The sequence below is a fragment of the Lutra lutra genome, chromosome 4 (assembly GCF_902655055.1).
Source record: "Lutra lutra chromosome 4, mLutLut1.2, whole genome shotgun sequence".
NCBI lineage: Eukaryota > Metazoa > Chordata > Mammalia > Carnivora > Mustelidae > Lutra > Lutra lutra.
Window position 1 is genome coordinate 119014993 of NC_062281.1, and position 144179 is coordinate 119159171.

Consider the following 144179-nt stretch of genomic DNA (forward strand, 5'->3'; position numbering starts at 1 on the left):
GTTCTTTCCATAGTTTGGCTATTGTAGACATTGCTGCTATAAACATTCGGGTGCACGTGCCCCTTCGGATCACTACGTTTGTATCTTTAGGGTAAATACCCAGTAGTGCAATTGCTGGGTCATAGGGTAGTTCTATTTTCAACTTTTTGAGGCACCTCCATGCTGTTTTCCAGAGTGGTTGCACCAGCTTGCATTCCCACCACAGTGTAGGAGGGATCACCTTTCTCTGCATCCTCGCCAGCATCTGTCATTTCCTGACTTGTTCATTTTAGCCATTCTGACTGGTGTGAGGTGGTATCTCATTGTGGTTTTGATTTGTATTTCCCTGATGCCGAGTGATGTGGAGCATTTTTTTCATGTGTCTGCTGGCCATCTGGATGTCTTCTTTGCAGAAATATCTGTTCATGTCCTCTGCCCATTACTTGATTGGATTATTTGTTCTTTGGGTGTTGAGTTTGCTACGCTCTTTATAGATTTTGGATACTAGCCCTTTATCTGATATGTCATTTGCAAATATCTTCTCCCATTCTGTCAGTTGTCTTTTGGTTTTGTTAACTGTTTCCTTTGCTGTGCAAAAGCTTTTGATCTTGATGAAATCCCAATAGTTCATTTTTGCCCTTGCTTCCCCTGCCTTTGGCAATATTCCTAGGAAGAAGTTGCTGCGGCTGAGGTCAAAGAGGTTGCTGCCTGTGTTCTCCTCAAGGATTTTGATGGATTCCTTTCTTACATTGAGGTCCTTCATCCATTTTGAGTCTATTTTCATGTGTGGTATAAGGAAATGGTCCAATTTCATTTTTCTGCATGTGGCTGTCCAATTTTCCCAACACCATTTGTTGAAGAGGCTGTCTTTTTTCCATTGGACATTCTTTCCTGCTTTGTCGAAGATGAGTTGACCATAGAGTTGAGGGTCTATTTCTGGGCTCTCTATTCTGTTCCATTGATCTATGTGTCTGTTTTTGTGCCAGTACCATGCTGTCTTGATGATGACAGCTTTGTAATAGAGCTTGAAGTCTGGAATTGTGATGCCACCAACTTTGGCTTTCTTTTTCAATATTCCTTTGGCTATTCGAGGTCTTTTCTGGTTCCATACAAATTTTAGAATTATTTGTTCCATTTCTTTGGAAAAAAATGGATGGGATTTTGATAGGGATTGCATTAAATGTGTAGGTTGCTTTAGGTAGCATAGACATTTTCACAATATTTGTTCTTCCAATCCAGGAGCATGGAACATTTTTCCATTTTTTTGTGTCTTCCTCAATTTCTTTCATGAGTGCTTTATAGTTTTCTGAGTATAGATTCTTTGCCTCTTTCGTTAGGTTTATTCCTAGGTATCTTATGGTTTTGGGTGCAATCGTAAATGGGTTGGACTCCTTAATTTCTCTTTCTTCTGTCTTGTTGTTGGTGTAGAGAAATGCAACTGATTTCTGTGCATTGATTTTACATTCTGACACTTTACTGAATTCCTGTACAAGTCCTAGCAGTTTTGTAGTGAGGTCTTTTGGGTTTTCCACATATAGTATCATATCATCTGCAAAGAGTGATAGTTTGACTTCTTCTTTGCCGATATGGATGCCTTTAATTTCCTTTTGTTGTCTGATTGCTGAGGCTGGCACTTCTAGTACTATGTTGAATAGCAGTGGTGATAATGGACATCCCTGCCATGTTCCTGACCTTAGCGGAAAAGCTTTCAGTTTTTCTCCATTGAGAATGATATTTGCGGTGGGTTTTTCATAGATGGCTTTGATAATATTGAGGTATGTGCCCTCTATCCCTACACTTTGAAGAGTTTTGATCAGGAAGGGATGCTGTACTTTGTCAAATGCTTTTTCACCATCTATGGAGAGTATCATATGGTTCTTGTTCTTTCTTTTATTAATGGGTTGTATCACATTGATTGATTTGCGGATGTTGAACCAAACTTGCAGCCCTGGAATAAATCCCACTTGGTCGTGGTGAATAATCCTTTTAATGTACTGTTGGGTCCTATTGGCTAGTATTTTGGTGAGAATTTTTGCATCTGTGTTCATCAAGGATATTGGTCTGTAGTTCTCTTTTTTGATGGGATCCTTGTCTGGTTTTGGGATCAAGGTGATGCTGGCCTCATAAAATGAGTTTGGAAGTTTTCCTTCCATTTCTATTTTTTGGAACAGTTTCAGGAGACTAGGAATGAGTTCTTCTTTAAATGTTTGGTAAAATTCCCCCGGGAAGCCATCTGGCCCTGGGCTTGTGTTTGTTTGGAGATTTTTGATGACTGTTTCAATCTCCTTACTGGTTATGGGTCTGTTCAGGCTTTCTATTTCTTCCTGGTTCAGTTGTGGTAGTTTATATGTCTCTAGGAATGCATCCATTTCTTCCAGATTGTCCAATTTATTGGCGTAGAGTTGCTCATAGTATGTTCTTATAATTGTCTGTATTTCTTTGGTGTTCATTGTGATCTCTCCTCTTTCATTCATGATTTTATTGATTTGGGTCCTTTCTCTTTTCTTTTTGATAAGTCTGGCCAGGGGTTTATCAATCTTATTAATTCTTTCAAAGAACCAGCTCCTAGTTTCGTTGATTTGTTCTATTGTTTTTTTGGTTTCTATTTCATTGATTTCTGCTCTGATCTTTATGATTTCTCTTCTCCTGCTGGGTTTAGGGTTTCTTTCTTGTCCTTTCTCCAGCTCCTTTAGGTGTAGGGTTAGGTTGTGTACCTGAGACCTTTCTTATTTCTTGAGAAAGGCTTGCACCGCTATATATTTTCCTCTCAGGACTGCCTTTGTTGTGTCCCACAGATTTTGAACCGTTGTGTTTTCATTATCATTTGTTTCCATGAATTTTTTCAACTCTTCTTTAATTTCCTGGTTGACCCATTCATTCTTTAGAAGGATGCTGTTTAGTCTCCATGTATTTGGGTTCTTTCCAAATTTCCTCTTGTGATTGAGTTCTAGCTTCAGGGCAGTGTGGCCTGAAAATATGCAGGGAATGATCCCAATCTTTTGATACTGGTTGAGACCTGATTTAGGACCGAGGATGTGATCTATTCTGGAGAATGTTCCATGTGCACTAGAGAAGAATGTGTATTCTGTTGTTTTGGGACGGATTGTTCTGAATATATCTGTGGTGTCCATCTGGTCCAGTGTGTCATTTAAGGCCTTTATTTCCTTGTTGATCTTTTGCTTGGATGATCTGTCCATTTCAGTGAGGGGAGTGTTTAAGTCCCCTACTATTATTGTATTATTGTCGATGTGTTTCTTTGATTTTGTTATTAATTGGTTTATATAGTTGGTTGCTGCCATGTTAGGGGCATAGATATTTAAAATGGTTAGATCTTCTTGTTGGACAGACACTTTGAGTATGATATAGTGTCCTTCCTCATCTCTTATTATAGTCTTTGGCTTAAAATCTAATTGATCTGAAAGAAGGATTGCCACCCCAGCTTCCTTTTGATGTCCATTAGCATGGTAAATTGTTTTCCACCCCCCTCACTTTAAATCTGGAGGTGTCTTCAGGTCTAAAATGAATTTCTTGTAGGCAGCATATTGATGGGTTTTGTTTTTTTATCCATTCTGATACCCTGTGTCTTTTGATTGGGGCATTTAGCCCATTAACATTCAGGGTAAGTATTGAGAGATATGAATTTAGTGCCATTGTATTGCCTGTAAGGTGACTGTTACTGTCTATTGTCTCTGTTCCTTTCTGATCTACTACTTTTAGGCTCTCTCTTTGCTTAAAGGACCCCTTTCAATATTTCCTGTAGAGCTGGTTTGGTGTTTGCCAATTCTTTCAGCTTTTGTTTGTCCTGGAAACTTTTTATCTCTCCTTCTTTTTTCAATGATAGCCTAGCAGGATATAGTATTTTTGGCTGCATGTTTTTCGAATTTAGTGCTCTGAATATATCATGCAGTTCTTTCTGGCCTGCCAGGTCTCTGTGGATAAGTCTGCTGCCAATCTAATATTTTTACCATTGTATGTTACAGACTTCTCTTCCCGGGCTGCTTTCAGGATTTTCTCTTTGTCGCTAAGACTTGTAAATTCTACTATTAGGTGACGGGGTGTGGACCTATTCTTGTTGATTTTGAGGGGGGTTCTCTGCACCTCCTGGATTTTGATGCTTGTTCCCTTTGCCATATTAGGGAAATTCTCTACAATAATCTCTCCAATATACCTTCTGCTACCCTCTCTCTTTCTTCTTCTTCTGGAATCCCAATTATTCTAATGTTGTTTCATCTTACGGTGTCACTTATCTCTCAAATTCTCCCCTCGCGGTCCAGTATTTGTTTGTCTCTCTTGCTCAGCTTCTTTAGTCTGTCATTTGGTCTTCTATATCACTAATTCTTTCTTCTGCCTCATTTATCCTAGCAGTGAGAGCCCCCATTTTTTATTGCACCTCATTAATAGCTTTTTTAATTTCAACTTGATTAGATTTTAGTTCTTTTATTTCTCCAGAAAGGGCTTTTATATCTCCCGAGAGGGTTTCTCTAATATCTTCCATGCCTTTTTCGTGCCGGGCTAGAACCTTGAGAATCGTCATTCTGAACTCTAGATCTGACATATTACCAATGTCCATATTGATTAGGTCCCTAGCCTTTGGTCCTGCCTCTTGTTCTCTTTTTTTTTTTTTTTTTTTTTTTTTTTTTGTGGTGAGTTTTTCTGCCTTGTCATTTTGTCCAGATAAGAATATATGAAGGAGTGGGGCACCTGGGTGGCTCAGTGGTTAAGCCTCTGCCTTCAGCTCAGGTCATGATCTCAGGGTCCTGGGATCGAGTCCCACATCGGGCTCTCTGCTCTGCAGGGAGCCTGCTTCCTCCTCTCTCTCTCTCTGCTTGCCTGTCTGCCCACTTGTGATCTCTCTCTGACAGATAAATAAAATCTTAAAAAAAAAAAAAAAGAATATATGAAGGAGCAAATAAAATAGTAAAAGGGTGGCAAGGACCCCAGGAAATTGTGCTTTAACCAAATCAGAAGAGACCCCAAATCATGGAGGGGAGAAAAGAGATAAAAAGAAGTTCAGAAAAAAAAATTTTTTTTTTAAGAAAACAAATAAAGAAAAAATATAAAAAAGAAAAAATATATATATTAGACTGGTGACTAGAACAGGGTCACCCACTTAATTTGGGGAGTATTTTGGTCTCTTAGAAGAAACTACCTCCCAAAATTTTAAAGAACGAAAAGCATATATAAGGGTAAACACAATGAAGGGATGGAATATGCCTATAAAGATGAAAAAAATTTTTTTTTAATTTCTAAAAAAGGAGTTGATAAAGTAAGTTGGTTGGGAGAATAAAGAGAAAGAAAGTGGAGAGAATTTGCTCGGGCTGGAAACTAGAACAAGCCTCGAGCTAGATTTAGGGTATATTTTGATCTATTAGAAGAAGTTGTACCGCCAAATTTTTTAGAAGAAAAAACCCTATGTATATACAAAAAATAAAGTTAGATACAATGAAGGATAAAATATGACTATAATAATGAAGGTTCAAAAAACATTATTTTTTTTAATGAAGGGTATTGTTAAGATAAACTAGTAAAGAAATGTTAAAAGAGGAAAGGGTAAAAGTTTTAAAAATTAGCAGAAGAAGAAAAAATAAAATAAAAAAAATTTAATTAAACTGCAAGACTGAAGAATCATGGGGAGAAAGCCATGAATTCCATGCTTTTCTTTCTCCTACTCTGGAATTCTGCTGTTCTCCTTGGTAAGTGAACTTGGTCTTGGCTGGATTTCTTGTTGATCTTCTGGGGAAGGGGCCTGTTGTAGTCATTCTCAAGTGTCTTTGCCCAAGGTGGAATTGCATCGCCCTTACCAGGGGCCAGGCTAAGTAATGCACTCGGGTTCGCTTTCGGGAGCTTTTGTTCCCTGAATGTTTTCCGTAGAATTCCAGAGGTTGGGAATGAAAATGGCGGCCTCCCAATCTCCAGCCCAGAGGAGCCAAGAGCTCAGGGCCCCACTCCTCAGTGCACCCTCAGAGAAAAGTGCTCATTCACTCCTGTCTCCCTGGCCTCCGGCCGCACTCCGAGCTCACCCAGCCTGTGACAGGTTCAAGATAATCCCGGTTTGAGAGCTCACTCTTCAGCTCTGTCTCTGTAGCCGGCTTCCCCACTCTAATACCTGCGAGCTCTGCGACACTCAGACACTCCCGATCCTTCTGTGACCCTGCAGGACCTGGGGCCACGTTGACCCCGTGTGGGCTTCACCCTAGTTTAGCCTCTGGAGCGATGTCCCTCAGTGGAGCAGACTTTTGAAAGTCCTGATTTTGTGCTCCATTGTTCTGCCGCTTGCCGGGAGCCGGCCTCTCCCCCCGCGGTCTATCTTCCTGTCGCTTTGGATTCACTTCTCTGCAGGTCCTATCTTTCAGAAAGTGGTTAATTTTCTGTTTCTAGAATTATTTCTCTTCTTCTCTTCAATCTCCTCTTGGATTTGTAGGTGTTCACAGTGGTCTGATAAGCTATCTAGCTGATCTCCTGCTACCTGATGTCTCATCCTGCTACTTCCCTGCCATCTTGACTCCGACCTTTTCCTTTTATTTCTTTTTCTTGCTGTATTGCACTGGTTAGGACCTCCAGTAAAACAATGAATAGGAGTAGTGAGAATGGACATCTTTACCTTATTCCTGATCTTCAGGGGAAGGCATTCAGTCTTTCAACATTAAGCATAATATTAGCTAAAGATGCCATTTATCATGTTGAGGAAGTTCTTTTCTATTTCTAGTTTCTGAGATTTTTTTTTCATAAATTGAGGTTGAATTTTGTCAAACGTCACTTGCTTTTCTTGAGATAATCAGTTTTTCCTCTTTAACCTTTTAATATAGTTAATTACATATAAACTGTTCAAATTTTTTATTTAAATTCAATTTAATTAACATACAGTGTATTATTATTTAGAGGTAGAATTTAGTGATTCATCAGTTGCATATAATACCCAGTGCTCATTACGTCAAGTGCCCTCCTTAATGTCCACCACCCAGTTACCCCATCACCCCACCAACCTCCCCTCCAGCAACCTTCAATTTGTTTCCTATATTTAAGAGTCTCTACATATAAAGTTTTTTGGATGTTGAACCAACATTTCATTCCCAGATTAAACCTTACTTGGTCATGAAGTACTATATATTTTTTTAAAAGATTTTATTTTATTTATTTGACAGAGAGAGAGATCACAAGTAGGCAGAGAGGCAGGCAGAGAGAGAGGGGGAAGCAGGCTCCCTGCTGAGCAGAGAGCCCAATGCGGGGCTCGATCCCAGGACCCTGAGATCATGACCTGAGCTGAAGGCAGAGGCTTTAACCCACTAAGCCACCCAGGTGCCCCATGAAGTACTATATTTTTTTATATATTGCTGAAATCAAATTGTTAATATTTGGTTGATGATTTTTGCATCTGTATTTCTTATCTTCTTATATATTTTGGAGGAATTTATATAAAATTGATATTATTTCTTCCTTAAATGTTTGGTACAATTCTTAAAAAAAAAAAAAAAAAAAGAGCCATTTAGATCTCAAGTTGTTTTTTTTAATTCTTTTTTTTTTAAGGTTTTAAAATATAATTCAATCAGGGACACCTGGGTGGCTCAGCAGGTTACATGGCTGCCTTTAGCTCAGGTGATGATCCCATGGTCCTGGGATCAAGTCAGTATTGGGCTCCTTGCTCAGCGGGAAGCCTCTTTTCCCTCTGCCTGCTTCTTCCCCTGCTTGTGCATACTCTCTTTCTCTCTCTGACAAATAATAAATAAAATCTTTAAAAAAATAAGATGTAATATAATTCAATCTATTTACAAGTTATAGGACTATCCAGGTGATCTTTTGCCAGTTTGTGTCTCTTAAGAATTTTAAGCATTTCATTTAAGTCCTTGAATTTATGGCTTAATTTCCAAATATTTTGGACAATTTTACATGTACATTTTTCTTGTTAATTTCTAGCTTAAATATGATATGTTCCAAGAGTTTACCTTTAAAATTACCTGTTCTTTTAAATTTATCAAGATTTGCTCTATGTCTCTGAATATGATCTATTTTGGTGAATGTTCCGACTACATTTGAAAAGTTGTTATCTGGAGTGCAGTATAAACGTTAATTAATAAATTTGTTGGCAATGCTGTTCAGGACTGTTAGGAACCTTATGGATTTTCTGTCTACTTGTTCTATCAACTGCTGAGAGAAGAATGTTAAAATCTGTCTGTAATGATGGATTTCTCTTTCGTTTTCTTTCTTTGTCTTTCTGTCTTTCTTTTAGATCTATCAATGCTATTTTTGCTTTAGACAGTTATATTTTGAGGCATTTATAAATAAGATAAAATGAATTTGATATTACCTCCAGTTATGCCATTCTCAGCATTCTTCATTCATTACATAGGTACACGTCTCTGTCTGGTGTCATATTTCTTCTACCAGAGAACTTCCTTTAAGCTTCTTTTAGAATAGGTCTGCTGACAAATTCTTTCCAGCTTTTGTTTGTTTTCCTACATGCTCATCTTTAAGTCTTCATTTATGCTTAGTGATAAGTAATACAGAGATGGTCTCTCTCCAAGCTTTTGCTATTCTGATAGAAGTAGACTGCTTTCATTACTGAATGCTTATTACCCTGGAGGTAGGAAGGGCAGGGGGTAGAGGGGCATTCTCTGGTGTCCTGATTCACCCTCGCAGACAGGCACTAAGGATATCAGGATATTGGGGTATCTTGGATATCAGGGTGGGATCTTCCCAATGATCTTTTCCTGTACCCAGTGACAGGGACTCTCTAATGGTCTGGATCCATGATGTATTTCCTGCCCCTGTCCTAGATTAGAGGGTTTATTTCTGTTTCCTCTGCCCACCCACTCTCCCCTCCACCCACCAGCTGCAATAGGTCTTCATCAGTGCCCTAGATAGGTGACAGAGTTTGCTCTTGCTCAACCAGAAAGCTTCAGGCTTATATTCCTTAAGGAAGACAGGGAAGAAGGATCTGGAGAAGCCTTTATGCTTTTCCTATATCTGGTGCTATTCTCTTCCAGGCCTGCATCAGGCGGCTAGCTTTCTCAGAACCTCATCTTCTTTTAAGTCCTAATGAGCTCGGCAGAGAAGAAGAATCTGTATGTTGCGACAAATTGCTCTTGTGCTGTCAGGGGTTCCATATTCTCAACTAGCCCATAGCCGGTCTTTAGGAATTTGTTACTTTTAGATAATTTTGTTTGATTGTGTTTTTGTTACTGGATTATATAGCATTTGGAGACATCTGCCTAGGGTAAGCCAGTACTTATGTCCTGTCTCTCCTTTGATGCATTCGTCTTACCTTAAATTTCAGGTTTTGGTTACCCTGCAATCTCAGGCTTCAGATTAATTTAAGAAATATTATGAATTTAAAGACTTTCTGGCTTTTGTGTTTGTTGTAGTGGTGGGAGAAATGCTTTTCCAGCTTTCTAAATCCCAAGTGGAAGCCCAAATTTCCTGATTTTTAAAAACTGGATGTAGGGCGCCTGAGTGGCTCAACGGGTTAAGCCTCTGCCTTCTACTCGGGTCACGATCTCAGGGTCCTGCGATCGAGTCACGCATCGGACTCTCTGCTCAGCGGGAAGCCTGCTTCCCCCTCTCTCTCTGCTTGCCTCTCTGCCTTACTTGTGATCTGTCAAATAAGTAATAAAAAATAAATAAAAATAAAAACTGGATGTAATTGACATATATCATTGTATTAGTTTTAGCTGTATGACATAATGATTTGATATATGTATATATACTGTGGAATGATTACCAAAATAAATTTTGTGCATTTAAAAAAAATTTTTGAGTATTCCCATTTTCAAATTGAAATTTTAAATGAGATGATCAGAAATTTATATGCAGGCATGAGAAATAGAGAAACTGTATATACTTTAAACAGTGTCCATCACACTTTATAATTTTGTTATATATGGAGCTTTGTGTACCCACCACCAAAGTCAAGTATACAGAACAGTTCCATAACTACAGGGATGTCTTATGTTGTCCTTTTATAACCATAGTGTCAGCTTGTCCCTCACCCCTGGTACCACTAATTTGTTCTTCATTTCCAAAATTTTGTCACTTCAAAAATGTTATGTGAGACCATAAAGTAGGTAACGTTTTGGACTTAGTTTTTTTTCACACAACATAATTCCCTAGAAATTCAAGTTATTGCAAGTATCAACAGTTCGTTCATTTTTGCTGATTAGTATTTCAAATTATGTATATACTACAATTTGTTAACCACTCACCTATTGAATGACATCTAGGTTGTTCCCAGTTTTTGGCTAGTAAAAATAAAGTTGCTATGAACAATTGTGTACAGGTTTTTGTGTAATTGTAAGTTTTCATTTATCTGGGATAAATGTCCAGTAGTACAATTACTGGGTCATATGGCTTCGTTTTTTTTTTTTTTAATTTTAATTTTTTAAAATATTTTATTTACTTATTTGAGAGAGAGCAAGAGCAAGTGAGAGAGAGCACGAGTGGAGGGGGAGTAGCAGAGGCAGAAGGAGAAGCAGACTCCTTGCTAAGCAAGGAGCCCGATTCAAGGCTTGATCCCAAGACCCCAGGATCATGACCTAAGCCAAAGGCAGACATTTAATCAACTGAGCCACCCAGGCACACCTGGGTCATATGGCTTTGTACGTTTTGTTTATAAGAAGTGACAACTGATTTCTTATGTGGCTGAATACCATTTCACATTCTCACCGGAAATGTATGAATGATCCAGTTTCTCTGCACCCTTGCCAGCATTTTGTGGAGTCACTATTTTTTACTTTAAACCTCCCTGATAGGTCTGTACTGATATCTCATTGTGATTTAAATTTATATGTTACTGATGGCTACTAGCAATGGTGAACATGTTTCTATATGTGTGTTTGCCATGTATATATCCTCTTTGGTAAATTTTGTTCATATTTTTGCCCATCTAATTAAATTGTTTCTTTGTTGAGTTTTGAGAGGTTTTTTTTTTTAAAGATTTTATTTATTTGACAGAGAGAGATCACAAGTAGACAGAGAGGCAGGCAGAGAGAGAGAGAGAGGGAAGCAGGCTCCCTGCTGAGCAGAGAGCCTGACGCGGGACTCAATCCCAGGACCCTGAGATCATGACCTGAGCCGAAGGCAGTGGCTTAACCCACTGAGCCACCCAGGCGCCCGAGAGTTTTTAATATATTCTCATATGCTCTTTCTTGTCAGATATGTGGTTGGCAAGTATTTTCCTAATCTGTGGCTTACCTTTTCACAGAGCAAAAGTCTTAATTTTGATGAGGTCCAACTTATGTCTTTTCATTTTTGGATCAAACTTTTGGTATCAAGTCTAAAGCCTTTCTGCCTAATCACACAACCTAAAGATTTTTCTCTTTTTTTTTTCCAGAACTTTTATAGTTTTATATGTTACTTCTAAACCCATGACCCTTTAAAAAATAAATAAATAAACCCATGACCCATTTTGAGTTAATTTTTGGATAAGATGTAAGATTTGAGATTTTTTTTTTTTTTTTTTTGCTTATGGATGCTCCAGCACCATTTGTCCTTTCTCCACCGAACTGCACCTTTGTCAAAAATCGCATCAGCTATTTGTGGGGGTCTTTTTCTGAGTTCTTTATTCCGGGGTCTACTGCTTCACGAATACATTTTCTTGATTATTGTAGCTTTATAATAAGTCTTATTATCATACAGAATGATTCTTCTCGCTTTGTTTTTTGTCAGTATTGTTTATTCTAATGCCTTTGCCATTCAGTCTAAGTTTTAGAATAAGCCTATGTTTGTGAAAATTTTTGCTGGGATTTTGATAGGATGTGCGTTAAACCAGATCAGTTTGAGGAGAACTGAATCTTTCCTATGTTGAGTCCTCCAATCTATGCATGCAATATGTCTATGTCAGTCTTTCTTCTCTACCTCTTCCATAAGCATTTTATAATTTTCAGCATATGGATCCTGTATATATGAACATATGTTCAACATATACCTAAGTATTTCATATTCTTTGAAATGATTATATAGGTAATCTTCTAAGTTGCCATATGCTCATTAGTAATAGAGATCAGAATAGAGATCAGGTTGATTTTTGTTTGTTGATACTGTATCCTGTGACCTTGCCTAAATCATTTATTAATTGTAAGGTGTTTTTTTTTTTTGTAGATTTCTTGGGATTTTCTATGTAGAAAATCATGTGCAAAAATTCAGCAGCTATTCCTTAAAGCTAAATTGATTCAGAAACTGCTTAAAAATTAGTTTAAAAAAGAAGGCCATAGCTATGGTGAAATCCTGTTGCCATTTACTTACTTATTTAATATTTTATTAATTTATTTGACAGAACACGTGCAAGAGAGCACAAGTGAGGTGAGTGGCAGAGGGAGAGGGAAAAGAGTTTCCTTGTTGATCTGGGAGCCCCATGCAGGACTCCATCCCAGGACTGTGGGATTATGATCTGAGTGGAAGACAGATGCTTAACTGACTGAGCCACCCAGGCGCCCAATTTTATTATTTTTTTTTTTTAGAGAGGGAGAGAGAGAGGTAGGGGAAAGAGTGGGCAGAGAATCTAAAGCAGGTTCCGTGCCCAGAACAGAGCCCAACGCAGGGCTTGATCTCACAATCCTGAAATCATGACCTGATTCAAAATCAAGAGTCAGATACTTAACCCACTGAGCCACACAGGGGCATTGGGTGGAACTTCTAGTATTATGTTGAGTAAGAATGGTGAGAGTGGATATCCTTGCCATGTTCCTAAATGTAGGATGCTCCATATCAAACTGAAGTAATTTCCCTGAAAAACTTACTGAGGTGTTTTGTTTTTTATCATGAATGTGAGTTGGATTTTGAATTACACTGATTAATTTTCCAATGTTGAGACAGCTTTGGATACTTGGAATAAATCACTTAGTCATGGTATATAATTAATTTCATACATTGTGGGATTTAGTTTGCTACTATTTGTTGAAGATTTTTGTGTCTAAATTCATTAGAAGATACTGGCCTGCAGTTTTGTTTTGTTTTGTTTTGTTTTGTTTTCTTTGGTTCTATTTATCAGGGTAATACTGGCCTTATAAAATGAGTTGGGAAATGTTCCTTCTTCCTACTGATAAAATTTGTCCTGTTGTAGGGTGGCTGGCCAGCTCAGTCAGTAGAGCTTGTAACTCTTGATCTTGAAGTTGCAAGTTCAAGCTCACATTGGGTGTAGAGATTACTTGAAAATAAAATCTTTAAAAAAAAAATGTTCTGTTGACAAAAATTACAGGATAGACCAATTTCTGGAAGACAGAATAGATTTTCTGGAAGAGACTGTCTTAAATTAGTGTTAATCCTTTGAATGTTTGGTATTATCCTCCAGTGAAATCATATGGGCTTGGATTTCTTTTTCAGGAGCTTCTAAATTATGAATTATAATTTTTTAACATATAATTTATTATTTGTTTCAGGGGTACAAGTCTGTGATTCATCAGTCTTACACAATTCACAGTGCTCACCGAAGCACACACCCTCCCCAGTATCCATCACCAGGTCACCTGTCCCTCCCAACCCCACCCTTTCCAGCAACCCCGTTTCCTGAAATTAAGAGTCTTTTATGGTTTGTCTCCCTTGAATTACAATTTATAATTTAAATTATTTAAATTTATAAATAAAACTTAAAAGCAAAAAAAGAAAAAAAACTCAACTACTACGTTTCCTCCCTCAACCACCAGCTTTTCGTTTCATCGATTTTCTCTTTTTCAATTTGATTAATCTCTGCTCTTGTCCTGTTTTGGATGTGCTTTTTTAGGTTGTTTAGTTAGGAACTAAGATTATTGATTTGACTTTTTGTTGTTTCTTATGCAAGCACTTGACACTTCTGAATTTCTCTTTCAGTATTCTTTTAGCAGCATTCCACACATCTCAGTATGTTGTATGTTGATAAGTCATTCGTTTGTGTTTAGTTTTCTTATATGATTTCCTATTGATACATCAATTATTAAGTATATTAATTTTGTTTAGTGACTTTCCTATTATCTATTATTTATTTGTGATCTGATACTACTAATGACTAAAAAACGTACTCTATATAATCTCAATTCTTTTAAATTAGTTTCATGACCCAGGATATATGGTATTTTGGTGAATGTTCCATAGGTACTTAAAAAAAAAAAAAGTGCATTCTATTATTAGTTATAAACTGGTAGTATCTACTTACACTCCCCCATAGCAGGATATGAGTTCCCATTGATCCTCTCCAATAATGGATAATGCGACATCATTTGTGCTAATTTGTTGGGTAAAAATTGGTATTTTCTATGGCCTCATATTTTCATCTGTTGCACAAGGTTGAGCATCTTTTTATATTTATTAGCTATATGAATTTCCTCTTTAGTGAAATGCCTGTGTATGGCGGAGAATTACCAATATTCATGTGCTGCTCTGAATTTTTCCAGACCTGCAGTCAGGCATATGACCAAGTGGGTTCTGGCCAGAGGGATACGAGTATGAGAAGTTTAAGTCTCGCCCCAAGTCTGGCCCTTAACAGCATCCAGTGTCATCCTATCTTCTGTGTTCCATCAGTTTTAGAGACTGTGTTCCAGGTGGCATAATTACTAGAAGGAATAGGGTCTCTCAAATTACCATATTACCAAATGGAATACCCCTTATACATTTCCTTTAGGGGAGAACATTTTGTGGTAAACTTGCATTTATTTCATCTTCATTTTAATAATTTTATAATATATTTTAATTATTAACACTAATTAATAATTAGTCTTATAATAATTTAATAATTCTGAGTACAGAATTCCAATCTGATAATTTTATTTAATCAAAGACTAGTGATAAACATAAGTTCAGCACAATTACCTCAGATCACTCTTCATATTGTATACATACAAGCCAATGATTGTAATCTGAAAGAAATCTGCAACCAGCAGTGAAATGTATAGCTTTTCCTTCCCTCGCAAAAGAAAAATTTAACCACATTTAGAATTTCATCAACACATGCTCTCCCATGACAAATGAGTCAGACATAGAGAATACAAAAAACTAGATGCTAACATTATGAACATTTTTTTGTTAAAAAAAAAAAAAAAGAAGCAGCCATACATTGTTATTGACAACTATGCCCAAAAGGGCATTATCAAAAGAGATATTATGCTGCAGGAAAAAGCTATATAGCCCTCCAAAATCTCTCCACATTTCAAGCCAACAGTTATTTTTCTGTCAAAATTTTGAAGATTTAATTCCACTCTTTCTGGTGGTCACTGCTGCTGGTTAACTCTTTTAAATTTATTTGGTGATTAACTCCATTTCTCTGACTACAAAATCTTCTTTGCTTATGGTATTGTTCAGGCCACTGAAAAATGTCTTAGGTATGGATTTCTTTTTATTTTACTTAATAAGTTGTACTTAAGGACAAAAGGATTCATTTTACATAATTTTAAGAAAACCACAATCATGGTCTCCTCTTTGTTGTTTCCAAGGACTATGATTAGATTTCATTTCATCCTAGGTCAGGTAGGTCAGGGATTGACACACTTTGTAAGAGATCACAGAGTAGATATTTTAGGCTTTGAGGGCCACACAGACTGTTATACCTACTGAACTATGCCATTATAGCACCTAAACAGCCATACACAGTATATAAGACCACACATCTGTCTTCCAATAAATAATTTAAAAACAAGCAAGCTGGATTTGACCTGTGGGGTATATTCTGCAAATCCCTGCTCTCAATCTCTTTTCCTTCTCCTTGTCTGTGCAATGTCCTGATAGTTATTTGTAAATGTTATATAGCTCATTGATTTTCTCTTTGTGTTTTTTTAATCCATTGAGTTTTTTAGTGTAACACTTTCCCTCCTGAAGTCTCACTTTTTCCAAATCTGCTCATTTTCCTCCAAAAGTCTTATTTAAACATTTTACAAATAGCTAGTCTACTTCAGTCCTGGGAAGAGGGTGATAAAAGAGTAATTTCTATGTGTTGTTCATTGTTTATGCTAATCTCCCTCACTGCAGCTTTTTTCCTATCATTCATCTTTGATAGCTGATTTCTTGACCTTAATTTGTGGTGATCCTGCGTATGCCTCTAGCCAACCTGGGGCCACTTCAGCCTCTTGAAGACCTTCTTCAACACTGGTCCATGGCACAATTAGCATAACACTGGTCCTAGCATCTGAGCTCAAGAAAGCTCCAATATCTGTTGCTTACTGCTCTTCTCCCAACTAATGTGTGTGCATGTGTGTGGAGGGGGCATGGGAGAGATGTTCCCAAGAGAGCTTCCTCTGCCTCCAAGCATGGCAATGCCTTAAAAAATGGGTCCCATGCAGGTTTTACTTGTAATACTAGAAATAAAATTGACAGGTCTCTAAATTTAATTCTAATCTAATCCCAATCAAAATTCTAATGTTTAATTTCACCCAATTTTTAAAAATTGAATAAAGTGATTATGAATTTCTCATAGAATGACAACTACTGCAATTCAGAGGAGCAGTAAGTAAATTGTAGCAGCATAACTGAAGAGTTCATTTATTTAAAAAAGCAGTTCCTTATCTCTTACTGTATATAAAAATGTCTTTAATCCATCTGGAATCTTAGTGTAAAAATTAATTCACTGGATCTTAAGTGCAAAATAAAGACTGTTTTATCATCTTGACATGGGGGATACAATCCAAAACAAGGTAGAATAGCCAGATACTATAAAGAAAAATCCAGACAGACAACTACATAAAATTCAAAATTTTAATGGAAAAAAGGCAATAAATCTCAAAAGACAAACAGTAGATTGTGAAAAAATGTTTCCAAACCATCTAAAAAAGGGGATTTGTACAAACATATAAACCAAAAGAATTTCTAAAGGATATTGGTTATTAGGCAAGTTACATGGCTAACAGATAAAAGATCAACCCCACTTGAAGTCCAGTAGATAAAAAGCAAAAAAACTAATTATAATCTTTTCATTTAGATTAACAAAGAAAATGAAGGCAGTAATAGCCAATGCTGGTGAGGATAATGGGAAAGTGGTGCTTTCAGACTCCTAGGAATGTGACCTGCTCTAATGTTTTTTTGAAAAGTCATTTGGTACCTCCTATTAAAATAAAAACGACTCCTTTTGACTGTAACTTCTAACCCAGCAACCCCATTTGAGGAGCTCTACTCTTTAGAAATAGCACAATTATGTAAGGCTATATACACGGCATATTTACTGCAGCATTGTTCAGTAGAGGAAAGACTGGAATTAACTGAATCAACAGGGGATTATATAAATCATGATATATGTCTGTTCTAAGGAATGTTGTTTAGCCTTTTAAAAAAGAACGAATCATGTAATGAGCACTGGGTATTACATAAAACTGATGAATCACTGACCTCTACCTCCGAAACCAATAATACACTATATATTAGTTAACTGAATTTAAATTTTAAAAAACGCAAAAAAAAAATGAATGAATCCATCTATATCCATCTAAAGACCTAGACAGATGCTCCTGATGCATTAAGAAAAACTCAATTGCCAAGTAACATGTATAAAGGATCATGTTTTTGTAAAAACAACCTCCTCAGTCCTGACATGTCAATATTTGGATGAGCATGAAAAGATGAAAAATAGGGGCACCTGGGTGGCTCAGTTGGTTAAGAGTCTGCCTTCAGCTCAGGTCATGATCCCAGGGTCCTGGGATGGAGCCCTGTGTCAGGCTCCAACGCTAAGCGGGGAGCCTGCTTCTCCCTCTGTCTCTCATGAATAAGTAAATAAAATCCTTTTAAAAGGAGACTGAAAATTATACAAGTTTTGATATCTCAATAGTTGGGATAGGAAGGAGAGAAACTCTTTCCTACTATCTCTACCTTGGTAGGTAAGCTTTCTGGGCAACATTATGGCTAACTTGAGTTTATGCTCATGAATTTGAAGTGAGGCTGGTTATCATGGTTGCATGTGTTTCTGTAACCACAAACAGCTTCATGGGTGCAGAGCAGGCAGGCAGATTTAATAAGGATTTGAGTTTTGCCAAGTGAATACAACAAAGAAAGGAACAATGGAATTGAGGGTCTATGTAAGGGAATGGTTATGAATAATAACGCACAACAAACCTGCGTAAGGAAAGAAGTAAAACCATGAAGGGGAGAGGTACTGTGAAAAGTACTAGGATTGATGGACTGTAAGGTCACAGCGAAGTCTAATGACTGTTGGAGTCAAAGCCCTATCTGGAGAAAGCTAGAAAAAAATAGGTAGTAGTAAAAGCTTGCCTGAAATCGAGACTAAAGAAAAATTTAAATTATTGGAATGACAAAGGAATGGCTAAAGTTGATTAGCTATTAAGATCATTAGGAGAGTTCAAGGGACTGAGGTGTCAATTAGAAACACTGAGAGACTAAAATCTTTGGGGAATAAGGAGTGAACCAGGGATGGTAAATGACTAAGGGTGGTATGGTCTTATGATCATGAAAAACCCTAAGCTGGGGTTTATTAGGAAGAAGGTAGGGGGTAGAGGAGAGGATAGTCTGCAAGTGGCACCCCAAAGGTTAAGAGATACACTAGTCAGAAGAAACAGGCACTAAATGAGAGCCTACAGCAGAGAGCCCAGGTTCCGTCAGAGTAGTGGTTCTCAAATTTTAGTGTGTATTAGAATCACCTGGAAGGAGTATTCGACTAAAAAGACTGCTGAACCCTACACCAGAATTTCTGATTAAGTAATTCTGAAGTTTGAGAATTTGCATTTCTAAACATTCTCAGAGGATGCTGAGGAAGCTGCTCTAGGGACCACACTTCCAGAACAACTCAAGTTAAAAAAAAAAAAAAAAAGGGAGGGGGAAACAAACAGTAAGTTTGGTCATATAGGGAATGTTTCTGATGACTGATCAAGAAACCAAGAAAACACCATGAAAAAGTTTTAGAAGTTGGAGAGTAGTGAGAGATGTGGACAGAAAAGGGGTCCTCACAAAACCAGGCTTGAGTTGAAGGCAAATAAGTTACGTGCAGTATTTCATGCATAAAATTAACAGAAGTAAACTCCATAAGAAGTTCTGAAAAGCCAAAAAACAAAACAAAAAACACAACCCTTGATATAAGGAACAAAAGCATTTATAGGAAGGATGAGTTATGTAAACAGATATTTTCTCTGCTAAACTGACTTCAACCAACCTATCAAAAGTCTGTTGACCAAGTGAAGGTTAAAGCATTAAGCTGGTTAAACAAAACAGCGACCATAACACAGCTCTCTATCAGGGCTCCTCCAATGTTACTAGGTAAACCTTAAGTAAGCCGTTATTCTTTAATATAAGAAGATGTTAATAAAACTGAATTTTCTTTTTTCAGATGTAGCCAAAGCTCATTGATTCATCAGTTTTATTAGTTGTTTAAAGGCAGCTATCGAAAGATTTAATGTGTACTTGACAGAAGTAAATCCTTACTATTTTCATTCTCTCTTTCTTCAAAATGCAAAATTTCCCGCAGATCTTAAAGTATTACCTAATATTAAAAACAACCAGAAAACACTGAAATGTCTTAAATGAAAAACACAAACACCCTGTAATTCCATCACCTAGAGCTAACCACTATGTACATTTGATGTTCATCCTAAAAAAGAAAAAAATATATATATATGTATGCTAGAATATACAGAGATAGATCTAATCTATGATGATCTTTTAGAAAAATAACAATGCAAACTACTTAGTATATGCATACTAATTCCTTGCTTAAAAATATCTACAGGCAAAGGGTGGCTGGATGGCTCAGTCTATTATCATCTGCCTTCAGGTCAGGTCATGCTCCCAGGATCCTGGGATCGAGCCCCATATAGGGCTTCCTGCTCAGTGGGAGCCTACTTCTCCCTCTGTCTCACCCCCTGGCTTGTGTTCTCCCTCCCTCTCTCAAATAAATAAAATCTTTTTAAAAAAATTAGCTATACTTGAATGGGTCTGATTACCACTTTAATTCTAGCTATATTTCATGAAGGTGTCCCCACCATTTTAGCCACAAGTGATGATATTTTTTAAATGGCTGTAGTTTAGATATTTCAAAAAATTATACTGATTGTAAAAACAAATGAGGTCAAGGAAACTTTTTCTCTTTCTCTCTATAATACACACTCATTCTGAATTTTTACTTTAGATGGTTTCATAATGGGGCCTGAATCATGTTATACTTCAAGAGTCTAAAACGTTAAAATATATGAAGTGGATACACATGACTTATACATAATTGCAACTGGAGAATGATGAAACAAAAATAATTTACACATTTAAAGACTACATAGTTGGGGCGCCTGGGTGGCTCAGTGGGTTAAGCCGCTGCCTTCGGCTCAGGTCATGATCTCAGAGTCCTGGGATCGAGCCCCGCATCGGGCTCTCTGCTCAGCAGGGAGCCTGCTTCCTCCTCTCTCTCTGCCTGCCTCTCTGCCTGCTTGTGATCTCTCTGTCAAATAAATAAATAAAATCTTTAAAAAAAATAAAAATAAAAAAATAAAGACTACATAGTTAAGTAAAAATGTAAACATTCATTGATATCACATATGCATATAAGAATTGTATAAGTTCCTATAGAAACTTACATCATAATATTGCTATTATTTTGCTCAAATTTAACATTATCCAAACCATAGGTAACATTCCCTTTAAACCAAATTTCAATATAACTTTTGGATACAGAATCAGCAGAGAATTTTATGTAGCCTAATGGTCAAAAAAACCAAGTATTATTTGTTAGAGGTCCTAAATATTTTAAGGCAGAGAGGCATTTGTTTTAAAAGTTAAAAACTCAACAGGGGCTGTTTTTGTTACACTCTTATATATTTTTCATTTTTAAACAAGAAGGGGCTATCTCTTTTAGATCTTCACTGCTTACAAAGGGCCTATAATACATAGCAGACAATTATTTATAAAATGAATAACATCTGGGAATTTATTCAATTTTTAGGGATCCAAAATATAATTCCCTGCAAATTATACCATTTAGAAAATGAACATATAGCTATTAAAAATATATGTGAAAACTGTTTAATCATTTTAGAGCAGTCAAAATACAATATAAGATTGGTATCTTGGTGTTTGAAATCAATCATTTACCATATGCATTTTAATCTTTTATATCATTCATTTTAAGTTGATGGTTAAATAAATTTTAATCAAAGTTGTTTTCAAACATTGTCATAATGTCACTTTGAAGAGTCATATCAATGGTACCAGCCATCTGTAGAAAGAAGGAAGAAAATTCATTATTACTTTAAAAAAACTTATGCCTTTGTTAGAACTATATAAAAATGATTACACAACATTTAGAACAGATTATACAACATGAACACTATTTAATATAATGAGTTTATGTAATTTTCTATTTCTGTTCAAATACTGACTTTTGTTAAACTCTTGTTCATGTGATAAATAAAACTTACAAGAACACTAAGAACAAGTTTAACTTCTCCATGTAAGAGATAAAACTCTCAGTGTTGACAGAATATTAACAAGGACATGAACTGAGATTATATTGTTTCATTTATCTCTACAACCAACATAGCTCTAGACATATAAAATTATTTTCTGAATGGACCAGTATCTCTAACTATTTGAGGAAACTATAATATGTAACATTAAAATAACAGGCTTTCCTGGATTCTGCCACTTACTGTGTAACCCAGAGCAAATTATTTAACCAAGTTTATTTTATATATAGATATTTATGAAAATCAAACCAAAATGCATGTATAACAGTACAATGGTGTTCATTAAATGCTAAAAAGCCATTAAAAATAAGCTAAAGTAATAAAAGTCTAAGACAAAGGAAATAGGGGTGCCTGGGTGGTTCAGTTGGTTAAGCATCTGCCTTTGGCTCAGGTCATGATCTCAGGGTCCTGGGACTGAGCCCCATCTCAGGCACCCTGCTCAGTGAGGTGTCTGCTTCTCCCTTTCTGCCCTTCTTGCTCCCCTGCTCACTCTCTCTTATTCTCTCAGGTAAATAAATAAAATCTAAAATAAATAAGGCAAAGGAAATAAATGTTTCTTATATTCTCAAGTCTTCTCTCAAAGGTTCATGTGATGGCATCCAAAATGACACCAACTATTAAATTTTTAAAAATGTTTTTTGGGGCACCTGAGTGGTGCATAGTTGGTTAAGCATCTGACTCTTGGTTTAGCCTCAGGTCATGATCTCAGGGTTATGAGACTGAGCCCCTGCTTTTGGGTTCCATGCTGAATGTGGAGTTGGCTTGGAATTCTCTCTCCATCTCCTCTCTGCCCACTCCCTCCCCCAATTAAGCAAGTAAATTAAAAAAAAATGATTCTTTCTTGGGGAACCTGGGTGGCTGTCAGTTAAGCCTCTGTTTTTGGCACAGGTCATGATCTCAGGGTCTTAAGATCCAGCCCTGTATCAGACTCTCTGCTCAGCAGAGAGTCTGCCTCTCCCTCTCTGATCTCTCTTGCTCTCACTCTCTCTCAAATAAATAAAATCTTAAAAAAAATGTTCTTTTTTTTCATCAGTAAATAGTAACAGCCTAGAGTGTAGGTAAATGTCTCAGTCTGCAACTAACTGGTTGACTTCCTGGATGAGAAGTATTCCCAATTGGCTATGTGGGAGATGATTTGAAATATGGCTTATATACCAAAAGGATATTAAAAAGTTACATGTGACTCTTATAAACTATAAATATTGCTTTTAAAATAATAGAAACAAAAGGATAAACTATTAAATCATAACCCAGGCTACTTTCCTAATGCCAACTAATGCCTAGGATGACTAGCCTAGGATGCCATATGTCTGTCCCAGAGAGTTCCCCAAAGTTCTATTTTAACCCTCCAATATGAGAGTTGGATACACTGTCCTCATCTAAATATCATGTGATATTCCTGTTAAGTATCCAGACATACTGCAAAATTATAAAAATATGTAATGAAACTTGTTTTTACTTTAAAAGTACCTTATTTCAGACTGTCTTCCATCTTGACTAAAATCTGCAGTGTGAAATACTGATATGGAACTATTATTCTCTACACCAGCTAACCTCTGATACCATGATTTACCTAACTAACACTCTGCAGCTATCATTATAACCTAACATATACACCTCAACCATTCAGATTTAAGATCAAATACTTGGTCAAGGGAACTGGGATGAGGTGAATTCATGGAAACTCTGCTAGGTGTCAAGTTATTATATCTTTTTTTGAGTACATATCTGTAAATTAACAGCAACATAAGAGTTTGGGTTGTCAAAAATTATAGTAGGTAGATCCAAGATCTGGTTGTTAGTTATCAACTCTGTCAGATGTGGTGTTAGTTACATTTTGGTGGCTTCCAGGTCCAGACAAGTTCCAGAAAAGTGCTTAGGATATTAGAAATTATATTAGGTTACCTCACTGGGTTGTTAGGTAGCAAGTAAGTTGCTGAGAAATCACATATAGGTACCTGAAGTTTGGCCCTCATGAGAACCAACAGGAAAAATTCATAAGTCATTAGAGAAAACAGTCCTAGCTAAGTACTAATGAAAAATTATGTGCTCCTAAAAAAAAAAAAAGGTTAAATGTTTAAATTAAGTTACTTAAACCTTTAATTCATTTAAATTAAATAAAACTTAAAATTTAGTTTTTAAGTGGGATTGGCCACATTTCAAGTGCTCAAGAGCCCTATGTGGCTAGCTGCTATTATATTTGATTTCATAGATAAAGAATATTTCATAGTGGAAAGTTCTGGAAGACCACATTGTTGTAAACACCACATGTTACAACACCGCCAAATACAGTTTATTTCTACCTTAGTATTATAAAATAAGAAGCTGACAAAACTTTTGTACATTATTCCTTAGTAAATTCATTTGTATGATAATCAACATACAGCCAAAGTCGATGGCTTTTTTCTTCTCAAACTACGTTCCTGAATGTCCTATGAATACCTGCGTCTTTCCCAGGATCACAAAAATATCCAGCACCCAACAAGTTAAAATTCAACATCTGGCATCAATGATTACCATATAAAGAAGCAGAAAAACATTTCCATAAAGAGACCAATCAATCAACTGAAACCAACCTGGAGCTGACACTCAGAATTATCAGAGAAGCCCACTGAAATAGATTATGATAATTGTATTTCATTTGTTCAAAAGCTTAATAAAAATACAAAAAATATTTTTAAAAGACTCAAATTCAACTTTTAGAGATGACAGTTACAAGGTCTTAGATGAAAAATACACTGGATAGAATTAACAGCAGATAGACATTCAAGATTAGTGAACTGAAGCAAAATGAAATGCAGAAAAAAATTGTTTTATTGTTTTATTTAGTTATTTGAGAGAGAAAGCAAGCACGAGTGAGAAGAGGGAAGGGGAGAAGGAGAGAGAGAATCCCAAGCAGACTCCTTGCCCATTGCAGGGCTTAATCCTACAACCCGTGAGATCATGACCTGAGCCGAAATCATGAGCTGGACACCAAACCGACTGAGTCACCCAGGCACCCCGAAGGAAAAGAAAAAAACTGGTTTAAATCAAAAGAGCATCAGTGTGGGACAACTTCAAGTGGCCTAGTAAGTGCTCAAATGAGGAAAAGAGGAAAAAGAAAAAAATATAAAGAAATAATGGCCAAAATTTTCCAAGCTTGACGGACACTATAAACACACATTTCTAATAAGCCCAACAAAGTATAAAAGCAATAGAAAAAAACCCCAGTGATGAATAAAACTGTTAAAAGCAGCCAGAGGAAAGGCATGTTATACAAATATACCAAATTTCTCACTGGAAACAAAGCAAGCAAGAAGCTAGTGAAGGAACATCTGTAAAGTAAAAAAATATTTTAAAATATTTTAAAAAATAAAGGCAAGTTTAAAACACAAAAGCCTGCACATGTGTGTTTATAGCAGTTCACTGTAATTGCTGTAAGCTATAAGCAACCAAGATGTCTATCAATAGGTGAATGGATAAACGGTCATACAGCCACATACTGGGAGTATTTATTCAGCCAAAAAGAAATGAACTATCAAACTACAAAAAGACACAGAGGACCTTAAATGCGTATTACTAAAGTGAAAGAAGCCAGTCTGAAACAGCTATACATTGTATGATTCTAACTATATGACATTCTGGAAAAGGCAAAACTATGGAGATAATAAACAGATGAGTGTTTGGAAGGGATTAGTAGGAGATATACAGGGGACTTTTTAAAAAGGATAATTATTCTGATGGTACTGTAATGATTGATCTATGTCATTACATATTTATCAAACCCATAAAAAGCACAACACAAAGAGTGAACCCTAAAGTAAGCTATGGATTTTTCTTGATAGAAACTAAGGTTGACAGTGATGTGTCAATGTAGTGCAATACTGGTTCACAGATCATGGGCTGCTGATAGTGTGGAAGGTTATGTGTTGATAGGTAGGGGGCAGGGGAGGAATAAGTGGGAATAAGTGGGAACTGTATTTTGGGCTCAATTTTGCTTTGAATCTAAAATGTTCTAAAAGATAAAGTTTATTACTGATATAAAAGGGCCAAATAGAGGTATTTTCAGATATATAAAACTTGAAAGAATTTATCATCAACTGACCCACACTACTAGAAATGTTAAGTCCTTTAGGAGAAAGGAAAATTAATACAGTTTGGGAATCTGGATCTAAATGAATGAAGAGCACTGGAAATGATCAACTACATAGGTAAATCTACAATTTTAAGTTATTTAAAACTTCTTTAAAAAGATTTTATTTATTTGGGAGCGTGAGAGCACAGTAGGGGGGAAGGGCAGAGGAAGAGAGAAAAGCAGATTTCCCACTGAGTAGGGTGCCTAACGCAGGGCTCAAACCCAAGACCCTGTGATCATGATCTGAAGGCAGATGCTTAACCAACTGAGCCACCCAGGCATCCCTAAAAATTTTTAAAAAGATAATATGACGTGATTATCTGGTTTTTTTTTGAGTGTTGAATTTGAGGAGTTCTTTATAGATCTTGGATATCTGCCCATTGTCTGTAGTGTCATTTACGAGTATCTTCTCCCATTCCGTGGGTTGCTTCTTTGTTTTGTTGACTGTTTCCTTTGCTGTGCAGAAGCTTTTGATCTTGATCAAGTCCCAAGAGTTCATTTTTGCTTTTGTTTCTTTTGCCTTTGGAGACATCTCTTGAAAAGAAGTTGCTGTGGCTGATGTTGTAGAAGTTACTGCCAATGTTCTCCTCTAGGATTTTGATGGATTCCTGCCTCACGTTGAGGTGTTTTATCCATTTCAAGTTTATCTTTGTGTATGGTATAAGAGCATGGTCAAGCTTCATTCTTCTATACATAGCTGTCCAATTTTCCCAGAACCATTTATTGAAGAGACTGTCTTTTTACCACTCTATATTTTTTTCCTGCTTTGTCAAAGATTATTTGACCATAGAGTTGTAGGTCCATATCTGGGCTCTCTACTCTGTTCCACTGGTCTATGTTTTTGTGCCAGCACCATGCTGTCTTGGTGATCACAGCTCTGTAGTAAAGCCTGAAATCAGGCAATGTGATGCCCCCAGTTTTTTTTTTTTTCTTTTTTAACATTTCCTTAGCATGAACATGAACAGACACTTCTCCAAAGAAGACATACAAACGGCTAACAGACACATGAAAAAATGTTCATCATCACTAGCCATCAGGGAGATTCAAATAAAAACCACCTTGAGATACCACCTTACACCAGTTAGAATGGCCAAAATCAACAAGACCGTTTACAAGTGTTGGAGAGGATGTGGAGACAGGGGAACCCTCTTACACTATTGGTGGGAATGCAAGTTGGTGCAGCCACTTTGGAAAACAGTGTGGAGATTCCTTAAGAAATTAAAAATAGAGCTACCCTATGACCCTGAAATTGCACTACTGGGTATTTACCCCAAATATACAGATGTAGTGAGAAGAAGGGCCATCTGTACCCCAATATTCATAGCAGTAATGGCCACGGTCGCCCAACTGTGGAAACAGCCAAGATGCCCTTCAACAGACAAGTGGATAAAGATGATGTGATACTATGGAGTATTATGCCTCCATCAGAAAGGATGAATACCCAACTTCTGTATAAACATTGATGGGACTGAAGGAGATTATACTGACTGAACTAAGTCAAGCAGAAAAGGTCAATTATCATATGGTTTCACTTACTTGTGGAGCATAAGGAATAACGTGGAGGACATTGGGAGAAGAAGAGGAGAAGTGAGTTGGGGGAAATCGGAGGGGGAGACAAACCATAAGAAACTGTGGACTCTGAGAAACAAACTGAGGGTTTTGGAGGGGAGGGGAATGGGTGGTTGGGTGAGCCTGGTGGTGGGTATTAAGGAGGGCACGTATTGCATGGAGCACTGGGTGTGATGCACAAACAATGAATCTTAGAATACAGAAAAAATAAAGTAAAAAAAAAGATAATTTGACTACTTAAACATTAGCATATAATCTGGGAGAGGAGAAATGGAAGTACATCGCTGTAAGGTTATTCTACCAAATGCGAAGTGGTGTAGCATTACTCATAGGAACACTGTGTTAAGCTAAAGTATATACTAAAGACACTAGAGCAACCATCAAATAACAGAGTGTTGCTGATAATAAGCCAAGGAAGCAAATAACACAGAACCATAAAAACATGATCAGAAGAATGTAGGGGGGAAAAGAGCTAACAAGAACAGACAAACAAAAGAAATAACAAGACATTGCACTCAAACTTAACCTTATCAATAATCATATTGAATGTGGTCTATCTAAACACTTGTATAAAAGGCAGAGGTTGGATTAAAAAAAAAAAAAGCAAGACCTCACTACATGTTGCCTATATGAAATTCACTTTTTTTTAAAAGATTTTATTTATTCATTTGACAGATGGAGATCACAAGTAGGCAGAGAAGCAGGCAGAGAGAGAGGAAGAAGCAAGCTCCCTGCTGAGCAGAGAGCCCCACGCGGGGCTTGATCCTAGAACCCTGGCATCATGACCTGAGCCAAAGGCAGAGGCTTTAACCCACGGAGCCACCCAGGCACCCCTGAAATTCACTTTAAATATTAAAATAGGGGTGCCTGGGTGGCTCTGTGGGTTAAGCCTCTACCTTCGGCTCAGGTCATGATCTCAAGATCCTGGGATCGAGCCTGCATCAGGCGCTCTGCTCAGCGGGGAGCCTGCTTCTCCCTCTCTCTTTCTGCCTGCCTCTCTGCCTACTTGTGGTCTCTCTCTCTCATTCTCTCACTCTCTGTCAAATAAATAAATAAATAAATCTTTAAACATATATACATATTAAAACACAGGTTAAAAGTAAAAGGACAAAAACATTTTTTTATACCATACCAACATAAGTCATACAAAAGGTGAAGTGGATATGTTTCCAAGTAAATTTCTGAGTAAATAGTATCATCACGAATCAAGATCATTTCGTAATGAAAAGGGGATTAATTAATCAAGAGGACGTAAAAATCCTAAATGTTCAGGTATCTAACAACACAGCTTCAAAATACATGAAATAAAACAGAGTTACGAGGATAAAAAGACAATTCTACAACTATTTAATCATAGATGGCAATGCCCCCCTTTCAGTACTTGATAGAATAAGCCGGCAGAACATCAGCAAGAATATAGGCAGGAGTCTTGAACAACACTATCAACCAACTTAGTCTGTTTAATACTTTACTCAACAGCAGAATTCACATTCTCCTCATGTGCACAGAAAATATTCACCAAGGTAGACCATAATGTGGACCGTTAAAAAAGTATTAATGAATTTAAGATGTTACATATTCTCGGACTACAGTGGAATTGAAATCACTAACAAAAATTACTAGCCAGAAAATTCCCAAATATTTGGAAACTATATACTTCTAAATAATCCATGGCTGAAAGAAGGAATTAATTCTAGTTTTTAAACATTATTTTCTATATATTAAGACTCTTAAACATGTCAGTTTTTTTTTCCTTTCCAATTTTATTAAGGTATAACAGACTTAGGGGCACCTGGGTAGCTCAGTTGGTTAAGTGTCTGCCTTCGGCTCAGGTCATGATCCCAGGGTCCTGGGATCGAGCCCCACATTGGGCTCCCTGCTCAGCTGGAAGACTACTTCTTTCTCTGCCCCTCTCCATAACTCATACTCTTTCTCTCTGTCTGAACTAAATAAATAAAATTCTTAAAAAGAGAGAGATATAATTAACTTACAATGCAAGTCAACTTCTTCATTTAGTGTTCATTCAACTAGAACACTGACCTGGGATATATGGCATAACTTTTGGCCAAAATTTATCAATAGTTTATGGATTTTTCAAGAATTAATAACAGTAAGTGATAAACCACTCTATCTCTACACCACGAAATGTTCCTATGTGTTTATTACTACATGTAAATTCATTCTGTCTTCACAACAGGTATTATTCCCACTTTACAGACAAGGAAATTGAGGCACAGAGAGGTTAAATAAATTGCCAAAGCCCACAAGTCTAGGAATGGCAGAACTAGTAGCTGAACCTACATAGTCTAGTAGCTTCATGACCATACTCTATGATTACACTCTCTCTGACTATAAATTTTTATTTTAGGCTCTGATTTTAGAACTTGATCCTCACCAAAGATGTAAATTCACTGTCTATGAAAACCACTCTGAATTTGTCTTTGAATCTGTATAAGATACTGCTCTGTTAAATCGTTCCTTAGTTAGATTTAGTAAACTAATATTTACTTACTGCTTCTCTCCTCCTCCGCTCTTGCTCTTTCTCCCTTGCTAAATTACGGTCTTTGAGGAGCCAGAGTTTGTATTTATCTTGAGCTTCAGAAGACTGCTGATGTTCCTTCTGTTCTTCCCCGAGGTACTGGTTTTGTGTCTTATTTGAAAAAGATTCTTGAGTGAAGCCAAGGTCCCTTAAAGAAAAGTATAGCTCAAAGTAGGTTTCAAGTTCCTTAAAAGTTTTCATTACAAAAGATATATTAATTAAATTATAAATATAAAGCAGTGTTTTAGATCCCCTTTTCATATGTTATGATGTCATTTTAAAGTTTGACTTTTGATGTCAAATTTTGCAAAGGCAATCTGTAGCAAGAGAAAGTTATGGAAACTAACCAAGGTGTACTACTATGTTCTTTCACACAGAATGGAAGTAAGATATTTCTGGAAAGTAGTATCATTATGATTTAGCTATATTAGTATCTTGTTATAAACAGCTTAATCACTTGATAATTTCTATCCTCCTCAAAGTAGATACTACTTGTCAGTTAAAGAAATCAATAAAATTGTACTTTCTGCAATTATAATTTGCTTTGTGTTCTACTAAACAGATAAATCATGATCACTTGACAAAAAAGAAATATATTTAAAATTACATATCTACCATAAGAGATGGATGGATGGATGTCTGCAAGCAGACATGAACGAATATTTGAATAAATAAAAGGAAATAGATAAATGAAAAAAAAAGACTATCTCTGAGTCTCCTTTAATATAGTAAATTACAGACCTCTGATTTTCTTGAAGTATTTTTGTTTCCTTGGTATTCTGTTCCAGATGTTTCCGTATTAGTTCCTGTGTTCGAGCTTTTACTTCTTTTTCTATTGCTGCTTTTCTAAACTGGTTGAAGAGCTCATCTGAGGATTTCAGTACACCGGATGTTTTGACTGGTTTGCCTAAACTTTTCCAAGAGTCTGCATTCTTGATCTTTATATCCTAAAACAAATATTTGATTTAGTTTGCGCCTACAGATGTCATCCACATTATGGAAGGAAAACAGTATTCTTTGATATCGTAATAGGTCAAATTAAGATTCCAAAGGCCTTCATGTAATTTTATCAAATTATGAAAAATACTGAAAATGTATCAGATAAGCTAAACTCATTAATCTAAGACCAAATTAAAATAGCATGCTTACCAATTATTTCAATTTAATGTACATACACAGTTGACTGTTGAACAACATGGGGATTTGCGGTTGCTGGCACTTACATAGTCAAAAGTCCGTGTATAACTTCTGACTCTCTGAAAAAACTACTAATAGCCTCCTGTTGACTGGAGGGCTTAACCAATAACATCAGCAGTCAATTAACACATATTTTCTATATTGTAAGTATTAATATACTGTATACTTACAATAAATTAAGCCAGAGAAGAGAAAATGTTACTGAGAAAATCGTAGTGAAGAGAAAATACATTTACAGTACTGAACTGTATTGGAAAAGCTAGCTTACTATAAGTGGACCCAACAGTTCAAACAAGAATCTAAAAGGAATATAAAACTAAGTAAACACTAAGTCAGTCATGTAAAAAAAAGATATTTATGGTCCCATACAAAAAATAAACCAAATATACAAATCATTAATAAGATGCAAAGAAAGATGATGCCATAAGAGTGGCATGGTATTTGCTGGGAACCCTCTGATATACTTTTTTCTTTCCTTTCTTAAAAAATTAGCTGACTGTGACTACTGTTCTTAAATGAGTTCTATCATGCTCTAGATCCATGCAACCCAAGAGAAGTGTAGTTTAAAATTTTCCAGTACAGGGGTGCCTGGGTGGCTTGGTTGGCTGAGTGTCCGGCTCTTGATTTCAGCTCAGGTCATGATCTCAGGGTTGTGGGATTGAGTCCTGAGCTGGGCTCCATGCTCAGCAGGGAGTCTGCTTGAGGGAGTCTCTCTCCCTGGGCCCCACACCCCCTGCTCATGTGCACACTGCTCTCTCTCTCTCTCAAGTAAATAGACAAATCTAAAAAAATAAAATAAAATTAAGAAAAAATGAAATTTTCCAGTACAGGGATTATATCTGGAAGAAGGCAGAGTAGGAGAATCCTAAACTCACCTTGCCCCATGGATACAAATAGATAACACACATATGGGTATAAATGACCCAAGATAGGCAGAACAGAATCTACACAGCTAAATATAGAGAAGAGGCAGGGTAGGAAGGGCCAAGAGGTGGTGGGAAGCTAGAGACCCACTGCACTTTCTGTAGGTCTGTCTATGGGAGGGAGGGATACTAAGCATGGGCATGAGAATGAGACAGACGCCCGACGCACCACAAGATGAACCACCATAATATGTGGCTTTCGAACCAGAGAAGCAGAATCTCCTAAGTTCTTAGAATCAGCAGGTCTTTAACACTTGGAACATTAAAACTCAGAGGGCTCTGTGGGAGAACTGGGAGGGTAGAGTCTAAGTCCTTACAGAGAGCACAACAAACAGCACTGTGGAGAACAGCAATAGAAACACCAATATGAAAACCTCTGGGGTGTGTGCATATATATATAAAAGAAGGAGATTTGTTTACTTATCTCAGAGTGTACAGTGGACATGAATTATAGGGGCAGAAATCAATGATAGACTTCTCCAGGAACAAAGGAGTTGGTCAGTACCATTTCCCTCCCCTCACCCCCAGCTTAGACACCTGGAACCAGCATGATCACAACACTCTCCACATAACTTGCTAACACCACTTGCTCTGCCCCCATGCTTCTGCAAACCTGGACCCTAAAACCCAGCTTGCCTTGATGCCAGTCCAGTGAACTGAGGTGGCTCTTGCTGGCACCATGCCCTACCCTGCATTCTCCTGTGTACTTACACCATCCAATATGCCCTTAAGACCATCCAAAGTGATGCCACAAGCCTGGCAGTGTGCAAGCAGCCCTGACAGAGACTAGTACCACTCCAAAGTGACCACTACTCTGGGGAGAGGGGAAGATAAACATACACAGCAGTCCAACTGCAGCCCCAGCCATGGGTTGGGGCCAGACATCTAGTCTAGCTGTAGGACCCAACCACCAATGAAAGCTTGTCAGGACAAAACACAGGGAAAGCACTCAGCAGTTCTGTGCTACTGCCTCTGTGGCAAATGCCTGGTCTGACTCAACTTAAACCCAAAGCAACTGAAGACTGGCTCACTAACAAAACTGGAACCAAATCTTGCCTACAACAGGCAATGAGCCATTGCACATAAGTACGCTGAAGGCAAAAGTGGCTTAGCGACAACAGTAAGGCACATGTGACATACACAGAAGACATGCCTGAAGTGCCAGGTTCTGTTAAACAGGGAACACTGCACTGCAGGAAGGGTACTACATGACCTCTTTTTCAAAAGCCGATTACTTTCAAGTGTAGATGTAGCTGACTTTTGTAACACAAAGAAACAGACACAGAGAATTAGACAAAATGAGAAGAGGAATATGTTCCAAATGAAAGAACAGGACAAAGTCATAGCCAGAGACCTGAAATGAAACAGTTAAGTAGTATGACTAGAAGAGAATTTTAACTGTTGGTCATAAAGATACTCACTGGATTTCAGACAAGAGTGAAAGACCTCAGTGAAACCATTAAAAAAGAGATAGAAACACACACACACACACACACACACACACACACAGGAACAAACCAGAGAACAGGAACTCAGTAAGTGAAATTAAAAATAACCAGATGGAATAAATAGTAGGCTAGGGGAAGCACAAGAACAGATCAGCAACCTGGAGGGTACAGTAATGGAAAACAATCAAGCCGAAAAGGAGAGAAACTAGTAATAATAGTAGTAGTAGTAGTAGTAGTAGTAACAAAAGATGAAACAAGACTTAAGGAACTCAGCAACGCCATCAAGCATAATAACATTCACATTATAGGAATCCTAGAAAGAAGAGAGACAGAAAAGGGGAGAGAAAGTTTATTTGAAGAAGTAATAACTGTAAACTTCCCAATCTGGGAAAAGAACCAGAAATCCAGATCCAGGAGGCACAGAGAAGCCCCAGCAAAATCGATCCAAGGAGGTCCATACCAAGACACATAGTAATTATTTTATTTTTGAGAAGAATTTATTTATTATTTATTTATTTTTTCTTCAGAGACAGAGAGAGAGAGAGAGAGTGTGTGACAGAGTGAGAGAGGGAACACAAGCAGGGGGAATGGGAGAGGGAGAAGCAAGCTTCCATGGAGCAGGGAGCCTGATGCCAGGCTTGATCCCAGGACCCTAGGATCATGACCTGAGCTGAAGGCAGATGCTTAACGACTGAGCCATTCAGGCACCCTGACACATAGTCATTAAAATTGCAAACTATAGTTTTAAAAGCTTCAGAAGAAAAGAAAACATTTAAGGGAAAGCCCCATAAGGCTATCAGCTAATTTTTCAGCAGAAACTGTACAGTCAAGGAAAAAGTGGCATGATACATTCAACATCCTGAAAGAAAAAAAAGAATCTGTAATCAAGAATACTCTATCAAGAAAGTCTATCATTCAGAAAAGGAGACAGAGGGGCGCCTGGGTGGCTCAGTGGGTTGGGCCGCTGCCTTCGGCTCAGGTCATGATCCCAGGTCCTGGGTTCAAGCCCCACATCGGGCTTTCTGCTCAGCAGGGAGCCTGCTTCCTCCTCTCTCTCTGCCTGCCTCTCTGCCTGCTTGTGATTTCTCTCTGTCAAATAAATAAATAAAATCTTTAAAAAAAAAAAAAAAAGAAAAGGAAGACAGAGAGTTTCCCAAAGTTAAAAGAATTCATTACCACTAAACCAGCCCTGTGAGAAATAATAAAGAGGACTCTTTGAGTGGAAGAAAGACCGTAATTAGGAGTAAGAAAAATAGGAAACAAAAAAGCAGTAAAATTAAGTATAGTTATAAAAATTAGTCAAGGGATTCACAAAATAAAAGAATGTAAGGTATGATACCACATATCTAAAACTTAGTGGGGGTAGGGTGGACAGTAGTAAGGAATAGGTCCAACCTAAAGGACCATCAAGTTAATATAGACTGCTATATGCATAAGATGTTACATACAAACCTAACAGTAACCAAAAACTAAAAACCAGTAATAGATATGCCAAAAAAAAAAAAAAAGAGAGAGAGAGAAGAGAAGAGAATCCAAGTCTATCACTAAATAAAGCCAACAAACTCTATGAGAAGAGAACAAGAAAAAAAAAATCAGGAACAGGGAAGACCTACAAAAATAACCATAAAACAATCAACAAAATGGCAGTAACTCCATACCTATCAATAATTACTTTGAACGAAAATGGACTAAACACTCCAATCAAAAGACAAATGGTGATGGAATGGATAAAGGAGCAAGGCTCACCAATATGCTGTCTCCAAGAGACTCATTTCATACTAACGACACATGCAGATTCAAAGTGAATGGATGGAAAAACATTTACCATGTGAGTGGAAAAGAAAGGAAAACCATGAGAGCAATACTTGTATTGGACAAAACAGACTTTATTCTTTTTATTTTTTTTAATTTAGTGTGGTATATTTATTTCAATAGATTCCTATACAGAAGTGGTTCTCAAAATGTGATCCATGGATCTTTGAAGGTCCTCATATATTTGTAGGGAGTCCACAAGATCAAAACACTTTCCATAATAATACTGAAACATTATTCACATCATTTTCCTTGTGTTGACATTTGCCCTCACGGTACAAAAGTAATGGTTGGTAAAACTGTTGGGCAGGGGCACCTGGGTGGCTCAGTGGGTTAAAGCCTCTGCTTTAGGCTCAGGTCATGATCTCAGGGTCCTGGGACCAAGCCCCGCATTGGGCTCTCTGCTCTTTAGAGAGAGCCTGCTTCCTCCTCTCTCTCTCTGCCTGCCTCTCTGCCTACTTGTGATCTCTGTCTGTCAAATAAATAAATAAAAACTAAAAAAAAAAAAAAAAAAAAAAAAAAAAAAACAAACACCTGTTGGTCATGAAAACATAGCAATTAGTGACCTCAAACTATATAAATAGTCAGTAGTCATTGTGTTCTTTACTGCCACATTTTCAGTGTGAAAAAAATCCATTATACTAAAGAATATTCCTGTTAAAGCTACAATTATTTCATTAAATGTCTACCCTGTAATGCCCCTCTTTTTTAGTTTTTATTTTTTTTTTAAATTAACGTACAATGTATTCTTTGTTTCAGGGGTACATGTCTGTGATTCTTAAGTCCTTCATAATACACAGCACTCACCAACAGATACTGCTCCCTCAACATACATCATTCAACCACCCCAACCCTCCCACCCCACTCCACTCCAGTAGCCCTCAGTTTGTTTCCGGAGACCAAGCATCCTTACAGGTTTGTCTCCTTCTCTGGTTTCGTCTTATTTCATTTTTCCCTCTCTTCTCCTCTCTTCCCCTATGCTCCCCTGACTTGTTTCTCAAATTTCAAACATCAGTGATATCCTATGATAACAGTCTTTCTCTGATTGAATTATTTTGCTTAGTTAGCATAATACCCTCTAATTCCAACCATGTTGTTGCAAATGGTAAGATTTCATTTTTTGATGGCTATGTAATATTCCTCTGTGTGTGTGTGTGTGTTTACCACATCTTCTTCATCTATTTCTCTGTTGATGGATCTATTTTCTGTCCATAGTTTGGCTATTGTGGACATTGCTGCTATAAACATTCGTGGCCATTTGCCCCTTTCGATCACTACATTTGTATTTTTAGGGTAAATATCCTGTAGAGTGATTGCTGGGTTGTCAGGTAGTTCTATTTTCAAATTTTGAGGAACCTCCATACTGTTTTCCAGAGTGGCTGCACCAGCCTGCATACCCACCAACAGTGTAGGAGGGTTCCCCTTTCTCTGCATCCTTGCCAACATCTGTCATTTCCTGACTGGTTAATTTTAGCCATTCTGACTGGTGTGAGGTGGTATCTCGTTGTGGTTTTGATTTGTATTTCCCTGATGCCAAGTGATATTGAACACTTTTTTATGTGTCTGTTGGCCATCTGGATGTCTTCTTTGCAGAAATGTCTGTTCATGTCCTCTGCCCATTTCTTGATTAGATTATTTGTTCTTTGGGTGTTGAGTTTGATAAGTTCTTCACAGATTTTTGATACTAGCCCTTTATTTGATAAGTCATTTGCAAGTATCTTCTCCCATTCTGTCAGTTGTCTTTTGGTTTTGTTGACTGTTTCCTTTGCTGTGCAGAAGCTTTTGATCTTGATGAAGTCCCAATAGTTCATTTTCGTTTTTGCTTCCCTTGCCTTTGGAGATGTGTCTAGCAAGAAATTGCTATAGCTGAAGTCCAAGAGGTTGCTGCCTGTGTTCTCCTCTAGGATTTGGATTTCTGTCTCACACTGAGGTCTTTCATCCATTTTGAGTCTATTTTTGTGTATGGTGTCAGGAAATGGTCCAGCTTCATTCTTATGAATGTTGCTGTCTAATTTTCCCAACACCATTTGTTGAAGAGACGGTCTTTTTTCCATTGGATATTCTTTCCTGCTTTGTCGAAGGGGAGTTGACTATGGAGTTGAGGGTCCTTTTCTGAGTTCTCTATTCTGTCCACTGATGAATGTGTCTGTTTTGGGCCAGTACCATACTGTCTTAATGATTACAGCTTTGTAATAGAGCTTGAAGCCTAGAATTGTGATGCCACCAGCTTTGTTTTTTTTTTTTTTTTTTTTTTTTTCCCCCAATGTTCCTTTAGCTATTCAGGGTCTTTTCTGGTTCCATACAAATTTTAGGATTATTTTCCCCAGTTCTATGAAGAAAGTTAATGGTATTTTGACAGTGATTGTTTTGAATGAATAGATTGCTCTAGGTAGCATAGACATTTTTTGTGTATGTGATTTTTGTAATATTTTTTATTATAATCTTGTTTTATGTTCATTTAGCCAACATATTATTCATCATTAGTACTATGTTGAACAGCAGTGGTGATAGTGGAGATCCCTGCCATGTTCTTGACCTTAGGGAAAAAGCTGTCAGTTCTTCCTCACTGACAATGATATTCGCTGGAAGTTTTTCATAGACGGCTATTATGATATTGAGGTATGTACCCTCTATCCTTACAATGAGGAGTTTTAATCAAGAAAGGATGTGTTGTACTTTGTCAAATGTTTTTTCTCCATCTTCTGAGAGTATCATATAGCTCTTATCCTTTCTTTTATTAAGTAGTATTATCACATTGATTGATTTGCAGTTATTGAACCAACCTTGCAGCCCAGGAATAAATCCCACTTGGTCATGGTGAATAATCCTTTTATTTTTTTAAAGATTTTATTTATTTATTTGACAGAGTTTACAAGTAGGCAGAGAGAGAGAGGGAAGCAGGCTCCCTGCTAAGCAGAGAGCCCGATGAGGGGCTCGATCCCAGGACCCTGAGATCATGACCTAAGCCGAAGGCAGAGGCTTTAATCCACTGAGCCACCCAGGTGCCCTGAATAATCCTTTTAATGTGCTGTTGGATCCTACTGGCTAGTATTTTGGTAAGAATTTTGGCATCCATGTTCATCAGGGATATTGGTCTGTAATTTTCCTTTTTGGTGAGGTCTTTGGTTTTGGGATCAAGATAATGCTGGCCTCAGAGAATGAGTCTGGAAGTTTTCCTTCCATTTCTGTTTTTTGGAACAGTTTCATAAGAATATGCATTAATTCTTCTTTAAGTATTGGTAGAGGGTTGCCTGGGTGGCTCAGTCATTGAGCATCTGCCTTCAGGTTGGGTCATGATCCCAGGGTCCTGGGATTAGCCCCATGTCAGGCTCCCAACTCCGTGGGAATTCTGCTTCTCCCTCACCCATTTCTCCTATTTGTGTCCCCTCTCTCAATGTCTCTCTCTGTCAAATAAATAAATAAATAAAATCTTAAAAACAAACAAACATGATATTAAGATTTATTTATTTATTTGACAGACAGAGATCACAAGTAGGCAGAGAGGCAGGTAGAGAGAGAGGAGGAAGCAGGATCCCTGCTGAGCAGAGAGCCCGATGCGGGGCTCAATCCCAGGACCCTGGGATCATGACCTGAGCTGAAGGCAGAGGCTTTAACCCACTGAGCCACCCAGGTGCTCCACAAACACGACTTTAAATGTTTGGTAGATTTCCCCTGGGAAGCCATCTAGTCCTGGGCTCTTGTTTGTTGGGAGATTTTTGATTACTGCTTCAATTTCCTTCCTGGTTATGGGTGGATAAAACAGACCTTAAAACAAAGACTGAAACAAGAGACATAAAAAGAAGATCTAACAGTTGTACCTATCTATGCACCCAAGATAGGAGCACCCAAATATATAAAGCAGCTAATAACAAACATCAAGGAAGCAATTAATAGCAATATAATATAGTAAAGGACTTTAACACCTGACTTACATTGATGATATATTATCAAGATGGAAAATCAAGAGGAAACAGTGGCTTTGAATGACACACTGGATCAGATGGAGCCAAAAGATACAGTCAGAACATGCTATCCTAAACCAGCAGAATACATTCTTTTCAAGTGGAAACACAGCACTCTCCAGTATGGATCACATGTTAGGCCACAGAATAAATCTCGACAAATTCAAAAAGATAAAGTCATGTCACCCATCTTTCCCAACCACAACATTATGAAACTAGCAGTCAACCACAAGAATAAATCTGGAAAGAACACAAATATATGGAGGTTAAATATCATGCTACTGAACAATGAATTTTTCAACCATGAGATCAAAGAGGAAACAAAAACATGTGTAGGGACAAATGAAAATAAAAACACAATGGTCCAAAATCTTTGGGATGCTAAGAGGGAAGTTTTTAACAATACTGGCCTACTTCAAGATGCACGAGAAACCTCAAATTGACAACCTAACCTTACACCTAAAGAAGCTAGAAGGATAACTACAAACAAAGCCTAAAGTCAGCAGAAGGAAGGAAATGATAAAGATTGAAGCAGAAATAAGTGAGATAGAAACTTTTCCCCTAAGATCAGGAAAAAGACAAGGATGCCCATTCTCATCATTTTTATTCAACATAGTTGGAAAGTCCTAGTTTTAACAACCAGACAAGAGAGGGTGTCTGGGTGGCTCAGTTGGTTAAGTAACTGCCTTTAGCTCAGGTCATGATCCTGGAGTCCCAGGATCAAGTCCAGCATTGGGCTTCCTGCTCAGAGGGAAGTCTACTTCACCCTTTGACCCTCCCCATTCTCATGCTATCTCTCTCTCTCATTTTCTCTTTCAAATAAATAAATAAAATCTTTTTTTTTAATTTATTTTCAGTGTAACAGTATTCATTGTTTTTGCACCACACCTAGTGCTCCATGCAATCCGTGCCCTCTCCAATAAATAAAATCTTAAAAAAAAAAAAAACAGACAAAAAGAAATAAAAGGCATTGCCATTGGTAAGGAAGTAAAACTTGCACTATTTGCAGATGACATGATACTATATTTAGAAAACCCCAAGTACTTCACCAAAAAAACTACTAGAACTGATAAATGAATTCAGTAAAGTCACAGGGTACAATAAAATCAGTATATCAGAAAAAAAAATAATCAATATACAGAATTCCATTGCATTTCTATACACTAATAATGCAGTAGCAGAAAGAGAAACTAAGAAAACAATCCCATTTACAATTGCACCAAAAATAGTAGACATCTTAGGAATAAACTTAACCAAGGAGGTGAAAGACCTCTACTCTGAGAAGTATAAAATACTGATAAAAGAAACTGATGATGACACAAACAAATAGAAGGTATTTCATGCTCATGGATTGGAAGGACAAATATTGTTAAAATGTCCACACTACCCAAGACAATCTATAGATTTAATGCAATCAATATCAAATATAAATATAATTTTTCACAAAGCTAGAACAAATAATCCTAAAATTTGTATGGAACCATGGGTGCCTAGGTGGCTCAGTCAGTTAAGTATCTGACTTCAGTTTAGGTCATGATCCTGGAGTCCCAGTATCAAGCCCCACATTGAGCTTCCTGCTCAGCAGGAATTCAGCTTCTCTCTCCACCTCTCACCCCACTCGTGTTCTCTCTCTCCCTCTCAAATAAATGAATAAAATCTTTATTTAAAAAATCTGTATGAAACCAGAAAGACCTCAAATAACCAAAGCAATCTTGGAAAAGAAGAATCAAACTGGGAGTATCACAATCCCAGGTTTTAAGATATGCTATTAAGCTACAGCAATCAAACCAGTATGGTACTGGCACAAAAACAGACACATCAATCAATGAACAGAATACAGAGCAGAAAAAGAAACCAATGATTAATCTTTGACAAAGATTTACAATCCCATTTCATAAAATGTATAGTTGAAAAAGTAGATATGCACAATCAAACTATTATTCCAAACATACTTATGTTTTCCAAAAACTGAACTATCAGTTTTAAATTTTAAATTAATTAAAGAATAAGGCTTAAATCTCAGTTCCTCAGTTGCAGTAGCAACATTTCAAGGGCTCAATAACCATATGTGGTTAGTGGCTACCATACTGGACACTATACAATGCAAGTCTAGAAGGCCCTTCTAAGAGTTAAACTGCCACATTCTCCAGTACGGATCATGCGTTAAACCGCAAAACAAGTCTGAATAAATGTAAGAAGACTGAAATTATATCAAGCATTATTGCTGACCACAATAATATGAAACTAGAAATCAATTACAAGAATAAAACTGGAAAATTCACAAATATGGAGATTAAACAACATGCTACTACTGAAAAACCAGTGGCTCAAAGAAGAAACTTAAAAAATAATAAATATCTTGAAACAAATGAAAATGAAATACTACTAGCAAAATGTATGGGATATAGCAAAAGCCATTCAATAGGGAAGTTTACAGTGATAAAAACATGAATCAAGAAAGATCTCACATAACCTAATTTTGTACCTCAAGGAACTAGAAATAGAAGAACAAAGCCCAAAGTTATTAAAAGGAAGGAAATAATAAAGATCGGGGCAGAAATAGTTTTAAAACACAAGAGAAAAGATTAATTAAACTAAAAGCTGATTTTTTGAAAAGACAAAAAAAATAGATAAAACTTGAGTTAGATTCACCAAGAGAAAGAAGATTCAAATAATTAGAATCAAATGAAAAAATATTATAACTGATACCACAGAAATACAAACATAAGAGACTAAATGAACCATTATAAGTCAATGAAATGAACCTGGAAGAAATGGATAAATTCCCAGAAACATATATATCTTTCAAGACTTAATGGTAATGAAACAGAAAGTTTTAACAAACTGATTTCTAGTGAGGACAAAAAGTCAGCAATCAAAAGCCTCTAAACAAAAATCCAAGAACAGATGGCTTCACATTTAAAGAATACCAGTCCTTCCCATACTCTTCTCCCCCAAAATAGGAGAGGGACTCTTCCAAATTCATTTTATTATTTTTTCTTCTTTTTCAAAGATTTTATTTATTTATTTGACAGCCAGAGATCACAGGTAGGCAGAGAGGCAGGCAGAGAGAGAGGAGGAAGCAGGCTCACTGCTGAGCAGGGAGCCGATGTGGGGCTTGATCCCAGAGCCCTGAGATCATGACCTGAGCCGAAGGCAGAGGCTTTAACCCACTGAGCCACCCAGGCACCCCCCAAATTCATTTTAAAGCCAGGATTACCCTGATACCAAAACCAGTAAGGACACAAGAAAATTATATAGACCAATATCCTTGATGAACACAGATATAAAAGTCCTCAAAAAAAATTAGTAAACCCAATTCAACAATACATTAAAGGGATCATATACCACAATCAAGTAGGATTTATTCCAGCAATGCAAGGATGGTTCAACATCCATCAATCAGTATGATATACCACAATAACAAAATGAAGAAGAATCATATGATTACCTCAACTGATACAGAAAAAGCATATGACAAAATTTATTTATTTGAAGGGGGGGAGGGGCAGAGGGAGAGAGAAACCTAAGCAGACTCCAAGCCTAGCACAGAGGCCAATGTGGGGGCTCAATCCCATGACCCTGAGATCACAACCTGAGCCAAACCCAGGAGTCAGATGCTTAACCGACTATGCCACCCAGGTGCACCAACAGCTGTTGGGGTGATAAAAAGTCTCAACAAAGTGGGCACAGAGGTAAGGTGTCTCACACAATAAAAGCTATATATGACAAGAACCACAGCTAATAACATACTCAACAGTGAAAAGAAGAAAGCTTTTCCTCTAATATCAAGAACAAAATAAGGATGCCCACTCTTGCCAATTCTATTCAACATGGTATTATAAGTCTAGCAAGAGCAATTTGGCAGGAAAAATATATAAAAGGCACTCAAATCATAAGTAAAACTGTCAGTATTTGCAGATTACGTGATAGTATACAGAACCCAACAGGCTCAACAAGAATAAAACCCTATTAGAACTATTAAATTCAGCAGATTTGCTAGTTACAAAATCATTTTACAAAAATTCATGCTGTTTTCATACACTGATGGCAAACTCTCAGAAAAAGACATTAAAAATACAATTACATTTATAACCACATCAAAAAGGACAAAATAGGGGCGCCTGGGTGGCTCAGTGGGTTAAGCCGCTGCCTTCGGCTCAGGTCATGATCTCAGGGTCCTGGGATCGAGTCCCGCATCGGGCTCTCTGCTCAGCAGGGAGCCTGCTTCCCTCTCTCTCTCTCTCTCTCTCTCTGCCTGCCTCTCCGTCTACTTGTGATCTCTCTCTGTCAAATAAATAAATAAAATCTTTAAAAAAAAAAAAAAGGACAAAATACCTAGGAATAATAAACTAAGGGCATGAAAGACCTATACACTGAAAACTCTTAAGACTTGTGAAAGAAACTGGTAAAAGAAATTGAAGACACAAATAAATGAGAAAATATTCCATGCACATGGATTGAAAGAAAGAGTATTGTTAAAATATACCCAAGGCAATCTACAGAGTCAATGAAGTCCTATCAAAATTTCAAAGGCATTTTTCACAGAAACTGAACAATATTAATATCTGTAAGGAACCACAAAAGACCTTGAAGGGTCAAAGAAATCTTGAAAAAGAACAAAATTAGCATCATGCTTCCTAATTTCAAACTATATTACAAAGCTATCGTAATCACAATAGTATGGTATTTATATAAAAACAGATACACAGATCACTTGAACAGAACAGAGCCCAGAAATAAAATCACACAAATTTGGTCCATTAATACACAGCAAAGGAGTGAGGAGTATAGAATGAGCAAAGGATAGTCTCTTCAATAAATGGTGCTGGGAAAACTGGACAGTTCCATGCTCTGTACAGCAAAGGAAACCAACAAAAAAGGTCAGCTACTGGAGAAAATATTTGCAAATCATGTATGTGATAATAGGTTAATATCCAAAATACATAAAGAACTCAAACAACTCAATAACAAAATAAACAATCCATTTAAAAAACAGAAGATCTGAACATTTTTCCAAAGAAAATATACCAATGGACAACAGGTCCATGAAAAGGTGCTAAACATCACTAGCCACCAGAAAAATGCATATCAAAACCACAATGAGGTATCATTTCACACCTGTTAGAATGGCTATCATCAAGAATATAAGAGATAACAAGTACTGGTGAGGATGTAAAGAAAAGGGAATCCTTGCATACTGTTGATGGGCATATAAACCAGTATGGCTACAAATGAAAACAGTATAGAAGTTCCTCAAAAAATTAAATTAAAAATAACCATAAAAAAGGAAATCTTGCCATTTGTAGCAACATGGGTTGATTTGGGGGGCATTATGCTAAGTGAAATAAAACAGAAAAATAAATAATGTATGATTCCACTTATACGTGGAATCTAAACAAAAAAAATGAAACCAAACTCAGAACAGATTCGTGGCTGCCAGAGGAGTGTGGTGAGGAGTGGGGAAATTGAATGAAGGGAGTCAAAAGGTACAAACTTTTGGGATGCCTGGGTGGCTCAGTGGATTAGGCCTCTGCCCTCAGCTCAGATCATGATCTCAGGGTCCTGGGATTGAGCCCTGCATTGGGCTCTCTGCTCGGCGGGGAGCAGGTTTCCTCTCTCTCTCTCTCTGCCTGCCTCTCTGCCTACTTGTGATCTCTCTCTGTCAAATAAATAAATAAAATCTTAAAAAAAAAAGGTACAAACTTGCAGCTATAAAATAAGTAAGTTCAGTAGATGTAATATATAGCATGGTGACTAACAGTTAATAACACTAGATTATATTTGAAAATTGTTAAGAGAATAGACCCTAAAAGTCTGCATCGCAAGAAAAACAATTTGTAATTGTGTGACACTAGACTTACTGTGGTGATCATTTCACATTACAAATATTGAATTATTATACACAAATAATGAATCACTATGCTGTACATCTGAAAACTAACACTTCATGTTTATTATATCTCAATTTAAAAAAAAGAGTTAACCTGCCTACTGTGTAAGGAAAGAAGAGGATTATATAATACCGAAACATCCTCTGTTGAAATTTATTTTTTTATAATTTTCTCCATAGTAAGTACACTTAATTGCTCTTTTCATATTTTTCCATGAAATACTAGGGAGAAATTTGTCAAGGGTCCCAGATAAAGCATAAGGAAATGTGTGACTAGATATACTCATGGGACTTTAACTTCTGTCCCAAAGAAATAAAAGGAGTCCGACATCACCAGTGGTCACCTAGATGTCCTTTGGAAGTGTTTGCCATATGCTGCCAATAAGATCTATTCTGTTCTTACTCACAGAACAGGCTAAATACCAGTTGCAGAATTCTTATGACTACTTGGTCATTTAAAGCATCTCATCTTCGGGGCGCCTGGGTGGCTCAGTGGATTAAAGCCTCTGCCTTCAGCTCAGGTCATGATCTCAGGGTTCTGGGATCAAGCCCCGAATTGGGCTCTCTGCTCAGCAGGGAGCCTGCTTCCCTCTCTCTCTCTGCCTGCCTCTCTGCCTACTTGTGATCTCTGTCTGTCAAATAAATAAATAAAAATCTTTAAAAAAAAAATAAGCATCTCATCTTCAGATAGAGGTTTGAGGCAACCATGGTAAAACCTGGCATTATATTAAACAGGGATTAAAGGAAGGATGAAAACTGGTTTCTAGCTTTGTGCCTAAAATTTTTACTAAATTCCAATGAAGTTTTGGCTGATACTAAAGCAATAAACTTCATATGTGAGTTTGGGGTACAGCACAGTTTTTCAGGTATCACAAAGAACAAGAAGACTAGAAAGGTGGAGATGAGAATGGCAAGTATTCCTCACCAAAGTATGCATATAATTAAAGATATAAAATGAGTATCTGGGGAGAAAAGAATAGTTCAGTTGCAATGAGTTACAAGGCATCTAGTTAGGAGTGAAAAGCTAGCTCAGTATCACAAAGGTGTTTAATGTTCATTCTGTAGTCAAAGTTAGAAACCAGTAGTGTTTTCATACAGATGAGTAAAATCAGAGGAACACATCAAGAGGAACATAATGCTTAAAGTAGAATGGATTCGAATAAGGAGGGTCTCAAGTCAGACCAGTTATAAATGTTAAAAAGAGCTCAGATTAAAGGTGGTAAATACTAGTCTGTGAGGTGGAAATAGAAAAGGAGACATATTGGAAGTGAAACTCAAAAGAATATAGCAGGGGTGCCTGGGTGGCTCAGTGGGTTAAGCCTCTGCCTTCGGCTTAGGTCATGATCTCAGGGTCCTGGGATGGAGCCCCGCATCGGGCTCTCTGCTCAGCAGTGAGCCTGCTTCCTCCTCTCTCTGCCTGCCTCTCTGCCTACTTGTGATTTCTCTCTCTCCCTCTGTCAAATAAATTTAAAAATCTAAAAAAAAAAAAATAATAAAAATAATAAAAAAAAAAAGAATATAGCAACTTCTTGTCTGCAGGACACTGAGAAGTCATCAAAAATGTTTAAAAAGTATAGGAGGTCAGGACTAAAAATATATATTTGAGTCATCTGCAGAGACACTAAAACTGAAATCACCGTAGTGGATGTTCAATCAGATAAAGAAGTAGAATATCCTGATTTCTTACCCTATGAAGACTTTGGGAAGGATGCAACAATTTTAGAGGTCACTGGTTCCTCTGATAGGGCAAACAACAGGGACAGAAGAGCAGCTAGATGCTAGGCAAAACTAAGGCACTGGTTCTCACTTGGGGGTGATTCCCCTCAGCCCAGGAGAGACACCTGGCAGTGTAAGTACATGCTTTAGGTTGTCCCATGGGGGTGGGAGAAAAGGTGCTACTAGCATCCAGTGGGGGAGAAGTTAAGGTTCCAGCATTTTACAATGCACAGCCCTGCCGCTGACACAGACTTATCCAAGCCCAAAATGTTAATCGTGTTAAACGAGAGAAACCCTGGTTTAAAATGTAAACAGGTAGTAGGAAAATACAACAAAAAAGGAATAATAGAGACCACAGAGATGGCAGGAGACCTCCATAATAAATCTGCTGAATACAAGAGAATTAAGAACAGAGATGAGTTAGTGTTGGTAATAAGAGAGATCTTTTCCTGAGGCTGAAGTAAGAGAAGAATGGCAAAGCCAGGGTTTGAGTAAAAAGACCAGAGGTTCAATGTTTGTTGAAATTTGTTTTAGTCCCAGCTCTTATTTGACCAAGATGCTTGAACCACCTGAGCTATAGTTTAGGCACACAGACTAATACTCAAAAATCTCTTCTAGCACTGATAAACTCTATAACCTCTCTCCTCAATAGGAGGTAACACTGCTGATAGGGAGCAATGGTAGGGAATATCAAGAATGGAAACAAGTTTGCTCTGAAGAGAACAAGCCACATAATCCTACTCCTTCTTAAGCTTTCATTTCAATAGTTCAGTTTCTGCTACATGCTAGGCATTAGAAATAAACAAAGTAGACATGTCACTTTTACCTATGGCACAAACTGCAACAGTATGACATACATTACATGCTTTGCTGCTTATTTTGCCCTTTAGGAAATTTCCTTATTGTTTTCAAACTTTATTTTGGGTCAGTCAAAATTATAAACAGTTGTGTTAAGTTAGAAACAAAGATTATAGTTAAGCCAAATATTTAAGAAATTCTGTGGCACTATTCTTTCCATTGTAAAGGGGATGGGCAACACTTCTGTTATTAAAACAAAGACGAGTAAAACAAAAAATTAACTTTGGATATCAGAAAAGGCACTTAAAAAAAATAGATTTATTTGAGAGAGAGAGAGAGAGAAGAGTGCACGCAACTGCTTAGCGGGGGAGCAGAGGCAGAGGGAGCAGACTCCTCGCTGAGCAGGGAGCCCAATGCGGGGCTCGATATCACAACCCCGGGATCATGACCTGAGCTGAAGGCAGATGCTTAACCAACCGAGCCATCCAGGTGCCCCAGGAAAGGCACTTTTAAAAATGATTCTTATTTAACAGAACACCCAAATTCAACATAATCTTTGATGAAAATAATTATTAGCACAAAATTATCTAAGAAAATTATAAATACTAAGAAAACACAAGGACTAAATCAGAATGCTCCATATTGTGAAATGTTAGATATTCCTAAGTGTGGGCAAACACTTAGAAATGATAAAAATTGTCCTCTGATGTCCTTGAAGTAAAAAATAAAGGAAAGAAAGAAAGAGATGAAAAATGGAAGAGAGGAAGTGAGAGGGGGAAAGGGGATATATACACATTTCCTTCATAGTAAGTTTCTGAGAATGACTCAAATGCCTAGAAGAACACCTGATATATCTAAAGCATCCCAAATGTCTATAATATTTGTTGAAAGAATGATTGATGTGTAGTTTGAGAGTAAGTGCACAAAAGATTCCATTAGGAAATCCCCCATAACAGATTCTAAAAGACAGCTTTATGACATGCTTTAACATTAGGATAGCTAGCACACACCAGCATTACAGAACTTACATTAAACACAAGCGTGAGAACTTATGGTAGAAGGGAGAAGGAAGGTGTTGCTCACAAGTAACTTTTTAAAAAAATACACCAAAAAATACTTTTTTTGTTGTTGTTAAATAGGTCTAGAGATCCAAAATCTCATTCAAGTCAAGTCTGAAAATACCCCTTGTGCCACCTCCATGTTCAGTTTTTAATCCCTTCAAGATCTGTGGGGAAAAAAATAACATCACTCTTACCTTCTGCACGGATAACTGACATTCAGATTCTAACACCGCTGTGTCATTATCACCACACTGATGCATCACAATTAGGCTGTTCAAATGCTGTTCAGAATCACCTAGATGCACACATTTTTAGAACAGTATAATCAAGAAACTTCATTTTGTTTGTCCATAGTTTGACTTTCTTTCCCTTCCTGACCTCACCCCCAGGCCAGAAACTATGAAAACAAAATGATTAATTTTTTATGTGGTTTTAACTTTGGAATATTCTTAGTTGATGAACTGTTATACTGTAAAATAAACATTTTTCACTTGAAATTTATGTCCTCTTGTTTTGTCTACATTAAGGATAACTGACACTGTGGCTCGCCCACCAAAATCTGTTCCACCTGTCCCCATGGTACAGCAGTCCTCTAGTGCGCAAGCTGACCTCCGCTCCAGAGACAGGTTTTCATTAGGTTACCCCAACACCAGGGAGTCACTTAGGAAAGAGCAGGCCTAAGCCAATGCAGGGCTCACAGGGAAAGATACTTCCTGGTGAAATTAAAAACAAAACACAAAGAATGGAAGAACTAAGACACTAAATATCTAGAATAGTTAGTGAGGAGAAGAGTATAAAATGCAAAAGGTTGGCTTGATCGGGTGAAGAGAACAAACTATGAAATCCAATTAGCTGTTAAACTTTCATACAAATATTTCATTTATTATTGGTAAAGATAACTATAGAAAATGAGCTTAAGCCTTGTTCAAACCATGCCTAAATAACCTACTTTTGGACTAGTGATTGTAAATGCTAACAAAATAACTTCTATTGTTCAAGCCATCTTTTACTGACTTTTCTGTCATATGCAACCATGAACATTCTGATGCATGAACTTTCTTGGGTCATTTCTCTTTTAGTTCTCCGTAATACTTTTCTAAAGGCCCTAACAAGAAGCAAAAGGACAAAGTAGACAAATGAAAACTATGCCGCTATCTCTGTTAACTGATTCAAGTTCACAGAAATCTAGGCACTTACATACTGTAGGAACTTACATTTAAGCTTCTACTACTCATCAATCCCTTGACTGATTCTCTGGACAAATCCTACTAGTTGAAGTTGAGGCTTAAAGAAGAGAGGAACATCAAGGGATGGGAGTGAGCACAGAAGGGTGAGAAAAAAGTTACAATAGAGGCATGAATGACAGAACAAAGATTAAATTTGTATGTCCCTACATAGCCCAAGATGCCTATATTTTCTCAGCTCAACAAGAAATGGAAAAAATAGGAAGTTAAGCTTTAAGTTTACAACTACATACCTTTTGTGCTTAAGGCGAGATATTATTTAAGATTATTGTAAGAAGTAAAAAGAGCATGTATGTCAACAGAAGTAAATTCTAACCGACTCTCAGTTGGCTGAGAAAAGTAGTGGCAGTCCTATTACCAAGAGTTAAAGAGGAATAGCATGGCTGCCACCTGGTCACAGGCTCTGTGCCTGCTCCACGCACACATGGCAAAATGTCCAGGCCTACTGAGACTGAGCAGTGCATTGTCTTTTTGATTACTGTTTTCCAGAATTGTGCTGGATAGGAGGGTAAAAACTGCACTCTCCAAGACAGAGTTGCTAACCTTCATGAATACAGAACTGGCTGCCTTCACAAAGAACCAGAAGGATCCTGGTGTCACCGCATGATGAAAAAACTGGACCTCAACTTTGATGGGCAGCTAGATTTCCAGGAATTTCTTCATCTTACTGGTGGCACAGCCACAGCCTGCCATGACTCCTTTACAAGGTCTACCCATTGGTGGAAGTGAAGCTGAGGGGCTCTTGAGCCTAGCTGCCAGACCACTCCTTTCCTTCAAAGCAGCCTCCTAGTCATCATCTCCTTCTCACAGCCTACACATACCCTGAGCCCAGGGTCCACTGTGGCATGCAGGCCAGTCCTGTTGGTAGGTAAGAAAGCAATAGTGTTTTATTCTAAAGCAAAAAAAAAAAAAAAAAAAAAAAGAGGAAAGAGTAAAATGTGGGGAAATTCAGTTTTGGCATGCTATGTTTGACATGCCTATGTGATGTTTAAGAAAAGAGGTTCATTAGAGTTGTATAAATATGTATGAAGCCTGGATGCTTGATTTGTAAAAATGAGACTAGAAGTCACAGACACCAAGATCACTCAGGCAGAATGTAGAGCTCACTGCCTCCCAACCTTTTACACGTTATAGTAAGTAGAAAATAATCAATGTACTGCAGACCTGGGTAAATGGGAAGGTTGTTCCAAGCCTACTGCTATAAGTTGAGGGGATCACTACGAGCTTAGTAAACCTAGGCTTTGGAACATGGCTGGAATACTCTGAAATAAATAAGATAAAGGCTTAATGATATAACTCAGAGTATTATCAGCATTTAAAAATGGGTGGATACTTGTAAGGAATACTCAAAGAGATGGGATGATGAAGAAAATAGTGTCACAGAAGCCTGCCAAGTATGTCAAGAGTCCAACTCTCTGAAAAACATTCTTATGGGAATGACCCTTTGGTACTGCAAAACACCACAAAACGTCTCTTTCCTCAGACTTAGTTTTTCAACCCTCACCAGAATCTAGCCCATATTCTCTGAGCCACTGAAGCTTATACTTTGTTATTAAAATCTAGCATATATTTATCTTTTGCAGACCTGCTCATTCTACCTTTGTAATTTTTTTCAAACTTTCACTTTTCTTTCTTCCCATTACTTCATTTTTTTTCCCCTACTACTGCAAAAACCCAAATGGTCTCTTCTTCCTCTGGGCCTTATGGCCCATTCTTCCAACTGGCCTATATAATATTGGCAGATTAATTACCTTGAAGCACACCCTTTGCTCAAAACAAACAAACAAAGAAAAAAAACCCTTCACTGGCTCCCCAATGACTATACCATTACCATTAAGTCCAAAGTCTGTAGATATCAAGGTTCCTTATGATCTGAACCTGGTCTACCTTTCCAAATTCATTCCCCCATATTCCTATTTATCCAACCAAAGCTTTAATCACATCTAATTATTGATTGCCTAAATACCTTCATGCATGTTGTTTCCTCCATCCAAAATGCCTTTCAGTCCTAGATATACATATATATATACTTATCGTCTTACTTCTTCCTTCAATATCCAGCTCAAATGATAATTAATCTGTAAAATACACATCTGCCAAAGAGATCAGGTAATTTCGCCTTCCTCACCCTCTTTAAATTTAATTTCTTTAGGGAACATTATTTTTACTTTGTATACCAGTTGCATATTTTCCTACTAGCTGGCAAACTCTTTGATTTACCTTTTCATTTGCATATATTCATAATCATATGACAGCATAAATATTTTGTTTTCAAAGACTTCTTAATATCATTAAGGGAAGATTTATAAGCTGGAGATGAATTGGGAAATGGGTTAAGATTATAAGGCTAAAGCTAGTAATCCTCTGTAACTTAAAACTTCAACTTATTGTAAGGAAAAAAATATGGGCATTTTCCAGTTCATGAAGAGATGATGGCAATCGTTTTGAAAAAAACTGATAATACTAGATTCAATTTCTTAAAACTTTTATGTACTAACATTTTGCCAAACTTTTTTATTAAGAAAATGTAAGTGAAAAAAATTTTATTGTTTTAAAGATTTAACTAAAATTATTTCCATCAAAATTAAACTCCAGAAGGGGCACCTGGGTGGCTCAGTGGATTAAGCCGCTGCCTTTGGCTCAGGTCATGATCTCAGGGTCCTGGAATCGAGCCCCACATCAGGCTCTCTGCTCAGCAGGGAGCCTGCTTCCTCCTCTCTCTCTGCCTGCCTCTCTGCCTGCTTGTGATCTCTCTCTGTCAAATAAATAAATAAAGTCTTAAAACAAACAAACAAACAAACAAAAGATTAAACTCCAGAAAAGTCAGCTTCTACATTCATGTTAGCTTATACACATTTGCAGTTTCCCTTGGGCATAGTGCCACCTACAGTTGGCAAATGCAAACCACTCGGTTCTGAAAAATTTGGTAAATGCAATAGAACAGCCACTCTGGCATCATCCATGCATTCCTTTTATACAATATTCACACAAATTCCTTTTACTCACAATCACCCATAAATCAATTTAAGTAATACAGTAAGATTACCCCAACTGAAGACTTAGATATTGAAAGCCTGACTTTTCACAGATAGGATGTTCTAGGATGTTTTCTTAAAATAGGAACAGAAGACCATCTTGACTGCATTCTTTGTTTTCTACTGTCTAGTTCTTCTTCAGGGCTACCCCTACCAATCTTCTACGAATTTACTCTAATGAAAACAAGACCTTTCTCTACCCTGGGTCTCTTTGATCAACCTTTAAAAATGTCCAAATCTCTCTGATTCAAAAACTCAAACATAATGAACAAGTCTCCCCCTCTTATCAAAAAACTCCCACCATCCACACACACACAAAAAAAAACCCACAAAACAAAACCCCAAAACAAAAATAAAAACTATCTTCCTGTTAAAGCCACAGCTATCTTCTCCACAACAAACTTCTTGAAAGAGTCGTTTACATTTCAGATTCCATTACTTCTCAACTTACAAAAATCTGGCTTCTACCCCAATCCACAATGACCACTAAAAAACCTTTTGCAAAAACAAAAAATCTCACACTGCTAATTTTGAACCTCTCTCCTCACTCTTCATCTTACTTTAATGCACTCCAATATACTCTTGTGGTACTTTTATACCTTTGTTATTTGATGACATCATCTTTTAACTTTTTCTATTTTTACTGTGGAAGTTTTATTTCCTAGAATTTTGCCCTTGACCTTTCTCTTCCTGCTCTATACATCTTCCTAGGTGTTTTCATTCATTGTCGTTCAAGTAGTTTCTATATACCAGTGATTCCTAAATTACGGTTCTCATTATACCACGTTAGTTCTAGAAATCTATTTATAGTCGCATATTTCCAATTAGATACTCTAGTACCTCAAACATGTCCAAAGTGAGCACTGCCACGTAATGGCAGTCCAACTACTGGATGCCTTGGGTAAGACATCATTCTAACAAAGCCTATCAACTGCACCACAAAAATATTTTTCTAATTTATCCACATCCTTTCCATACTTACTGCCTTATTTACGGTCCTCATAATTTCCTTCCTAGACTACAGCACTCAGCTTCCTTACTTGATCCCAACTACACCAGAGCATCTTCATCTTAATTTGCCCCTTCATAGTTAAGCAGTAATAACTTCCTAATATAAATCTAATTTTGTTATGCTCCTGTTTGAAGCTACTTGTATACAAAATAAAACCCAAATGGAACACCTGTATTCAAGGTAATTACTGACCTAAAATTACGACATCTTCAGTTATCCCCTGCATAATTTGAAAACCTTTTTCCCAAAAAGGACAGATGTAAATATTTCATACTCTGGATCTTCATTTATTTTTATTCTTGGGATGCCCTTCAGTGTTACTTTGGGAAGAGCTAAAACTTGAGTTAAATACAATATGGAATACTCTAACACAGAACAGTACGGAATTATCAATGGAAGCAATAAAGGAGGACCAAAATGTCTCTGTTCCTCCTAATCTGTGCTATAGTAAAACAATTTAGAAATTTCTTCTGCTTTGGAGAAAGCCCTGTCATTGGAAGGCCAAATACAAACCAGTGAGCAGTCTAGACGGAAGGAGAAATGGATAAGGAATATTCACACCTGTCTCTGGGCTAGACCTGAATAGTACTGCAAGATTCAGGTACTCCTAGGCTTGGCTCATCAGTATCAGAGAATTATCCTTTGTGCCATAGAGCAGCAGGAGAATCAGGATGAGATAGGCAATACCTTCACTTCTGACAAGACTAACAGACAGGAGATTTAGTCAAATGAATCAAACAATATAAAAATTTAGCCAGATTTGGAAGATGTTTTGGTAAATGGGAACCACTGCCAGGCAAGTATTTCTAGCCCATGTTTCATTAGCTGTAAACTATTTCTCATGTATGTAACTTAATTTCTCTACCTATAAAATCTCTACCTTTTCCATATTCCATCCTACCTTTCCAACTCAAATAGTCATGGAAATCTGCTCAGAACTTAGAGGAGTATGGACTCTGGCAGTGAAAGTTTTTCAAATATGGCCTATGCCAAGTATATATCCTACCTGAATGTAAGTTGAGTGTGAACTGCACATATAAATTTTCTTATTCAAGTGTAATGGATGGGAAGTAATGAGAGGGTGACAAACCATGAGAGACTCTTAACTATAGGAAACAAACAGGGTTGCTGGAGGGGAGGTAGGTGGAGGGATGGGGTAATTGGATAATGGATATTAAGGAGGGCACATGATGCGATGAGCACTGGGTGTTACATGCAACTGATGAATTATCTCAACTAATGATATGTGGCCAATTGAATTTAAATAAAATTTTTTAAAAAACCAAATGTATTGAATACCTTTTGGTATAAAGCAGATAATTTCTAACAAGGTGCTTCAGTGATTATTTCTAACCTGGAATTTATTAGTTATTTACCAGGTAGTTTTTTACCTGAGGGAGGCAGATTTTGTAAAGGTGAAATGTTTTTCACACTCTGTAAATTTTCTACTTCTTGATGATTAAATGCCAACTGGTGGTGATTCGGTGGTGTTTCACATGAGTATGAAGTCTGACAAACAAGCGTAGTTTTTGCAGATGCTTTATCTTGCGCAGAAGATGGTATCTGTTAAGACAAAGATAAATAAAATTGTCTTTCAGAGTTTTAACTACACAAGAGTTTTAACTAAAAAAAAAAATAGAAACACTGGAGGAGAAACAATTCTAGCTTTAAAAAATGGTGTTACTTAAATAGCATGGAGGACAAGGGGAGATGGAGAGGAGAAGGGAGTTGAGGGAAATTGGAAGGGGAGGTGAACCATGAGAGACTATGGACTCTGAAAAACGATCTGAGAATTTTGAAGGGGTGGGGGGTGGGAGGTTGGGGGCACCAGGTGGTGGGTATTGTAGAGGGCACGGATTGCATGGAGCACTGGGTGTGGTGCAAAAATAATGAATACTGTTATGCTGAAAAAATAAAAAAATAAATAAATAAAATCTTAAAAAAAAAATGGTGTTACTTAAGTCATACAAACTTATAAGGTATTAATTATCCCATTCTTATAGATGAGAAAACCAAGGTGTGGAAAGATTAAATGACTTGGCCATCCTATAGTTCTAAGCAGAGTTAGTTGAAGCTTATAATCTTAGTTAGTAATACATATAAACTTAAGCATTTATTAAATAGTGCTGCTTATTTTCCAATGTTTTCCTGTGAGCTATGGAAAATAAAAACTGAGCTTTTAAACCAAATCTAGAGACTGGGGCACCTGGGTGGCTCAGTGGGTTAAGCCTCTGCCTTCGGCTCCGGTCATGATCTCAGGGTCCTGGATCGAGCCCCACGTCGGGCTCTCTGCTCAGCAGGGAGCCTGCTTCCCTCCCCTTCTCTCTCTGCCTACTTGTGATCTCTCTCTCTGTCAAATGAATAAATAAAATCTTAAAAAAAATCTAGAGACTAATCTACTTTCTTTTACCCCCTTTTTGTTACTGAATTATAGACATAATGGGAAGGGTGGGTAAAAATCATATGATAGTTGACCTGTAAGACTATCAACAAATTCTGATCAATTTACTAGGTAAAAATTGTAGTGTAACAGCTAACATTTTTTAAATGCTTATAATATGTGAGGCAACAGGCTAAATCCTTTATATAGCTCTTCAATTCTCACAATAATCTCATGAGTTTGGTATAACTATTCTCCCCATTTACAGTTTGCAATAGGACTTAGATATAATAAAAGCAATTTACCAAGAATCTTACATCTGTTCAGTTGCAAGCTAAGTTATAGTACCAAAGCCCAGGTACCTTACCTACCACGCTTTAAGCTGTAGATAATACAGAGACTAAGAATCTTTCTCCCCCGTCTAACAAAGGAGTTACAGCGAATGAGTAGATAAGGCAAGTATATGAATATCTATCCATGCTAGCTTGAATAAAACTAATGCCATAAGAATGTTTATCCCAGGGGCACCTGGGTGGCTCAGTCGTTAAGCATCTGCCTTCGGCTCGGGTCATGGTCCCAGGGTTCTGGGATCGAGCCCCGCATCGGGCTCCCGGCTTGGTGGGAAGCCTGCTTCTCCCTCTCTCACTCCCCCTGCTTGTGTTCCCTCTCTCGCTGTGTCTCTCTCTGTCAAATAAATAAATTAAAAAAAAAAAAAAAAAAGAATGTTTATCCCAACCATAATACAGACCCAAGCCTAAAACTTAAACGCTGAGGTTTAAATCAGCAAAACAAAACAAAAAAAACCAGCTTTTGAAACGCACAAATATATGCATTTATTCATATTTCTAAAAAAATATCCTTTTATTATCAAAGGGTGTTTTGTTCCTCAAAGAGGAACACTGAAAAAATTCTGCCTACAAACAGATTATTATGCAGCATTCTATATGCTACGTATGGAGAATGCTTTCAAATTCATTGATATAATTTTGATTCCTCTAATACCTATGGCAATAGATTATCTGTATTTTGTTCCTACTCAAAAGCCTTCAAGAACTCACTCTTGCCTACCATATTAGTTACCACTTCACCTAAGTATTCAAAGCCCTCCCTGTTGTATTTCCCAAGCCAACTAATCTCTTACAAATACCCTATGTTGCCATATTTCCCTGAACACCTCTTGTGCTTTTTTGCCTCTCTTCATGCTACTACCTCTGTTTAAAAAAATAAGTCCTCATGAAAAGAAGGGCCATCTGTACCCCAATGTTCATAGCAGCAATGGCCACAATCGCCAAACTGTGTAAAGAGCCCAGATGCCCTTCAACAGATGAATGGATAAAGAAGATATGGTCCATATATATAATGGAATGTTATGGCTCCATCAGAAAATGGTTTTACTTTTGATTATGTTAACATTTAGTGACCGTAAAGTTATTAGAGTTCAGATGTTAATAGATGTATATGTATATGTTGATAAATACATACAAAAGTGTATCCCCTGTTGAATTTAATTGGCCAACATTTTATACATTTGTATAGAATTTTAAGTGATTTTAAGAAATATCAAAAGTATGTGGACACACACATAAACATGTGTGAACACAGGCATGCACATGTGTGTGTTGTATGGACAGAAAGTATACCCTAGTGTGTTCATCCTGTTTCTCAAAACAAAACTTGGGTATAAATCACAGCTCCTGAGAGACACTTCTTAACAATCCTTTTTTTCTTATCAGTACAGCATTTGTTCTGCCTCTATGACCTTGGCACATTTATCAGATATTGTTTCTTACACAGTATACATCCACCCTTCAAGCACTTGCTAAATAAAACTAGATTAAAAGAAAAAAAAAGTCCTTAATTTGTGTCAACGTATTAACCATTTCTTCCTTTTCCCTGTAGTTTAAAACCCATAGTAAGCGCTCCCTCCTTCAGGTGGTATGTATGTTCCTCTTCATTTTCTCAATAAATTATGAATAGAGATTATAGCACTAATTATGCAACCTCTTAACCGTGTGATTTTATATCTTCTCACATCTGAGAGCTCCCTCAAGACAGGTATTTATGTTGTATATTCCTAACCTAGTTATGTGAGGTTAAATAATTTATAATATAATAAAGGTATATATCTGTAATTCTATACTTGAGAGGGGTACAAAAGATTAAAAATTTAATGAAAATGATAACCTGAATTAGTAACAGATAAAATCATTCCTATCCTTTTCAAAGCATGTCATTTAATAATCACAGATGTAATAAAAATTAATAGCTGCTAATTAAAAGCTTTATCTTAAACCCTAACTACCATTTTCCTACCACCCTTAGAAATTCCACCTTACTGTACACACCCTATATCCTACTGTGTACATATAGGAAAAGCAAGGCCTTCCCTCTGTATTTAGACTCTCAAGATTAATTCTAAACTTCTATAATTTTTTCTACTAATCTGTCTGATTTATAGAACAGTTATACCTTATTAGAAAAAGGTAGCCAACTAGTTCCTATATTGTATTTTCTTCAGGATGAAATTTTTTTTAAGATTTTATTTATTCATTTGAGAGAGTGAGCAAGAGAGCATAAGCAGGAAGAGAAACAGAGGGAGAGGGAGAAGCAGACTCCCTGAAGAGCAGGGGGAGAGGGGCTTGATCCTGGGACTCTGAAGGCAGATGCCCACCCAACTAAACCACCCAGGTGCCCAAATTCAAAACAAAATTTTAAGAATTTACTGCTATACCAGTGAGTCACAGCATACATTTTAAAATTCTAAGGTAAAAAATGGAAGAATTAACTTACCTTTACTTGTTCTTTAGGAGAATCGTTCTGTTTTACTCCAGTAAATTTAGGAAACATTTCTGCAAATGTATATAAAGAAATATTTCAATATTTACCAGCTTAAAAACTTACCATTTAAATTATAAATTATTTTCATATTAGAAATAAAATGGTCATTTCAAGAAAATACTTTTAATAGCAACCTCGTAAATCAAGAAATTCTTACAGTTAACCAGGTTTTTGACCTTTGAACCAGTCAAAATTCTAAAGGAATACTTGCTTTTTGAAAGGGATATTTTCTTTTCCACATAATGGAATAAATATCCACTCACAAATTTCAAATTGGATTATTTAGGCAAAAAGAACAGCATAGTAAAGAGTTTGAAAAATAGTTTAAAAAGGAACAAGTTATAACACAGATAAGGTTTTAAACAAGTAGGTTGAATTATAGTAAAACCTTTTTATCAGGCAGCCATAAATATAGCCATAAGGGACGTAATTAATTAAGAATTTACTATAAGAGGAGGGTATGTCACTGATCTGACTGAGTCTTTTATGAAAAGTGAAGCTATTTGATTTCATGGCAAAATCTGCTCTGCTAAGAGCACTCTAGGAAAGACGCCAAATAATCCTTTATTTACTCTCTAGCTATTTGGCAGCCTCAATTATGTAGCAACAAATGGTTTTTATTCTACCTTCTTTACCTTTAGAAATACCTTTACAGGGGACATTGGTGGGAGGATAGATACAAAAAGAGATCTCTGAAGCGGTGCTCATAGGTTCCTCTTTATCTTACAATTGATTCTGGTGCTTTCCTCCCCAATCATAAGCCTAGATCAATGTGGTAAAGCACCAAACCGGCAATTAATGCCTTGACCCACCTTTCCAGGTAAGCATCCATGAGCCACCTAAGCATTATTTGCCTTGGGCTCCAGGGCACCACAGCTGGTTAACATAAAATCTTATTCAAACTTAAAACATTCTAATTTTAATAATTACCTTCTGTCTCCTGAAATGCCATCAGTTTCCACTGGATGTGTTACTGTTCTTTCCTCTCCTAAAATGTTTGATGCTGGACATTGTTAAAATTGCTAAATGCCACTCAATTAAGTGCTTTAATTTAAAGAATTCGAGTATTTGAAATGATGAGAACCATCTTAATGTCACTCCTCTAAGTATTATTTAAGTGTTGGGGGTTAGGTGGAAGGGAAGAATACAGAGAGCAAAGACTGAGGCTATAGATCCAAGGAGCTTTCACATTTAGGGGATAAATTATGGCTTTGGCTTCAAATAAAAAAAACAGACTTCATTAATATGGTCATATACTATATGCACATCTACACATCTTAACTATTCAAACATGCAGCTAAACTACATTATTCTATGATTTACATAAACTCTTAAGTATAAACTTAAAGTAAAATATGACATACCACATTAGTGTTCTACTAAAAAATTCAAGGGCATTATTTAGTTTTTTGATATATAAAGCTCAGAATTTTAAAAATTAGCATCTCCAAGTCTGAAGACACTAGCAAAAGGCATCAAAGAATTTTTAAATGAAAAAACCAGAAAGGTAACTATAGACTTATTGTAGTTATTATTTTGTAATGTATACAAATGCTGAATACTACGTTAAACACCTGAAGCTAATAGACTATCGTATGTCAATTATACTGCAATAAAAAAAGTCAAAACCACCCAATATAGTACGTTTCATAAAAGTCTTATAGACTATGGATAGATGAATAATGACAGACTAAAACTCAGCAATTTGGTTCTCATTCTACTCTTACATACTTGACTTTTCAGGAATGTAGTGAAGTAAAACTGTTTATTTCTGTTTATTTATGAGTTCCTGGACTTTGCAATTAAAAGAACATACACATTTTCACTACCAAGCTTAAGACATCATTTCAATTAGTGAAGAAGCCCCAGGTCTTGAAAATATTAATAAAATTGAGCAGTATAGTGGTAACACATATACTGTCAACTAATTCTCCAGGGAACTGTGATGAAATGCATACCTACCTTAAGAAGACTGAATCAGATAATAAATGTGAACTACTAAATGAACACATATTATGCATGTTATGTAATATGTTCTATTTTCACATCTTTCCTTAAACCTCAATATAAAACTTGGATTGGAAAGTTTTCAGTTTAGGGGCGCCTGGGTGGCTCAGTGGGTTAAGCCGCTGCCTTCGGCTCAGGTCATGATCTCAGGGTCCTGGGATCGAGTCCCGCATCGGGTTCTCTGCTCGGCAGAGATCCTGCTTCCCTCTCTCTCCCTGCCTGCCTCTCCATCTACTTGTGATCTCTCTCTGTCAAATAAATAAATAAATAAATAGTCTCTTTAAAAAAAAAAAAAAGAAGAAGAAGAAAAGGAAAGTTTTCAGTTTAAACTTAAGGGAAAAAAATTTAATCATTTAGTTAAAAAAAAAAGACCTGGAATCAAACATTTGCTTCAAGAATTGGTTTAATACCCATTACCTATCAAAGCACTGAGATAAATGCTTGAGATAGCAAATATTATCAGCAAGATAGTATGGGCTAAAAAATTTAATACATTGAATATGAATGTAATACCATAGTGTAAAACCAAAATGTTATACCATATAATATAAGCAGAAAAAAATTACTGAAAAAAAATTTTTTTTAAAGATTTTATTTATTTATTCGACAGAGAGAGATCACAAGTAGACGGAGAGGCAGGCAGAGAGAGAAAGAGAGAGAGAGAGGGAAGCAGGCTCCCTGCTGAGCAGAGAGCCCGATGTGGGCCTCGATCCCAGGACCCTGAGATCATGACCTGAGCCGAAGGCAGCGGCTTAACCCACTGAGCCACCCAGGCGCCCCTGAAAATTTTTAAATTAGAAAAATAAATCACACTTCTGTTACATAGTACAGGGTTTAGATTGGTAATTGGAAGTCACTCCTGGGTTCTGCTACCGTGTTTTATAAGAAAGAATGTCCAGGACGTTAAATGATTTGCCCAAACTTATCACCAAAGATGTGTTCTATTGACTAAAAAAAAAAAAATCAAGGGGCGCCTGGGTGGCTCGGTGGGTTAAGCCTCTGCCTTCAGCTCAGGTCATGATCTCAGGGTCCTGGGATTGAGCCCCGCATCGGGCTCTCTGCTCGGCAGGGAGCCTGCTTCCTCCTCTCTCTCTCTCTCTCTCTCTGCCTGCCTCTCTGCCTACATGTGATCCCTCTCTGTCAAATAAATAAATAAAATCTTTAAAAAAAAAAATCAAGCAATTTGTTTTTGAACTAAAAAATTTTGATTCCTTTAAAGACCGCTTGGCAATTTTCATTGAAGAGTTTGGTACTTATTTTAATATAGAAGAACTATTCAATTATTTTTTAAAATAAAAAATTAAAAAATTAATAATTATTTTATTTATCTGAGAGAGAGTGAAAGAGCGAGAAGAGAGAGAGAGAGACCATGAGTTGCGGGGGTGGAGAAGGGAGTAGAGGGAGAGAGAGCAGCACACTCCCCGTGGGGCTCGATTCCAGGACCCTGGGATCATGACCAGAACCGAAGGCACAACACTTAAAAGAGTGAGCCACCCAGGTGCTCCAGAACAACCCAATTATAAACTGCTGTTCCTTTTACCAAAGTCATTATAATTAGAGTTAAGAAGTGGAAACAAAGCAAAAAAACCATAGACCTCTGGTTTTCAAATGTGGCAGCACATTAAGTCACCTGAGATACTTTTAACATCACATATACCTGGCCCCATTCTCTATTCATTTCAGGTTTGGACACTATTTTTAAAAAAGTTTTACAGGTGATTCTAATGTACTGAGAAAACACTATTCTAAACAGACTGCTTATTCAGGAAGATCCATTTTTAACAGAAAATATTTAAATGCACAAGACAAGTATCATCACTAATTTGGAAGACTCAAAGGCTCAAGTATGGACCTCAATATATATCTAAGTTTTCAATCAAGCCTGGGTCTTCGAATTTTTCTGGTGCTTTTGATTTGAAAACACTTTAATTAATGAGAAAAGTCATAAAGTTTTAAAAATTTCATGATAAACTCTGATCATTTTTCTTAAATGGCAAAGATTATTCCCAAACTGTCATTTCACACTTCCTACATTCACTAAACCATCCCCCCCCCCAAAGAGGTAAAACAAAATCCAGACTTGAAGCAAGTCCTTTTTGTCCTTTTTCCATTGCATGAAAAAAAAATCATATCCTTGTTCACTTCTACAGAAAACCTAGGTTGTAGAGAACTAAAAAGAGAAGTTGTTTTATTCCTGTTTGTAATTCACCCATGACTAAGCTTTAAAAAAAAAAACTGTTAGAGAACTTCATAGATTTCATTCTCTGAAAATGCCTGAAGCCAACGAAAGCAAAAAGTCTAACAAAGTGACAAATTCACTTTGTCTAATAAGATAAAGAATTGATGCTGTAACCACTGAGTTTCCTTTGTGTGTAAGTAGTAAACAATTGAAATCTTAAACATTCCTGAAAAATATTCTATACTAATTGAGTATTTGAGCTTACATTTAGTTCCTAAAGTTATTTCCCACAAGATTTCTATCAAAAGCACTACTACCTATGAGCTGTTCCCATTTGTTTCTCAGTAATATTCACCACAAGATTGAATCTATTAGTTATTATATTCATCCCTATTATAACACTCAAGATAGCCGAAGTTGTTGAACATTAGAAAACTCTCAACAGGTTATGCGTACACACTAGCAGAGGTCAGCTAACACAGGATATAAGCATCTGGAATTCATTTTATTATCAAACTTCATTAACATCTTTGATCTGACACTTGATATTTTAATGGTTATGAGAAATAATTTAGGAAGGTTCTATGTTTATACCAATGTTTAATAAATGTTCTTGACTAATCTGCACATGACAATTTCCATATACTGTTGCTAGTCAAGAAAATAATTTAAATTATAAAACCAAATTACAACACATCTACAATCAAGTACTGCTTCTACCCCACAGATAGCTCATTTATATTTTTCAAAGATTTGAGGATTTCATTCCAACTCTATTCTTGGAATGGATTTAATATCTTGCTTGAAATGTTAAAGAATTTTTAAATCAAACTTTCCTTGGAAATAAAATCTCTGCCATTTAATTAATCCTATTTAATAAAGGAGAATTGAGTCCATATTTTTCAAAAGTATACAAAATAAGGTTTGAGAATACAGAGAAGATAACCATTTAAATAATGTAGAATAGGGCGCATAGGTGGCTCAGTAAGTTAAGCCTCTGCCTTTGGCTCAGGTCATGATCCCAGGGTTCTGGGATGGAGCCCCACATGGGGCTCTCTGCTCAGCAAGAAGCCTGCTTCCTCCTCTCTCTCTGCCTGCCTCTCTGCCTACTTGTGATCTCTGTCTGTCAAATAAATAAATAAAATCTTTAAAGAAAAAAAAAGTTCTTAGATTACACACTAAAAATTAAGAGCCTTACAGTATTTTAATGCATACAATTAAAGTTAATACTTAGGACAAAGGTCCTACAGCTTCACTTACTAATTTACTTTGCTAAACAAAATAAACAAACAAAAGAAAAAACCAAAACAGAATTGAATGCTCATTTAAGGTAGGCACCATGTTTGCAATTTATAATTGCGCATTGTACATATAGTGTTTCTTAAATCAAGTACATAGGTTCAACATTTATAAAACAAAAATTTCAAAGAAAAATGATAACTCATACCATTCTTAGAGGACAAACTGACCTTAGTGTCACAAACCTATATATTATCCAAAATGTAAGCTGAAATTTAAGAATGTGTCCCTTTGATTTTCAGTGTTTTCAAAAACAGTCCATTATTGAAAAAGATTACATTAAAAAAGAACATCAGTCATAAAATAAAAATTCAACACAAAGGTGTTAAAAAAAACTATAACTCTGAGGCCAAGATATTCCACTAGAAAGTTAGGAAAACATACATATTACACCACTTTAAGCACACATAGTGGATGATGAACATCTTTCCTTTAAGCAATGTATTAGAAGACTATCAGAAATTGATAATTCAAATTAAAATTAAGGTATTTTTGAATACCTTTACTGAAGCACTCTGTATATAGTACTTTTCCCCTAATGCTCAAGGCATTCATTGATCAGTAGCCAATATATAATTGGATAACTCAGTTTTATCCTACAAATGAAAGACGAAGTGCTCTAACTTATTAGGCCACAAATGCTTTATTAGATGAAATTACAAACGCTAATTACAAACTTTTCCAGCATTGTTTTATGCTTTAAAGTCAAATATAAGGAAATAATGTATAATCAGAGCCCAAAAATAATTTAAAAATTTACTATGACAAATTTCAACAAAAGTAAAAATTTTTTTTTATTTTTTATTTTTTTAAAATTTTTTATTTTTTTAGCATAACAGTATTCATTATTTTTGCACCACACCCAGTGCTCCATGCAATCTGTGCCCTCTACAATACCCACCACCTGGTGCCCCCAACCTCCCACCCCCCACCCCTTCAAAATTCTCAGATCGTTTTTCAGAGTCCATAGTCTCTCAAAAAGTAAAAATTTTTTATTCTAACAAAAACGTTTACCACTATATACTTTAGAAATGTAAAAACAAAATGCAGCAATCAGCACCACATAAATGCAAACTAAAACAAACCAAATATGAAACAGAATGTACTGCAAGCCAGCAGACCCTTACTACCAGACTGAAATAAGAGGGACATTCTTACAAGTGCTCAAGAATCCCTGATGTGACACTATTGTGTGGAGGATATTTTTTTTAAAGCAAACTAAATCTCATGACAAAAACAAAACAAAAGAAAACAAAACAAAACAAAACTCATTTAAAATAAAGCAAAATTTTAGGCACAAAAGTGCCCTGTATTCTGAATGTATCTTTTGGTGGACAATAATGGGATGCCCCTGCCAAGTCAGTATCCTTGGGGCAGTGATTACTTCTCAACTACACAACCATCAATGAAAGAGCACAAAGAAAACATGACTGAATTAAGCTTGATACAGTTGATGATAAACTACCAGGGTAATATGAAACTTTAGCATAACTGAAAATCTCAATTTGAAGTATATTTTTCTATAAATGGAGTATCTATTAGTGAAAACGCAAAAGTGAATAAAATTCTGCTTTAAACATTTTCTGGGATGACAATTCAAAGTGCTTATTCAATTTAGAATATACTGTCACAACAGGACATACTTTGCAACATTAGAGTGGTCTGATATATCACTCAGAGTAAAGTGAAAGATGTCCTCAAATAAGCCTTTATTTTATAAAAAGAAGTGAAGATCGGAATTTTGTTATTTGTTATTTTCTCGAATTAAGATGTGGTATTATATATTAAGAAACTATCTCCCACCTTTAGTAAATTTCTTTTCAACATTACAAACCTGTAAGTCTTATACAAATAATATGAAGTTTCCTTTTTACACAGTATCTCTTTTAAAGAAAATAGTAAAAATGTCAACATGCAATTAAATAATAACTGTGGCATCCAAACCATAGGTTCTGGGTAAATGACAAACATTTCTTTAAAATATAAGTCTCAATAATACAGGAAACGAATGTTCCCACAAACAGAGGTACACTTAAGGGGACAGCTAACCTGATTCGGAATCACTGCTGCTGCCCGAGGAGCTTGAATCACTGCTGCTGCTTTCAGTCTCCGATGAGCTGCTAGTGCTGCTGCTGCTGCTTTCACTCAATCGGGAACCGCTTCCAACAGCCTTGGATGACTGGGTTTTCTCAGCTACAAAACAGGGAAACACATTACAATGCCGGCAGAATCAAATAATCACACGAACACTTGGAAAAAAAAAAAAAAAAAAGAAAGAAACCTGCTCCCTTTTTTAAAAACAAATACATAAAGAACTGCCACCTACGTTTTGCTTGACATTTTCTTGAATTTAACTGATTGTTGACATCTAGTAACCGCTTTTCCAACTCCTGTTTTTTCTGTGAATGAAATTCTTCTTTGGACTTCGTTATTTTCTTACCTATGTGATTTAAGAGGGAAAAAAAGTCTTATCAAAAACTAACACAAATACCAGACTGCTTTCTACTGATAGAAATACATACCCTGAGGTTTTATCGGTCTTTTTCTTCTTAGACATGCTGCAACGTACTTTTCCAGTTCTCTCAGTGTTGATGCTTTCAGTGTTTCAAAGTCTATCTCTATCTCATCAGGGTTGGAATTTCTCAGAGAAGGCTCTCTTGATTGTATTATATGAACTACTCGCCCAAGTTTATCTCCAGGGAGTTTGTTTATATCCAAGCTTAACTGCCTTTTCTCATCATAGTTCATAGGCTTAGCATTATCCTCATCTTCAGGTTTCAGAGCAAACACCTGTTGTTTCCTCTTCTTTGGCTGACTAAACAAAAATTAAATTTAGTCAAATTTATGTTAAATAATACCACTATACGAATAAGGCATTATAAAAGATACTTACTTGCTTTTGGACTTCTCCTTTAATTTCACTTGATTAAACTTTTTTCTTAGATTTTCATCTCTGTTATTAGCCTTTTCTTTCTTCTTTTCCCTTTTAGACTTACTCTTTTTCTTTAGCTTACGGAAAGGTACTTGGGAGAGAACCTGTAGCTGTTGATGAACAGCTCTCAGCTAATAAAGAAAAAAATTCTTTCAACATTCATGGCTCTAAACACATTAGGAAAAAAAAATGAAGGCACTCAAAAGTCAACCCTATCCTTTTGAAATTCATTTCATATTACATTTCCTTCAAGTTCTAATTTCATTCCACAAATTCATCATTTTGAATGGCATACATTAAATCAGAAATACTATTCCATGCTCAATCCATAAACTAAGATATTCAACTAAAAACAGACCATGAAAATGAACATTTCCAGGTAATCTCAACTTTGTTTTCTTTCAGGCTTGAGCTAGGAGTAGATTAACATTGTATCACAAAAGGTAGCAATATTGAACAAAAACTCATCCATCAAATATCTTGGATTATGTCATGTAAATTATTTCAATGAGTATAAATTCCTTGTGGTTAGAAAGGTAACAGAATTTTAAGATACATAGATCTTTAAGACTACTAAACATTACAAACGTGGCAGGAAGTAAATAAAGTCATAGCTCCTAAGTGATCTAAATGTAACAGCTTTTAATCTACAAAAAAGATTTTATAATAGATCTGCAACAACAGCTCACAAAAATACAAAAACTTTCATCAATACAATCAACTACCTGCTCTTGAAGCTTTGCAAGACGCTGAACTCGTTCATCTTCAGAATCCCCAGAAGAGTTACCTTCAGAGGAAGCTTCACCACTGCTTTCTCTACCAAGGATTTTTGTGGTGTCTGTTCTTGTGTAGCAGACAGGCATACTCTCCACAGGTTCATCTGGGATTTTTGCAAAATGCATTTCAAAAACATCCTATAATAAAAAATTAGACTATGTAAAAAGATTTTCTGTATTACCAACTTAATACAGCAGTAACACCCTTCAGCAAATGTCATATTTTTTTTAAAGATTTTATTTATTTATTTGACAGAGAGAGATCACAAGTAGGCAGAGAGGCAGGCAGAGAGAGAGAGGGGGAAGCAGGCTCCCTGCTGAGCAGAGAGCCCGATGTGGGGCTCGATCCCAGGACCCTGGGATCATGACCTGAGCCGAAAGCAGAGGCTTTAACCCACTGAGCCACCCAGGCGCCCCAGCAAATGTCATATTTTGATGATAATTCTATTTTTCCTTTGAGTAATCATTGCATAGTATATACATCAAATCATTCTATTATATACTTTAAATGTATACAGTGTTATATTTCCATTTTATCTCTGTAAAATGTGGGGTGGGGGCAGTCAACCAAAGAAGTAACATAAGACTCATGCTTCCTTGCCTGCCAACCTTAAAACTTTTCTCTTCTCTTCCATGTAAGATAGACCTCTTAAGCTGTAGAGAGGACCTTCTTTCAAGGAACTCCTGTCCTATGGCTGATTCATCATTCCACTACCTCGAATTCTACTGCATTCCACTCAAAAGCCCTAGAGCTTTACCTTCAGGGGAACATGGGTTCTAGTCAATCCTATCTAAAGCTATCTACCATCCCCCTCTTCACTAATATTTCCCCCATATCCTCTATGTATAATGCAGCCTCCTTAAAAGATTTATTACTAATGGGTACTACACCTTAAAAAACAACCCCATTTTAAGAGTCAATTTACTTAATAAATTGTGCTTTATATTTGGGAAGTGGGGCATTCTTTATTGAGACTTATGGTTCTCTAAAATTTCTAAACTAGGGGCACCTGGGTGGCTCAGTCAGTTAAAGTGTCTGCCTTCAGCTCAGGTCATGATCTCAGGATCCTGGGATCAAGCCCTGCATCGAGCTCTCTACTCGGTGGTGGGTCTGCTTCTCCCTCTCCTTCTGTGATCTCTCTCACTTATGCTCTCTCAAGTAAATAAAATCTTTTAAAGAAATAAAATAAAATTTCCAAACTATGTTCAGAGAAAACTCACTTTCAGAGCACACCTATCAACTTACCTGGAGCATTCTTGCCATTGTTACTACTTCATGATCTGGAGGATTGTATCTGTAGCAATTCATGAACATTAATCTAACATCTGCAGCAAATTCATATGCATCTTTATATTCTTGGTTGTCCATCTTCCCCTAAATTAAGGAAAAATTATAGGATTCACAAACAACACAGTCCAATAATCATTTGAGCATTTACATTAATTATTTATATTATGAAATAGTTGAAACATACAGAAGAACACAGGTAATACCCAAAGCAGACACCCACTCTCCAAATTTGACAAATGTTAAAATCCTGCTGTATTTGTTTTGTATTTTTTGACCTTGAGAATATCCAATGAATTTTGACAAGTAGAGGTAAGGAAGATTGATATTCCAAGTATAAAAAAAAAAGAAAGAAAAGAAGAGGAACATAATCACAAAAGCAGGAAAATAGTGCATTTCCAGAAAATCTTAGACAAATATGATCCTAGGAAAGCAATGAAAAGATAAATTCCTCAAACCAACCTTGAACATTTAAATGAAAGATTTTATTAAAAATTTCCTCAAAATGAAAAGACATTTAAAAATGAACAAAATTGGTAAAAGGAAAGAAATACTAATCAGAGCGGAAATTAAGAGACTAAAAAAACAACAAAAAAGACAAATGAAAGTAAGAGCCAATCCTTTGAAAAAATAAGACAAAATTGATAAACCTTTACCCAGACACATCAAAAAAAGAGGACTCAGAAATTAAAGAGAAGAAACAACCAATCCGTGGAAATACAAAGGATAAGAGACTATTACAAAAAAAAAAAAAATAGGACAACAAATTAAGATAACCTAGAAGAAATGGATCAATTTCCGGAAACACACAATCTTCCAAGACTAAGTCATGATGAAATAAAAAATCTGAACAGACCAATTACTCGTAATGGAATTGAATCAGTAATCAAAAACTCCCAAGAAACAGAAGTTGGGACCACATGGCTTCACAAGGGAGTCCTACCAAACATTTAAAGAATTAACACCTAACTTCCTCAAACTATTCAAAAAAATATAAATGGAATAAAAAGTTCCAAATTCCTTCTATGAGGCCAGCATCACCCTGATAACAAAACAATAAAGACATTACTAAAAAAAAAAAAATTACAAGCCAATACCCCTGATGAACACAGATACAAAAATCCTCAACAAAATATTAGCAAAATTCTTTCATTATAAACAAGTGGGATTTATCCCAGGAAGGCAAGGATGATTCAATACCTACAAATCAATCAATGGGATATAATACATGAATAAAATGAAGGGTAAAAGCCATATGGTCATCTCAATAAATGTAGACAAAATATCACAAAACCCAAATCTGTTCACGATAAAACTCTCAACAGTGTGGGTTTAAATCAAACATACCTCAATATAATAAAGGCCATATATGAAAAACCACAGCTAATATAATATCCAATGGTGAAAAACTGAAAGCTTTTCTTCTAAGACCAAGACCAGGGATGGCCACTCTCATCATTTTTATTCAACATAGTTCTAAAAATCCTAGCTGCAGCAATCAGACAAGAAAAATAAGTAAAAGGCACCCAAAGTGGTAGGGAAAAGTAAAACTGTCACTATTTATAGATGAGATGATACTGTATATAGAAAAACCTAAAAACTCTACCAAACAGCTATAAGAATAAATGAATTCAGTAAAGTTGCAGGATACGAAATTAATATACAGAACTATGCTGCATCTACATAATAAGAAAGTAGCAGAAAGAATAATTAAGAAAAACAATCCCATTTATAATTGCATCAAAAAGCAAAAACACAAACAAACCTAGGAATGAATCTAACCAAAAGGTACAAGACCTGTACTCTGAAAAGTATAAGACACTCATAAAAGAAAGTGAAGACATAAATGGAAAGACAAACCATGCTTATGAACTGGAAGAACAGTTAAAATGTCCATACCACCCAAAGCAATCTACAGATTTCATGTAATCCCTATGAAAATGCCAACAGAAGTACTCACAGACCTAGAACAAATAATCCTAAAAATTTTAAGGAACCACAAAGAGCGTGAATTGCCAAAGCAACCTTAAGAACATAACTAGACCTGGGGATAATAATACATTGTGTTTATTAAAAAATTTAAAAATTAAAAAAAACATAACTAGAGGTATTGCAATCCCAGATTTCAAGATGTATTACAAATCTACAGTAATCAAAGCAGTGAGGTACTGGCACAAAACCAGACCCACACATCATCAGAACAGGACAGAAAGAAATAAACAAACCAACACTTATATGGTCAATTAACCTCTGACAAAGGAGGCAAGAATATACAATGGAGAACAGACAAGTCTCTTCAAATGTTGCTGCAAAAACTAGAGTTAAGTGCAGAAGAATGAAAACTGAACCACCTTCCTACACTATACATAAAAATAAATTCAAAATGGATTAAAGACCTAAATAAAACATAAAAACCACAAAACTAGAAGAAAATACAAGTAGTAATCTCTTGAACATGGGTAACATTTTTAGTTTTAGTAACATTTTTCTGGATGTCTACCCTCAGGCCAGGGAAACAAAAGCAAAAATAAAGTCTATCAGACAAAAAAGCTTTTGTGCAGTTAAGAATATCATAAAACAAAAAGGCAAACAACTGAATAGGAGAAGAGATATGTGAATTATGTACCTGATATCCAAGATATATAATTCATTTAAGAAAACAAAAACACTAACTCAAAAAATATATATATGCACCTCTGTTTATTGCAGTATTATTTACAATAGCCAAGGTATTGAAGGAACCTCAGAGTCCATCAATAGACGAATGGATAGAGGATCACACACACACACACACACACACACAAAATATTACTCAGCCATAAAAAATGGTAGGATCTTGTTATCTGCAACAACGTGGATTGACCCAGAGGGTATTTATGCTAAGTGAAATAAGACAAAGGAAGACAAATACCACTATCATCACACTTGTATGTGGAATCTAAAAAACAAAACATATATATGTACAGAAAGAGTGTCCTAAGTACTGAGAACAAACTGATGATTGCAAGGTGGAGAGAGGGGGATGAATGAAATAGGCAAAGGGGATTAAGAGGTACAAACTTCTACTCACAAAATAAGCCATGGGGATGAATAGTATAGAATAGGGAATATAATCAACAATATTGTAATAACATTGTTATGGTGATGGATGGTAACTACACTTTCATGGTGAGTACTAAATAAAGTACAGAACTGTCAAATCATTGTGCTGCACACCTTAATCATATAAAATTGTATGTCAACTATACCTCAATTAAAAATTAAGGGGTGCCTGGCCGATTCAGTTGGTAAAGCATGTGACTCTTCATCTTGGGGTCATGAGTTTGAGCCCCATGCTGGGGGTAGAGTTTACTTAAAAATCAAATTTTAAAAAAACAGTAATTTAAAAAACCTGACGAAGGCAGTAGACATCCCCCCCAAAAATGTAGAGAGGGATTGGAAACTATATCAATGCCTTATTCCCCTCCCCAAAATTACATCAGAATCATGCAATTATTAAAAATATAACCTTGAATATATAATGAGAAAATGTCTACAACATAGTATGTGAAAATTCAGGGTACAGAGTTATATTACATACTGCAACTCAAACATTGTGGCAAAGAACAACAGAAGAAAACAGAAGAAAAAGAAAGATGTTTAAAAATTTTCCCATGATTCATTCCAGGTGATATAACCTACTAATGATTTTAATTTTCTTCTTTATCTTTTCCTGAATTAAAACAATTTTTACACGAGCAAGAGTACTTTTATGATCAAGAAAAGAAGTTTCTTCTATTAAGACAACATTTACCTTAATAGTTCCAAGATCCATTGGATTTTTCACAATATCATAGTAGTTATGGAGCCCCAAAGCATTAACATCAACAGGGTTATAAAAGGGCCATGCATAGGACAAGTGTTTCTTTGCAAGCATTTCTTTAAGAATCTCACTACAGTGCCTTAACTGTTCGGTCACTTTAACATTCTTTACAACTTTACACTGTTGCTGAGAATCTGGCAAAACAGTCTTCAGCACATTCTCTTTTATAGGTGGCATTTTCAAAGATTTCTTTTCTGCAAGCATTGGGGAAGATTCACCACTTGCTTTAACTACTGAAGCTGTAGGAGTTGTGGTATCTGCTTTCCTCTTCACACCCCTCGTAACCTGGAACAGTTCAACAACAACAAAAATTACAATTAAGTGGGCATTCAGAGCAAGTTTTCAAACTTAAAAGTTTTCAAACTTAAGAGCATCAAGTCTTCCCTATGTTAAATATTAGTAAAGCTTAATTTCTCTTCTATAAATAAATAGTTCAAGTATTTTCTTCTCAATATTCAAAGAATTGTCTTGTGTAAACCTAAATGAAAGACATATGGAAAAATAAGTCATGGTTATACAAAAACAAGTTTCTGAATACCTGAAATCAGCTATGGTATACAATTTTAAATTATCAACCCAAAAGAAATTATATAACACACAGAATGGATAGGTGGGCAACTGATAGTAACACTAAAAATATAGTAAACCAGTACAAATTCTACAAGAACTCTCTAAAATTTGGTTCACATCCTAGGTCTCGTTACAAAATGTACACAGACAAATAAACTGACTGCAGTAAGCTGAAGACAGATTTTCATATCAACTTAAAAAAGGTCTCATCATCACAACTCCTTACATGGAAACATTTTAAGGCTACAGTGAACTTACTTGGGCCACTGTTTGTGAGGTCAAGTTGAATGGAGTACCTTGTGCCATGTTTGAAGGAGAAACTGATGTCTCAGGAAATACAGAGGGAATCACTTGTGGCTTAAATACTTGTTCTAGTGCTGTGGGGGATTGTTTCTCTTTAACAGAAGGAACTGTCATGTTATGTTGAATGCCTAGTAAAGTGTGAACAAGAGTCAATATGTGAGTAAAACATAAACTATTTTTCTTTGTATTCTAATTCAGGTAGTTCAGCTTTTTAGCAATATAAATACAATACACTCCCAATTCCCCTTTGAAACCCTCCCCCACACACTTGATAATACCTGTCAGAGCCATTTAGATATAATATTGGAGACCTCAAACCTGCAATATTTTGTAAGGACCCGCATGATCTCTCTACCTATGTGCACTCCCCCCTCCCAACCTCACTTCCTATCACTTCAGCCTACTGGTCTACCACCAAGCCTCAAATCTGGTAAGCATAAGCAGACTATTCTCTCTGCCTGGAAGGAGATAGCCTCATGGCTCACTCCAAATTCCCTTTATGTCTTTACTGAAATGTTACCTTCTCAGGCCATCCTATGTAAAACAACTCTCTTCTGAATCCCACTACTTTCTTGTTCTCTTATTCTTACTTTTTCCCTGCCATTATCACATTTGATGTACAACATATAGGTATCCCTGACTCTTCGAATTCTTTTTTTTTTTTTTTTTTTTTTTTTTTTTTTTTTTTTTAAAGATTTTATTTATTTATTTGACAGAGAGAAATCACAAGTAGGCAGAGAGGCAGGCAGAGAGAGAGGAGGAAGCAGGCTCCCCGCTGAGCAGAAAGCCCGATGCGGGGCTCGAACCCAGGACCTGGGATCATGACCTGAGCCGAAGGCAGCGGCTTAACCCACTGAGCCACCCAGGCGCCCCGACTCTTCGAATTCTTAACAAACTCAGGAACCAAAAAGGTTGGAATATATATATATATATATATATATATATATTTTAAGATTTTATTTATTTATTTGACAGACACAGATCACAAGCAGGCAGAGAGGCAGGCAGAGAGAGGGAAGCAGGCTCCCTGCTGAGCAGAGAGCCCAATGCGGGGCTCGATCCCAGGACCCTGGGATCATGACCGAAGCCGAAGGCAGAGGCTTTAACCCACTGAGCCACCCAGGCGCCCCAAGGTTAGAATATATTTTAAGACAGGACTTGCACTCCTCAATCTGTGAGTTCTCATTATCCACAAATTAAAACTTAGGAACCAAATAAACTGAGATAATTCGTATCTTTTGATATCCCAACTGTGGCTCTTAGAACTCAGGAGCTAAACAGCTAAGTATAATGAGGAATACTTACATTTACTTAATTTTACCAAATTTGTGAACTAGAACAAAAAGCTCGGTGAGGGGAAGGGAACTTTTTTTCAATATCTACAATATATCTTGGGCGTAATATAGTACTTGGAACTTAAAAGGACCCCATGAACATATATTGCATGCCACTATGTATCAGGCCACCTTTCTAGGTGGTAGGACACAACAATGAACAAGATGGGCACAACAATGAACAAGATAGACACAGTTTCTGTACTTGGTGAGCACATTCTCTAGTGTAAGAAACAGAAAAAAAATCAAATTGATTACAAGTGACGTTGAGCGCCAAAATGGAAATAAATGGGGTGCTGACTAAATTAAGACAGAGACCTACATAAAGAAGATAAGTCAGGAGGACTCTCTGAACAGGTACCAATTAAGATTTTACTGTGAATTTAAGAAGTAGCCAGTCAGAGAATGGGATGGCAGTAAAAATGTATTTCAAGACAATCAGTAGGGAAAACTTCAGTGACTGAGGAGAAAGCTGCTCAAGATGAGAATGGAGAATTGGGCAAATACCAGATCACAAAGGGCCACAGTAGGAATTCAGACTTCATTTTAACATGAGAAACTAAAGAGAGGCTTTATGCAGGTTAATGATGTATTCTAGTTTATTTTTAAAATACCACCTTTGTTATTGTGTAGACAACAGACCACATAGAACAAGGATAATTGCAAAAACAAATTGAGGGTTGAATACAAATGACTTATTAATGAACAGAATGTGAAAAAGAATGAGAGAAAGGAAGGAATGAAGGACAACTTCTACTATTCTAGCTTGAATAACTGTGTATTAGTACCATTTTCTGTTACACAGAATAATTTGAGGAACATCAGTGTTTGACTGTGAGCCAGTTAATGTTAACATCTGTATAAGACATCTAAGTGCAACTGTTCAGTGGCTGTATTAGAGATATAATTTGGGGATTAACAGCACACAGATGGAATTTAGAAAAAGAATTATCTAATATCAAGCCCTGAAAAGAAAACTCCAATATTTTAGAGGTTTAATAGAAAAGTATAATGCTAAGAGGACTACACAGTGGGAAGTAAACTCACAAAATTAGAGTGTGCACCAAGAATAAAGGCATTTCAAGGAAGAGTACATTACAAGGATTATTCACCTTGACCAAATGGGATTTATTCCTGGGCTGCAAGGGTGGTTCAACATCTGCAAATCAATCAATCAATGTGATACACTAACTACATTAATAAAAGAAAAGATAAGAACCACATAATCCTGGGTGCCTGGGTGGCTCAGTCAGTTAAACATCTGTCTTTGGCTCAGGTCATGATCCCAGGGTCCTGGGATCAAGCCCCGCATCAGGCTCCCTGCTCAGTGGAGAGCCTGCTTTTCCCAATCCCTCTGTCTGCTGCTCTGCCTACTTGTGCTATCTATCTCTCTGTCAAATACATAAATAAAATCTAAAACAAAAACAAAAAACACAAAATCCTCTCAATAGATGAAAAAAAGCATTTGACAAAGTACAACATCCTTTCTCAATTAAAACTATTCTCAGTGTAGGAATAGAGGGGGGATAGAGGGAACATACCTCAATACCATAAAAGTCATATATAAAAGTCATATAAAAGTCATATATAAAGAGCCCACGGCAAATATTGTTCTCTTTACCCAAGGTCAGGAACACAGCAGGGATGTCCACTATCACCACTGTTGTTCAACACAGTACTAGAAGTCCTAACCTCAACAATCAGCCAACAAAAATAAAAGGCATCCAAATTAGCAAATAAGCAGTCAAACTCTCACTCTTCACAGATGACATGATACTCTATGTGGAAAACCAAAAAGACTCCACCCCAAAATTGCTAGAACTCACACAGGCATTCAGCAAAGTGGCAGGATATAAAATCAATACACAGAAATCAGTTGCATTTCTATACACTAACAATGAGACAGAAGAAGAAAAATTAAGGAGTCGATCCCATTTACAACTGCACCAAAAATTGTAAGATACCTAAGAATAAATCTAACCAAAAGAGGTAAAGGATCTGAACTATAGAAACTATAGAACACTCATCAAAGAAAATTGAGGGAGACACCAAGAAAGGGAAAAACGTTCCATGCTTATGGATTGGAAGAACAAGTATTGTTAAAATGTCTACACTATGTAGAGCGATCTATATATTCAATGCAATCTGTACCAAAATACTACCAACTTTTTTCACAGCACTGGAACAAATATCCTAAAATTTGTATGGAACCAGAAAAGACCCCAAATAGCCAAAGGAATGTAAAAAAGAAAACCAAAGCTAGTGGCATCACAATTCTAGACTTCAAGCTCTATTACAAACTGTAATAATCAAGATGGTATTATGCTGGCACAAAAACACAGATCAATGGAACAGAATTGAGAACCCAGAAATGGCCCTCGACTCTATGGTCAACTAATCTTTGACAAAGCAGGAAAGAATGTCCAGTGGAAAAAAGAGTCTCTTCAACCAATGGAGTTGGGAAAATTGGACAGCCACATGCAGAAGAATGAAACCAGACCACTTTCTTACACCATACACAAAAGTAAACTCAAAATGGCTGAAAGACCTAAATGTGAGATAGGAATCCATCAAGATCCTAGACAAGAACAGAGGCAGCAACCTCTTCGATCTCAGCTGTAGCAATTTCTTGCTAGACATGTCTCCAGAGGCAAGGGAAACAAACAAAAATGAACTATTGGGACTTCATCAAGGTAAAAGCTTTGGCACAGAAAAGGAAAGAGATGGCAAAACCAAAGACAACCAACAGAATGGGAGAAGATATTTACAAATGACATATCAGAGAAAGGACTAGTATCCAAAAATCTATACCCAAATAACACCCAAAGAATAATCCAATCAAGAAATGGGCGGAAAACATGAACAGACATTTCTCTAAAGATATACAAATAACCAACAGACACATGAAAAAATGTCAACATCACTCAGCATCAGGGAAATAGAAATTAAAACCACAATGAGATACCACCTCACACCAGGCAGAATGGCTAAAATTAACAAGTCAGGAAATGACAGATGTTGGCAAGGATATGTAAAAAGGGGAACCCTCCTACACTGTTGGTGGGAATGCAAGCTGGCACAGCCACTCTAGAAAAACAGTATGGAGGTTCCTCAGAAAGTTGAAAATAGAGCAATCAGTAATTGCACTACTGGGTATTTACCCCAAAGATACAAATGTGGTAATTCAAAGGGGCACCTACACCCCAATGTTGATAGCAGCAATGTCCACAGTAGCCAAACTATGGAAAGAGCCCAGATGTCCATCAATAGATGAATGGCTAGAGAAGATGTGGAATACATATGCTATGGAATATACTCAGCCATCCAAAAAAAAAATGAAATCTTGCAATTTGCAACAGTGTGGTTGGAACTAGAGGCTATTATGCTAAGCAAAATAAGTCAATCAGAGAAAGATAATTATCATATGACCTCCACTCCTATGTGGAATTTGAGAATGCAGAGGATCATGGAGGAAGAGAGGAAAAAATTAAACAAGAAAAAATCAGAGAGGGAGACAAAGCATGAGACTCCTAATCATAGGAAACAAATTTAGGGTTGCTAGAGGGGTAGGGGTGGGTGGGGTTAACTGTGTGATGGACACTGGGGAGGACATGTGATGTAATGGAGCACCGGGTATTCTATAAGACTGATCAATCACTGAACTCTACCTCTGAAACTAATAATATACCATATGCTAATTAATTGAATTTTAAAAGGGTGAACATAGTAATTACAACCATTATGATAAATATCTACTTACCAGTGCCTGCCTTGACCAAATAAAATTTGATTTGGTGAGAAAAAAATTCTAAACTGTAATAAGGTAACAAATATTCTATTTTTGGATTTATGAATAATAAAGTGTATATTCTTTAATCAATAAAAAAAAGAAAAGGGATAATAGCCTTCTAACGCAAATACTGACAGAGGTCAAGTAAAGTGAGAATAGAAAAATATTACTTAAATTTTGCCACATCAAGATCTGTAAGAGACCCCAACTGACAAGAACTTTTTAAGTAGTGTGGTAAGAATCTTTTGGTGATTCAGTGAGGCTAGAACCTACACTGAAGTGAATTTCATGAATATATAAGAGAAAAACAAAAAAATGGGACAGTAGTGGGAAAATCACAAGTAAAAGATGAACTTTAAAAATAAGATACTAGAGCATGTTTATAGAGTAATGAGACTAACTCCAAAAAAGAAGAGATCAATGATGTATAAAACAAAGAGGAAAAGCAAAGGAATAAAATCCTTGACAAGATGAAGAGGAAAGATCCAAGTCTTGAAGGCATGGCCCAAAGTGACAGAAGAGTAAAGGATCCTGTTATAGACCTTTGCTCTAGCTGATCCCTCTGCCTGGAAGGTTCTTCTTTATTCAAATCTTAAGTTCTCAATGAGGCCCACTCAGAACCCCTCATGTTTGTTTGCCTCTCTTTCTCTACTAGAACGTAAACTCCAAGATGACAAATGTTTCTGTTTCATTCATTGATATATCCCAAGAACTAGAACTGTGTTGTAGCACCTCAAAGCTACTCAACTAATTTCATCAATCAATAAATCAACACCAATTCAATTTCATGTGCTAAATTTCAAGTTTTTCTTTGCCATTATTTAGACCAGCTACTGTCATATGACAGTTTCCCTACCATTGTGCATAAAAATGCCATGACACTGGCAGTAGAATATTCCCAGAAAGTTATTTGGAAACCTCGATCTTTACTCCAAAGCTAAATCCTATCAATCCTTCAAGGCCAAACTCAAGTTCTATCACCACTAAAGCCTTACCCAGCTTTACCAGCATGAATCAACTTCTTACTTTCTTGAACCACAGCATGTACTATGTGTAATATCATCTGACATTTATTATAATGCATTATCTTATTTTTTAAAAGTTTCATTTATTTATTTTTTGAAGATCTATCCATTCACTTTAGAGAGAGAAATAGAGCAAGAAAGCAGGGGGTGGAGACAGGGAAAACTGAGGCAGACTCTCCGCCGAGCACAAAACCTGACACGGGCTCAATCCCAGGACTCTGAGAGCATGACCCGAGCCCAAATTAAAAGTCAGCCACTCAACCAAATGAGCCACCCAGCAGCCCCTTCAGTTTTATTTCTAATTAAAATGTAAATTGAACTTGAGAGTTAGAGTGGTTACACATCTTTGTAACCCCATAATATATGCATTATAAATGACAAACATCCAAATACATATTGACAGGAAAAGTCAAAGAATTTTTTGTCTGAGGGAAACTTAAGCTCTTAGCAGTAATTTGAGCATCTGAAACAAGTAGCTACAACTTAAACATTAAGAATATATTAAAGTGTTTCTTTTTTTAAGGGAAGCATTCTAAAGGTAATTTTTACCTTGCTAGAGATACTATTTTAAGTCAGCAATAATCTTTGCTTTAACAATTTAAATAGCAAACTGATCTTTTTATTATCTACCTTGTAAGGGCTTATTTTAATCTTTCAGAACCCTAGGCCTTATATTGTCAGACCTAAGATCAAGCTTTTCCAAAGGTGAGAATAAAATAAGAACTCTAACAAGACAGTGAATATCTCGCAGGATTGAGTAAAGCTTTAAGTCATGACCCATCTTAAAGACCTACCAACAAGGAAAAAAAGCATAGATTATTACCAATACACACCACCTTTGTAGTGGTGTAAGTCTCTTATATTCCAACCAGTTAACAATTTTATAAAGTAATTTATAAAGTGAACAATGTTTACTTTATAAACATTTACAGCCACAAAAGTGAAATAATTTCCTAACATTATACATGAGGAAACTAACATGGAATGATTAAGGAACTTATCTAAAATGTACACCATCAGCGATCCAAAAATAAACCAACATTTCATCTATGACAACCTTGGTTAACCTCTACAATAAATCCATTTGATTACTTAAGATTAGTTTTTTAACTCTGTATTTAAATATTATAATTATTAGCTGTAAAATGTTCCTCTCTAAAGTTTTTTTTTGTTTTGTTTTGTTTTTAATTAAGAGTTAGAAAAAAGGAGAATATTCAGACCCAACATAACATTTCACTCTTAGCTATGGGATCTTTTCATACAAGAAAACATTGACAATTTTGGCTTCTTATTATCATAGCACAGATACAAGAGCCACTAAAAATACTAATAAATGTACTGAATGCCTACTATGTGAATGGCACTATACTATAGGAAATCTCGGGCTCCAAGGCCATAATCAATACAATATTCCCTAATCTTGCATGATACATCTTTGCTTTCAAAGTCTGCCTTACTGTTTAAATAGACATTTTATACCAATACAATAGGATTTAGAAGGACTTCTTTTTTTTCTTTTAAAGATTCATTTATTTTGAGAGAGAAGGAGAGAAAGCACACATGCATACAGGGCAGGGAGCAGAGGAGAGGGAAAGACAGTTCCAAACAGATTCCGTGCAGAGCCTGGTGCAGGGCTCATTTCCATGACCCAAATATCACCACCTAACCCCAAACCAAGAATAAGATCCTTAACTGACTGTGCCACACAGGTGCCCCAGGATATGGAAGGACTTCTGAACATCTATCCCCTTAAAGGGATTTATTATTTAGTTCTAATCATTATATTTACACACACACACACACACACACACACATTCATATATAATACAAAAGACAGAGAAAGTAAGAAAACATAAACCTCTTCTGTCTTACCTTTCTTTATTCTTTCCTTGCCACCCACAATTTGTTCTTCTTGTGGCATCTGAGATAATTTCTGCCTAAACAACTTCTCTAGAGCTTGTGCCATAAGAACAATGTCATCTCCAGGCTAGAAAATTTTTAAACATAATAAGGTTACACAATATGGTCACTGTACCAAATTTCAACAATTTAGGCTACCTTAGAGAAGGCAGTGACATAGTACTCTCAGATATTAACAAACATTGTTTATTGCTTCTAAATTAAGTGCAGAAAATGGTGTATCAGCTCATATTTTAAATTCTAACATTCTACCCTTTTTACTTCTAAAAATAACCGAAGTAGCCTTTCTGAGTACTAGAGTGTTACAATCCAACAAATCCTACTAATACAAAAAGGTTTTAGAAATTAAAATTTCTACCTCACAAATAAGTTAAAACAAAACATGTTTATGGCTGTGGAAAGTACATGATTTGATATGATGTGATGCAGTTTTCAATTAACTAAGTGATAAAATGACACTGCAGAGCTAATTCAGTTTTTAAATCTTTTTTTTTTTCCGATTTTTAAATCTTAACTATCCGCATAGAAGTCTTCGGCTTGCTTTATTTGCTACTGATTAAAAAAAAACTAAGTAGATTACAAAGCAAAAGCCTAAAGCAGGTTCTTACTTTGAACACTTACTTTGAAGTTAGGCACTTAAGGAAAATAACTGAACTTCGTTTTAAAATATTAAATGTAAAAGGACACTTGGAATTGTTACTTTTTAAAAAATCATATTGGCTAAGAGTCTTAAATTTAAGATGGCACTGAGAGTTTGGGAACCAAAATTTCTATTACATTGTAGCATTACCAGTGGTTTTGAATAAATGGGATTTCAGTTTTAAAATTTTTAGATACAGAACAGCTTAAAAAGAATGCAGTACTCTGGAAAACAGGAATACTCTATGGAGAAAAAAATGAATACACAAATCCAGTTTTATAGGACGAAAGCTAAAGTGGAGACTAAGGTCAAATGCCCACATATATTATCAGAGAAGTCAATTCATTAACACAAATGCAAATACTACTCTTGGGTATGTAACAGAGAATGTGTCTCATCTTTAAGTTAACTTGTCATGAAGTTTAGACGTATATAATTTGTCTGCATTCATACCATGAACAATTAACCAAGATTAGTATATAATAAAGTTTACCATTTATAATTAAATGGCAGAAGTATGATAGAGAACATTTTGAAATGATACTTATAGAAACTATCATTGGTATTTCATTTTTTAAAACATAACAAACCATTACAGCTATTCAGGCAAAATTATGGGAAATAGTCTAAATAAATAGATATATGAAAATTATGAAATCCAGTAAAAAATAAACATTATCCTTAAAAAGTCTGTAAAATACCCCAAATCAAGACCTGAAATCTGAAATCAGCATACATTCTACAAACATCTTCTATAAGAGCAAAGAATTACCAAGTATAACATAAATTTATACAACATACCTTGTTGTATAAATAACAATTTGAGAACATTATGTTGAAGTCTGCTATACATTCTGAAGCCTTCACATAATATTTATGTTCTAAGCGCTTCTTAATTGTATTTAAATCCATTGGGGTCTTTATAATGGTGTAATAATCCTAGTTTTTAAGAAGAAATTTTAAATGTTAGTAGTAAGAACAAATTCACTACAACTACTGGTACACAAGTAGATTTAAGAGGTTATACACTTGTAACTAGATTACCTTTAAAAATCCATAATTTAGAAACCGAAAATTTTATACTGAGAAAGCTGACTGCCATGGCATTTTTTTTTTCCAGAGAAAAAAATAACAAAGAATCACAAAAACAAGAATGTAAGAGTAAAACTATCCTGGAAAATAAAAAGTGAAGGGCATGAAGAAAAACCTAGAATTTTATGGAGTCTGACAGATCCAGAGTATAATCCCAGTGCCATGGTTTACTATGCAACAAATTACTTAACTATTCTGTTATCAGATGGCTGAAAATACCAGAGAGACTTAAAGTTGAATTCTGTATATGATGCACCTAAGTCTACCAAGAAGTAAGTGTCAAGAAAAACTTCATGAAGAAGCTGATATTCATGACCACCTTGTACCAAAAGGACAAGTGAGGGGTGCCTGGATGGTTCAGTTGGTTGGGCATCTAGCTCTTGGTTTTGGCTCAGGTCATGACCTTGGGGTCATGGGATGGAGCCCCATATCAGACTCCAGGCTCAGGACAGAGCCTGCTGGAGCCTTACCCTCTTCTCCTGCTCACATATACACATTCTCTCTAAAGTAAATAGATAAAACTAAAAAAAAAAAAAAAAAAAAGTCAGGTAACACATTCTCTAACAAGAAAACACGTATTATAATTTACCAAACTGTTAAAATAAGAATTTCAATGCTCAGAAAAATGAGCTTTGTTGTTTAGGAAAATTACTCACTAGAAAATTCTTCAGTGGTACAGAATAAGTTAGAGGTCTTCATTAAATTAAATATATTTTATAACATTAAAGACTAGTTTATGGGGCGCCTGGGTGGTTCAGTGGGTTAAAACCTCTGCCTTCGGCTCAGGTCATGATCCCAGGGTCCTGGGATCAAGCCCCGCAGCGTGCTCTCTGCTCAGCAGGGAGCCTGCTTCCCCCTCTCTCTCTGCCAGCTTCTATGCCTACTTGTGATCTCTTTCTCTGTCAAATAAATAAATAAATAAATTTTTAAAAAATACTAGTTTATTTCTTTCTTTCAGAGATTCACAGTGTTTTTCTCTTTTATAAGTAACATAATCATAAGATATACTTACTGGCAACTTTAGTTTCACAGCATCCACAGGCTGCTGAAAAGGCCAGGAAAAACTGTGCTTCCATAAAGCCTTCAAGACAACTTTTTGTAGATACTGAAGTTGATTTGTCAATCGCCCATTTTTTTTAGTATTTATATATTCTGGTGGTGGAGGGTTAACTAGAGCTGTTTGTCGACTTGACAGAGACATTGTCAATGGGATCAAATCCTGATATTACAATGTTGCCTATAAATACACGTCCTTCAACACAAAAGTAAAACTGAGTTACATTCAAAGAACATTTAAAATTGTTTCTATAGGAACTAAAAAGTGTTAATGAGTAATATTATGTTTTACATCACATTATGATTAAGACAACAAAAAAGCCAAGTGATAAACACATTTGTAAACAAATACGAACCTCTTTCTGTATAAGTACTAAGAGTTGTTTCATTATGTATGCCTTAGTTCTGGATGATTTAAGGTATTTCAAACTTTCATAGTATTTCTTCTGGCTTTCTAAAATACAAATTGAGGTCTTAGCAGGAAAAGTCTGTAAGTTTCTGGTAAAAAAGAAATAACAGGAAATGTTAAACATAACCGTGGTATGTATGTATATACCCTAAAATTAATTCAATGAAAGAAGAAATGCAAAATAGAGGATTTTTCTGGATAATTTAAATAAAGGGATTTATTTGTTTACTTAAGGAGGCTTTACCCAAAATGTAGGGCTTGAACTCTCGACCCTGAGATCTAGAGTCACATGCTCTACTGACTGAGCCAGCCAGGCACCCCTAAAGTGATTTACTTTAAAACCTAATACAGAAACAGGACACATATTAAAATGTTACTATTAAGTACATATTACTACATCTAAAATAAAAAAAATAAAACTTTGTATTTTGGAAAGATGGTATCTAACATTCCTAAAGAGCATTAAAGGACAAAAGAGCAAAGGTACTATACCAAGTATCTCAGCAAAATGAAAAGGGCAATTATTAAACAAATTGCCCATTTTTAAAAAGATTTTATTTATTTATTTGACAGAGATCACAAGTAGGCAAAGAGGCAGGCAGAGAGAGAGGAGGAAGCAGGCTCCCTGCTGAGCAGAGAGCCCAATGCGGGGCTCAATCCCAGGACCCTGGGATCATGACCCGAGCCAAAGGTAGCCACTTAACTGACTGAGCCACCCATGTGCCAGTCAGTTAAGTGGCTACCTTGGCTCTGGTTATGATCTCAGGATCATGGGATCAAGCCCCACATTGGGGGTGGGGATGTCTCTGCTCAGTGGGGAGTCTGCTTCTCCCACTCCCTCATACTCTCTCTTACTCTCTCTCAAATAAATAAAATCTTCTTTTTAAAATTATGGCAAAATATATAAAATTTACCATCGTAACCTTTTTTTTTTCAGTAGGCTGTATACCCAACATGGAGCCCAACTCCAGACTTGAACTCACAAGCCTGAGATCAAGACCTGAGCTGAGACAGAGTCAGATAAATTCAGCCAAGCCACCCAGGTGCCCCTATCATCTTAACCATTTTTAAGTGTGTTGTTCAATAGTGTTAAGTATAATCATTTTTGAGCAACTAATCTATGACTTTTTCATCTTGCAAAACTGAAACTTTATACCTGTTAAATAACTCCTCATTCTTGGGGCACCTGGCTGGCTCAGTGGGTTAAGCCTCTGCCTTTGGCTCAGGTCATGATCTCAGGGTCCTGGGATCGAGCCCCGCATTGGTCTTTCTGCTCAGCAAGAAGCCTACTCCCCCACCCCCCACTGCCTACTTGTGATCTCTGTCAAATAAATAAAATCCTAAAAGAAACAAAAAACAAAAAAACACCTCCTCATTCTTGCCTCCCCCAAGTTCCTGGCAACCACCATTCTATCCTATTTCTATGAATTTAACTACTCTGGGTATAATAGTAGGATCATACAGTTGTCTTTTTGTGCCTGGTTTATCATAGCATAATGTCCTCAAGATTAATCTATATTGTAGCATATGTCAGAATTTCCTTCATTTTATAAGGTTTAATATTTCACTATACATATATACCATACTTTGTGTAACCATCCATTCATCAATGGACACTTGGTTAACTTCCACCTCTCTCGCTATTGTGAATAGTGCTATAAACATGGATGTATAAATATCTCTTCAAGACCCTACCTACAACTCTTACAGATATACCCCAGAAGTGCAGAACTGAGAACTGGTGGATTATACGGTAATTTTTTTTTTTTTTTTTAGGAATCCCGGTACTGTTTGCCATAGCACCTGCAACATTTTACATTCCCACCAACAGTGTTCCAGTTTCACCACAACTTCACAACACTTTTTTTGCTGTTGTTTAGCAGCAAGCACACTAATGGTGTGAGGTATCGTGGGTCATTTAAAAAATACCAAGCCCAGGCCCCAATTCTTGGTGATAAGGCTTACAAATCTGCTTTTTAAATTCTCCTGGTGCTTGTGATGTGTAGCCAGGATTAAGAACCACACTAAAATGAATTAACGTGGAGGTGATTATCAATCTTATAATTTATTGTACTTCCTTACCCTCTTCTCATGTTATTCAAACATGAACTAGAACTCTTAACGTCATCAAGAACAAAGGAGATACTCTAGTGTTGCAACTAAAACTGGTTCTGTTCTGTATTTATTTAGTCTATCTTTGGAGTGTCCTAATCACTATACCCTCCCTCCTTCACAAAGATAACCACTATGATGAATTCTACCCCTTTAAATTGTGCCTGTTTTTGACCTTTACAGAAATGGTTTTTACTACGTATTACACTGTTTTTTACTATGTATTACACTGTATCTGGCCTTGTACCAGTATTATGTTTGTGAGATTTAACTATGTTTTATTTGTTCATCTTCACTGCTGTATTTTATTCTATGATTGAGTTATATCACAATCTATCCATTCCTCTTGGGACTTTTGGGTTATTTCCAGTGTTTGACCAATAACGCTGCCATGAACGTGCTTGTAGTGAATATGTGCATGCATTATGTTGAACATAAACCCAGAAGTGAAACTGTTGGATCACATAGCTTATATGTGTGTTCAACTTTAGTAGATACCAGTTTTCCAAAACATATCAATTTATATGCACAACAGAGCTTGGAGAATCCTACTTACTCCACGTCCTTGTCAATATTTGGTATTACCAGTGTGTTCCATTTCAGCCATTCTGGTGAATGTAAAATGGGATCTCATGATTTTATTTGTATTTCACTGAGGATTCATGATATGAAACACCTTTTAATGTCTATTGGTCCCATGAATATCTTCTTTGCCAATCACCTGTTGAATGGTCCTACCCATTTTTCTCTTGTGTTGTCTGCTATTACCTTATTTCTAGCTCTTCATACAGTCTGAATACAAAACCTTTATCTTCTCCATGCTTTTCCTTTACAACCTCCTTTTAAGTAAGCATTCTTTCCCCTCCTCCCCAATGCTAATCCATCTGCTATTACTCTGCTTCACCACTACCATGTTTTTTTTTTGGGTTTTTTAAGATTTTTTTTATTTATTTATTTGTCAGAGAGAGAGAGGGAGAGAGAGCAAGCACAGGCAGACAGAATGGCAGGCAGAGGCAGAGGGAGAAGCAGGCTCCCTGATGAGCAAGGAGCCCGATGTGGGACTTGATCCCAGGACGCTGGGACCATGACCTGAGCCGAAGGCAGCTGCTTAACCAACTGAGCCACCCAGGCGTCCCACCACTACCATGTTTGTCTACTTATTTACTGTCTCCCAACCCTCCCTCCCCCAGTTCCCAGAATGTAAACTCAGTGTCAGCAGGGACCTTGTGGGTACTGACCTACAACAGATTGAGGTCTTGTCTGACTAATGCTTAGGACAGAGCCTACATAGGCTGAATTAAAGTGTTCAGATTCAGTTTTATGTTAGAGATCCAGCAGATGTGACTTTTTTTATATATAGGGAGAAACAGGGAGAGAAATCAAGAACGTTATACTTATAGGGACACCTGGGTGGCTCAGTTGATTAAGTGTCTGCCTTCAGCTCAGGTCATAATTCCAGGGTCCTGGGATGGAGTCACACATCAGGCTCCTTGCTCAGCAGGGAGCCTGCCTCTGATTCTGCCTATGGTTCCACCTGCTTGTGCTCTCTTTCTCTGACAAATAAATAAGATCTTTTAAAAAAGAATTTTTTACTTTTAAATTAGGTCCCATTGCTCAGAAATTTGCCTTAAAAGAAAATGAATGAATGACTTAATGTCTATCAATTTAAAAAATGCATTTCCAAACCTCATCAAAACCTCAATTCCACTATACCCTTTTTGCAGAGGATCTCAGTCTACAAGAGAAACCATTTAAAAATTAACTTCCATTAGCTTACTTCCTATTCTATATTTAAGTTCCTCCTTTCTTTTTCATGAAGATCTTTCCCCTTTTCCAGAACCTTATTGTTTTATTGGTTATTCCTTTATTTCCATTATTGTGGGTTTCTTTATTAGGTATTGGAAGGCTTTCCTCTAAAGATTATACAATCCATAATTATATTTCCTGCTCTTAAGACCACATTTTCTACCCTTAATTTTTTTGTAATTAATTTATGCAGATATCTCTATCCACAGATATGCTCTAGTCAGTGTCTTAAGTTTTTTCCTTAAAACATCTTTCCACAAGAACCTAGATGTCCATCAACAAATGAATAAAGATGTGGTATATATATACAATGGAATACTATGCAGCCATCAAAAGAAATGAAATCTTGCCATTTGCGACGACGTGGATGGAACTAGAGGGTATCATGCTTAGCGAAATAAGTCAATTGGAGAAAGACAACTATCATATGATCTCCCTGATATGAGGGAGAGGAGATGCAACATGGGGGGTTAAGGGGGTAGGAGAAGAGTAAATGAAACAAGATGGGATTGGGAGAGAGACAAACCATAAGTGACTCTTAATCTCACAAAACAAACTGAGGGTTGATGGGGGGAGGGGGGTTGGGGGGGTGGGGTAATGGACATTGGGGAGGGTATGTGCTATGGTGAGTGCTGTGAAGTGTGTAAACCTGGCGATTCACAGACCTGTACCCCTGGGGATAAAAATATATTATATGTTTATAAAAAATAAAATTAAATTAAATTTAAAAAAATTTAAAAAGTGAAAAAAAAAAAACAAAACAAAACACAAAAACACCTTTCCACAAAAAAACCTGCACACAGATATTTATAGCAGCTTTATTCAAACATTGCCAACACTTGGAAACAACCAAGATGTCTTTCAGTAGGGGGATGGATAAACTGGAACAACATGGAGACAATGGAATATTATTCAGCGCTAAAAAGAAATCAACCATCAAGCCATGAAAAGACATGGAGGAATCTTAAATGCATACTAGGCAAAAGAAGCCAATCTGAAAAGTCTACATACCATCCAATTCCAACCATATGACATTCTGGAAAAGGCAAAACTATAGGGAGACCGTAAAAAGGTCAATGGTTGCCAAGAGGTGGGGAGAGGGAATAAAAAGATGGAGCACCGAGGATTTCTAGGGGAGTGAAAAGATTGTGTTATATTATAATGACGGATACATACCATTAATATTTGCCCAAACCCTTAGTATGTACAACACCAAAAATGAGCCCTAATGCAAACTAAGGTCTTTGGGTGATAATGAGGTATCACTGTAGCTTCATCTGCTGTAACAAATGTACCACTCTGGTGGGAGCTGTTGATGATGGGGGAGAGGTAGCATGTATGGGAGTCGGTAGATATATGGGAAATCTGTATATTTCTCCCAATTTTGCAGTGAACCTAAAATTGCTCTTAAAAAATAAGTACTTAGGAGTGCCTGGCTGGTGTAGTTGACATCTGACTCTTGGTTTCCACTCAGGTCATGATCTCAGGTCATAAGATAGAGCCCTGTGTCAGGTTCTGTGCTCAGCACAGAGGTCTGCTTAAGATTCTTCCTCCTTCTGCCCCACTATACACCCCACCTTAAATAAATAAATAGATAAAGATTTAAAGAAAACACCTTTCCTGCTACATGCTTATTAACATAAAAAACAACCAACCAACCACTGGGTGCAAAAAAAAATTTTTTTTTTTTTTTTTTTTTTGACAGAGAGATCACAAGCAGGCAGAGAGGCAGGCAGAGAGAGAGGAGGAAGCAGGCTCCCCGAGAGAGCAGAGAGCCCGATGCGGGGCTCGATCCCAAGACTCCGAGATCATGACCTGAGCCGAAGGCAGCGGCTTAACCCACTGAGCCACCCAGGCGCCCCCAAAAAAAATTTTTTTAAAGGTCAAATACATCCATCTGGTTTCTCTCCTTTTCCAAAGATCACGAACACTGAAATATTCCAAAGCCCTCACTGTCTTCCTCAATTATCTTCCCAGACTTCTCTGTAGTATTTATTTATTTTTTTTAAGATTTTATTTATTTATTTGTCAGAGAGAGAGAGGGAGAGAGAGCGAGCACAGGCAGACAGAATGGCAGGCAGAGGCAGAGGGAGAAGCAGGCTCCCTGATGAGCAAGGAGCCTGATGTGGGACTCGATCCCAGGACGCTGGGATCATGACCTGAGCCGAAGGCAGCTGCTTAACCAACTGAGCCACCCAGGCGTCCCTCTCTGTAGTATTTAAAATAGCTAACAACTCTTAAAATTGTTCTCCTCCTTTATACCCCATATATCCTTAGCTATTCATATAACTTCCTCATATGCCCCTTATATTTCAACCCCACTTGTCATTTTCTTGCTTTGGTACTTTGATCAAACATCTGCACAAAATTAGTCAAATCCCAAAATCAGATTTTTGTAGTACCTATAAGATAATACTTAGTAGTAAAAACTTAAAAAAGTACGTATTGGTAGGTGCTTGGTTGGCTCAGTTAGTGGAGTGACAGGTGTTGTGAGTTCAAGCCTCAAGTTGGGTCAAGATTATTTAAAAATAAAATAGAAAGGGGTGCTTGGGTGGCTCAGTCCATTAAGGGTCTGCCTTCGGCTCAGGTCATGATCTCAGGGTCCTGGGATCGGGCCCTGCATCAGGCTCTCTGCCTAGCAGAGTCTGCCTCTCCCTCTGCCCCACCCCCTGCTTATGCTCACACCCTTTCTTTCTCTCAAATAATAAATTTTAAAAATCTAAGAAAATAAATAAATAAAAGAGAGCCTGGGTGGCTCAGTCAGTTCAGCACCTGATTCTTGATTTAGGTTCTGATCATGATCTTGAAGCCCTAGACAGGCTCTGTGCTCAGCACAGTCTGCTTGTTCCTGTTCCTCCTGTTCCCACCCCATGCATGCATGTTCTCACTCTCTTGTTCTCTCAAATACATAAAACCTTTGAAAAAAAAATAAAATAAAATAGCATGTACTGGGGTGAAAGACTATATGTCTCCTGATTAAACAAAATGCAATATACACAGAACCCATAAAGGCTTTTGGCCAAAAATATGTAACAAGTGGTTAGATTTAACTTTCATATAACAGAAAATTAAAGGGCTAGAGCTGCACTGTCCAAAAAGACAAGCTATAGCCACACAGAACTATTTAAGTTTAAACTAACAAAAATTATCAAAATCAAAAACTCATCCATATTTCAGATGCTCAATAGCTATTATCTGTCTACTGGCTATTGCATGGGACACTGCCATCACTGCAGAAAAGTTCTGTGGGACAGTGCTAGGAAAATGAAACAAAAGCATAAGAAAACAGACAAATGTAGAATATATAATATCCTAGAAGACAAATGACCTAAAACAAGTAAAAAAAAAAAAAAAGATAAAACAAGACAAATGGTTTATCTTTTATAAAAAGATTGTCAAAGAAAATGTGGAATAACTGCTCTGAATTAAGATATAACTGAACTCAATTTATCATCCTAGATCAAATCTTGGTTTGAGATCAGCTATTAAAGACATTTTTGGACAACCAGGGAAATTTAGGGAATTGTTCACCTTGCCAGGTATAAGAATACATTATGATAGGTCTGAGAATAGTATGGTGGTTATGCAAGAAAAAGATGTTTAAATGGATGCTCAAAAAATTGGATGTCAGGGCGCCTGGGTGGCTCAATGGGTTAAGCCGCTGCCTTCGGCTCAGGTCATGATCTCGGGGTCCTGGGATCGAGTCCCGCATCGGGCTCTCTGCTCAGCAGGGAGCCTGCTTCCCTTCCTCTCTCTCTGCCTGCCTCTCTGCCTACTTGTGATCTCTGTCTGTCAAATAAATAAATAAAATCTTAAAAAAAAAAAATTGGATGTCAATAGCGACACCTATAAAACAGGTTTCAAATGGTTTAGGAGAAAAACCTATATACAAAAAAGCAAACATACCAAAATACTGACAACTGTTGGTAGATATATAGGTCTTCCTTGTATTTTTTTCTGTACATTAAGAATTTTAAGCAATAAACTTAGGGCACGTTGTTGAGAGCTGTAGATAGACTTAACCATGAATAAGAGCAAAAATGGAAAAAGTTAATTTTTTAACTTTTTAACAATGATAATTATCGTTGGGCCAAAAAAAAAAAAAAAAAGTTAGTATTTGATAATCTGGTAATGATATCAGGAGTATGCCCTGCATTCTTTGGCTAGAGGCCCTGGCTTCTAGTGCAAGGTGAAGCTCTCTAGTTCAAAATATTCTGTGTAATTAACCCAGTCTTTCTGTTCAATGAAATTTTCTGTTTCTTATTTAAAGAATTTTTTAAAAAGCAGTTTATGTGGCTTTTTATACTTGGCATATTTCTACATTAGTTGCCACTATTTTACTTTCTCTAAAGCCTTTCTTCCATTAATCTTAACTCTTGTTCTTATTTATTAGAAAATGTTAATAATAGAAAACTGAAAATGCCAGCATAGTAGTTCAGCAACACACCCCTCAAAAGATTTTCACCTTATTTGACATAATGGTGGGTCATAATCAGCTGAAAGGTGCCAGTTTTTGTCATTTATTTAAGTGGAGTGGTTACTTCATTGACTTACACTCCATGATTAAACTATGGAGTTACAAGTATACAGACAAATATACATAACTTGTAGCCTATCCTGTCTCTACGAAAGTCCACTGTTGTTTTCAATGTTTATGGTGAGTTGTCATTTTATTGTTACTTTTGCTTTCACGTACTTTTTGCCCGTGGATACATTTCTACAAAGAAAAATAGCATGGGGGGGCGCCTGGGTGGCTCAGTGGGTTAAGCCTCTGCCTTCCGCGCAGGTCATGATCTCAGGGTCCTGGGATCGAGCCCTGCCTGGGGCTCTCTGCTCAGCGGGGAGCCTGCTTCCTCCTCTCTCTGCCTGCCTCTCTGCCTGCTTGTGATCTGTCTGTCAAATAAATAAATAAAATCTTTAAAAAAGAAAGAAAAAAGAAAAATAGCATGGGAAGATGAAATAAGTCTAATGTCGATAAGATTCAATATTATATAACAACCACCACTTACAATTGCTCAAAGACAATGTACCATAAATTAGGAAAAGTTCTGGTTTACCTTGAATAAAATAATCACATAATTAGCATCACCATGTCATCATTCTATGGTTCCATGAGCAAACTGACTAAAAATCAAACATGTTTTGCCTACTCAATAGTTCATTATAAAATAATATTTTGAGGGGTGCCTGGGTGGCTCAGTGGGTTAAGCCGCTGCCTTCGGCTCAGGTCATGATCCCAGGTCCTGGGTTCGAGCCCCACATCGGGCTTCTGCTCAGCAGGGAGCCTGCTTCCTCCTCTCTCCCTGCCTGCCTCTCTGCCTACTTGTGATTTCTCTCTGTCAAATAAATAAATAAAATCTTTAAAAAATAATAATAATAATATTTTGATTTCTGGACAAATTCTTAAAAGTTGAACCGTTATTTAAAATGATAAAAATTAAGTATATTTGAATTTTAATATCCATGTAGTATGAATGGTATACAATAAAGTTTCCTTTCTCATTTTTTTAAAAGATTTTATTTATTTTTTAGACAGAGATGCAAGGGAAAAGGAGACAGAGAGAGAATCTTAAGCAGGCTCCATGCCCAGCTTGGAGCCTGACATGTGGCTGGATCCCATGGCCCTGAGAGCACGACCTGAGCTGAAACCAAGAGTGGAATGCTTAACTGACTGAGCCACCCAGGCACCCCTCCTTTCCCATTCTTTTCCCCTAGCCAACTAGGACGCCTCTTTTTTGTTAGCAATTTCTTGTGTATCTTTTAGTGTTTTTTACACTTAATTCATATTAGAAATTGTCCCAGGGCAGCCCCCTCTATTTTTAATGGCTGCCTAGTATGTCATCATATGAATTTGGACATACAGATATTAAATATAATGTTGCTAAGACTATCCTCATAAATACATCATTGCATATAGCCAATACCTATTGAGTGCACATGCGTGCACGTGTGTGTGTGTGTGTATGTGTGTGATATATATATATATGTATATATATATATATATATATGGGGGAGCAGGCCTATTGGATATATTTTTCTTAACAATTTCTGGGACAATGCTTTTAAATGTCACTACATGTGTAATTGCTGTCCATAGGTTATTCTAATTTACAGCCCTACCAACAGTGTACAAGAGTAAAAATTTAAACTTCTAAAGAAAGAAAAAGTCTTTGAAACGGTTGTGAATATTCCAGTCATCCCTGACAAATACTTATAAACCAAAGGTTTCCTAAAATGTACACAAGCAAAAACACGTTGCATCTTTAATTCAACCCACACGAAGACGTATCAGGAAGTCTGATCTCTTTGGCAAAATTTCACCCTTCCAAAAACACCAGGACCAACCAATTTCTTGAGTATGCAAAAAAAAAAAAGTTTACATAATTCCTTAATTATTATTAACTCATTGGTGCAAGTATTAAATTGTGTTGCCCCATATTCTGAGGTTTCAAGGAAACTTGAGCTGATTAAGAACCAAAAATGTAAATTAACATATCTAGAGCCTAGGAGTCCCTTTTAGATAGAGGTGAATTTAGATAGAGTTGAATTTTGAGGGTGTTTTTTTTTTTAAGATTTTATTTTATTTTATTTGACAGAGACAGAGATCACAAGTAGGCAGAGAGGCAGGCAGAGAGAGAGGAGGAAGCAGGCTCCCCACTGAGCAGAGAGCCCGATGCGGGGCTCGATCCCAGGATGCTGGGATCATGACCTGAGCCGAAGGCAGAGGCTTTAACCCGCTGAGCCACCAGGCGCCCCGAATTTTGAGGTTTTGAATGAAGATTGTTTAAAAATATTTTCATGATTTCAATAAATGGGAGAGAATAAGTTATTCTGCTATAGTGGCACTCTAGCTTAACTTAAGTAGATATTACACATGCAGGGAATCCAAAGAGTTTGGATTCTGGGGGCACCTGCACAGCTCAGTTGGTTAAGCATCTGACTTAGGCTCTGACTTTGGCTCAGGTCATGATCTCAGGGTCCTGGGACCAAGCCTTCCTCCAAGCTCCCTGCTCAGTAGGGAGTCTGCTTTTCCCTTTGCCCCTACCCCCCCCCCAAATAAATAAATAAAATCTTTAAAAAAAAAAAAAAAGTATGGATTCTGAACACAAGATATTTCTAGTGCTCAGAAAGGTCAAAAAAGCAATCCACAGGATGTGAGCTCAAATACTGACTGCAAATCCTGCATCATCAAATTAGCTATTTCCATCCAATTCAAGGGAGAAAATGGTTTCTTCAAAATAAAATCAGGCCTCACTTAAAGTCAAACAGATAATTTTTGGAAAATGTATATTCTTCAGTGATTCAAACTTCTCATCTACTCCTCCCTTCAGTCTAAGAATGGGAGGCCCTCACTGTGTAGAACTCTTCTCCTAGGTATTCTAGATAAGGAGATAACAAAAGTCCTTCATATCTCCTGCCTATATTGTCAACATTTCATACTAGCTTTACCCTCCATATACACTTTCTCAAGGCTCCTTAAAATTTCTCTTGATCCTATTGTCTCCTTGTAGCCTCAATCTTCTCTCTTCTGTACCTCACACCGGAACATGCCAAAAAATGACATTGTCTTTACATCCCACCTCACACTCAACTTTTCCCCTGCCATTCCTCTGAAAGTCCCCTTACACTAAGGCTAATACTTACCATACTTAGTTGTTAAATGGATTCTTTTGAGTCTTATCTCACTTGACCTCTCAGCAACATCTATCATTAGACTATTAAGACTCTCTTGAAATTCTTCTCTGGTTTCCAGGATACCGCTTTTTTCCCCAGATTCTATTTGTTCATTTATTACATACTTATAAAGCACATACAATAGTGCCAAGCACTGAACTAGGAATTATTGGGGGGTACAGTCTCTTTATATAGACTAATAGGTAATTACAAGAGGATTTATATAGTTACTGCTTTGACAGAGATAGGAACAGGGTGCTAAGGGAAGAGAATCAGATTGGAAATCCAGAAGATTGTGCCGTCATAATCTCATCTTCTGCTAATCCATTAATATCTCTCAGGGTTCTTCCCTTGCTTTTTTCTTCCACCTTCTTTTTTCTTCCACCCACCTAGGTCCTTCCCATGGGTCCCAAAGCACCATGTAGAAACTTCATCTGAAAAATTTTTTTTTTTTTTTTAAGATTTATTCACCTATTTGACAGACAAAGATCGCGAGTAGGCAGAGACGCAGGCAGAGAGAGAGAAGAGGAAGCAGGCTCCCCGCCGGGCAGAGAGACGGATGTGGGGCTCGATCCCAGGATCCCGGGATCATGACCCAAGCAGAAGGCAGAGGCCTTAACCCACTAAGCCACCCAGGCGCCCCAAAATTTCATCTGAATTCTTAACGTAAACCACTAGCTTGAGTACAGGCCCAGGTTCTGCAGCACCCAGCAGAAGGTTAGGCATGTTCCAAGAGCTTAATAATGTTAGCTAAAGAAAGAAAGAAAGAAATCAAGGGTGGGAATGTCCCTGTCCCAAATCAGGATACCAAGAAAAAAACAAAAATGCCAGCTACAGCTAAAGCCCCGTACTTTCTCTTGCATTCCCCAAACATACTGTACACACACATCCACCAATCCTAGGACCAAGAGAACCACAAAGACCAGGAGCGTTTTCCAAGATGGGGAGTAGGCAGTTGTATCACTGGAACCTCACGTTCTCACCTCACGTTCAACCTCACTCTCCTTGCAAAAAACCCCAAGCATTTAAGAGAAAAGAGCAAAAATTTCAAAAGCGTCCACTGGGGAAACAAGCTTGCAGTTTTCAGCCAAGGGAAAGGAACGGGCAGCTCACCTGGGCAGCAAGGCACGCACGGGGATGGCCTCCCCAACTGCCTCGCCGGTCGCACGGTGTTGATGGGGGAGGGGAGAAGAGGGAAAAAAAACGGTTCCTTCCCGCTCAGCGTCGCACCGAGGGCCCGGATCCCATAGCAGTAGTCCACGCAGAGGCTGTGTCGCGTTGGGTGAAAAGGGCCTTATCTGATCATCCCCGCCAGCTTGCACCAGATGAAGGGTGCGAGGCAGCAGTTGTTAACCGACCGTCGCAGCCAGCTCTAGTCCCAATGGCGGCAGCCGCTAGCGGGCAGCAACAGGCGCCTTTATGGGAGACCCGCGGCGGGCAGCCCGCCCATTGGCCTGAGCGTGTCACGTGGTCATGCCGAGAGCCGGCCACCAGCGAGCGGCGTGCAGTCTCGGCTCCGCCGCCACGGTTTGGGCGGGCTGGAAGGTCTTCCACCGGGCGAGTTCCCTGTTGTTGAGCCTTTGCAGAACTCTAGGTACGTTACGGTGCGGAGAGCTTGGGGTTTAGCCGTGGGAACGCCACCCACAAGGCGTTTACCATTAAAACGATGAAATGAATTAGCCTTATGTTGTTTGGGGTGTTCGTAAGTTTGGGCTTGCACCGTTCTCATCGTTTTCTCCCAGTTCACCCCAAAGCTCCCATCTCTTGATGTAGTGAATGCTCAGTGTTAGATAGCAGCTGAGGTTGGACCCCACTTGGTTTAAAATGGCACTTAACAGCATTTTCACAGCTGCGTGGAGAGTGATTTAGGATTTTTGAGAGTCTTGGCGACTGCCTCCTTATTAGTGGTTGTGTATTAGAAGAATAGTATTTAGCACTAAAGTCGCCTTTTGGATCCAATTGCAAACAATGTTTCTAAAAAGTCATTCCTAGATGGATGAATGGGTGGAAGAATAGGTGGGGGAGGGGACAAAAACAGCTGACGAACTGCTCTGGTAAACCCATTAAAAACCAATCTGTCGGGGCGCTTAGGTGGCTCAGTGGGTTAAAGCCTGTGCCTTCGGCTCAGGTCATGATCCCAGGGTCCTGGGATGGAGCCCTGCATCGGGCTCTCTCCTCAGTGGGGAGCCTGCTTCCTCCCCCCCTCCGCCTGCCTCTCTGCCTACTTGTGATCTCTATCAAATAAATGAATAAAATCTTAAAAAACAAACAAACAATCTGTCTCCAGTTTCTTGAAGCAAAGATCTGAGGGCCATGAACATGTTTGGCATGTCTTAATTTGTCGCTTTTATGTGAGAGTCGGATTGCTCACCAAAAAGCAGTGCTGCTACAGGTCGTACAAATAAATAGAGCGGCAGGCAGGTTTACATTGGAAAGACTCTCCTTACTTAAAACACAGAAAATGGCTTAGTTTGTCAGAGGAAGGGCTAGAAAGCCTTTACTTCCAGGTAACCAAATAATCAAGGACTGTATGGAAGAGTCAATGCCATAGGGTACAGGTTGGTTAGATTTGATGTTAGTGTTCCTGTTTTTGTTTAAAATCTTATTAGGCAGGAAAAAGAAAGGAACTAGGGTGTGATCTAGTTACAGACATAGGGTGTGACGCTCACACTGTGAAAGGCTTAAGGGAAGTCAAAGAAAATAAAAGCCAGGAATGACTCAGTGCAAATCTTGTTCAGCTGTCAACTTTTTGGCTCTCCTTGTCCTGAAAACCAATGTTAGGGAGAAGTGCATACTCCACGTAGAAGCTCTGGTGATCTTTTAGAAAGCTAAATCTCATCATGTTAACACCCTTAAAACCTTTTAATTACTTTCCGTTGTCCTTAAGATAAAGATCAAACCCCTTAAGTTGAGCTACAGGGTTCTACTTGGATTATCTATATTCAGCTCCAACCACCCCTCCAATAGTGCCCACATCTCCTGCCACACTGACCTTTTTACCTCTTTTGATTACCCTGTCATACCACCATCCCCTCCCCTTCCTTCCTCTCTCTGCCCTTCAGGGCTCCTATAACCACCTCTTCTCTATACTCCCTTCTCACACACAAGGTCTCACCTTTTCAAAGTCTTTCCATCAAGGAGGCCTCCACTAGATTGGTCTTCACTATCCTACACTCCCGTTACAACATAATTACATAACACCTATTACAACTGCAGTTATATAGCCAGGCACATATTTTATGTCTATTTTCCCCACTACACTATAAGAACCATGAATGGGAAGGAAAGTATCAAAAACCTTTAAAGTGTATTGTCTTGAGTACATTATCCTTTGATCCTGCCAGGTTTTAAAGACTGGCAAATCAAATTTGAATTAAGGGCATGGGTGGGTAGGGAAGGGGAGAGTGACAAAAATAGATTTGAGCTTTTAAAGAATTTAATGAAATGGTTGTAAAATGGAGAATATGGAGAATGAGTTTATTTGGAAAGTAGACTCCTGAAGATTTGCTGTTAGATTGGATGTAAAGATGATAAGGTGTTTCTGGGTTGAGTATTTGGAGGAAGGCACCATTTACTGGAAAGGGAATTGGAGGGGAGCAAGTTTGAGGGAGGGGGAAGATCATGAATTCAGTTTTGAACATAATGAATTCAGGGTGCCTTTAAAATATCTGGATAGTGGGCGCCTGGGTGGCTCAGTGTGTTAAAGCCTCTGCTTTCGGCTCAGGTCATGATCCCAGGGTCCTGGGGTCGAGGCCCACATCGGGCTCTCTGCTCAGCGGGGAGCCTATTTCCCTTGCTCTCTCTCTCTCTGCCTGCCTCTCTGCCTCCTTGTGATCTCTGTCAGATAAATAAATAAAGTCTTTAAAAAAATATATCTGGATAGTGATTTTGAATAGGGAGTTTATTATACAGCTCAAAATTCAGTCTAAGCTGAAGATGAGAGAGGAGGGCAGGAAGGAAGTTAGAAGAGTGAAATTAGTTTGAAATAATTCTTACGGAGAACAGGAGGAAAATCTGGGGAAATGTCTTAATGAGACATTTGAAAAAGTTAAGATTGGTAAGTGTTCGTGAAGAAGTAAGATAGTTGCTTTTCCCCGGCGCTGAGATTTGCCAGGGGTTTGTGACAGAGAGACAACAGAGAAAAGTAGCTTCTAAAATATTGGGGGGAAAGTGGCTGAAGACCAGTACAGTAAGACTAGGATATCACAAACGCTATTCTGTGACAAATAAAAATAGTTGTAATTATGGTTTGTTTGGGTTTTTTTTAGAAAAGCATCAAAGAATTCCATTTCAGTTTAAATCAATGTATCACCTGAACGTAGATGAAAGACATTTTAAAGTTTCCATCCTTCATTCTAGCATCAGATTCAACAAGAGGAAGATTAACTTTCTGGTCTCCTATGAATTTGCAAGTGTCCCCAGAACTCAGTTAAAGATTTAAGTTTATCAGTGGTTTTGTATAGGAATTTGGAGGCAATTTAATACATATAGACATAGAGGAAAATTTATTACTAAAAAATATTTATGGGGCACCTGGGTGACTCAGTCTGTTGAGCGTCAGACTCGATTTCAGCATAGATTGTGGTCTTAGGATCATCAGATCCAGCCCTGCATTAGCCTCAGTGCTCAATGGGGAGCCTGCTTCTCCCCCTTCTGTCCCTCCCCCACTCCCATTCATGCAGGTGCACACACTCTTGCAAATTAAATAAATAAATAAATAAATCTTTTAAAAATATATATTTGTTACCTCCATGTTGCTAAATCCAAATGTCAGCTCTTGCTACTTCTTAAATGTTGGAATTCACCAATGCTCAGTCCTTGGACCTTGAAACACATATAGTGTCAAGGCTTATCTGCTCTTGGCTCCCAAATTTATGTCTATCCTAAGCCTTTTTCTTGAACTTCAGATTCATACACCCAGCTGCCTACTGGATACCTCCATCTGAAAGTCTAATGAGCATCTTAAACTTGGTGTCAGTGTCCAAACCTGAGTTCCTGATAATGCCCTTCAAATTGCTCTGCCCACAGTCTTCCCCATCTCAGTAAATAACAACTCCATTCTTACAATTACTCTGGCTAAAAATTTCAGTCATTGCCTGTTTCACAGTTTATAGCCAATCAAGTGTAAAAGAATTTGATTCATCAGCAAATCTTTGTGGCTACATTTATCTTTTTTTTAAGATTTTTATTTATTAAAGATTTATTAAAGATTTTTATTTATTAAAGAGAGAAAGAACAAGCAGGTAGGAGGGGCAGTGGGTGAGAGAGAGAGAGAAGCAAACTCCCTGCTGAGCAGGGAGCCCAACTTGGGGCTCTTTCCCAGGACCATAGATCATGACCTAAGCCAAAAGCAGACACTTAACTGACTGAGCCACCCAGGCATCTCTGTGGGTACAGTCTCAAAACCTATCTAGAATCTGAACTAGTCCAAGCCAATATATATGTTTCATCGACTTTGTTGCAATAGGCTGATCTCCGGTGCTTCTGCATCTCCCTTTGGCCTCCTTCAATCTAACCTCAACACAGCAGTTGAATGATCTTGGTAATCAATTCATGTCTTCCAGTCCTCAGAACTTTTCAGTGGCTTCCTATTTCCCTCATAGTGAAAACCAAAGTCCTTCAGTGATCTTAAAGGCTCTATATCATCTACCTAGTCATTGACAAAACATGAAAGAAGGCTTTGGATGAAATAACATACTTCAAGGGGAAGTATGACTCATGGTCCCAGTCTTGCTTCCTCCCTATTCAATTTCATGGTTTAAAAATTTGACTTTTTACTTACTTGCCTTAGATATCAATATTTTTATTAGCAGGCTCGCCATTTTTTTAAAAAGTAAAATGAGTTTTTAAATTTTTTTTTTTTAAGATTTTATTTATTGACAGACAGCGAGAGAGGGAACACAGGAAAGAGGAGTGGGAGAGGGAGAAGCAGGCTTCTAGCTAAGCAGGGAGCCTGATGCCAGGCTTGATCCCAGGACCCTGGGATCATAACCTGAACCCAAGGCAGACGCTTAACGACTGAGACACCCAGGAGTCCCTTAAATTGTTTTAACAATAAAATGTATAATGTTTATCACTAGGTATAAGCTCATAATTTTCCTTATCAAATTTATTTATTTAAGAAATAACATTAAATATAGTTAAATATATTTTCTTCATATGTAACTTAAATGTGTAGAAGATTTAAATTTGGATGTGAATGAATACATATAGCAAATAAGGAATTACCTTACTATAATAAGTTCAAATAAAGGTTACAAATAATTTGGGGGAAGTGGGCGTAAACACGGGCCCTATCTGTGAGGAAAAAAGGCATAAATTTCATATAGTGCTGCCATAAAACTTGAGTTTAGTTAATCAACTCAAGATTTATCAACTTAAGATTCTGTCCCATTAACCCTGTCAATCATGATCCCAGGGTCCTGGGATCCAGCCTCACATCAGGCTCCCTGCTCAGCCGGAGGCCCTGCTTCTCCTTCTCCCTCTGCCTGCCACTCCCGCTGCTTGTGTTCTCCCTCCCTCTCTCTCTGATAAATAAATCAATAAAATCTTTTAAAAATGGTAAAATCATTTGATTTTAAAAATTGTATATATTTTAAAAATTTATATTTCCCTAGAAATGCTGAGGTTTGCAGTAAAGTCAGAATCAATAATGCTTATGCTCTTTTTTATTTTTTATTTTTTTTAAGATTTTATTTATTTATTTGATAGACAGAGATTACAAGTAGTCAGAGAGGCAGGCAGAGAGAGAGGAGGAAGCAGGCTCCTCGCTGAGCAGAGAGCCTGATGTGGGGCTCGATCCCAGGACCCTGAGACCATGGCCTGAGCCGAAGGCAGAGGCTTTAACCCACTGAGCCACCCAGGTGCCCCTGCTATTTTTATTTAAATAGGATTTTTATTTGTAAGTAATCTCTATGCTCAACATGAGACTTGGACTCACAACCCAGAGATCAAGTATTGCATGCTCTGCTGACTAAGCCAGCCAAGCACCCCAAGAATACTTATATTTCTTTCTTTTTTTTTAAGATTTTATTTATTTGACAGACAGAGACCACAAGTAGGCAGAGAGGCAAACACCCCCCCCACCCCGCCCCGGACAGGCTCCCTGCTAAGCAGAGAGCCTGCTTGGGGGGAGTGGGCATCCCAGGACCCTGAGATCATGACCCGAGCTGAAGCCTGAGGCTTAACCCACTGAGCCACCCAGGCACCCCGAGAATACGTATATTTCTTAAAAAAAATTTTTTTGAGTATAGTTGACACACAATGTTACATTGGTTTCAGGTGTCCAACATAATGATTCAACTCCTCTCTATACCTTATGCTGTCTTCACCACAAGTGTAGCTATTATCTGTCATCACACAACACTACTGCAGTATCAATGCTTGTATTTCTTGATCCTAAGTTTTGCCAGAGAGTGAAGCAATTAAAAATTATAAGTGATGAGAGAATGTGTTATAACTCATCTCTTAGGCTAATAGAATAAACAAATCATTTCTTGAAAATACAATAAGGTACAGAGAGGTAATTAATGCTACTTACTTGAAAAACATATGCCTTTCAGTCTATTGTAATCAATGTTGTTGCAGTCTCTTTTATAAAAGTGAGTCTCCAATACAATCATTATTGAAAAGGAACAGTTTTGTTATTTTTTCACTATAATCTGTTTAACAAATACGTGATTATAGAATCTAATTGGTGTATGTACTTTCTTATACTTTTGAATGGCATTCAAGGAACTTACTAGTTCAGTTTTTTAAAAAAATCTTAGAATCCCGGATGAGAAGTTTCAGCTTTAGGGTTTTGGATTGTGTCCCTGGGCTATGCCCACGCCAAAGTGGCTGTCCTAAGAATGTAGGGAGCCTCTAACCAGACCCTACAGGGCACTCTGCACCAAAAAATGAGGTCAGTAGCATGAAGCACTCTGGGTTCTAAAGCAGGTGGAATAGGGTTTTATAACCTTTGTAATCCAATATTAGGTCCTTTTTAGGCTAACAACAACAACAACAACAAAAATCAGGGAAAGGGAAACTGGAAATGGGGTAGCCCAAATGGGAAGGTCAAAAAGAGAAAGGCAAAGGACCAGAGTTACAAGAGGGGAAAGCAGGTCAACAAGTTCAGGCAATAGGGTAAAAAGAACAATGTGATCAGGAGAGAAAACTCCCTTTGAGGCCCTGGAAGTCATGCAGTTTTGAGTGAGGACCAGGTCGGAGGTGAATGGATGAAAAGCAGTAGAAACGAAAGTCTCTGGAGTTTAGGAGAAATGGAGAGGAAAAGTGTTCTCAGGAAGGAAGGGCCATCTCTGCTCTCTTTCTAGCTGTATTTATTTATTTCTTTCTATCCATGGTTTCTCTGTCTCTGGTTTCTTCCTTTAGTTCACTAAATAGACAAAAACCCTTAAAGAAAGTAGTTGATGGCATAAAGTCTAGTCTTTTCTCTGGCAACCATCAGTTCTCTGTATTTATGGATCTATTCCTCCTTTTTTGTTTGTTTCATTTCTTAGATTCCATGTATAAGCAAAATCATATGTTACTGGTCTTTTTCAGTTTGACTTACTTTACTTAGCGTAATACCCTCTATGTCTATCCATGTTGTTGCAAATGGCTGGATCTCATTTTTTTTTTTTTTTGGCTTTTTTCTTTTTATTTTCAAATGGTTTTTTTTTATTTTATTTTTTATAAACATATAATATATTCTTTCAGAAAGTGATTGATTTTGTTTCTTTTTTTTTTTTAAGATTTTATTTATTTATTTGACAGAGAGAGACCACAAGTAGACAGAGAGGCAGGCAGAGAGAGAGAGAGAGGGAAGCAGGCTCCCCGCCGAGCAGAGAGCCCGCCGCGGGACTCAATCCCAGGACCCCGAGATCATGACCTGAGCCGAAGGCAGCGGCCCAACCCACTGAGCCACCCAGGTGCCCCTGATTTTCTGTTTCTAAAATTGCTGTTCTTCTTCTCTTCAATCTCCGGTTGGATTTGTAGGTGTTTGCAATCTTTAGATAAACTATCTAGCTGATCTCCCGCTACCTGAAGTAGTCTCAGCCTGCTACTTCTCCACCATCTTCTGGATCTCATTTTTTTGGATGGCGGAGTGATAATCCACTCTGTGTGTGTACGTTTGTGTGTATCCCATCTTCTTTATTCATTTATCAGTGGACACTTGTTTTTACTTCCATATCTTGGCTATTATAAGTAATGCTGCAGTACATAGAGGGATGCATGTATCTTTTCAGATTAAAATTTTCATTTTCTTTGGGTAAATACTCAGTAGTATGATTACTGAACCATAGGGTAATTCTTTTTTTTAATTTTTTGAGGAACCTCCATACTGTTTTCCATAGCGTCTGCACCAGTTTGCATTCCCGGCAACAGTGCACGTAGTTACTTCTTGTCCTATCCTTGCAAACACTTGTTATTTCTTGTCTTTTAGATACTAGCAATTCTGGCAGGAGTGAAGTTGAAATCCCATTGTGGTTTTAATTAGCATTTCCCTGATGACTAGTGAAGTTGAGCATCTTTTCATGTGTTTGTTGGCCATCTGTACATCTTCTTTGGAAAAATGTCTCTTTGGATCCCCTGCCGATTCTTTAATGGAATTATTTGGCTTTTTGGTGTTGAAGTGCCTAAGGTCTTCATATATTTTGAATATTAACTCCTTATCATATATATCATTTACAGGTATCTTCTACCTTTAGGCAGGTTGCCTCTTTGTTTTATTGATGGTTTCTTTGCCTGGGTGAAAGCTTTTTATATGGGTGTAGTTCCAGGAGCTTATTTTTGCTTTTGTTTCCCTTAAGAGACATATCTAGAAAAGCTTTGTGAAGGTGGTGTCCAAAAGAGCTTACAGCCTTTGTTTTTTTCTATAGTTCTATAGTTTCAGGACTCAGGTTTCAAGATCTAGTTCAGTTTATTTTGGTATTTGGTTTTAATGACAATTCTAACTGATAAAGATATCTCACCAAGATACTAAGATCCAAATGGAAATACACTGTTGTCTGCACTTTGTAGGTCTTGATACTCATTTTTTATTCAATACACCAATTTTTCAGTTATTGTTAAGACCTGGCTAAGAAAATTCTTTCTTTCCTAATGTCAGCCAATGTTTTTGTGAACTGGGTGATTTTGCATTTTTAATATCTTTAACAAATAGGTTCAAAACCCACTGAAATTTTTAAACAAATCATAAATTACATCTCCAAGTCTTTTTACAATGCAGATGAGACTTTAGAGGTAACAGTTCCATCATTTTGGGGAACAAAATTACCAAACGGTAGAAATAATTTTGCACATCCACGTTCAAAATGTTTTTCTCACAGAATGTGTTCTTAAAAGGCAGATGTTTTCCTCTTCATTTTTTAACTACTTGTAATACCTAATCCAATTGCCACAATGTTTTTACCTGGAAAACTCATAATATGTAAGTTTTGTCGTTTCTTTTTTCTGTTGTATTAATATTATTTTCTTTTTTTTTTTTAAGATTTTATTTATTTATTTGACAGAGAGAGTGAGCACAGGCAGATAGAGTGGCAGGCAGAGGCAGAGGGAGAAGCAGGCTCCCTGCTGAGCAAGGAGCCCGATGTGGGACTCGATCCCAGGAGGCTGGGATCACGACCTGAGCCGAAGGCAGCTGCTCAACCAACTGAGCCACCCAGGCGTCCCATGTATTAATATTATTTTCAACATGTGTCCTATTTGCAGGGAACTTTTAAAGTCAAACTAAATAACGTCTGATATTTCTGACACCGACCAAGTTTCCAACAACAATTGCGTTTCTGGTAATTTAATCCAGTTCTGACACTAACAGGAATTAGCACAGACCCAACAGGTTAAGGGCTCAGTTGCATGCCTATACTTGACATGCCATTCACAAATGGGGTGCCTGGGCCACCCATAGTTCTGTCCATGGAGTTCCCATGACGCCCTCAGATGTATAATTTGCTAGAATGCCTCACAGAACTCAGAAAAACATTTCTCTTACATTTAGAGGTTTATTATAAAGGATACAATTCAAGGACAGCCAAATGGAAGAGATGCAGAGTAAGATACAGGGTGGGGGTAGGGGAAACTGGCAGCTACCCTCCTAATACCTCGGTGTGTTTACCCACAAGGGAGTTCTCTATACCTTCCTGTTTAAGAGTTACGGAATTTGGGACGCCTGGGTGGCTCAGTTGGTTAAGCGGCTGCCTTCGGCTCAGGTCATGATCCCCCCGGCGTCCTGGGATCGAGTCCCACATCGGGCTCCTTGCTCAGCGGGGAGCCTGCTTCTCCCTCTGCCTCTGCCTACCACTCTGTCTGCCTGTGCTCATGCTCGCTCCCTCTCTCTCTCTCTCTCTTTCTAACAAATAAATAAATAAAATCTTTAAAAAAAAAAAAAAAGAGCTACGGAATTTAATCTCTAGTCCCCTTCCCCTTCCGGGAGGTTCGGGATGTGGTTGGAAGTTCCACCCTTCTAATCAATGTTTTTGGTCTTTCTGGTGATCAGCTTACATTTTGAGGCTACCTAGGGGCCTCCCCCTGAACCACCTTGTTAGCATAAACTCAGGTGTGGTTAAAGGGGTCTGTTGTGAATAACAAAAGATACTCCTTGCTTCTGTCAGGAAATCCCAAGGGTTTTAGGAACTCTATGCCAGGATTGGAGAAAAAAACTAAATTATATATATTTTGTACCACATAATACTCTAGATGGCTCTTAACCAGGACCATGAAAATTGCAACCACGGTGCTTAAAATGAATAATTGACTAAGGGGGCTCCTATTGGCTCCCACTTACATTCAAGATACCTCACTGTACCAGAGTTTCTAATTGCAAAGAACGGAATCTATCCTAGCTAATTTAAGCAGGAGAAAAGCAGGATACTAGGAAGATCGCAGAATTGTTGAAAAGTCTGAAGAAACAGACTCAAAGCTAAACTTGAGGAATACTCCAAACCTGCTACAGAACTAGCCTGAAATGAAAACTACTGCTGTTAGCTGCCCCCTAACCTACTGGAGCTGCTCCCACTGTCTTTCCCTATGACTTGTGTGCATCAGGAACTTGACCTTGAAGTCCCTGCTGCCCCCCACCCCAAGTTGGATGCTTCTGCCATCAACCGTGCCATTAAGGACAGACACTCCTTTCAGGGCCCCATTTCCTTCCTTACTCCTGAATCAACGAATCAAAGTCTGATGGTATCACTAATTGGCAGAGCCACTGCGCCTGCTATGGATTTGGGCAAGTCAAATGGCCTCATAATGTGGGAATTTCTACCCATATGGAAAGGCTAATGCAAATATGCTAGGCATCCATGAATATGATAAATGTTACTACATTCCTTAGACTAGGTACCCGCATATTAAATATTATTATAGTTTACTTTCTTATTTTGCTTGATTAAGAAGCAGATGTGAGGGACGGTTAAGCAGCTACTTCCGCTCAGGTCATGATCCCAGCGTCCTGGGATCGAGTCCCACATCGGGCTCCTTGCTCGGCAGGGAGCCTGCTTCTCCCTCTGCCTCTGCCTGCCATTCTGTCTACCTGTGCTCGCTCTCTCTCCCTCTCTCTCTGACAAATAAATAAAATCTTTATAAAAAAAAAAAAAGAAGAAGAAGAAGCAGATGTGAAGCAGGGGCTGGAAGCCCAGCTAGCTCCAGCACTGAAGAAGCTCTTCAGGCATGTGGAGTGTCTCTGTTGGGACTACGGGCCCCTCTGGCACCTTGGAGCCCCAGCTGCCACAGCATGGGGATACCGGGGATTGAGGCCAGAACGAGCTAGAGCAAGCAACAAGTAAGAAGGTCCCTGCTGATGCTAAAAGCTCTTGTAGAAATATTGAGAGATCATGATGATGTAGCAGGATCTTTTACTGGGTAATCCATAGATCTAAACACGTGAGGAGAAGTGAGGAAGTATTAAGAAGAAAACTAAGAACTTAATAAAGTTGAAGACATTAACTATAATGCACACAAGTAATGTGTAAGGAAAAGGGCAAATCAGGGAATTGCACTAAGAAAACTAAGGAGTGTGTATGTTGCTGGAGAAACTAACATTTACGTTGACACTTGGAATAAGCGAGCACCAAGAATAAAAGTTGAGGTTGCAAATAGCTAGCAAAAGAAATGATCCTTGTATAATAGTGCTGTTAAAAAGCAGCATTTCTAGCATTTCAGCATGTCTAGTATAATAGTGCTGTTAAAAAGCAGCATTTCTAGCATTTCAGCATGTCTAATATAATAGTGCTGTTAAAAAGCAGCATTTCTAGCATTTCAGCATGTCTAGTATAATAGTGCTGTTAAAAAGCAGCATTTTAGACTGGCATGGTATGTTAGAACTAAGCCAAATGCTTCCTTGATGGATCCTTGAAACACCTCAACACAAAGGGCTTGGAAGCAAAGCAGAATAAAATACAAGCCTGTGATCAAAAAGTGGAAATGGCAGCAGTAATTTGAAAACCTGATGAGCAGCAGGTTACAATCTTTTCTTTTTAAGATTTAATTTATTTATTTGACAGAGAGAAAGAACACAAGCGGAGGGAGCAGCAAGCAGAGGGAGAGGGAGAAGCAGGCTCCCCACCGAGCAAGGAGCCTGATCCAGACTTGAGCTGAAGGCAGCCACTTAACCGACTGAGCCACCCAGGCACCCCAGAAGATTTTCAATTGGAGCAAAAAAACAAAGGCTTGAGAGACATCCCTCAGATAATTCCAGAATCAGTTTTGAGTCTCAGGAAAGATGATACATGTCACTAATGACCCACAGCAGTCTGAGCTGAAGAGCTTCTACATTTCTGAGCTGCTTCTACCTGGTTCCAGAATGTCACCAAGGGTTGGCCTACGTAACGGACTGAGTAACAGAAAAGCACGATCCCAATCAACACTTCAACTTTTGTTTTTATACTATGTTGATGATCTCTTAATCTCTCAACAGGAGTTTAAGCATTAGACCTCACTTATTTTATTTAGTTATTTTTGGATTTTATTTATTTATTTGAGAGAGAGACAGAGACAGAGAAATAGTGAGAGAGAGCATGAGCAGGGAGGAGAGGGAGAAGCAAGCTCCCGGCTGACCAGGGAGCCCGACTTAGGACTCCATCCCAGAACCCTGGTATCATGACCTGAGTCCAAGGCAGACGCTTAATGTACTGAGCCACCCAGGCACCCCTAGACCACACTTATTTTATATAGTGCTCTGACACTAACATTTTATAAAGCAAAGGTAGCATCAAATGCATAGTTAATGGTCATGGGCCATATTCCTATTTAAACATAACTGAGAAGCAGAAATTTAAGCCATTGTTAATAGTGAACATATAAAAAATTATAAGAAGCCTAGGTACCATCGCTTCTCGGCCTTTTGGCTAAGATCAAGTGTAGAAGCCTAGGTACCCACACTTCTGCCCAACAAACTAGAATTTGGGGGTTTCCATGGAACCCAACCCCATCAGTATAATTCCCTAGAATGACTTACAAAGCACAGAAAAAAAACACTTTATTGATGCTTACCAGTTTATTATAAAGGATACAACTCAGAAACACCCAAAAAGCATAGGGTAAGATATTGGTGGGAGGGGGGAATACATGTGCACAGACTTTGCATGCTCTCTCAGAGCATACCCCCCTCCCAACCCATCATTGTGTTTACCAACCTGGAAGCTCCTGGAATCCAGCATTTATGGGCTTTTATGTAGGTTTCATTACCTAGGCCTAACTGATTAAATCATCGACCACTGGTAATTAAATTCAATCTCCTGGCTTCTCTCCCCTCCCTGGAGAGCAGGGAGGTGGGACTAAAATTTCTAACGCTTTGGTTACCTGGTTGGGTTTTCTGATGACTACCCCCCATCCTGGAGCTATCTAGGAGCCCCCACTTTGAATCATCTCACGACCACAGAGAAGTTACTTATCATTCTGGAGATTCCAAGGGTTTTAGGAACTCTACACTAGGAAGTGGAACAAAGGCCAAATATTTAATTTTTATTATACCACAATCTCATTTTAAACATACAAAATTTGGGGGCACTTGGGTGGCTCAGTCAGTTGAACGCTTGGTTTCAGCTCAGTCCATGATCTCAGAGTTGTGGGATTGAGCCCCATGTTGGGCTCCATGCTCAGCAATAAGTTGGCTTATAGATTCTCTCTCCCTCCTCCTTACTTTGACCCTCACTCTCTCTCTTTTGTCTCTCTAAAATAAATAAATCTTTAAAAAATAAAATATAAAATTTGCCATGGTTTTGTAAATGAAAGTTTTTCCTCTAAATTTTATCCTTCCTGTTAGATGTGAAAGTTAACACATCTTATGTAATAAAAACGTTTAGATGTGATTTGACTGTCTCCCTTCCTATTGATTCACACAGAATGGTGGTGTGCCTGGGTGGCTCAGTCAGTTAAGCATCTGCCTTAGGCTTGGGTCATGATCCCAGAGTCCTGGGATCAAGCCCTACCTGGAGCTCCCTGCTCCCCTGCTCATCAGGAAATCTGCTTCTCCCTCACCTGCTGCCCCTCCCCCACCACTCCTTCTCTGTTTGTCTCTCCGTCTCTCAAATAAATAAATAAAATCTTAAGTAAATAAATAAATAAGAGCAGAATGATGATGATTAACACACCCACTGCCACTTCTCTTGGAGAATCCAAATAAAGCATCATAAGTCCAATCAAATTAAATTATCTCCGCATTTGTCTCCTGGTAAAATAAATAAATACATACATGCATAAAATAAAAGCAGAATGATGAATGAAATTCTAGAACAGGAAGAAAGATGAAAAACAATCAGAAAAGTACTTGCTTCTTTTTGGTAGGCGGGGAGATGAGCAGGAAGGAGCATGAAGAAACCTTGGGTAATGTTAATGTTCTGTATTTTGATGGAGTGCAGCGTGACACAGGCATATCACTTGTCAAAACTCTATGCATGTTTGTTTAAGATATGAACATTTTATTGTATATAAATGTTACATCAAAAGAAATTAAAACTCTAAAAAATATTTGACACTAGTCAACTACACAAGTTGAAGTGTTTAGGAGAAAGTGTAATGATTTCTCAAATTTACTTGGAAATGCATCAGAAAACTAGATGATTTATGGATCAATAGAGGTGTGGATAAGTATGTGATAAAACAGGTATACAGAAATGTTAATGTGAATGGTAGATAGTGATATACTGGTACTCAGATTTATTTCATCTTTGTATTTGAAAAATTTCATAATAAAGGATTGGAAAAACTAGACACACACACACATATATATAGCATACATTTTGGGGATACAACAGATAACTACAATAAGTAAATTATTATATTTTCATGGATCTACTCTTGGGCTTCCTCTGCTCATTGCATCACATTGTTTTAAAAGATTTATTTATTTATTTGAGAGACAGAGAGAGAGAGAGAAGCAGACTCTACATTGCGCTCAGAGCCCAACACCAGGTTTGACCCTAAAACCCTGAGACCACAATCTGAACTGGAATTGAGTCATAGATTTAACTGAGCCACCCAGGCACCCCTGCACCCATTTTTAAAACCCAACAGGAAGTAGAAAGGAGGGGTTCTTGACTGGCTCAGTCAGTAGAGCATTCAACTCTTGATCTTGGGGTTTTAAGTTCCAGCCTCACGTGGGTATAGAGATTACTTAAAAATAAACGCAAAAAAAGAAAACAAAAACAAAAACCTAGAAAAGGGGAAAATGTCCATGGGTTTAAATTTTTGCCTTTTAAAGTTTTTTTCTAATGTATTTATTTGACAGGGAGAGATCACAAGTAGGCAGAGAAGCAGGTGGTGTGGGGGCCGTGGGGAAGCAGGCTCCTCGCCAAGGAGAGAGTCTGAAGAGGGGCTCCATCCCAGGACCTTGAGATCATGACTTGAGCCAAAGGCAGAGGCTTAACCCACTGAGCCACCCAGGTGCCCCAATTTTTGCTTTTTAAAATAAAGTTTTTTACAAGATAGCAAACTTAAACTATGTGAAAAAGTATTTAAAAGATTACCAAATTCAGGAGTAGGCTTTTATTTTACACAAATTAGAAAATCTTTTTCTTGCTTTGTGCTGATTATATGAGTGGGGGGGATAATTTTCTCTCTACCTTTCTGGGTTCTTAGCTGAGATCCCTGTAATAAAAGATTGACAAATAAAAACAAACAGAAGTTAATTAGCATGCATGCCTCACATATTCGTGGAAGACACCCATGGGAAAATGAGTAACTCTCTGAAGTGGCTTCAAATTTAGATGTAAATATCATCTTAATAAGGAAAGGGGAGGGGGAAATGTAGGCCCTTTAGGGAAGAATAACTGATTTTTAGGAAAGATGAATGAGCCCTTGGAAGAATAGATGTGAGTATGATAGCTTGTGACAAAATTTGTCAGGGTTTGGTGTTGGTTTCTGGTCTCCTTTCCTGTGATAAAAGCCAGTTCTCCCTGGTTGATGAAACTCCTGGGGAGGGGATTTATGACATTGTGTTCCTTTTAGAGGATCTGTCTTTGGGTAGATATAGGAAGGTCAGAGAAAACCTCTCCTCCAATTTGCTGTTTTTCAAGCGCATACAAGTCAAAACAATCCATAACAAAGGAACATATTTTGGGGTGGCATATTCTGCTACCATTCATAGGATAAAGGGATAAACCTGAAAGAAGAGTGTTAAATAGTTTAAATACAGTCTACTCACTTATATACTAAATATATATTAAAATCAGCATTTACGAAAATAATAATCACATTAACAGATTAAAAGAGGAAAACAACACAGTCTTACCAATAGGTGCCCCAAAAAGCCCCACCCCATTTGATGTAATCCAACATCCATTCATATATCAAATCTTAGTAAGTAAGGAATAGAAGGTGTTATAAGCTGAATAGGGTAACACCCCCACCCTGCAAAATTCATATGTTAATGTCCTAACCCTCAGTACCTCAGAATGTGACTATACTTAGATACAGGGCCTTTAAAGAGGTGATTAAATTAAAATGAGTCCAGAGGGAATCTAAATTGGTACAACCCAGTTTAGAAAAGAGTTTGCATTATTTTCTGAAATTTAAAATTCACATACTTCACAACCCAGCCATCGCACTCCTAGGTAGATTCCCAAAAGAAATTGCAGCACATCTGCACCAAGAAATGTGTAGAGAATGTTCATAACCGCACAGTTAGCAATAGCAAACACCTGGGAATAACTCAATTGCTGACAGGAGTATGAGTGAATAAACTGGAATATACATAATAAAATACAATAGATAAAATTAAGTGAAAAAAAAACACCCCAAAAGTTTACAACACGAAACTCTTTGAGAAAAATCATAACTCAAAAGCACTTTGAGGGAATATCTATCATCTACCTGTAAAAACAACAAACAAGCAAAAAAACATAAAAAAGAAAAGTAAGGAAATTATGGAGACAAGATTGAAGAGCCTGATTCCCCCTGGAGGGGTGAGGTGGGGGAGAAGGAAGGGAGGCATGCACAGATAGAACAACGTTAGGTGGGAGGTTTTGTGGTGGGGCTGCGTTCATGGATGTTTGCCTTATTAAAACTAACTAAATAATAAAAGATGATCGATGATGAGGGTGTGTCGTGACACAAAGAGAACTCTCAATCTAATTCTATGCACCTGACATTCTTTTTTTTTTTAATTAAAAAAACATTTTATTACACACGAATGTTTCTGAAACAACAATGATCATGGGAAGCCCCAAAACGAATTACTTTCATTATCTGGAATTGTGTTCCCTTTCATAAGGATACATTGAAAGGCAGAAACCTTTCTGGGGAAATGTCTGGGTCCATGAGACACCTTTAAATTCTTTCATTTTCCTGCATAGGCCACATTTAAACTATTCTAGTGGGCATAATATAAAAATATTAAAATTACATCTCAAATCTTCCCATTTTTTACTAATAAGTCCAGTAATAAAGTAAATAGTTCTTCAGGTTTAGGCAGACTATATTTATGTAGTAAAATAATGATTTAAATATGAAGAAAATAAGACACATTCCTTCTTGCATGAAATAATCGCCCATAATGTATGGTGTCCCATTCCCATGCTTTTCCCTCTGGATTTAGTGTGTGCTCACAAGCACACACACGTGTGTGTGTGTGTGTGTGTAAGGTGGGGGGGCAGAGAGAGTTTTAGGGTTGGGCTCTTGTTCTACCTGATGTCTCTCTCCACAGTGGATAGGCACTGTCACTGCTGTCCCTTTGGACGTTCTCAGTGATAGCAATCAAAGCCCCATCTGTTGAACAACTGAGCCATTTCCAATTGTTTGACTCTCATTATTAAAGAAATAGGTATGTATGTGCCATAAATCTCTGTTCTTTATGTCTGATTCCTATAAGCACCATTTCTGGAACACACTTTAACCACATTTTTGGAGGACAGGCTGCAGGCTTCCCTATGCTCTCTTTATTCAGCGGCAGGCTTCCTTGGGAAAGGAGGGACCTGGAGTCTATAGATGAGACCTGAAACCGTGAGGAGGACAAGCCAGCAGTGAGTCCATCAGTAGTGGGAGTGACCATAGAACAGGGAAGTGCTTTCCACACCCCCCTCATGTGCCCTCCCTCACAAGTATCCCTGCCTCGTGTCTTGGAACACACATCACCCAGACCCTGTCCGGTGATACGCTCCAGCCACTCCAGCCCCTCGTGCTCCATAACTCAGGTTCTAACTTGAGCAACCATGCCCCGCTCCAGGTCAGCAGATGAGTGCAGACAAGGCCAATCCTATCAGGTTGCTCCCTGTCTATCCTGGCTGGACCACATCCTCTCAGGGAAGAACCTCCAAGGACAGTGCAGGTCAGTGAGTTACAGACTTGTGTTCATCCAGATGTAGTTTTAGTGGCAAGAGCAAAAACCACTTGAACCTGTGTGAACAAGAGAGGCCCTTACAAAACACATTGGCTCCTCATGGAAGCTGCAGGCTGGAGAGAGCCTCTACCAAGGGTTCTGGCACTGGATATAGTTCATCCACAGCCCTCAGGCTCCTCTAGCCATGACCCCGTACCCCTGCCTGCCCCAACTTTGGTATCCCTCAAATTCTGCTTGTGTGAGAGAGGAGGCTGTGCTTCCAGCTCAAGACACCATGTGAGAAGAAGAGAGAGATCCCTCTCCTCTCACAATGTTGGGTAAGGGGCATCCACTTGATCTGAAGCTGTTGGAGAAGTCATGGTAGTAATCCCTGTCTTCTCTGCCACAAGATGGAGCTAACTGGGCACAGAAGGTACATCTTCAGAGAGAGGATATCTGGGGCTCTCCCTGGTGCCTGGGAGCTCGTGGGGAGCCCAGAGGAAAGGCAGTTGTGTTGGTGACAAATTTACCCATGTATCAGTTCTTCCACCTGTTGATTCTGGCATCATCTTTAAGAAATAGATGCTAAATCTAAGGTCAGGAAGATTTCTTCTTGGGCTTTCTTCTCTGAGGTTTGTAGTGTTAGCTCTTAAATTTAGGTCTGTGACCCATGTGGCATTCATTTTGAGTCTCATGTGAGGGGAGGGTCCACTTTCATTCAGTCATTTATAATTTTATGTATGAATTATTTTCATCAAGAAGGGAAAGACTGGGGAAGAGTCAAGATGCAGAGGAGTAGCAGGCTGAGATGACATCAGGCAGCAGGAGCCCAGCTAGACAGTCTATCAAACCACTCCGAACACCTTAAGCTGTGATCTATGGCATGGCTAGGCCACCACTCCCCGAGCAGGGACCCCACAAGTGGCAGATCCAGGGATACCCCCCTGGAAGAGTGGCAGGGATCCGCTGAGTCTGGAGACTCTAGGCGGGGCTGTGTGCCAGAGACAGAGATGCTTGGTGACAGGTCAGGTGAGCTCGGAGCGTGGCCGGAGGCCAGGGAGACAGGTACAATCAAGCGCTTTTCTCCAAGGGTGCACCAAGGAGTTGGGGGCCTGACCTCTCGGCTCCTCTGGGACGGAGACTGGGAGGCTGCGGTTTTCATTTCCATCCTCCAAAACTCTATAGAAAACTTTTTTTTTTGCGGGGGCGGGGGGGCGCCTGGGTGGCTCAGTGGTTAGGGCCTCTGCCTTCGGCTCGGGTCATGATCCCAGGGTCCTGGGATCGAGCCTCACATCGGGCTCTCTGCTCAGCGGGGAGCCTGCCTCCTCCTCCTCTCTCTCTCTCTGCCTGCCTCTCTGCCTACTTGTGATCTGTCAAATAAATAAAAATCTTTAAAAAAAAAAAAGTTTTCTTTTTTTTTTTTAAAGATTTTTATTTATTTGACAGAACACAAGCAGGGAGAGCCACAGGCAGAGGTAGAAGCAGGCTTCCCACTGAGCAGGGAACCCAATGCGGGGCTCCATCCCAGGACCCTGGGATCATGACCTAAGCCGAAGGCAGATGCTTAACCATTTGAGCCACCCAGGAGTCTCTGCACTTGACATTCTCTAAATAAACAAAAATAATGAAAGCGTAATTTATCTTGCTATCCAAGGCTCTTCAGTATTTCATCTACTTTTCCAGTTTTCTCATTCATTCATTTTTTTTTATTTAATGTTTTCAAGGACCAGGGAGCAGCTCATAAACAAGACAGAATGTCCCCCATTTATAGAATTCACATTAAACAACTACTGCATTAAACATTTAGTGCTCTCTCAAAGTCCTTACTCTCTTCATGTTTAAGATATTTGCCATGAATATTGTCTCCCCTTGTCCCCATCAGACTCAGAGCAGGACCTATGTCTCATTCATTTTTGCATCTCCTGCAATACCTAACAAGTCTGCTTGGTGTGAGTTCAGTATTGTTTAACAAATGAAGATGATGGAAAAGTAGAGAAGTGAAAAGAAAAGGAAGTGGACATAATTGGCCTTGATTCTTTCTCTTTTCTGGTAAGGATAAGATTTGGCTCTCTGCTGGGGTGCCTGGATGGCTCAGTCATTTAAGCGTCTGCCTTCAGCTCAGGTCATGATTCCAGGGTCCTGGGACCGAGTCCATACCCCCCCCCCCCCCCGCAAGTCAGGCTCAGCAGGGTGCCTGGTTCCCCCACTCCCCCTGCTTATTCTCTCTCTCTGTTAAATGAAAGAAATTGAAGAAGACACAAAAAGATGGAAGAGCATTCCATGCTCACAGATTGGAAGAATAAACATTGTTAAAATGTCTATACTTCCTAGAGCAATCTATACTTTCAGTGCCATCCAGATCAAAATTCCACCAGCATTTTTCAAAGAGCTGGAACAAACAATCCTAAAATTTGTATGGAACCAGAAGAGACCCTGAATTGCTAAGGAAATGTTAAAAAAGAAAAATAAAACTGGAGGCATCATGTTGCCTGATTTCAAGTTTTACTACAAAGCTGTGATCACCAAGACAGCATGGTACTGGCACAAAAACAGACACATAGACCAGTGGAACAGAGCAGAAAGCCCAGATATGCACCCTCAACTCTATGATCAAATAATCTTTGACAAAGCAGGAAAAAATATACAGTGGAAAAAAGAGTCTCTTCAATAAATGTTGCTGGGAAAATTGGACAGCTATGTGTAGAAGAATGAAACTCAACCATTCTCTTACACCATACACAAAGATGAGCTCAGAATGGATAAAAGACCTCAACGTGAGGCAGGAATCTATCAAAATCCTAGAGGAGAACATTGGCAGTAACCTCTTCAACATCGGCCACAGCAACTTCTTTCAAGATATGTCTCCAAAGGCAAATGAAACAAAAGTGAAACTGAACTTTTGGGACTTCATCAAGATCAAAAGCTTCTGCACAGCAAAGCAAACAGTCAACAAAACAAAGTTGCAACCCACAGAATGGGAGAAGGTATTCGCAAATGACACTACACACAAAGGGCTGATAGTCAAGATCTATAAAGAACTCAAACTCAACACACATGAAACAGATAATCATGTCAAAAAATGGGCAGAAGACATAAACAGACACTTCTCCAAAGAAGACATACAAATGGCTAACAGACACATGAAAAAATGTTCATCATCACTAGCTCAGGGAGATTCAAATCAAAACCACATTAAGATACCACCTTACACCAGTTAGAATGGCCAAAATCAACAAGACAGTTAACAACAAGTGTTGGAGAGGATGTGGAGACAGGGGAACCCTCTTACACTGTTGGTGGGAATGCAATTCGTGCAGCCAATTTGGAGAACAGTGTGGAGATTCCTTAAGAAATTAAAAATAGAGCTACCCTATGACCCTGCAATTGCACTGCTGGGTATTTACCCCAAAGATACAGATGTAGTGAAAAGAAGAGCCATCTGTATCCCAAGGTTCACAGCAGCAATGGCCACAGTCGCCATCGCCAAAGTGTGGAAAGAGCCAAGATGCCCTTCAACAGACAAATGGATAAAGAAGATGTGGTCCATATACACAATGGGTATTATGCCTCCATCAGAAAGGATGAATACCAACTTTTGTATCAACATGGACGGGACTGGAAGAGATTATGCTGAATGAAGTAAGTCAAGCAGAGACAGTCAATTATCCTATGGTTTCACTTACTTGTGGAGCATAAGAAATAACATGGAGGACATTGGGAGAAGGAGAGGAGAAGTGAGTTGGGGGAAATCGGAGGGGGACATGAACCACGAGACATTGTGGACTCAGAAACAAACTGAGGGTTTTGGAGGGGAGAGGGGTAGGGGGTTGGGTGGTGAGTATTATGGAGGGCATGTATTGCATGGCGTACTGGGTGTGGTGCATAAACAATGAATGTTGGAACGCTGAAAAAAATTAAAAATAAATTAATTAACAAATGAACAGATAAACAAACAAGATTTGGCTCTCTGCTCAGCTTCCCCTCCTGCCTCTCTTGGGTGTGACTTCCTTCCACAATGGGGAAGACAGGGGCGTGACTAGCTCATGGGAGCCTGCCTTCTTTGCCAGACCAAGTGGCCTTCTCTCTTGGTCTATGGGAAAAGCCAGATATTCCCTTCTCTTTCAGAGTGGGATCTCTCTAGTAATCTTAGTAGGATTGGAAGATTGACTGGAAACTTACATTAAAAATTTCTTTTGGTTAGGCACCTGGGTGGCTCAGTGTGTTAAAGCCTCTGCCTTCGACTCAGGTCATGATCCCGGGGTTGTGGGATCGAGCCCCGCTCTCTGCTCTGCAGGGAGCCTGCTTCCTCCTCTCTCTCTCCACCTGCCTCTCTGCCTACTTGTGATCTCTGTCAAATGAATAAATAAAATATTTTTTAAAAATTTCTTTTGGTTTAAAAATTGCTAAGAGGGGATTTTAGAAGTTTTCACCACCAGAAAAAAAAAATTATAACTATGTGAGGTGATGGATGCTAATTAAATTTACTGTGATAATCATTTTGCCATATATTTAACTATATAGATCTAAAAATATATTATAAAAATATATATATCAAATCATTATGTTGTACACTTGAAACTTATACAGTGTCGTATGTCAATTACGTCTCAATAAAACTAAAAAAAAGTCTTTCTAGAACAAAAGTGACAGGTATACTTTATTAAGTATGAAGAAGATGACCCATCTCCATATTCCCAGATAGTGTAGTTCCATCTTTCATTTGCCAGCACTATCCAGGTAGGAGTTGTATCTGACCAAAACAAGACTGGGGTGTCTTTTAAAGAGAAAGAAACAGCCCAAAACATATCAGTTTATATCCTTCCCTTCCCCTCCCCTGTGATTTCTCATGGACATGGCCCTGTGCTCCCCTCCACCTCTTGTAAGAGTATAAATTCTCGACATCAGTCTCTGTGAGTCTCCTATTCAGATTTGCAGGGTAAGGATTTCTCATCCCTGCCCAGTGTTAGGCCCACCTTTCTAATGCCTCTAATCACTGATTGGTAATTCCCTGAGGCCTAGCGGAGCTGACCAGCAAGCTGTCTGAGACTTTAACTCAATTCTGATTCTGATGTCTATCTTGGTGACAGCATCAGATTCCACAGGTTACAGGCTCAGTCCTACAAGACTCTCCCCAACCCTCAGCACGACCCCTCCGTCAGATGCTAGTCACAAGCTCAGGTTGTTTTCTGTGCTTCCGACAGACCGGCAGTAAATCAAAGGATCCCACAAACCCGTCTTCGGGGGTGACTAATTTGCGAGAGTGGCTCACGGAACTCAGGGAAACAGTTTACTTATATTTCCTGGTTTATTATAAAAGAATTGGGATAAAGGATACAGATGGAAAAGATGCACAGGGCAAGGTGTGTGGTAAGGGGTGGTGAGCTTCCGTACCCTGTCCAGGCATGCCACTCCCCCAGCACCTCATGTGTTCACCAGTCTGGAAGTTCCCTGAACCCCATACTTTGGGGATTTATTTTCTTTATTTATTTTTAATGTAGGCTCCATGCCCAGCATGGAAACCAACACAGGGATTGAACTCACAACCTTGAGATTGAGACCTGAGTTGAGATTAAGAGTTGGATGCTGAACCAATTGAGCCACCCATGCGTCCCTACTTTGGAGATTTTTATGGAGGCTTCATCCATAGGCATGACTGATCATTAACTCCATTTTCGGCCCTTCTCTAAGAGAATGGAGGGTGGGCTGAAAGTTCCAAGATTCTAATCATGTCTCGTCTTTCCAGTGTCCAGCTATCATCCAGGAGCACACCCAGAGTCACCTCCTTGGAACAAAAGACACTCCTATCACCCAGGAAATTACAAGGTTTTCAGGAGCCCTGTGTCAGGAACCAGGGTCAAAGACCAGATATTAGAACAAAAGATGCTCCTAGTTCTCTTATCACTTGGGAAATTAAAAGGGTATCAGGGACTCTGTGCAAGGAACCAGTGGCAGGGACCAATATGTATTTTCCATTATGCTACATCTAATTACTTCTTTCCACCTTGCTGACCACTTAGCTCCTAGGTCTGTATCCTTCTAACCACCACACTGGCCATGTTCTCTGTGGTCCAATGAGGCTCCATTCCAACCTTGGTTTGTAATTTTAAGAATTCCATAAGCTTGCTGTCATTTTCTTGGTGGTGATTGCAAAAGCAATGGACTGACCCTCAACAGCCTTAGTTCTAGGTCCAGATCTGTCACTAACCAGTAGGGTCCAATGCAGGGCTTGATGTGGGGCTCGATCCCAGGAGCTGGAGATAACAACCTGAGCCAAAGGCAGATGCCCAACCATCTGAGCCACCCAGGCGCCCCTAACCAGTAGGGTCTTGATCTGATTTTCCTCTTTTGTAAAATAACAGCGATAGATTAAATTATTTCCAGTTTTCTTGTCTTTCTTAAAATAACAGTGATAGATTAAATTATTTCCAGTTTTCTTGTCTTTCTTATTGAGGTGTGATTGACACCTCAATATAGCATAATATGACATAACATTATTTTAGTTTCAGGTGTATAATATAGTGATTCAATATTTGCATATAGATCTTCTTCACCTTAGGATGGGATGATATCCAAATAAACCCATCCTAAGTTGAAAATATTGTAAGTCAAAATGTGTTGAATACACCTAACCTGGTAAACATCATAGCTTAGCTTAGCCCACCTTACATGTGCTCGGAACACTTACATCAGCCTATAGTTGGGCAATATCATCTAACACAAAACCTGTTTTATAATGTAAGTGTCAAATATCTTATGTAACTGACTCACTACTGTACTGAAAGTGAAGACCAGGATGGTTGTATGGGTACAGTATAGTTGTAGGTGTATTGGTTGTGAACCCTCATGATCATGTGGCTGACTGAGAGCTGTGACCCTGCCCAGCATCACGAGAGACCATTGTACTATGTAACACTAGCCTGGGAAAGGATCACAATTCAAATTTCGAAGTGTGTTTCCTACATATCTCTTTTATACCATTGAAAAATCATAATCGAACCATCATTCATAGGTCAGTGACCAAGTCTTTATATTGCAAAATGATCCCCATAATAAGTCTAGTTAACATCCATCACCATACATAGATACGGAATTTTCTTTTCTTGTGATGAATTTCTTCCAGTTCTAAAATTCTGTGAGACTTTAATCCCAGGTGTAGCTTCTTGACTTTCTTAGGATTTTGTCCTAACCCCAGGCCACCTCTCCTAGATCCCGCCGCTGCCCTATTTTCCCTCCCTCAGTTCCTGCGTGACATGTGTCCCTTTCTCCCATAAACTGTAGCCTTGGCACAAACTCCCCTTTGGCATTTATATGCTGCTTGGCGTTGTCTTTTATGTGCATGTGTTTTACCTCCTCAGATATTTTGTAAGTGCTTTTAAGGTTAGAGTCCTGTATTGTCATCCAAACTGAACTTGCCAGATGACCTGCCAGTAATGGATAGTCAGTAAATATTTATCTTCTGCATTGAAGAGAGTCTTTAGAATTTATGCACCATTGTTACCAAAGCTTTTTTTTTTTTTTTTTTAAGATAATCCTGAGTAAAAATGGTTTGGCTTTCCTGACTCATTTCAGTGTGAAGATGCTATGCATTCTTCTTCTATAACCTATCCCCTGTGAGTTCCCTTAAAAGAGCTGTTTAAAAAAAAAAAAAAAGCTGTTTTTATAAACGTTTTGAGAAATTTATGTTCTTATGGGAACCATTTCTCCCCAGGCATTCCATTAAACTTGCCTGTCAGGTTATTTGGTATTTTATTTTGTTTGTCAGAGAGTTACTCGGGATGGTTAGGTCATTCCACTACTCAAAACCCTCCAGTGCCTTCCCATCGAACTCAAGGGATACCAGTGCCAAGTGTGAATTCCTAACCACGGCCTGTACCAACTTGGGGACCACCTCTCTGGCCTTTCACCTACCACCCCCTTTGCCCCACTGGCCTCCTTGCTGTTTTTCAATCACATCAAACTTATTCCACCTTCAGGATTTTGCACCTTCTGTTCCTTCAGACTGAAAGACTCTTGCCCCCACCCCCCAATTTCAGCATGGTTTCCTCTTTCACCTCCTTTAGGTTTCTTATTGAGAGACTTTTCCTGATAACCCTATCTGAAGTAGAACAGGTACTGCCTTGCCCATCACTCTCCATTCTCCCTACTTTGCTTTATTTCTTTTCACAGAACTCATTATCAATTAACAGTATTTTATACATATCCACTGATTGTCTCTGATAAAAACACCATTACAAGCAGGAACTTTGGTTGGTTGCCTTCTGTAGCCCTGGCAAAGTAGCACCTGATAACTATTCTCACGGTAAATGACTATATGCTGGGGGTGGGGGAAGATATGACATGAAAAAATGTAATGTCGGACAGGTCATAAATTTTAGTTCAAGTAAATTAGTTATGTCATTCTGTATCTGATTACTGTTTTTTTTCTGCCTCGGTGATATAAAATTGATAGAATCAGTAAACGTTGATGAAAAATTTGATACATTGTTTCAAAGTTTCTAAAAATATAAACAAGTTTCATTCCACTAATGTAATCTTAGTATTAGGAGCAAAATTAAAATAATTTCTTTATTTGGCCACTAGGTGGCAGAATATACACACATACTTTGCAAATGGAGGCCTTTTTCTCAGGTTCACCTTTTGGGAGCAGTAATATTAATCCCTTACGGAGGTAAATACTTTCACAAACAGTATCTCATGGTGCCCCTGTGAAGTAGGGACAACAGGTATATTTTCTATTTATTTTTCATCTTTTTTTTTTTAAGATTTTATTTATTTGACAGAGAGAGAGATCACAAGCAGAGAGAGAGAGAGAGAGGAGGAAGCAAGCTCCCTGCCTAGCAGAGAGCCCGATGAGGGACTCGATCCCATGAACCCTGAGATCAGGACCTGAGCTGAAGGCAAAGGCTTAACCCACTGAGCCACCCAGGCAGCCCCAATCTGTTTTCTTTTTTGAGCAGGGAAACTGGTGCTTGAGTTTAAGGGATCTGTCGGTGTCAACAGCAGAGCTTGAACTAGAACCTGTGTCCTGGGTCTTGGAATCCAGGCCTCTTCTCACAGTTTCACTCAAACTGGGAAGGTGACCTTCCTGGAATTGCTCTTTACTCTAAACTTGCCCTGGTGAAACGTCTGAAAATGCAAATCCTTTTTGTATTTTGTTTACTTTTTAAAAAAGTAAACAAGCCATAAAATCTTGCCAACCTTCACTTTTTACTTGGGGTAGATCCTGAAATGCATCTTTTTTTTTTTTTAAAGATTTTATTTATTTATTTGACAGAGAGAAATCACAAGTAGGCAGAGAGGCAGGCAGAGAGAGAGGAGGAAGCAGGCTCCCTGCTGAGCAGAAAGCCCGATGCGGGGCTCAGAACCCAGGACCTGGGATCATGACCTGAGCCGAAGGCAGTGGCTTAACCCACTGAGCCACACAGGCACCCCTTATGGATCCTCCCAAACTTAAAAGATGTTTAGGGGGAGAAACAGCTTGAGTTACAAAGCTTCCATACTATATCAGCAGACAGTCTCAGTGGCTATCAGGGTGCCTGGTCACATGACTACTTGTGCCGGACTCTTGGAAGTGTCTGCCTCTTAAATGGTTGAGTGCTTTCAGGTGTGTTTTATGTGAAGCTCTGGCGTGTGCGATCCACATTAGTATTAATGAGAACCGCACGTGCACTGAGCCTTGGGTGGATCTGGAAGAGCACTGGGGTGGAAGAGCAGAAACTGTCACTTAAATCCATCAAATAATTGCTCTGAGGTTTTCTAGGTTTATTGTAAACAACCTATTGGTGTATTTTTTGCTTGGATTTTTATTGGCAGAAACGTAATTGAACACGGACGCCTGGCTGGCTCAGTTGGTGGAGCCTGCAACCCTTGGTCTTGGGGTTGTGAGTTCTAGCCCCATGTTGGTCGCAGAGATGGCTTAAAAAAATCAAATAAAATCTTCAGGGCGCCAGGTGGCTCTGTCAGTTAAGCATAGGACTCTTGATCTTAACTCAGGTCTTGATTTCAGGGTTGTGAGTTCAAGCCCTGCATTGGGCTATAGACCAGGTATGGAGCCTATTTCAAAATAAAATAAAAAAAAAAAAGAAAAGAAAAGAACATTATATAACAAAGTTCACTTCATTAATTTTACCTTGCTGCAGTGTAGTGTGGCATATTAGAGACAACTTGGGCTTGGTGGCTCCATTCTGGGATGTGGTCCTCATTTACCTACTTGATGGTTGTGTGACCTTCGGCAAGTGATTTGTCTCCTCTGAACTTCACTGTCCTGTGTGAAAACTAAGTGTGATAATACATGCCTCATGGGGTTGGTACACAGGTGAAATGAGATGATTATGAAAAGGTTTATAAACTAAAATCCCTGTATGTAAGGTATATGTAGGGTAATTGTGATTATCCCAGAGGCAGGGGGAAAGCCGGGTTTGTTTTTTTAAATTGGAGGTTGTGGGCTTTGTCATTACTAGCTGTTGACTTGGGTTACTTTATTCAGATTGCCAGACCTTCATTTTTCTGCTGGGGAAAAAAAAAAATGAACCAGCAACTCATGTATTGAGGGCTTTCTCAGGGTCCAGCACTTTTCTGCGTTCCTTATGTAATAACTAACTTAATTTCTACATCTACTTCTGAAGCGGATTTGTTAAAAATGGAATAATAAAATCTTGGCATCTTAAAACTAAAGGAGGCTTTTTAAAAAATATTTTATATATTTATTTGTCAGAGAGATAGAGATCAAGCACAAGCAGGGGGAGCAGCTGGCAGAGGGGGAAGCAGACACCCCGCTGAGCATAGAGCCCACATGGGATTCCATCCCAGGACCCTGAGATCAAGACCCAATCCACAGGCAGACGCTTACCCGACTGAGCCACCAGGCACCCCAAGTAGGCTTTAAATAACACGGTCCAACACCTTATTTTACACAGGAAGAAAATAAACTGAGAGGTGAGGTGAAGTATCCCAGGTCACATGACTAGTTGTGGAGAGAACTGAGACTAGGAAATAGCCAGTAGCTGGCTGGCTTCTGGCATGGCATGGTCTCAATTCCTATGTCAGTTTGAAGAAGTGTAAAACAGAGGGTTGTTCTTTTAGTCCAGTTGGAGGCATAAGTGAGAATCATGTGAAACCCTGAAATTGTGGTACAAAGCAGTTAGAAGAGAACAAAGATGGGAGAGAATAATGTAGGTAGAGGTGACGTCAGGAGGGCTTCCTGGAGGAGGAGAGATTTCAACTGGGCTAGAAAAACAAGCAAGATGTAGTAAGCAGATGAAGGGAAAAGATATTCCTGAAGGAGAAAACAGCATGAATCAAAGTGGGACAGTAAGAAGATGGAATTCTGTCTTCCCACACTTCCCACTAAGAAGTGATAGATGAGGCAGAATAGGCACTGGAGGTGTGGGGGGGAACTAGAGACCAAGGACCTGAAATACCAGCCAAGTTTCATTCTTAATTCTATAAGCAGTGGGAACCATTAACTACTCAATCATTTGTTTAACAAATTGTTTATTGGGCACCTACCATGTGCTTAGCCAATCTCTAGATAGGTAGTGCTGAATAAGAGGGGCTTGGTTCTTCCCTCTTGAGGTTCCATCTAGTGTGAAGAGATGGCTACTAAACCAGTAAATGAATTGCAGATGGAGAAATGCTATGGAAGTCATGGACAGGGTGCTGTGTTAAAGGGCAGCCAGGAGCGACAGCCTCTCTGACCAAGTAGAGAAAGGCCTGCATGGCTAGAAACACTGTTAGTAGAAGGACATGGAGGAATGACTGGGGAAGGGAGCAGGGACTGGACAATGCTGGATTTTGTACTAAGTGCAAAGGGAGTCCTAAGTGCATTGGAAGTTTTTAAGCAGGTGAGTCCTACGGTCTGATTTTATATATATATATATATATATATATATATATATTTATGCTACTTCATAGGGAATGAGCTGTGGAGGAAGGGGCCAAGAGTAGAAGCAGGAGACCAGTGCTGCTAGGGAGCCATTGCAGAAATTCGAATGATATTGAATGATAGTCCCCGAAAAGATGTGTCTATGGCTCTCCATTGCCCCTCAGATTCCTCCCTTCTCTGCTGTAGCCTTCTCTCCCCATCAGATTTCCTTCCCTTGCCCTCTGGGTACAGCTGATGGACTCTGAGCTGACAGACTCCTCAGAATGAGAAGAAACTAGGAGGAAACACTAGTGACACACAGCAGCTGGCTTTCCATTATTGTGAGAGAAAACCTATTGCATGGAATTTGCAGCATTTTAAGGGCTGTTCTGAAGTTTCCGCTTTCTCCCAGGTGATGGTAACTTTCACTGGTCTGTGGATATTACCTTCTCTTGTTGCCTCCACTCCTGTCCTCATTTCAGCACGAGCGCCACTATGACTCTCCTGCGGCAGAAACACTGCAAGGTTCCCCGACACCTAGCCAGACTCCTCGCATCCCTCCACCTGCCCCAGACCCTTCTGCTCTAGCCCTGTTGCCAGAGTGAGCATTTCAGCATGTGCAAACATGCTTCTCTACCCTTCAGTGTCTTCCCACTGCTCCTTGGATAAAAAACGATAAAGCTTTTCCTGACCTAACTATTGCCCATGTTTCTGGCTTCATCTCCTCTTTCATCCCTACCAGCTTCGCAGCTGAGATCCAGCTGCACTGACGTTCACTCGGTTTCTCCAGTTCCCCAACCCCCCACCCCTTCTCCCTGAGTCTGGAATACTTTCCCTCCTCCCATCTTCCCAGCCCCACTCCCCACCCCCAGTACATACACTTCATTAGGGAAGCTATCCTCACATCCCCTCTTCCCCCATATCAAAGTCTCCCTATTTTCTCAGCCTTATGGCACTGTATACTTTTTCTGCCTAGTCCTTATGATAGTTTTAAGAGATATATACATATATTTGTTATATATTTATTTGTTACATATATATTTGCAGTGTGTGTATATATATATACATACATTTACATATGTATGCATATACACATGTATATGCGTGTGTGTGTGTGTGTGTGTGTGTGTGTGTATAATGTTACCTATCAGTTTCCACTTAGGAACATCAATTCCCACATCCACTAGAAGGAGACAGATTCTTGCCGACTCCAGGAGAAATGATGTTGCTTTTGTGATAGCAACCAGCAGGACTGATTTCTCTGTGACTGTCATTTATGAATGAAGAGAAAGCCCAGGGAAGGGCAATGTCCGTGCCCCCATACAGAGCCAACCCTCACCCCTACACTCCTACCTTAATAATGTGCTTGGTTATTTGATGGTAGGTGGCTTCCCTAGAAGAAGAAAGATGATAACCAAACTCAGTTACTTCAAATAAAAAGGAGAACACAGGGGCTAAACTTGATAAAATTACCAAAAAAACATTAATTTAGGAGAAGAGCCAGTAACATGTCTCATAGTTCAAATGTTGTTTCTTTTGAATATTGCGTTACCAATACATGACTGTAGTCTTCAGAGTGATGAAAATATGGTGTACATCTGTACATTTGTTTTCTCATGGCTTGTATTTAATTATCCACAAAGAAAAAAATTCACAAAATGTTTCATGTTCTTCTCTTTTAACTGCCAAAACAGGAACTTCTGAGACTGACAGAATTGGTTGCGATCCCTTTGAACGTTTTATTAACGTAGACAGAATATGTTTTTAATCTTTTGTATTTTGATCACTAAAATGTATTTTCTATGATTTGTTCATGCTTCTACCATATTTTAAGTAAATAGGACTCAGCAATTTAACCTTATAAAATAAATTGGGCTTTTTTTTTAATGCAGAGCTATGATGGTTAATGAACAAACTAAATACTAAATCAGAGGACTCTTCTTTATCTAGGACAGAAAGGAAGTCTTCAGACTTTGAAAGATTAGTATCTATACTCATTTAATGTAAACATCAGAGACATTCCACTGTGAACATATTTCTTTCCTCTAAAAATTAATGCTGTATAAGGATGCTGTATTTTCTAGGTATTTCTAGGTACCTATAGATGTAGAAATATAAATAAATGAAAGTACTTACTTTTTTGTTTTAATTGACATTTGGGGTGGGCAAACTTAAAACAAGAAGTGTTTTGAATAGACTACTTTTATTTTTAATTTTTATTTATTTAATTTTTTTCACATGGGTATTGAACTTCGGACCCTGAGATCAAGACCTGAGCTGAGATCCAGTCGGTCGCTTACACATCTGAGCCACCCAGGTGCCTCTTGAGTAGAGGGCTTTTATTTCATTCTCTTTTATCTTGTTTTATTTTATTAAGGATGCATTTACTGAGAGAAAGAGCGTGTGTGTAAGAGTCGGGGGAGGGGCAGAGGGAAAGAGAGAGAACCCCAAGCGGACTCCTCACTGAGGGGGAGCCCCACGGGGAGCTCAATCTCACAATCCCGAGATCACGACCTAAGCCAAAACCAAGAGTCGGACACTCATCCGACTGAGTCACCTAGGCTCATAAAAACATAAAAGTGTGCAGAAAAAATATTGAATGCTTACTACAGCTAATCTTTTATCATAATGGTCTTTATTATTCATATTTTTCAAAGCTTCATTCCAGTTTCACAGATGTCATTGTTTGGGGTCTATTTAAAGTGTTTGGAGCATAAAAAAACAGGCCGCTTATTAGTAGTTGCCTGAACAGAAAAACAAGATGTCTTGTCTTAGATATGAATCTGTGAGTAGAGTTTATTTCAAACAAAAGAGGATTCTGATGTTAGCCGCCTTGTGACATATGGGTATTGTACTGCACTGCCCAAACAAGAAGGTACCTTGGTAAAAAGAAACGTCAACACGGTTTATTTTAACAAAAAGTTTTTTTTCATTAGTGATTTTGACCTTTAAAAACCTGAAATCCTCATTTTTTTCTTGTTATTGTTAAAATTGCACTATAATCTGTACGTAACATACGTGTATGAAATGAACAAGCAAAAAACCCAAGACTTGACAAGATCTTGCCGGTATGACTAGGTATTACAGAGACATGAACCCTCTAAGGATTGAAGAGAATGCTTAGAAATGGAAAGTTACCCAACAACCAACAACTTCTTAAACATTAGGCAATCTGATGCATTAGTGAAGAACCAGGTTCCACCATCCTTTTTGTTCACTGATTGGGCTTCTCACGTGTCAGGCACTGCTTGCGGTGTTGAGGAGTGAACTAAAGAGATGGCCTCGGGGAGCTTTTTATTCTGGTTGATGGGAGTGAAATGCTTTACATTTAACCATATCTCAATCAAGAATAAATCACATGCTGGCAAAATATTCTCTAGATCTTCATGATAGATTGAGTTCAAGAACACCTGTGGAAGGGCGACTGGAGGGCCCAGTTGGTTAAATGTCCAAATCTTGGTTTTGGCTCAAATCATGATCTCGGGGTTGTGGGACCGACGAGCCCTGTGCCAGACTTCTGGCTCAGGGGGAGTCTGCTTGAGATTCTCTCTCCCTCTCCTTCTAACCCATCCCTCTCCCACTCATACACTCTCTGTCCTCAAAATAAATAAATAGATCTTTAAAAAAAAATACGAACACCTATGGAATAAATATATCATGATATATTATTTTTCTTGATTTAAAAAAGTATGAAAGTTCATCATGGTACCTCAGAATTTACCATATATAAGTGGTTGCTTTCTCTGTGATTAAATTTGTATACATCTCCTTAGAAAATTATGCTTTTATCTGTGTCTTACAAAGGAGGGCCAAAAGTTTAAGATCATCGAGTTAGTTAGTGGCCGAGCTGTTAATAGATTTTGACATTTTATTTGTTACCTTTTGATCTCATTAGTCCCTTTATCTTAAACTTAGAACTTTGTCAGTGATGTGTTCTGAATCAGAGAATAAGAACTGACTTTACATTTAGATTGCCTTTTGAATCCAAAATATAGATAATAATCAACATTTAAATTAGGGTCTGACAGGTTCTAATGATAAGTAACATAACTAATGAAGAACTTACTGTGCTCGGTACTTTCCATGGAATGTATCATTTAATGTTCACAGCAACAATTACTAACCCTGTCTCACAGCTGAGGACACGAAGGTTTATGGTCACAGTTGGTAGATCAGAATTCAAACTTGAGAGTGTTGCGTGCCAGAGCCCAGACTTCTAGCCCATTTCTTCAATAAATGTCATCAAAAGGAAGTGGTAAGGGGTGTGGAGGGAGAAGGGCAAATGAGGGAGCATGGTTTAACCCAGGACAACATCACAGGTGCTGAGACAACGTTTTCCCTACCAGCAAGGTCCCCAGTAGGATGCACACTGAAGTGGGCTGCCCCTCTCTTGCCCCTTGGATTCACTGATCTAACTCAAGGGGACCTAAAGAAGGAAACGTCAACTGCAGTCTCACTGTTGTAAGTTGGGGCGGTGGGGTGAGGGTCTGCAGTGGGTTTTCCCAGAAGGAAACAGAAAGCAGTGGTTCTCTGAGCCATGAGCATTTCCTAAATGCACCAGTGAAAGAACAAAAAGCATGGTTTCCTCACACTAGTTCAGCAAGATGGAAGTTGGCCACATAAATGCTGGCTAAAAATACTGGTTGGGAACTGTATCTTCACTTTTCAGGGCTTTTTAGTCATTCATTTGAGGAATACTTTCTGAACATCTGGTGTATAAATGGCTCTCTGCTAGGCAAAGCAGGGGACACGAAGGCATACTTTGCAGGAAAGTGGAAGTGAAAAGAGAAGGCTACAACAGAGTGAATCTTAATCCAAATCTAAATGGATTTAAAAATTTAAATAGGGGCTCCTGGATGGCTCAGTTGGTTAACCTTCAGACTCATGATTTCTGCTCAGGTCATGATCTCAGGGTTGTGAGATGGAGCCCAGCAACTGGGCTTCGTGCTCAGCAGGGAGTCTGCTTGGAATTCTCTCACTCCTCTCCCTCTGAGCACTCCCCCCACGCTCTCTCTCTCTCAAAAAAAAAAAAAATCTAAATAAAAAAATTAAAGGGAATTTACAATGAAATTAGAAGGTTAAGAGAAGAAACTCCACAATTTAAACCTAAATCTAACATAAAATTATACACAGTAAAATAAATATCTATCTTAATTGTATTATTACTGTATTATTTATTTTCGTATCTGGTTGTATAGACATCATCACTAAAGGTTGGTAAGGTTATATCATACCATATTTTGGTAAATTGGGATGGTACAGGTAATGTACTGAAACTCTCATGATAGAACTTAGGAAATGTTTTGAGAATATTAGAGGAAAAATTAGATTTTCTTAAAGTGAAACTAGTTACTTACCATGTTTGATACGGCATACAATGTCCATTCTCCTTCAAAAGAGCTCTGGAGATATAACCAAAAAAAAGTCTTAATGTTCAAATCATGAGTGCAAAAACTTTCCTCATTGCAATATTTCATTTCTAACATACCAGTTTTTATATATGCTGATGTTTAATATGATGCCTTCCAGATGAGATTTTCTTCATGTGCTATCCTGATGGTTTAAGAAGGCACTCTACATTAGATTGATAATAAGGTGTCAAATTTGGGGCATGTCATTCTCGGGTGGATATCTTTAGATGGCTCATCGCATTCTTTTTCATGTTTCCATTACAAAGGGTGACTGCTTTTTTCTAACTTCTTCCCCATATTCTGTGACTATTCCCTATTTGGAATGTATCAGAGACTTTATAGATATAATGTGGATCTCTCTTTCTGATTTTTAAAAAAGTTGTATTATGGGGCTTATGTAAATATTTTCCTTTTCTTCCTCCCTGATCATAAACTTGCCCTCACTCCTGGATTTGGAACATGACCAAGCTGAAAGATGAGATCACGTTTGCAGAGCAAAGTGAGGTCTCAGCAAGAATCTTCTAACTTGAGAGGCATCAGTATTTTATGAACTTGTGTACCAAAATTTTGGAGGATGAAATCAGGAGTTTAAAAGTTATTTTCACCATAGAGGCTAAACAAGGAAAATAGAGTTTTCCTTCTTGCATTTTTGTGTGTGTGTGTTCAGAATGACTTATTTTCCCTTGCAAATAAAATCATTTCACTTGGAAAAATGGACTCAATAGTCATTTGCTAAGGCAAGTAATGCTAATGTTTTCCTTTTGTTTTATTTTTGGTATTATGTAAATTGGTTATAGAATGTTAACTCTTTTGTTCCTATTTTGTTCGCTAAATTTTAGACTATTATTTATTACTTGCCCAATGTGACTTTTTAATATGGGGAAATTTTTTCTTTTGTTTTTCATGTAATTGTACATGATTATTATTTATTAATAGTCTTATTTGCTTTTGCAATATGGAAAAATAATTTCCTTTTTTTTCATGTAATTACATATGTACTATATTGCTTAGGATGCAGAACATATGAGGATAACAAATTCTTTTTTGTGTGTGCAGATGTTTACCACATGTGGAGCTTAGCATGAAGAAGAAGCGTGAGTCAAGAATATCCCACCCTAAAGCCCTTTGAAACATTTTTGTGTGGTTCCATGAAATAGTGTATGTTTTAATAAATGCCATGATGGCCTTGTTGAGATCCTTGTTTTCAGACAATCCAACTGAAACTATCTGCTGTGGGCCTCTCTGTTCTTTACCTACTCACTCGACCATCCTTCTTTGTCAGAAAAGAGATCTTGGGGCACCTGGGGGGCTTAGCCACTAAGCGTCTGCCTTGGGCTCAGGTCATGATCCCAGGGTCCTGGGATGGGGCCCCACATCAGGCTCCCTACTCAGCAAGAAGCCTGCTTCTCCCTCTGCCTCTCCGCTGCTTGTGTTCCTTCTCTCTCTGTGTCTCTCTATATAGCAAATAAATAAATAAAAATCTTAAAAAAAAAAAAAAGGAATCAGATCTTGATTTTCATTTGGAAATCTATCCCGAGGCCATGTGGTCCTAGTAAGATGACCACAGTGCCCCACCTACTCTGAACTCATAAGCAGCTTTTCTAAGATTTATTTCTCTAAAATTTATAGCTGCTAGGAGAGAGAGGAGCGCCTTTTCTCTGTGCTGTCAAGCTGAAAGAATCACATAAGCCTTAAGCTTATCGTCTCACCCCAGGCTTCATAGAGGAGGCTCTCTGCAGAGTGAGGCCAGCACATGGAGGGAACCAGAGCTCTGGCAACATTTAGCACCATCTGAAGCTAAATCAACCCTTAAACTTTCCACTTGCTGGAGCCAATGCATTCCCTGTTTCTTAAGCTAATTTGAGTTGCATTTCTATAACTTTCAACCAAAAGAGCTTTGGATATTGCTGTCCATCTAGAGGTGAGAATGATCAACTCCGTACAAGCAAAATTCTGACTAATAGGAAATCTTACCAAAATTTCCTTTGGATAAGTAGTAAGTTTCTGTTGGTTTGGAATACTAAATTTAGAAAGCTCAAATAACTAACATTTTCCTGTACCCTAGAGACAAGTGTTAAATAAACTAACTGATCCTAAGGATTATTCAAATATGTAATTCCAAGTTATGTCAGAGTGTCATTATAGATTCAACTTAATCACCTCCATTTTCAACATTAATAGGATTATCCTATAGGAATTGATGCCAAGAGCAATGATCCCAAGGCTCTGTGCTAATAATAGTTACAATGTATTGCACATTCTATCGGCCAGGAAGTGTGTAAAGCCTGTCATTATTCTATATTTAATTCTCACAGGAATTCTAAAAGGTAGATGTTATTATTTCTCTCTTACAGATAAGGCATCTTAGGTTCACCAGCATGCTCAAGTTCATACAGCTAGCAAATAGTAGAACAAAAATATAAGCTCACATCATTCTGGTTTCAAAGCCTAGGCTTTTAACCACTGTTCTCATTTTATGTTTCCAAAGTTCATAAGAATTCTCAAGTTTTTCAACATATTTTGGAGACATTCCTAGCTCCTAGGGGATACATCTATATCTATATGTAATTATATAATATATAATATGTGTACTTTATAGCAGATATTTATATGTTGTCACGAACTTATAAATAAATATAGATGTATATACATACATGTATATTTTTTATATCTACTATGAACCAGGTATAAGAATTTATAACTACCATGGGAGTCTTATTTCAAAACTGTACAGTTAAATCATGATTTGCCATCAGCAACTCAACATCTGAATTTTATTTATTTATGTAATATCTAAATTTTAGATTCTTTCTCTTATGAGAGAAAGAGGCCTAGGCTGGCATAGAAAAACATTGCCACCACCAACAACAACTAAGATAATCAATCCAGCAGACTGCTAGCAGAACCTGTGGTCGCCGCTTTTTCTAAATATGCACAAACCCTCAGTAATTCTGGAAGACTTGGAAGGCACCTCTGCTGATCTAAGGAGATCCTAGGCATAGTAGGCAGGAAGGGAGTGGAGAGATCCTGGCCCTGGTCCTCATCTACAACCTTCTTCTTCCATGAGCCAAGCCTCTCGTGTGGATGTGCGCTGCTGACCCCATCATCTGCAGGTTTGGCAATAACTTGTTTTTGTGTCGACTCTTCGTAAGGAGGAGCTATATTGGCATTGCATGTTTGTTTTAACTTCCCACACAGAGACTAAGTCCAAAAGGTAATTAATTGGGCCCTTGCTTGAAAAAAATAAAAAAGGCATTCTGTGTATTTAGTGGCCCCAAAAAGATGTGAAAAAATATTTTCAAAACTAAACTAATCCAAATAGAACCATGTTTTCTTTCTTTTTTTTTTTTTTATTTATTTACTTGACAGAGAGAGATCACAAGTAGACAGAGAGGAAGGCAGAGAGAGAGAGAGAGGGAAGCAGGCTTCTCGCTGAGCAGAGAGCCCGATGCAGGACTCGATCCCAGGACCCCGAGATCATGACCTGAGCCGAAGGCAGCGGCTTAACCCACTGAGCCACCCAGGCGCCCCAGAACCATGTTTTCTAATGGAGGAGTGAAAAGAGGTAGGGATTTAGAGAGAGCTCGCTTGGCTGAGAGTTTCAGCTAACCACTTAGTATATATGTTTTTGGACAGATAATTTGTACCACAGTTTTTCAGTAATTATATTTAGCCCAAGAGGAGGATTGAATAAAAGAAAGGAAGATTAAATAAAATAACATGCTTGCTGGTACTTTGTAAGTTTCAAAGCACTAGTATTATTTTTATAGACCCTCCTAATATTGATAGGAAAACTTCCCAGAAATCTCTTGCATATCAGGAAAACACATATCATTCATTCTAATTTGGTTATTTCTATAAAATTTCAAAAACAGTTGAAAATCTCTGCTTAATATCATTTAAACAGAATACAGTGTACAATATTGTTTGTAATGTTCAAATGTCTACCATGCTATTATTTAAACAAATAGCTGAGTAAAAGCAGATTCAAATCCTTGTCATCTTAATCATATAAAAGATCAAACAGGGGCACCTGGGTGGCTCAGTCGTTAAGCGTCTGCCTTAGGCTCAGGTCATGATCCCAGGGTCCTCGATTGAGCCCTGCATCAGGCTTCCTGCATGGGGGGAAGCCTGCTCTCCCTCTCCCTCTCCCACTCCCCCTTCTTGTGTTCCCTCCCTCACTGTGTCTCTCTCTGTCAAATAAATAAATAAAATCTTAAAAAAAAGAGATCAAACAACTGCAAAAATGACTCACTTGTTTCATTCGGATTTTTAAATGTAGTTTATCTTAATTGAGTATTTGTATTTTTGGTTCTTACAGTGATTTCCTTTTATACTGGGAAACTGCTTATTTTTCTTTGGAGACCACTTGAATGTGTTCCAGGTAATCAAATATTTGGATTAATGAAGGGTTGTTATATATTTTTCATAGAAAAAAAGCCAATGAGAATACACCTAATAACTATCTGTATGAGACGATTAAAAAAAAAAAACAATCCAGAAAGTAAATGTTGTGAGGATGTGGAGAAAAGGGAATGCTTGTGCACTGTTGGTGCGAATGTAAATGATGTGGCCACTGTGAAGAACAGTATAGAGATCTGCAAAAAATAATAAATAGAATTATCATGTGAACCAGCCATTCTAGGTATGCGTATATATCCAAGAGAACTGAAAGCAGGATCGCAAAGAGATAGTTGCACACCGTTTTCATTGTAGCATTATTCACAATAACCAAGTGCTGAAAGCAACTCAAATGTTTATCAACGGATAAATGACTGAACAAAATTTGATGCACATACAATGGACTATTATTTGGTCTTAAAAAAGAAAAAAAGTGGGGGTAGGGAGAAGGTGGTGGGGTTATGGACATTGAGGAGGGTATGTGCTATGGTGAGTGCTGTGAAGTGTGTAAACCTGGAGATTCACAGACCTGTACTCCTGGGGCTAGTAATACATTGTACGTTTATAAAAAAAATTAAAAAATTATTTTAAAAAAGTATTGAAGACAGGAAAAAGCTGCCCCCCCATTTTTATGAGTAAAAAAAATAATTTTTTTGTTATTATTCAAAAAAAAAAAAGAAGAAGAAGAAGAAAAACCTGTTGTGTACTTGAGGACATTATGCTAAGTGAAATAAGGCAGTCACAAGAAGACAAAATATTGTATGATTCCATTTCCATGAGGAATCTAAAGTAGTCAAATTCATAAACACAGAAAGTAAAACAGTGGTTGTCAGGGGCTGGGGAAGGGGAGGGAGAAATAGGGAGTTGTTATTCAATGGGTATAGATATCAGTTTTATAAGGTCAAAAGGTTCTGGAGATCTAGTGTGCAACAGAGTGAATGTCCTTAACACTACTAGGCTGCAAACCAAGAAATGGTTAAAATGGTAAATTTTATGCTGTGTGTTTTTCACCACAATTGAGAAGACTGTATAAGAACTCAGTTTAATTTGGGGTGATTCAGAATACTCATTTACTTTCGTAAGGCCTGATGGTAATTCCAGTAAACACTGGAGCTCTGGAGAAGCAGCTCAGATATTTGATTCAGATTACCAGACACTGAGATACAGTAGTCTTCAAACCTAACGTTTGACTGGGGTGAGAGGGGGGCAGTGTCTCAGGTCAGAGAGTTTCTTACCATTTTGTAAGGACTAAATAGAAGGGCATTTGTTGGGCAGAAAGGCAGACAGGGGAGGAAAGGTCCTGAATTTTGGTCTAGAACTCTTTCTCTGACATTCTGGGACCTCATTCTAGTAGGTATCAGTCACCAGTAGAGGAAATATTTGTTGATGAAATATACTGATGAAATGTATAACTGTTTAGATCAAATAATAAATTATGTTTTTTATATCAGAGTTTCCCAGTATTCTGCAGAACATTAGTTGTATGGATATTACATTTTAAAAAGAACTCTGGGGTCAAAAAGTTTGGAAAATGTGGAGTTAAAAATAGTTAAAAATGGGAGGGTGCCTCCATGGCTTAGTCGGGTAAGCCTCTGACTTGATCTCAGCTCAGGTCTTGATCTCAGGATTGTGAGTTTAAGTCCTGTGGAGCCTACTTAAAAAAAAAAAAAGTAAAAATGGGATTTTTTTTTTTTTTTTACTCTAGAACTCCTGAGAGGCTTTATTAAGATCTTATTAAGGTAACTGTGCCATCAGTAAATATTAGATGTAATATTTAATGGTTATTATGCTGACATTAATGTTAATGCATTAATTAATATCCATGTTAATATATTAATATGTTTCTCCTAATCCCATTTGACCAAGGAAGCAGTCCTTGGCATACCAGTGTGAGAATGCGGCCCTATATCATAAAAGGCATGATATTTTTGTCAGCTGCTTTCCTTAAGAGAATAACTTTGTTTCATTTCTCCTGAGTTTGCTGTGAAGCCCATCTCTTTCACCATGAGAACCACTGAGGAACTATACAGAAGCTGTTTTAGTATTTATTATTTTGCGATACTGTAAAACTATATGATGATTCAGCTTTCCTATAACCCCAACTATTTTCTAAACAGAGAGGTTTAATAAGGACCACCTTATTGATTCTGCAAGGGTGTCAACATAAAAGAGCAAGTCAAGAACACATATTGCAAGACAAAAATGGTCAAGGTGTGGAGTTTCTTATCTGGGATACTTCACTGTTTTGTTCTTATAAGAAAAAAGTTAAAAATAGAACTAGCCTACAATCCACCAATTCCATTACTGGGTATTTTCCCAAATAACACAAAAATCCTAATTCAAAGGGGTACATGCACCCCTATGTTTATATCAGCATTATTTATAAAAACCAAGCTCTGGGGGCGCCTGGGTGACCCAGTGGGTTAAGCCTCTGCCTTCAGCTCAGGTCATGATCTCAGGGTCCTGGGATCGAGCCCCATATCAGGCTCTCTGCTCAGCAGGGAGCCAGCTTCCCCCTCTCTCTTTGCCTGTCTCTCTGCCTACTTGTGATCTCTCTCTGTCAAATAAATAAATAAAATCTTAAAAAAAAAAATAACCAAGCTCTGGAAACAGCCCAAGTGTCCATCATTAGATTAATGGATAAAGAAGACGTGCTGTTGGGCACCTGAGTGGCTCAGATGGTTGGGCATCTGCCTTCGACTCAGGTCATGATCTCCAGGTCCTGGGATCAAGCCCCACATTAGGCTCCTAGCTCAGGGGGGAGTCTGCTTCTCCGTCTCCTCCTGCTTGTGCTCTCTCTGTCTCTCTCTTTCAAATGAACAAATAAAATCTTAAAAAAAAAAAAAAAGACATGCTATATGCAATGGAATATTATTCATCCATAAAACAGAACGAAATCTTGCCATTTGGAACGACACTGATGGAGCTAAAGAGTGTAATGCTAAGTTAAATAAGTTAGAGAAAGACAAATATCATAGGCTTGCACTCATATGTGGAATTTAAGAAACGAAACACAAGCAAAATGGAAAAGGAGAGAGGGACAAACCAAGAAAGAGACTCAACTGTAGAGAACAGGGTGATGGTTACCAGACAGGAGGGGGTGGGGGGAGGTGAGGACAGTAGGAAGGGGGATAGGTGAAATGGGTGATGAGGGTTAAGGAGTACACTTGTTGTGATGAGCACCAGGTGATTAAACTATAAACTTAAAAAAAAAATCCTATTACAACAAGTATCTTCGCACAAAATTCAAATCAACTGGGAAAGAGAGGGCAGTTTCTTGATATTTTAAGAATACTTATGTGTTGGGGCGCCTGGGTGGCTCAGTGGGTTAGGCCTCTGCCTTCGGCTCGGGTCGTGATCCCAGGGTCCTGGGATCGAGCCCCACATCGGTCTCTCTGCTCCGCAGGGAGACTGCCTCCACCTCTCTCTCTGCCTGCCTCTCTGCCTACTTGTGATCTCTCGCTCTCTGTGTCAAATAAATAAATAAATAAAATCTTTAAAAAAAAAAAAAGAATACTTATGTGTTACTTTCTCAGTGAAAACTCAGGGTTGCTATTACACTCAATTAATGTTCTTTGTTTTATTTGTAGTCAAAGCCAGGACACATCAGAGGGAAGACACGAAAGCCTCTGTGTCGACTTTTTGTGGTGAGTCCCTGATAAAAGTCACCTTGGTTAGGAAATATAGTTAGTGTAATGTGTTGTCTGGTGACAGATGAGAGCTACGCTTGTGGTGAGCACAGCATAACACAGACTTTTCAAATCACTGTGTTGTACACCTGACACTAATGTAACCTTGCATGTCAACAACATTTGAATTCTGAAAAAAGACACTTTGCCTAAAACATTAGTATTAGAAGCATTTGATTTCGAACCTAAAAAGTGGAGCCACCAAGTCTTTACAAGAAACAATGTGATTAGGAGAGAGAAGTGTGGACTGTGTATTTTTTTTTTTAAAGATTTTATTTATTTATTTGACAGAGATCACAAAGTAGGCAGAGAGGCAGACAGAGAGAGAGGAGGAAGCAGGCTCCCTGCTGAGCAGAGAGCCCAATTGGGGGCTCGATCCCAGGATCCCCGGATCATGACCCCAGCTGAAGGCAGAGGCTTTAAAAGTTCATCCTGCAGGTATTTATTGAACACCTTTTACTTGACAGACATTGGGTTGAATGCTGATGATCAAGAAGCTTATTTTATTTACATTAAGAAAAACTAAAACAGGTTATTCCACCTGAGGCACAAAATGAAAAAGTACATTTTTTAAAAAGATTTTATTTATTTGACAGACAGAGATCACAAGTAGGCAGACAGGCAGGCAGAGAGAGAGAGGAGGAGGAGGAAGCAGGCTCTCTACTGAGCAGAAAGCCTGATTCTAGGCTCGATCCCAGGATCCTGAGATCACGACCTGAGCCTAAGGCAGAGGCTTTAACCCAATGAGCCACCCAGGTGCCCTGAAAAATTACATTTTTAAAAATATATATATTTTAAGGGACACCTGGGTGTCTCAGTAAGTTATGCGTCTGCCTTGGGCTCAGGTCATGATCCCAAGGTCCTGGGATCAAGTCCCACATTCGGTTCCTTGCTCAGTGAGGAGCCTGCTTCTCCCTCTGTCTGCCATTGCCCCTGCTTGTGCTCTCTCTGTCCGACAAATAAATAAATAAATAAATAAATAAAATCTTAAAAAAATTTTTAAGATACCAGTTTAAACATTAACTACTTATGTCAAAATTTTAGTATGATTGCTTTTTTGGTAAACTAGTTTTTAAATTTCTTTTAAGATTCACTCAGTCTAGGAATTGAACATATATCACAGAGAGGAAAATTGAATGACTAATAAATGAAATCATGTTTGACTTTACTAGGAGTCAAGGCAAAGCAAATCACTTTTTAAATTAAAAAAATTGGAAATCAGACAAGTATCAATTCTTGGTGAGAATGTGGATGAGTAGAATAGTTCATTCCAACAGAGGGAATCTAAATTAATGTAATCCCTATGGAGTTTATGTTGATAATACCTATTAAATTTTAATTGTTATACTTTTCAACTCCACATAACTACAATTCCACTTCTAGTTATACATCACAGGCTAGAGAAATTGTTGCACATGTGAACAGAGATAGGTATAAGAATCTCTCAGGGCACCTGGGTGTTGTAGTAGGTTAAGTGTCTTAACTCTAGGTTTTGGCTCAGGTCGTGATCTCAGGGTTGTGAGATCGAACCCCATGTTGGGCTCTGTGTTCAGCATGGAGTCTGCTTGAGACTCTCCCTCCTTTCCCCCCAACCCCACACTCTCTCTCTCTAAAATAAATAAATAAATCTTTAAAAAAATGCTGTAGAATATTATCTAGCAGCTAAGAAAAATGAACTGTCCTCTTACACAACACAGAAGGATTTAAAAATCAGAGCTTTGAATGAAAAGTTAGTTTAGATTATATGCTACTTAGGTAACGTAAAAGAGACTCATATTATAAAGCATAGCTCTCTCTATATATAAACATATGCGTATATATTATATACAAACACACACATATGTATATGTAAAAGTATAACAAAACACTCTGGAAGGATACACACTAAATGCATGAAAGTGGTTTCCTCTGAATCAGTCTGGACTGGATTTAAGGGGGAGATCTAGGTGACTTTAACTTCATCTGCAGTGTTTTATTTCTTAAATGGAAAGACAAAGAATTTGTTAAAATGTTAACAATGATCAATTCTGGGTGTTGATACATGGGTGTTCATTAGAATCTTTGCATTTTTCCGTATTTTGAAAATCTCTTATAAATAAGAACTGTTCTTTTTTTTTTTTTTTTTTTAAATCGGTCACCTACTTTGTG

At 37.9% G+C, this 144179-nt stretch overlaps 1 protein-coding gene across 1 annotated transcript; it reads right to left on the bottom strand.

Annotated features, from left to right (window-relative positions):
• Window positions 1-20674: 20674 nt before the first annotated feature.
• BRDT (bromodomain testis associated) lies at window positions 20675-98380 on the bottom strand. Its single transcript, XM_047728540.1, has 19 exons — window positions 98049-98380; window positions 85291-85432; window positions 84891-85130; window positions 83588-83725; window positions 82099-82213; window positions 74033-74205; window positions 73136-73489; window positions 69301-69429; window positions 68004-68192; window positions 67240-67409; window positions 66869-67161; window positions 66673-66786; window positions 66396-66539; window positions 58814-58872; window positions 55035-55206; window positions 48547-48647; window positions 30284-30489; window positions 29516-29690; window positions 20675-21070 (listed from the first exon to the last, which is right to left on the bottom strand). Exons 3-19 carry the CDS (start codon window positions 85077-85079, stop codon window positions 21002-21004), a joined length of 2790 nt encoding a protein of 929 aa, XP_047584496.1. The 5' UTR covers window positions 85080-85130; window positions 85291-85432; window positions 98049-98380; the 3' UTR covers window positions 20675-21001.
• Window positions 98381-144179: the final 45799 nt, after the last annotated feature.

Coding starts and splice junctions, on each gene's coding strand:
- BRDT (XM_047728540.1), bottom strand. CDS start 85,079: ATGTCTCTGTCAAGTCGACAAACAGCTCTAGTTAACCCTCCACCACCA. Junction 68,193..69,300: donor CAATGGCAAGAATGCTCCAG/GTAAGTTGATAG, acceptor TTTTTATTATAG/GATGTTTTTGAAATGCATTT. Junction 21,071..29,515: donor AGCGGAGGAGGAGAGAAGCA/GTAAGTAAATAT, acceptor TTCTTTCTACAG/ATGGCTGGTACCATTGATAT.